This window comes from Mobula hypostoma, unplaced genomic scaffold (genome assembly GCF_963921235.1).
Source record: "Mobula hypostoma unplaced genomic scaffold, sMobHyp1.1 scaffold_36, whole genome shotgun sequence".
Lineage (NCBI taxonomy): Eukaryota > Metazoa > Chordata > Chondrichthyes > Myliobatiformes > Myliobatidae > Mobula > Mobula hypostoma.
The window spans coordinates 4,382,820-4,526,998 of NW_026948187.1; the positions used below are offsets into that span (position 1 = coordinate 4,382,820).

Consider the following 144,179-nt stretch of genomic DNA (forward strand, 5'->3'; position numbering starts at 1 on the left):
GTACTCAGCGGGTCTGTCAGCTTACAGTGTTACAGGTTGCCGGTGTACTCAGCGGGTCTGTCAGCTTACAGTGTTACAGGTTGCCGGTGTACTCAGCGGGTCTGTCAGCTTACAGTGTTACAGGTTGCCGGTGTACTCAGCGGGTCTGTCAGCTTACAGTGTTACAGGTTGCCGGTGTACTCAGCGGGTCTGTCAGCTTACAGTGTTACAGGTTGCCGGTGTACTCAGCGGGTCTGTCAGCTTACAGTGTTACAGGTTGCCGGTGTACTCAGCGGGTCTGTCAGCTTACAGTGTTACAGGTTGCCGGTGTACTCAGCGGGTCTGTCAGCTTACAGTGTTACAGGTTGCCGGTGTACTCAGCGGGTCTGTCAGCTTACAGTGTTACAGGTTGCCGGTGTACTCAGCGGGTCTGTCAGCTTACAGTGTTACAGGTTGCCGGTGTACTCAGCGGGTCTGTCAGCTTACAGTGTTACAGGTTGCCGGTGTACTCAGCGGGTCTGTCAGCTTACAGTGTTACAGGTTGCCGGTGTACTCAGCGGGTCTGTCAGCTTACAGTGTTACAGGTTGCCGGTGTACTCAGCGGGTCTGTCAGCTTACAGTGTTACAGGTTGCCGGTGTACTCAGCGGGTCTGTCAGCTTACAGTGTTACAGGTTGCCGGTGTACTCAGCGGGTCTGTCAGCTTACAGTGTTACAGGTTGCCGGTGTACTCAGCGGGTCTGTCAGCTTACAGTGTTACAGGTTGCCGGTGTACTCAGCGGGTCTGTCAGCTTACAGTGTCAGGTTGCCGGTGTACTCAGCGGGTCTGTCAGCTTACAGTGTACTCAGGTTGTCAGGTTGCCGGTGTACTCAGCGGGTCTGTCAGCTTACAGTGTTACAGGTTGCCGGTGTACTCAGCGGGTCTGTCAGCTTACAGTGTTACAGGTTGCCGGTGTACTCAGCGGGTCTGTCAGCTTACAGTGTTACAGGTTGCCGGTGTACTCAGCGGGTCTGTCAGCTTACAGTGTTACAGGTTGCCGGTGTACTCAGCGGGTCTGTCAGCTTACAGTGTTACAGGTTGCCGGTGTACTCAGCGGGTCTGTCAGCTTACAGTGTTACAGGTTGCCGGTGTACTCAGCGGGTCTGTCAGCTTACAGTGTTACAGGTTGCCGGTGTACTCAGCGGGTCTGTCAGCTTACAGTGTTACAGGTTGCCGGTGTACTCAGCGGGTCTGTCAGCTTACAGTGTTACAGGTTGCCGGTGTACTCAGCGGGTCTGTCAGCTTACAGTGTTACAGGTTGCCGGTGTACTCAGCGGGTCTGTCAGCTTACAGTGTTACAGGTTGCCGGTGTACTCAGCGGGTCTGTCAGCTTACAGTGTTACAGGTTGCCGGTGTACTCAGCGGGTCTGTCAGCTTACAGTGTTACAGGTTGCCGGTGTACTCAGCGGGTCTGTCAGCTTACAGTGTTACAGGTTGCCGGTGTACTCAGCGGGTCTGTCAGCTTACAGTGTTACAGGTTGCCGGTGTACTCAGCGGGGTCTGTCAGCTTACAGTGTCTACAGGTTGCGGTGTCACTGTCAGCTTACAGTGTTACAGGTTGCCGGTGTACTCAGCGGGTCTGTCAGCTTACAGTGTTACAGGTTGCCGGTGTACTCAGCGGGTCTGTCAGCTTACAGTGTTACAGGTTGCCGGTGTACTCAGCGGGTCTGTCAGCTTACAGTGTTACAGGTTGCCGGTGTACTCAGCGGGTCTGTCAGCTTACAGTGTTACAGGTTGCCGGTGTACTCAGCGGGTCTGTCAGCTTACAGTGTTACAGGTTGCCGGTGTACTCAGCGGGTCTGTCAGCTTACAGTGTTACAGGTTGCCGGTGTACTCAGCGGGTCTGTCAGCTTACAGTGTTACAGGTTGCCGGTGTACTCAGCGGGTCTGTCAGCTTACAGTGTTACAGGTTGCCGGTGTACTCAGCGGGTCTGTCAGCTTACAGTGTTACAGGTTGCCGGTGTACTCAGCGGGTCTGTCAGCTTACAGTGTTACAGGTTGCCGGTGTACTCAGCGGGTCTGTCAGCTTACAGTGTACAGGTTGCCGGTGTTCAGCGGGTCTGTCAGCTTACAGTGTTACAGGTTGCCGGTGTACTCAGCGGGTCTGTCAGCTTACAGTGTTACAGGTTGCCGGTGTACTCAGCGGGTCTGTCAGCTTACAGTGTTACAGGTTGCCGGTGTACTCAGCGGGTCTGTCAGCTTACAGTGTTACAGGTTGCCGGTGTACTCAGCGGGTCTGTCAGCTTACAGTGTTACAGGTTGCCGGTGTACTCAGCGGGTCTGTCAGCTTACAGTGTTACAGGTTGCCGGTGTACTCAGCGGGTCTGTCAGCTTACAGTGTTACAGGTTGCCGGTGTACTCAGCGGGTCTGTCAGCTTACAGTGTTACAGGTTGCCGGTGTACTCAGCGGGTCTGTCAGCTTACAGTGTTACAGGTTGCCGGTGTACTCAGCGGGTCTGTCAGCTTACAGTGTTACAGGTTGCCGGTGTACTCAGCGGGTCTGTCAGCTTACAGTGTTACAGGTTGCCGGTGTACTCAGCGGGTCTGTCAGCTTACAGTGTTACAGGTTGCCGGTGTACTCAGCGGGTCTGTCAGCTTACAGTGCTGCAGGTTGCCGGTGTACTCAGCGGGTCTGTCAGCTTACAGTGTTACAGGTTGCCGGTGTACTCAGCGGGTCTGTCAGCTTACAGTGTTACAGGTTGCCGGTGTACTCAGCGGGTCTGTCAGCTTACAGTGTTACAGGTTGCCGGTGTACTCAGCGGGTCTGTCAGCTTACAGTGTTACAGGTTGCCGGTGTACTCAGCGGGTCTGTCAGCTTACAGTGTTACAGGTTGCCGGTGTACTCAGCAGGTCTGTCAGCTTACAGTGTTACAGGTTGCCGGTGTACTCAGCGGGTCTGTCAGCTTACAGTGTTACAGGTTGCTGGTGTACTCAGCGGGTCTGTCAGCTTACAGTGTTACAGGTTGCTGGTGTACTCAGCGGGTCTGTCAGCTTACATTGTTACAGGTTGCTGGTGTACTCAGCGGGTCTGTCAGCTTACAGTGTTACAGGTTGCCGGTGTACTCAGCGGGTCTGTCAGCTTACAGTGCTGCAGGTTGCCGGTGTACTCAGCGGGTCTGTCAGCTTACAGTGTTACAGGTTGCCGGTGTACTCAGCGGGTCTGTCAGCTTACAGTGTTACAGGTTGCCGGTGTACTCAGCGGGTCTGTCAGCTTACAGTGTTACAGGTTGCGGGTGTACTCAGCGGGTCTGTCAGCTTACAGTGTTACAGGTTGCCGGTGTACTCAGCGGGTCTGTCAGCTTACAGTGTTACAGGTTGCCGGTGTACTCAGCGGGTCTGTCAGCTTACAGTGCTGCAGGTTGCCGGTGTACTCAGCGGGTCTGTCAGTCTGTCCGCGGAAATGGAACATGGCTCAGGAGGAGAAGATGAAACAGGTCTCGGTGCCCCCATTGCTACGAGAATGGCCCCGGTTGCAGTTGCGGAAACCAGAACCTAGACCAAATCACGTCACCTCCGAATCGACCTCGGCATTCCCAAATGGTTCTGCCAGAGAAGTAGCGGAGGACTGCGTTGAAGCCGCTTCTAAGGTTCAAAGGTTCAAAGGCCCAAAGGTACATTTAATGTCAGAGAAATGTATACAATATACATCGTTTTTCTTCTCAACCACCCACGAAAAGTACCCAAGGAATGAACGACGGTTAAATGTTAGAACCCCAAAGCTCTTCAACTCCACTCCCTCCCACGCGTAAGCGGCAGCAAGCAATAATGGCCCCTCCCCTACCAGGAAAAAACAATATCGGCGCCCACCACCCAGAAGCGTAAAGACAAAGACTTGCAGTACCCCAAAGTCTACATTGTTCACCCGGCATTCGGCAATCCACAGGGTCTCTCGCTCCCTAATAAGCCAGACAGATGTGTTACGTTTCACATTGAGAAGGCAGACATAACAGACAACTCGCTGACTTACGATGTTAAAATCTGTTGTGTCACTTGTTTCGAGATCTCTGCCCAAAGATATCCGGTCTCCAGCGCACCGCCGTAGATCTTCCGAATCCCCCGACACCCTCGGATCTCCTGAAGTGACACCGACCTTGCAAACCCTCGTCTCCAGAGCCCCGAGAACCTACGCCTTCAAAGGCGAGCCGATCTCTGAAGCGGAGGCCTTGGCGTGCGGAACAACGGCCCGCTGTGAAACCTCGAGAGCGGGTCCTATTCCCGCCAAAAAATAAGTAGTCAGCGTGTAATTCCAAGTCCGGGTGTTCAAAAGAACCCCGAAAGCGTTCATGATGATCCGTTTTACTGGCCACGAATGGTGTCGGAGGCTGAGAAATACTGCAAGTCTGGCATTCGATGCATAGGGCGGAAGGCGCTGCCTACGCGGACAGCTCCCTTGTCTCATTTGCGGAGTGTGGCACCCTTGGACCTGGAGTGTACGGACCTCCGGTCCATAGAACCCGATACCTGCAACACGGCGAATGTCTTAGTCATCACGGCCCACTACACTAGATATGCACAGGTTTTCCATACCGAGGACCAGAGTGCGTCCGAGGTAACCGAAGTGTTATGGGAGAAGTGGTTCATTTATCATGGCTTCCACAGGTAGATACATCGTGATCAGGGACGGGATTTCGAGAGCAAGCTCACCCAAGCGCTACTGGATACGTTTGCAGCCGAGATGTCGAGGACCACTCCCTATCATCCAGAGAATGGTTCCCAGCCAGGGAGGTTTAATCCAACCTTGCTGGACATGCTCGGGACTTACAGCGAAGAGTTATCGGAAGTACGTTCCTGATATAAGAAGTGGGCTTAGGAATGAGCTGCAGTCGCGACTGCCAGCAGAATCAAGGAAATGAGAGGAGTTATGATGAGAAAGTGAGGTCACGCGGTGGAGAGTCAGATGTCAAACGCATCAGTTTTCCGTGTGAAACTAAGGGATCGAAATGGGCCTGCTACTATTCTCCATCGGAAGCACCTTCTGTCTCTGGGCCAAGGGGTGCAAGTTGACCCAGAACCGGACCTGGAGCCTACACCCAGTAAGAGGACTCCGCGGAGACGCGAGGAACACTACAGGGCCAATAGCAAGAGAGGATAAGCTGGTCCACAGCCCTGAGAAGGATTATGATTCGGAGGATGTGGACCTGGACGTGTAATATATGCTGCTTTTTGCTAACTCCCCATTGATCGAGGAAGGGTCTAGTCGCCTCTCCCTTCTCTTGCTGAGTCAGATGGAATTGGGGGTGAGGGGGGGAGGTGCTATCTGTGGACAGCCTGGGTTGAAGCGGGGCTTAACTAATGGACATAGGGGTCCGAATTGCAGGTGGGCACGAATGATAGACCGGGGAAGCCTTGCCAGCTAGACCCGAGGCATCCCCGGTAGTGTTGGAACCTGAAGGGCTAGATGAGCGGGAACGGAGGGGTCACAGAATTAGGAGACCACCGGATAAGCGGGCCTATGTAGCACCGCAAGAACTGCGTAAGGCCCCTACCACTTTGGGCAGCTATGTCACCTGAGTTGGACTTTGTGTGTTGCAGGAAGGCTTGGCAAATTATCTGAAAGTCATGAGGACATAACTAAATTTAGTGGGATTGGGGGTTGGAGGTAAGGTGTAACGATCTGGGGGAGGTTTCCTGCTAATGTAATAGTTCCTCTGTAGCTCAGTGTTTGGGTTATGACTAGAGATAGCGGGGCTTTGGAATGTGCGCTGGCCAACTAGGGGAGATGTGCTTTTCTGTTTCTTTCTTGTGTGTCCGAGCGAAGGTTCCGGTTCTTTTATTCGGCGAGAAATGGAGAAATATGATGCCAGAACTGGGAAATCGAATGGTGCTTGTATACAACCGGACGGTTATATACTTTTTTTTTTTTTGGAGAAAACTAAGGAGGGAGGAGTTTGTGCCGGTCAAAAAGTGAATAAAGAGGAAAAAAGTGGAAATGTTGAAAGCATGTTACTTATCAAGGTTTGCAATGGTCAACATATTAGATATAGCAGAGTTAGGAAACCAGATACAGTACTCAGCGGAAAAAAAAAATACATCGGAATCAGATACAGACTAACACAATTGGTCGAAACTCATCTATGAATTCAGTTAAATTCGTGAAGCCCATTGAAGGTTCGACCAATTTGATTATTGACCGCATTGAATATATCTGAGGGAACGCATTAAACTGAGGTCTCTGCTACATATGCCATATATTTGCACGCCATGATTGGCACAATGTTATTGATACACAACAAGTACCAGAGTGGGCATCAGATTAAGAAACAAGGGTGGGGGTAAGTAGTCTTGTGTAATATTAGAGGTCTTACACTAGCATGTGATGATAGGAAAATAAAGTTTTATGTCGGTATGTTATTTAATTTTTCCCCGACATGGAAATAATTGAGCCTACAATTTGAGAAGAGTTTGCATTGCGGGCAAATATCATGAGTCATTGTCTATTCTGCCTCTAACTAATGAGTTTTTCTTACAATGTGCTTTGGGGGAACAGGCAGATTATAGCCACAAAGAAAAAAAAAACGAGTTATACCAAGGGGTGGAAAGAGTGTCCTTTCGAAAGTTACAACATTGTAATTGGGAGCATGACTTCAGTATTGGATATAGGAGGACAAATTAGCCTCATCCAGCAGGAAACAGAATAATGAAGGGGAACTTCAAGTTCCAACGCACTAATACACCAATACAGTCGGTATTTCTGGGACCAGCTTTTTCCTGAGCTGCCACCGATTACACTTTTTATTGCAGTCTGGACACGAGTTGTGGAGGAGGCAAAGCAGATAATCCATCAATGAACTAAGCACACTAAAATATTACTTCTAGTTAATTATAATTAAGTAAATATCAAGAACATAAGCTGTGGAGTCCTCTCATGTGAGCTCATTGTTGCGGTAAGTTAAGTTACCCCCTCTACTGCAGGAGCCTGATCATTTACGAGTAGAAGTATTGCTGAACCTGTTGCTATGGGACCTGACGCTCCTGTCACTCCTTCTGGACAGCAGCATTGAGAAGTGATCATCACCTGGGTGGTGGGCATCCATGATGGTGAATGCTGCTTTCCTGTAATTTCGTTCCTTGTCGATGTTTTCAGCGGCGGGGAGGGATGTTCATCTGATTGACTGGCTGCATCCACAACTTTTCATTGTTTTTTCTAATCAAGGAACCCGGTGTTTCCATACCAGACAATGATGCAACAAGTCAAGGTTACTCTCCACTGTACTATTCAAGAAGTTTGCCCAAGTTTCAGCTGACATGCTAAATCTGCACAAACTAACGTAGTATAGACGGTAAATATCGCTAAGTCTTTCCAGGATAACGGCGAACAATTTTTTCTCCTCTGAGCCTCTACACTAAGAATCTCAGTCAATATGGCGGATATTATACTCCAAGATCAGTTTTTTTTTTGGTCAGAACCGGGAAGCAGGGGTGACAGATTCACCACAAGCTTCAATTTAATCGCAGTGTGTTTACAGTGTTCACAATCTTGTTTACAGTATATACATAAAATGCCTTTGGATTCCCGTTAATCCTCCTCACTCTAGTAATATCCTGTCACTATTTACAATCAAACTTGTTGATAGGTTCCTTATGTGCCTCCGTCACCCAGTACAATTACAGCATCCCACATCCGGGCGTGAGGTAAGTTGCAAAGTGGATTTCTCTCGGTCGCTGATGCCAGTGATGCCGTCGGAAACAACTGTAAACAACTGGTTTATTACTCTGAGGTATCGCACATAAAATGTGATGGAACTCAGCACACCAGACAGCAAACATAGAAAAGAGTATATTCTGATAGTGTGTGTTGTTTTCTATTTAGAGCATCTGCAGATATTCTCTCGATTTAGTTCTATAACTCTGTTCATCACATAGTTTCCATTTATACACAAGTGGGTTTACAGAGTAGGGATCATGAAGGCAGCTTGATGGTAATAATTTACAGTAATCATTTCTAACTTTTAATAAGTTTCAAAATCCGATTCAATGGGTATTTCAATATATTCTTAATTTCTTCTCGGAATTTGCTCTGGGTCAGGGCGTAAATAAAAGTGTTGGTGCAGGAACCGAGAATCTGCAGCATTCCCGATATTTCTTCAGTGAGGTAGTGGGGATCTGTTACAGAATAATAAACAAAACTCATTGAAATCCGTTGATAGATATAAAATGCCTGCCGTGTTACCCAGCACAGTATGAAACTAGCGGTTATGCTGAAGAGCAAAACGATGGATTTGCGTCGGTTCTCCATCTCCCGGTCCTTGTCATTCTCTCCATTCCTTCGTCCCCGGAGCCCCCGGCGGGCTCGGCTGGCTGCGAGAATCTTCCTAACGGTTCGAATATTGAGCAGCAAAATGAGAAAGAATGGGACACAAGGGGTTAAAATGCGGTGAAACATTGCAAATGCCGCCCATGAGGGGGAACTTTTGTAGCTCGATGTATGAACACAATACCAGGGAACACCATCAATTACTACCAAAGGATCGTGTACAAAGCCCCAGGGGACACACTCCAAACAGGCCAACACACTCACTGTCCCGATAACAACAGCGGCCGTTCTCTCGGTGCAATATTTTGTTTTCAGCTTCTCACAGCAAATAGCCACAAATCGATCGACGGTGAAAGCAACAGTCAGCCAAACAGATGCCGCGGTGCTCGCAAATATTAACCATGCACCGAATCTGCACACAGGAGTGATGAACAGGAATGATCGGCGAAAATAAATCCAGGCAGTCCAGGTCAGCAGTGGATTTGAGATAACCATCAAGAGATCGGCGGCGGCCATTCCCACCAGGTAACGATTGACACATTTGGACAGACCGCACTTTCCCCGGGACACAATCACAATCGCCAGCAGGTTCGCTGAAAGAGAGACAGGGAACAGCAAGCTGAAATAATACTGACCGGGGCCAATGCAGCAGTGTGAGGGGATGCTCTAATAACTCAATGATATTGTTGCGCTTAGTCATGGAAGGGTCCAAAGAGGGCGCAGATCTGGACGAGAGACAGAAACATTTTACACTGTAAAATAAAATCAATATAATTTGTATACGGTTCATGACTGATGACCGAAATGTGAAGTGGCAGCGGAAAGTTAAAACTGGGTAATTACCTCCTCAGAGTCCATACTGGATGGAACATTTTCTAACGGCGCCTCCGCGGTTCGTGCGCATAAACTGAATAAATCCGCGCCCTGACTGCGGGATACTTCCGTGAGACAATCATCAACTTTCATGGCGTTCCCTGTCAGGACAACCGAAGGACGGTACAAAAAAAAAAGCGGGAAATGCGGAAACACGCAACCAGACAAAACAGAATATGTGGGATAAACTGTTAAATTGTATCTTCTCATAAACGTTCTCAGAGGGGCCCCTGAAAAACCTCTTAAAATTTCTCTTTCCATTCAAGCTGATTGGGGTTTAGTGTTTAAAGTATTTCCCAGTCTCTTTCTTAATCCAGCATTTGCCACCTCAGTGACTTTACAACAGCATATTGACTATTACCACAATTACAACGCAATCTGAGACAACGTGAGAGAGAGATAGGACACCTCCCATTGAAACCATCACAGGGAAGCAGGGGAGAGGAATTCATTGTCCAGTAGCCAACTCAGTGTCGCTTTTAGATAACTGTATCGGTGTCAGAAGTAGATCATATATAATACGTTTTGGAGTATTGATAACTATGAAGCCACACGTCTGTTGTGATAATTGTCTCAACAACGACTTCATTGTGTTGTCCATCAACTGCTTCACATTCAGTCACAGCGCACACATTGTTAAAAATCCACAAGTTTCAAGCTACAACGTGGAACTCCTCATATTTACGGAATTGTTACTACCAGTCGAAGCTTTGATTATTTCACTTCACACAACCGTTCACATACAAATGCAGACAATCAATCGGCATAAACACCGGATGCAGTGTAAACACAATATTTGCGATTTCAGTGCAGGCTCTACCGGACCAAAAGCACAGAAACCCGAAAATCACGCTGTTGAACCGAAGCAGCTGAGAGAACTCTTCATGATCCGTTGAATTCCAGCATCGGTTTGTTTTTAGATCCAGATCCCCAAATCCACATTCCCGCTGTTAATTGCATTCCTGAAATGTGGAAGACTGGGAAAAGACATGTAGCAGTGGAATCCAGCGACAGAAACAATCACAATATTGGAATTCAACTTTAGTTCCCACCTACAGAGGCTGAAACGGCGGCTTACCGGGAATTCCAACGGCTGAAATAAAAGGATAGTAAACTTCCCCTATTCTCAAGATGACTGGATAACCCATTTCAGTGAGAACCTGATCTGTCGCTCCTGAATTCACAGCTCCGGCAGAAACTCTGCGCTGATGCATTCAAGACGTCCCTGATTTATACAAAGGATCAGTCTCCAGAGATACCTCTGACTAACTTCATTCGTTAAAATTACTTGAACAAACACTTTAAATCAACACCATTGAGTCTGATGTAAATATTGGGCAGTTTGAAGAGAAATATATCAAAATTCTTGGGCGTTACGTCAGCTGTGACTCATTTGGTGGAAATAATGTCGATGTCTGAGTTTTCTCTCAGAGCAGCCAATTTACAGCATTCATGCTTTTGTTGGTTAATTGTTCATCAGCAAACAGATTTCACCGACACCGTGCTTCTGTCCCTTCGATTTCCCATTTTCAACCGTCCTATTGTGCTTCAATTCCCTCCTGCCCCTACCCCCCCCCCATACACACACAGACTCTTGAACTGAAACCCTTTATTAAAAAGGCAAACATGTCACACACCTGGGCAATGAAGGAGAATGATATATCGGTGTGATGCTGCAGAACTGGAAATGAGGAAAGAGAAAAAATAACGAGGGGCAGGGAGATGGCAGATGAACCCAGTGAATATTTTGCACAAGACTTCACTGTGGAAAGACGGATGTTAAAGGCTGTGAGGGGACAGACGTGAGTGCAGTGACTATAACAAGGAGAGTGCACACTAAAAGCTCAAAGACCTGAGGGTGCATAAGTCAGCCGGATCAGATACTTTATACTTTATACTTTATACTTTATTGTCGCCAAACTATTGATACCAGAACGTACAATAATCACAACGATATTTAATTCTGCACTTCCCGCTCCCTGGAGTACAAATCGATAGTAAATATTAAAAATGTAAATTTTAAACCATAAATAGAAAATAGAAAATGGAAAGCAAAGTAGTGCAAAAAAAAAAAAAAACGAGGCAGGTCCGGATATTTGGAGGGTACGGCCCAGATCCAGGTCAGGATCCGTTCAGCAGTCTGATCACAGTTGGAAAGAAGCTGTTCCCAAATCTGGCCGGACGAGTCTTCATGCTCCTGAGCCTTCTCCCGCAGGAAAAAGGGACGAAAAGTGTGTTGGCTGGGTGGATCGTGTCCTTGATTATCTTGGCAGCACTGCTCTGACAGCGTGCGGTGTAAAGTGAGTACAAGGATGGAAGATTGGTTTGTGTGATGTGCTGGGCTGTGTTCACGATCTTCTGCAGCTTCTTTCGGTCTTGGACAGGACAACTTCCATACCAGGTTGTGATACACCCTAGAAGAATACTTTCTACGGTCATCTATAAAAATTAGAGATAATTTTAGGGGAAAGGCCAAATTTCTTTAGCTTTTTCAGGAAGTAAAGGCGCTGGTAGGCCTTCTTGGCAGTGGACTCTGCTTGGTTGGACCAAGTCAGGTCATTTGTGATATTGACCCTGAGGAACTTAAAGCTTTTGATCTGTTCCACTTGCGCACCACAGATGTAAATTGGGTCGTGCGGTCTGCTACTCCTTCTGAAGTCAACAGACAATTCCTTCTTCTTGGTGACGTTGAGGGATAGTTTATTGTCTTTGCACCATGCCACCAGGTTCTTAAGTCCTCTCTGTACTCAAACTCATCATTACCCGAGATACGGCCTACAATTGTGGTGTCATCAGCAAACTGATATATTGAGTTCGATGGAAACCTGGCTACACAATCATGGGTGTACAGTGAGTACATCAGGGGGCTGAGTACATAGCTTTGTGGGGCACCAGTGCTCAGAGTGATTGTAGAGGAGAGCTTGTCCCCTATTTTTACAGCCTGGGTCCTGTCTGTGAGGAAGTTGGAGATCCAGCTGCAGATCGGAGTTATCAGGCCCTGGTTCCGGAGCTTAGGAATCAGTTTATTTGGAATGATTTATTAACGGCAGATCTGTAGTCAATGACAAGGTCCCTTACATATGCGTCTTTATTCTCCATATGTTCTAAGGAGGAATGTAGAGCCAGAGAGATGGCATCTGCCGTTGACCTGTTGCTACGGTAGGCGAATTGCAAAGCGTCGTGGTTGACTGGCAGGCTGTGGTTGATTTGTGCCAAAACCAATCGCTCGATGCACTTCATAGCAATTGATGTCAGAGCCACGCTAAGGTTCTGAAGCAAGTAGCGCTCAAGATTGTGTAGGCATTAGTAATGATCTTTCAAAAATTAAGTGTAATCAGGCAGAGGACTGAAAATTGCAAATGTCTCTCTACTCTATAAGAAAGCAGGAAGGCAGCAGAAAATAAATTATAGATCAATTAGCCTGACAGCAGTGATCGCCAAGGTTTTGGAGTCAATTGTCAACGGAGAGGTTGTGAAGCACTTGGACACACAGTTGAGTACAAGACAGGACAAAGTCGGCATGGTTTCCTAAAGGGAAAATCCTGTCTGACGAACCTGTTGGAACTTCTTGAGGAAATTAAAGATTCGATACTAAAGGGGACATGGACGTGTATAGTTAGACATTCAGAGGGCCTTTGGCAAGGTGCCACCATGAGCCTGCTTACCAAGTTAAGGCGCCATGGTATTATAGGAAAGTACGAGGTGGATGATCTTAAAGGGAGACTCACCTACTGCAGGGAGATACAGAACTGCTGTGTATTCTGTTTCACCGAGACCTGGCTCTCCCCTACCACCCCCGACTGTGCCATCCGACCGGAAGGATTTTCGATCCATCGGATGGACCGCACGGCGTCTTCAGGCAAGACGAGGGGAGGTGGTGTCTGCCTACTGATCAACACTGCGTGGTGCTCGGACACAGTGGCACTGACAAGCTCCTGCAGCCCGGACCTGGAACACCTGTTGGTGAAGTGTCGTCCCTACTATCTGCCACGGGAATTCACCTCGGTCATACTGACAGCGGTCTACGTTTCCCCCAGGCGGACATGGAGTGTGCTCTGAACATTCTGTATGCCAACATCAGTGAACTTGAGTCCAGGTATCCGGAGGCTTTGCTCATTACAGCCGGGGACTTTAACCAGGCCAACCTCAGAAAGGCGCTGCCAAAGTTATACCAACATGTCTGCTGCCCCACTAGAGGTCCGAATATACTTGACCACTGCGACACAGCTGTCAAGGATGCCTACCGTTCCGTCCCACGACCTCACTTCGGAAAATCGGACCATCAGGCCGTACTCCTCCTCCCGGCTTACAAACAGAAATTGAAGCGGGAGGTCACGGTGTCAAAAGTAGTGTCGCGTTGGACGGAGGAAATGGATGAGGTCCTTCGTGACTGCTTTGAATCGGTGGACTGGTTAGTATTCAAGGACTCGGCAGCTAACATCGATGAGTATGCCTCAGCTGTCACGGACTTTATTTGGAAATGCACGGAGGACTGTGTGTCTCGCAAGACGATCCGGGTATTCCCTAACCGGAAACTTTGAATGAATAATGAGGTCAAGTCCCTTTTAAAGGCTAGAGCTTCGGCTTTTAGGTCGGGGGAAACCAGTTGCTACACGGAATCCAGGCGTGATCTCCGGAAAGCCATTAAGGGCGCCAAGAGGCAATATCGAGCCAAGCTGGAAGCCCAGACTAACCAAAGGGATGCCAGTAGACTATAGCAGGGTCTAAATAAGATCACTGCGCGCAAAGAAAAGGCTGGGAATATCAATAACTGTGGCGCTTCTCTTCCTGACGAACTAAACGTATTCTACGCAAGATTCGAACAGAAGAGGAGCGTCCCGCTCCCTCCGGATAAAACGGACCTGGTGGCATCGAGATTCATCGTCACCGAGGAGGACGATAGAAGGGCCTTCATGAAGATAAATCCAAAGAAGGCGACGGGCCCAGATGGCGTCCCAGGACGGGTTCTCCAGGGCTGTGCAAGCGAGCTAGCTGGAATGTTTGCTGACATCTTCAACTGCTCCTTGCTTCAGTCTAAGATGCCCTCGTATTTTAAGAAGGCAACGATAATCCCAGTGCCGAAGAAGAGCAAGGTGGCATGAGAAGTGTTCCGTGAGATTGGTTATGGCACACATTAACCACAGCCTACCAGTCAACCTCGACGCTTTGCAATTCGCCTACCGGAGCAACAGGTCAACGGCAGATGCCATCTCTCTGACCCTACGTTCCTCCTTAGAACACCTGAAGAATAAAGACGCATCCGTAAGGCTCCTTTTCATTGACTACAGCTCTGCCTTTAATACCATCATTCCAAATAAACTGATTCCTAAGCTCCGGTACTCAGCCCCCTGCTGTACTCACTGTACACCAATGATTGTGTAGCCAAGTTTCCATCAAACTCAATATATAGGTTTGCTGATAACACAACAATCGTAGGCCGTACCTCGGGTAATGATGAGTTTGAGTACAGAGAGGAAATTAAGAACCTGGTGGCATGGTGCGAAGACAATAACCTATCCCTCAACGTCAGCAAGACGAAGGAATTGGATGTTGACTTCAGAAGGAGTAGCGGACCACACGACCCAATTTACATCGGTGGTGCGCAAGTGGAAAAGGTCAAAAGCTTTAATTTCCTCGGGTCAATATCACAAATGACCTGGCTTGGTCCAACCAAGCAGAGTCCACTGCCAAAAAGACCGACCAGCGCCTTTAATTCCTGAGAAAACTAAAGAAATTTGGCCTGTCCCCTAAAATCCTCACTAATTTTTATCGATTCACTGTCGAAAACATTCTTCTAGGGTGCATCACAACCCGGTATGGAAGTTGTCCTGTCCAAGACTAGAAGAAGCTGCAGAAGATCGTGAACACAGCTCAGCACATCACACAAACCAATCTTCCGTCTGTGGACTCACTTTACACCGCACGCTGTCGGAGCAGTGCTGCCAGGGTAATCAAGGACACGACCCACCCAGCTAACACACTTTTCGTCCCTCTTCCCTGCGGGAGAAGGCTCAGGAGAATGAAGACTCGTACGGCCAGATTTGGGAACAGCTTCTTTCCAACTGCTGTACGGATCCTGACCTGGATCTGGGCCGTACCCTCCAAATATCCGGACACGCCTCTCGGTTTTTTTCGCACTACCTTACTCTCCATTTTTCTATTTTCTATTTATGATTTATAATTTATTTTTTTAATATTTACTAATTTTACTATTTTAAATATTTTTAATATTTAATATTTGTAATCCAGGGAGTGGGAAGCGCAGAATCAGATATCGCTGTGATGATTATACATTCTGTTATCAATTGTTTGGTGACAATAAAGTATAAAGTATAAGTACTATTCATTCAGTATCTGTGTATTGCTGGAGGACCATCAGTGATTGTCGTTGGTCCCTTCTCCCACCTGGTTCCATCTGCTCATTTCTGCCTATCTTGTTCAACCTCTGTCCAGTCTCCTCACTCCACCTTCCCCCACCCCCCACCCCGCTTCAGTGATATACATCAACCATCTGGGTCAACCTCGGTCCACTCTGCATTCCACCTCCTCAGCAATCTTACTTCTAACCTTTGTCTTCATTGTGAACTGTTCGTTTGCACCTTTTGCCTCGCTGAGTTATTTCCAAAATCGTTTTTTGGAATGCCTGAGGGTCACCAGGTACCAGTTCTGTTGTACATTGGTGTGGAGGTGTTAGTTTTTGACTGTGACTGGCTGACACACTGCAGCATTTTACTGGCAGCAAAGAGTACTGGGAGAGTTGGTGCTTGGGCTATAATCCTGTGATCTACATTCCAGGCATATGGAACTGTTGGTGTTTTGGTTTTGACTTTGGTTAGTGCTTCTACAGATGGGGCTGGATGGTAGTCCTTTTACAATGAAGCAGAAATTTCGAGCTGCTGGACATTGGTTGTGGGAAAATCCCGGATTGCACTACCCAGTGTGAGATGCGGGGACAATGTGTGAGACTCTCAGGGTCGGTAAGTGGCAGATTCAGCTGTGTGACTCTGTGAGGTTGGGTCCTGGGATATCACAGTTTTTGATCCAGGTAAAATGGACCCGGGGATTGAGCTGCTTGGGCTTATGAGGTGTTGAGAGAGTATTCCTGGTCTGGGATCAGATGTTTGTTTCTGGAGTTCCTTTGGAAGCAATGACTGCTAATCTGAGGAGAGGATGAGCTCCCATTCCATCCTCACAGGGAGAGGCTATGAGGAAATGGGCTGTTCCGTGTTTACAACAGTAGAAATAGACCCGTGAGTTTGGTGTTCAAACTGTGTTTTTGGAAATCCTCCCCCTCACTGTCACTTGTCTGTCACTCCGTGGAAATCAAGCAGAAACTCAAGTTGCTGGAGATCTGCACTGAAAAGTGAAAATTTTTGAGGTCTGATATGTACTCCTAGGGGGTGGACTGTCACTTTAAGATGCCGAGAGAAATGAGTCTGACTTTTGGGACACTTTTGGATTTCTACTGTCTGCAGAATTGCTGGGTTGCTATGGTGAGTAGCTCGTGTTATGGTTTCTCTGCAGCGTGTTTACTTTTTTCAAGGGCATTTACAGACACAGAGAAACATCTGCTCAGAGTCAAGTTGGATTCGGTCAGTGAGGTCCTGGTTTAAACTTTCAGTAGCCCAAAGGGGTGAGATGAGATCAATCCGGAGTATTGATAATTGACTCTCACAAGTGCTGCAAATGGAAGTTTGCAGAATAGAGAGGAGAGGAAGGTTTGAAACAGAAGAAACCGAGTGACAAAGACGTCACTGTTTGGACTCTGTCTCCAAGTAGCTCATAAGGGGTGAGTTTGAGTTCCATTCGAGTACGAAGGTGTGACTGTCACGTATTTAATCCACCAGAGTGGGTTCTCTGGTGAGGGGAGTACCTTTGTGAATACCACGTGTGTGTTACCCTTGTCTGGGTGTGGTAGTTCACTGAATAAAGGCACTCCTGTGGTAAATCACTGTTGGAGTTGTTTCGTATGTCGTGGAAATGGATAAGTGGCTATCACGTTGTGTGTTTGGGGTAACCTTGTGAAATCTACCGGTGTGTCGACCCTTGCCTGGGTGGTGGTTCCCTTGAAATGGGTTCCCTTTGTGATAAGCTACTGTTGAAGATAATCCGTACGCGAATTTGGTTTGAGTATCCTGTGGCCACCACTTTGGGATGACCCATAGCTGAATTCGGGTGTGGAATCACCTGTGTTGAAAGGATATTCGTTGAAGATCACTGTCGGTGGTACTTCGTGCGTGGAGTGAAACAACTTCGGAGATAAAACCTACTCTGCTGTTGTTATCTTGTACTGTTATTGTGGAATCTGTGGAATGTCGATGTAATTGCCTTCTCACAATATTCGCCTTTTGGGTCGCAAATATCTCTCATTAATTAACCTGAGCATTGAACTGAACTGTCTTACCTTCCATCGTAAGACTGTACCTTTTACCACCTAAGTTTGAAGAAGTTTGGGTTTTATATTTACACACCTATACATATGCAGAAACTTTGCTAACCTGTTTGCTTTATCTCGTTTTTATATCACTGTATTGCGTCGTTACTAATAAAAAAAAATAGAGCTTATTCACAGCAGAACCAGACTCCAGGTGTGTTCCATTCCTGCTGGTTCCTTAAACCCGTTTCGGGATATGTAACAAGTCATTCAGACGAAACGTTATTAACCTGAGTTGTAAAGTTTGTTCTTTTCCCCACAGCTGTTCTTTACCTGCTGAGAGTTTTTGGTAATTCCAGTTTATTTTTATTACATTCACCCTGCAATGGTTTATATTTGCTGAAATGGACCTGATTTAACCTGGAAATGGAAATGGCTCGTCCTGTGATTGTAGAACAGTAACGAAAGCACAAAATTTCCCTGCAAATTATCGTGATACCAATTTGTTATTCCTGGAAATGTTGCTAACAAGGTTTACAAGGATAATCTCAGGAGTGATCAGATTTATGTATGAGGAGCATTTGATGTTTTCGGACCTATGCTCGATGGAGTTCAGAGGGACGGTGCGGTTGGTGGAGGGATGTATGGTTAAGTAAACCTACTGAATGCTGAAAAGCCTGGATACAGTGGACATGGAGAGGATGTTTCCATTAGACGGAGAGTCTATGATCTAACAGCATAGTCTCAGAATAAAGATGCTTCCCTTTAAAACTGAGATAAGAAAATTTTTTGGCTAAAAGATGTCTGATCTGTGGAATTTGTTGCCGCAGAGGTTGGCTGAGGCTGCCATTTGGGTATATTTGTGAAAGAGATTAATATATTCATGATTGCTAAGTAGCTTTAGGGTTACAGGAGGAAGGCAGAAATATATTTCAGTGAGTTTTGTTCTTAGCAACATTAAGCAGAAATGTTTGGTTCTCCTTTCTATTGTTAATGTGCTTAATTATCTTTCATGTTAAAGTTAGACCTGCGGTGAGAGATTTATTGGAAGAAAAACCCCAACTGGAAGCAAACCACGACTGAAGACGAGGGAACAGCAACAAGTGAACCAGCCCGAGGATTGAGAGCATCAACTGGAGAGAACCCATCTGACTCGGAGATTCCAGTGATTCAGTCAGGGGAAAGTTTGGTGAGTCTCATTTACTTAACACTGGTCCTTTAGATATTACATACCTGTACAAAGGAAGGTAGGAATGTCCCCGGAAGAACCAGCTATGCCTCTGGCAGATCTAGTTGCAATCACTCCAGGTCTGGTAATGTGCTTCCAGCAGCCCAGCCCTTTAAAACCACTCCCATTCTGTGGAAGTGGAATCTGGATAAAGTCACTCAGAGACCGTATAAGTAGAAACACTTTATTCCATGCACCCGGGACTTACTCAGTTAGTCATTCAAACAGGAACAGTCTATGACTGTTCTTGCTCAATCCACTAAATGACTAACAATTCCCCTGGCACCACACATATATCTGTCCAGATACCCCCCACACAAGATAGGCTGGAGTCAAAGTAATTTACTACATTACAGCCCCTAAAGACAAATTACAAAATAGTCATAATGGCTTTCACACATAGAACAGACTGAAGCTGTCCTATCTCTATGCATGAGTGCACAAGGAGATAAGCATCCTGAAACCCCAGCTAGTGACCCTCAAGAAGAAATATGGCTCAGCGTGGCTTAGCACATCTGTTGATCAACAGCAGTTGTTTTCTGAAAAAAACAGGCTGCTATTGTTTGACGAAATGTTAACCCACTACATGATCACTACATTTCACCGCTTTCCAAATGTGCTGTTATCACATCCTTGATAACTGACTCCAGCAGTTTCCCCACCACCGACGTTAGGCTAACCAGTCTATAATTCCCCGGTTTCTCTCTCCCTTCTTTTTTAAAAAGTGGGGTTACATTAGCCACCCTCCAATCCTCAGGAACTAGTCCAGAATCTAACGAGTTTTGAAAAATTATCACTAATGCATCCACTATTTCTTGGGCCACTTCCTTAAGCACTCTAGGATGCAGACCATCTGGCCCTAGTGATTTATCTACCTTCAATCCCTTCAATTTACCTAGCACCACTTCCCTACTAACATGTATTTCCCTCAGATCCTCCATCTCCCTAGACCCTCGGTCCCCGACTATTTCTGGAAGATTATTTATGTCCTCCTTAGTGAAGACAGAACCAAAATAGTTATTCAGTTGGTCTGCCATGTTCATCATCTGTTCATCATCAGCAGTTTCTTTCATGAAAACAAGCTGCTATCGTTTAATGAAGTGTTAACCCTTTTACATACTTTATCATTCCCTCCATTTGATCATTACATGATCAGAAAAGCAGTAAATTTTACAGAGAAAGCAACCGAGTATAGCATTGACTCATCAGTGGGTAAAAGCAGCGTACAACAGTAATTATTACAATGATATGTACAACTCTTGGGTCATAATGCAATATCATGTCCCACATATTAGCAAAAAGGCCTTTGAAGACCACCATTTCGATCCTTCGGTGAACCCGTGTAAATCCTGCCCTACTTTCTTGATGCTGTCAATCTCCTTGGCAGTGTGCTCGGAGAGGGATGTAATGTTAGTAGACTCATCAGGGATATAGGTGCAGCATTCTGTGTCAATAGCACAGGTTCCCCCTTTATTGGCCAGCATAAAATCTAAAGCCATACGATTGTGTATGACTGTTTGCCGGATTGCAATCATTTCAGTGGATATTTCTGTTACTTGGGCCTGTGTTTCTGTCAGGGCCCCTGCAGTATTGCGGCCAGCTCCTCAAGTGCTGTAGCCAAATTGATTATCTCTCGTGAATTCCTGGCTACTCCATAGGAGAGAAAAGTGATCATCCAAAATCGCTCAGTCTCAGTTATTCCTCTCCGCTGCTGGGCACCTGCAAGTATGGCCAGGATGCATGTTTCCCAGTATAGGAAGTTCTGTTTGGTGGGGGCCTGAGATACCATCCCTCAAAACACTGACAGCCACAGTCATCTCTGACTGAACCACAGTTCCTCACCTCACTTCCCCGGGTGTTATTTGAGAAAGCCCAGGCTGAGAGTTCCTCACTCTGGGTGTGCGGGAATAATGACATTGGAATCATAGTTTTACCATGCTGCAGAATTTCGGCACAAACCCAGCAGGCCCCTAGTTCTACCTGTTTGGCATAGGTGTGACAGAGAGACAGAAAGGTGTTAACACGGGGGCCCCCAGATTCTGGGGTGAGCCCTCTCAAAGACATAAACACGAACACCAATATGAACCAAAACATTCTCCTTTAGCCCGAGAGAGTCCTTCTACTCAGTTCCTTCAGTAATACGTTTGTTGTCTGTTCGATGTATCCACCGAGATTCCCCCTTCAGTTTCACAGGTGGGAGTGGTCAGTAACACCTGATGTGGTCCTCTCCACTGAGGTCCGAGTTTTCCTCAATCCCAGTTCTTTATCAGGACAAAATTCCCAGGTTCTATAGTGGGATAGTTCTGGTGAGGCCACACTTGGAGTACTGTTTCCATTTCTGGTCGCTTCACTATAGGAAGGATGTGGAAGCATTGGAAAGGGTACAGAGCAGATTTACCAGGATGCTGACTGGTTTAGAAAGTATACATTATGATCAGAGATTAAGGGAGCTAGGGCTTTACTCTTTGGAGAGTAGGAGGATGAGAGAAGACATGATAGAGGTATACAAGATATTAAGAGGAACAGATAGAGTGGACAGCCAGCGCCTCTTCCCCAGGGCACCAGTGTGCAGTACAAGAGGACATGGCTTTAAGGTAAGGGGTGGTAAGTTTAAGGGGAATATTAGAGGAAAGTTTTTCACTCAGAGAGTGGTTGGTGTATGGAATGCACTGCCTGTGTCAGTGGTGGAGGCAGATACACTAGTGAAATTGAAGAGACTACTAGACAGGTATATGGAGGAATTTAAGGTGGGCGTTATATGAGAGGCAGGGTTTAAGGGTCGGCACAACATTGTGGGTCGAAGGGCCTGTACTGTGCTGTACTATTCTATGTTCTATGTTCTATAGTCACTCCTCTCTGCCGGGTACTTCTCTTCCTTGTAAGTCTGTCATACCTGTGAATGTAATACTTCGAAAATTTTGGTTAGTTGACATATATATTTCCCCACCTCTGCATATCCAATTCTGCTGGTAGACTTTCTGGGAGCAATGGTACACAAGGTCTTGGTCCCCAGGGTGTCCTCATGGGCCGTCCATAAATCATTTCAGCTGGTGTCAACCCTGTTTTCCCCTGTGGGGTAACTCTCATGTGGAATAGGGCTAACGGTAGGACCTTCAACCAAGTGAGCCCAGTCTCTGCTGTTAGTTTGGCCAGTTTACTCTTCAGAGTGCCATTGGTATTGGCATTGCTATTGCCATTGATTTGGTTTTTCAATTCTGCCTTCCATTTCCGCCCATCATCAGTTGACAGAATCATGCAGCAGAGACCGAATAAATCCTGCGGGGTCGCATTAAACATTTGTATAGTACTGCGGACATACAGAGCAAACTGTGCTGGTTTTTCTGTTCTATCTGGGGTCTGATTCAAGATCATTATCATTGCTTGCAGCCTCCAGGGTGCATACACAGGAATCACTGAGGGCTGTCCCTCCTCCTTCTCATGGATTGGACAGCGTTCGGGTGGGCATTTGTCTTTGTGGAGCCATTACCTCTGGAGTTTTATTGGATTCTTCCCTCCCTGTCTTGGAATAATCCTCACTATTTCCTTTCTGGATTTCAGGGCATAGAGAGCCTCCCCTTCCCTGTCGCCGCTGTTTTACCCGGCCCACTCCTGAACATGGTCACTGTCCTCAAACAGGGTCGGTTTGCAGACATGGGTTCGTGATCACTTGTTTCCCTATCAGTTCCAACTTTAGACTGACGTTCCTGCCCTTCTCTCCTATCTAGGCCGGCCTTGGTTTGCTTGCGTTGTTTTTCCTGCTCTCGTTTACGGTGCCCATCCACCCATTCACACTCCACTTTCAGCATCTCCCAACCTTTGGCGTTCCTTCTACAGTACATACCTCTATCCCAATCTCACACGCATTATTCCTCCAACTTGCTAATAATATACTGGTCCACTTTACATCTGACTTTTCCTTCCATACCCTTTTCAACAATTTCCTCTTCTTTCTACAATTCTTTTTCCATATCAAATTTACCGCTTGTTCCCATGAGGTAATATCCCACCACAGTCTGCTTAGCACTCCCTACATTGGGATCCTGTTCGTGACTCCAAATTTGGCGAGTCGGGTGAAGGAAAACCCAAGGCATTCTTCAATTATGTGAAGAAATAAAGGGTGACAGGAGTGAAGGTAGGACCGATTGGAGATAAAGGTGGGAAGATGTGCCTGAAGGCTGTGGAAGTGAGCGAGGTCCTCAATGAATACTTCTCTTCGGTATTCACCAATGAGAGGGAACTTGATGATGGTGAGGACAATATGAGTGAGGTTGATGTTCTGGAGCATGTTGATATTAAGGGAGAGAAGGTGTTGGAGTTGTTAAAATACATTAGGACGTATAAGTCCCCGGGGCCTGACGGAATATTCCCCAGGCTGCTCCATGAGGCGAGGGAAAAGATCGCTGAGCCTCTGGCTAGGATCTTTATGTCCTCGTTGTCCACGGGAATGGTCCAGGAGGATTGGAAGGAGGCGAATGTTGTCCCCTTGTTCAAAAAAGGTAGCAGGGATAGTCCGGGTAATGATAGACTAGTGAGCCTTACGTCTGTGGTGGGAAAGCTGTTGGAAAAGATCCTTAGAGATAGGATTTCTGGGCATTTAGAGAATCATGGTCTGATCAGGGACAGTCAGCATGGCTTTGTGGAGGGCAGATCGTGTCTAACAAGCCTGATAGAGTTCTTTGAGGAGGTGACCAGGCATATAGATGAGGGTACTGCAGTGGATGTGATCTATATGGATTTTAGTAAGGCATTTGACAAGGTTCCACATGGGAGGCTTATTCAGAAAGTTAGAAGGCATAGGATCCAGGGAAGTTTGGCCAGGTGGATTCAGAATTGGCTTGCCTGCAGAAGGCAGAGGGTCGTGGTGGAGGGAGTACATTCAGATTGGAGGATTGCGACTAGTGGTGTCCCACAAGGATCTGTTCTGGGACCTCTACTTTTCGTGATTTTTATTAACGACCTGGATGTAGGGGTAGATGGGTGGGTTGGCAAGTTTGCAGACGACACAAAGGTTGGTGGTGTTGTAGATAGTGCAGAGGATTGTCAAAAATTGCAGACAAACATTGATAGGATGCATAAGTGAGCTGAAAAGTGGCAAATGGAGTTCAACCCGGAGAAGTGTGAGGTGGTACACTTTGGAAGGAAAAACTCCAAGGCAGAGTACAAAGTAAATGACAGGATAGTAAGTGGAGGAGCAGAGGGATCTGGGGGTACATGTCCACAGATCCCTGAAATTTGTCTCACAGTGGATAGGGTAGTTAAGAAAACTTATGGGATTTTAGCTTTCATAAGTCGAGGGATAGAGTGTAAGAGTCGCAATGTAATGATGCAGCTCTATAAAACTCTGGTTAGGCCACACTTGGAGTGCTATGTCCAGTTCTGGTCACCTCACTACAGGAAGGATGTGGAAGTATTGGAAAGGGTACGGAGGAGATTTACCAGGATGCTGCCTGGTTTAGAGAGTATGCATTATGATCAGAAATTATGTGAGCTAGGGCTTTACTCTTTGGAGAGAAGGAGGATGAGAGGAGAGATGATGGAGGTGTACAAGATAATAAGAGGAATAGGTAGAGTGTATAGCCAGCGCCTCTTCCCCAGGGCACCACTGCTCAATACAAGAGGCCATGGCTTTAAGGTAAGGGGTGGGAAGTTCAGCGGGGATATTAGAGGAAGGTTTTTTTACTCAGAGAGTGGTTAATGCGTGGAATGCACTGCCTGAGTCAGTGGTGGAGGCAGATACACTAGTGAAGATTAAGAGACTACTAGACAGGTATACGGAGGAACTTACGGTGGGGACTTATATGGGAGGCAGGGTTTGAGGGTCAGCACAACATTGTGGGCTGATGGGCCTGTACTGTGCTGACTATTCTATATTCTATGTTAAATTCAGCGCTGATGATAGCTCCCTGTTATATTTTGACTCCTCATAATAAAACAGACTATTCTATGTTCTATGTTCTATGTTAAAGTTGAATCTGATTAAAACTCGGGAGACCACCTGGTTATCGTCATCACAGTTTATTGCACATTCTCCTGCAGGAGTTGGAGACCCAGTTGTCAAAGGGAAGGCATGTAAGCACTGCCACCATCTGACAAGTGGACTGACTTAGTCAGGTTACAGCCGTATATATGTATATAGTATGCCCCATACATGACTATTGGATGATGTTATTAAAACTGTTACGCCCACCAAGTCTGTTGGTGCAAAACTTAATTAATTAGATAAGAGAGTTGGCTAAGTCAAGGTTTTAATTACAGATGGATGTACTTTATCAGTCATTCCCTTTGCAAGGCCCTGATTTACTTACAGACAGATGTTCATTCCTGTTCTTAACTGTGAGTCCTCCTCCCTTTACTGAAACGACGGTACAATGTATAATGTTATCAACTAATGAGGGTACAATGTATAATGTTATCGGCTCTCACTGTCTCTCTCTGCAAGCCGCAGAGAACTGGTAATGAGCCTGTCTAAGCTAACCGCTGAAGACAGAGTTTACTTCAGTTCAAAAATTCCTATTCAGTCCCAATTATTCTTTTAGCCAGGTTACATAGGTTGAAAATGATTTTATAAAATATGTTCTCAATTCCTCAGGAGGGTTCAGGTGAAATATTTATCTACAAAACAGAAACTGGTGTTATCTGTGTGTACTGTGGCGATGCAAAAGTTGCTGTAGAATTTACAAGTGGGAAGAAGTGGAGTGATACTTGGAAATTTGACGTTTTGCAGCGTAATTTAGCAAGCAAACCACACATGGACAATGTGCAAAAGCTCTGTTGAGAAAATCCTTCATTACTCATTACAGGCCTGCAACATAGGTTGTGTGAGAGTGTAGATGAACTCGATCGAACCCAGAGGAGATCAAAGTTCTTATCGACAGTAATTTGCTAGCTGTTAAAATGAATACCTCTCTATATAAAATTCACTGTGCCCATTTTGTCACTGGGTTAAAAATATGTACAGTACAAGGTTTATATGTACACTGGATATTACTAATAAGAGGGGACAAAACCCCAAGGGAGGGAGGAGAAGATGGCGGTGAGACGCAGCGCGCGTGGCCTCTCCGGTGAATGGTATCGGTGTTAGTTATTAGGATGCCATGCGCAATTCTGATTTGATGGAGACAGACGTGAGAAGCACAGAGGAACATCTGGAGAAACTTCTGAAATGCCCGGTTCATTGCCGCTGCTACTGTGCGATCGAGAATCTCCAGAGGGGAAGGCCCCAAATCCTCGGATTTGCCTGTTTCTGGCGGCCGGGGCTGGGGTCGAAGCGTTCGGCAGAGATGTCGCTCGGTGCTCAGTGTCGGAGGGTTGGTCGGAGGCTCGAAGTTTTCGAATGGACTCAGAGTCGGACTGTGGTCGGATGCTTCCAGGATGCTGCATCACTGGAAGCTCATGGCAGGGAAAGTTTTCTTCCTTCTACCATCTGCGTGAGATGATGGGACTTTCGAGAGACTTTGAGACTTTTTTTTTTTACCGTGCCCATGGTCTGTTCTTTATCAAGTTACGGTATTGCTTTGCACTGTTGTAACTATATGTTTTTAATTATGTGGTTTTTTTGTCAGTTTTTCAGTCTTGGTCTGTCCTGTGTTTCTGTGATAACACACTGGAGGAACATTTTATCATTTCTTAATGCATGCATTACTAAATGACAATAAAAGAGGACTGCGTGTTCTCATAATCTAATCTAATCTAACATTGGTGGGACGGTGGGGAGACCTCCAGTGTCCCTGATGCCCTCACCTACAAGATGTACATCCAGCTGCAGCTTGTAACCCTGCACTTTAAGGAGTTGGAACTTGAAATCGACGAATTCCGGATCATCCAGGGGATGGAGGGGGTGATAGATATGACATGAAGAGAGGTGAGTTACACCCAAGGTGCAGGACACAGGAAACTGGGTGAGAGTCAGCAAGGGAAATGAGATTAAATATTGATCGCAGAGTACTCTTGTGGCAATCCCACACTACAACAGCTGGACCACTTTAGAAAATGTTGGCGGGGGGGGCGGGGGGGGAATTACCTGGCAGAGGAAAGTCAAAGGGGTGAAAGGGGATTCATTCGTGACGGGAACAGAACAAAAGAGGACTAATATCCTAGTGGTAAGGCTTGCTAGTGCTAGTGTGGCGGGAGAGGGTGATGTGGTTAAAATAATTTGTAGAGGGAATGGGAGCCAGAGTGACAGAACAGATAGTGCAGAGGGTGATATGAATTGAATTGACTTTATTACATACATCCTTCATATACATGAGAAGTAGAAATATTTAAGCAACGTCTCTGTCTAAATGTACAATGTGTAATTTATTATAAATAGTTTGTACATAGAACAGTCAATATAACACAGAAATGCAGTTCTATCAGCATGAATTAATCAGTCTGATGGCCTGGTAGAAGATGATGTCCTAGAGCCTGTTGGTCCTTTTGCTGTGGTGCGGTTTCCTGGATGGTAGCAGCAGGATCACTTTGTGGTTGTGGTGAATTGGGTCCCCAATATCCTTTAGGCCCTTTTTACACACATGTCTCTGTAAATGTTCTGAATAGTGGGAAGTTCACATTTACAGATATGCTGGACTGTCCGCACCACTCTCTGCAGGTTCCTGCGATTATGGGATGTACAGTTCCCATACCAGGCACTAATGCAGCCAGTCAGGACGCTCTCAATTGTGTCCTTCTCGAAAGTTCTTTGGATTTGGGGCCCCATCCCAAACATCTTCAGACACCTGAGGTGAAAAAAGAGCTGTTGTGCTTTTTTACAACACAGCTGGTATGCACCGACCACGTGAGGTCCACGGTGATGTTTATGCCGAGGAACTTAAATCTGTTCACCCTCTCAACCCCAGATCCATTGATGTCAATAGGGGTTAGCCTGTCTCCATTCCTCTTGTCGTCCACAATTAGCTCCTTTGTTTTTGTGACAATGAGGGAAAGGTTGTTTTCTTGACACCAGTCAGATGTTGTTCAGACCTCAGATAGAGTCAGCAGTCAAATGATTGAGCATGGTGCGATGAATGTGCTGAGCTGAGTATATCACAATGCAAGAAGCATCGTAGGAAAGCCAGATGAGCTCAGGACAGGGAATTATGATATTATAGCCATTATTGGGACTTGGTTGTACCCAACGGTCTGAGGGATTTAGAGAAATAAATTTGTAGAAAGATCACGGACCGTGCCAAGAAATAAAGGTTGATTCAGTAAGTGAGTTAACTTTCCATATGTTGACTGGGACTCCCGTACCGTAAAAGGACTAGATTGGGTAGAGTTTGTCAAATGTGTCCTTAATCAGTACGTAGAATTCCCGACGTTGAAGTGTGCAATAAACTGTTGGGATCTGGTGACAGAAATTACACAGATACCTGAAGGTTGCCTCACAGGTGGAGAGGGTAGTTAAGAAAGCTTATGGGGTGTTAGCTTTCATAAGTCGAGGGATAGAGTTTAAGAGTCGCGATGTAATGAGGTAGCTCTATAAAACTCTGGTTAGGCCACACTTGGAGTATTGTGTCCAGTTCTGGTCGCCTCACTATAGGGAGGATGTGAAAGCATTGGAAAGGGTACAGAGGAGATTTACCAGGATGCTGCCTCGTTTAGAGAGTATGCATTATGATCAGTGATTAAGGGAGCTAGGGCATTACACTCTGGAGAGAAGGAGAATGAAAGGAGACATGATAGAGGTATACAAGATTTTAAGAGGAACAGATAGAGTGGATAGCCAGCTCCTCTTCCCCAGGGCACCACTGCTCAATGCAAGAGGACATGGCTTTAAAGTAAGGGGTGGGAAGTTCAAGGGGGATATTAGAGGAAGGTTTTTTACTCAGACAGTGGTTGGTGCGTGGAATGTACTGCCTGGGTCATTGGTGGAGGCAGATACACTAGTGAAATTTAAGAGACTAGTAGACAGGTATATGGAGGAATTTAAGGTGGGGGTGGGGTTATATGGGAGGCAGGTTTAAGGGTCAGCATAACATTGTGGGCCGAAGAGCCTGTACTGTGCTATACTGTTCTATTTTCTATGTTCTATAATGGCATGAGATTCAAAGTAAATATGGGAAAAGGGGGGTCTGGACCATTGGTTGTGATTCTAAATTGGAGAAAGGTTAAATTTGATGGTATCAGAAAGGATCTGACACTTGTGGTTTGGGACAGGTTGTTTTCTGACAAAGGAGAACTTGGTCAGTGGGAGGCCTTCAGAAGTGAAATGTTGAGGGTGTCTAGTTTGTATGTGCCTGCCAAAATAAAAGTTGAAAGTTAACTGGTGCAGGGTATATTGGTTTTCAAGAGATATTGAGACTCCGGATATTTTGCTCCTCTAAATGCCTCAGACTGTTGAATGCGACCAAGACTCATTAATGCTACAATATCATGATTCCACGCTCTGAGATCATCTGACTTTTTTTTTCAGTCATCTTCTGTTGGTTTCTAAAAGCTTCCCAATAGTTTTTGCTCATTATTTGCCCTCTCTTTGGCTTTTATGTTGGCTTTGGCTTCTTATTTCAGCCACGGTTGTGTCCTCCTGCCTTTCCAATGCTTCCACTTCTTTGGGATGTATCAATCACTCAGCTCTTGAATTGCTCCCAGATACTCCAGCCATTGCTGCTCCGTTGTTACTCCGACCGTTTCCCTTCCAAACAAGTCTGGCCAGCTTCTCAGTCATAGAAACATGGAGAAGTTCAGTAAGGAAACAGGCTATTTGGCCCATCTAGTCAATGCGAAAAAAAAACATTTAAGCTGTCTAATGCACCAATCTGCATCGTGACCATCACCCTCCATACCCCAACCATCCAGACCTCTATCTGAACTTCTTTGAAACGGTGAAGCTGATCTCATATTCACCACTTGTGCTGGCATCTCATTCCACACTCTCATGACCATTGCAGTGAAGAGCTTTTCCACATGTTCCCGTTAAATTTGCACCTTCCCCACTTACCCATGACCTCTGGTTGTCATCTCACCCAACCTCAGTGGAAAAAGCTGCTTGCATTTACCCTATCTATACCCTCATAATTGTGTATACTTCTAACAAATCCTCAAAGCAATTACCTTGTATATGTTTAGAGTTTTGTTTTTACGTGTATAAGATGATGAGGGGCATTGATCGTGTGGATAGCCAGAGGTTTTCTCCCAGGGCTGAAATGGCTAACACGAGGTGGCATAGTTTTAAGGTGCTTGGAAAGAGATATCGAGGGGATGGCAGGGGTAAGTTTTTTTACACCGAGAGTGGTAGGTGCGTCGAATGCACTGTCAGCTATTTGTGTGAGAGTGTTTCAGTAACTGTGGGGCCAGGAACTCATGCAGCTCAGTGGGCACAGAGAATAATACCAATGGAGAGAGTCAGACTGCGCCAGGTCACAGATTGGAGATGGCAGAAATGCCCCATTCTTATAGAGACAGGAAGAGCATCAGAGAGCTTGATGGTCATTCCAGATACCAGCACTGTGTCCAGTTCGGAGGCTTCTCTCTCCAACTTGCGTTGAACTTCATGTAACAGTGTGATGTCAGATCACACCTTGACAACTCAAGTGATATCAGCTGAAATGTTGTCCGACACCCACTGATGGATTTTGTAAATGTTTTTACAGGTTAAAAATGACAAGAAATTTATCTACGGGAATCTCGAACACAACATGGATAATGAAATAGGCTTTCAAAGCTTGAAGAGAGATTTAGGCCAGTTAGAAGAGTGGGCTGAAAGATGGCAGATGGAGTTTAATGCTGAAAAATGTGAGGTGCTACATTTTGGTAGGACTAATCAAAATAGAAACATAGAAACATAGAAAATAGGTGCAGGAGTAGGCCATTCGGCCCTTCGAGCCTGCACTGCCATTCAGTACGATCATGGCTGATCATCCAACTCAGAACCCTGTACCAGCCTTCCCTCCATACCCCCGATCCCTTTAGCCACAAGGGCCATATCTAACTCCCTCTTAAATATAACCAATGAACTGGCCTCAACTGTTTCCTGTGGCAGAGAATTCCACAGATTTACCACTCTCTGTGTGAAGAAGTTTTTCCTCATCTCCGTCCTAAAAGGCTTCCTCAAATTGTGACCCCTCATTCTGGACTTCGCCAACATCGGGAACAATCGTCCTGCATCTAGCCTGTCCAATCCTTTTAGGATTTTATACGTTTCAATAAGATCCCCCCTCAATCTTCTAAATTCCAACGAGTACAAGCCTTGTCAATCCAGTCTTTCATCATATGAAAGACCTGCCATCCCAGGAATCAATCTGATGAACCTTCTTTGTACTCCCTCTATGGCAAGAATGTCTTTCCTCAGATTAGGGGACCAAAACTGCACACAATACTCCAGGTGTGGTCTCACCAAGGCCTTGTACAACTGCAGTAGTACATCCCTGCTCCTGTACTCGAATCCTCTCGCTATAAATGCCAGCATACCATTCGCCTTTTTCACCGCCTGCTGTACCTACATGCCCACTTTCAATGACTGGTGTATAATGACACCCAGGTCTCGTTGCACCTCCCCTTTTCCTAATTTTTAAAATGGGACATAAGTGCTAAATGGTAGGGCATTGAAGAATGCAGTAGAACAGAGGGATCCAGGAAAAATGCTGCATAGTTCCCAGAAGGTGGAATCTCATGTGGATAGGGTGGTGAAGAAAGCTTTTGGTATTCTGACCTTTATTAATCAGAGCATTGAGTATAGGAGCTGGGATGTAATGTTGAAATTGTATAAGGCCAAATTTGGAGTATTGTGTACAGTTCTGTTCACCGAATTATAGGAAAGATGTCAATAAAATTGAGAGAGTACAGAGGAGGTTTACTAAAATGTTGCCTGGGTTTCATCTCCTAAGTTACAGAGAAAGGTTGAACAAGTTAGGTCTTTATTCTTTGGAGCGTAGAAGATTGAGCGGGGGCTTGATAGAGGTATTTAAAATTATGAAGGAGATAGATAGAGTTGACGTGGATAGGCTTTTTTCCATTGAGAATGGGGGAGATTCAAGCAAGAGGACATGAGTTGAGAGTTAAAGGGCAAAAGTTTAGGGGTAACATGAGAGGGAGCTTCTTTTCGCAGAGTGGTAGCTGTGTGGAACGAGGTTCCAGCAGAAGTGGTTGAGGCAGGATCGATGTTGTCGTTTAAAGTTAAATTGGATATATATATGCACAGGAAAGGAATGGAGGGTTATAGATTAGATGCAGGTCGGTGGGACTAGGTGAGAGTAAGAGTTCGGCACGGACTAGAAGGGTCGATATGGCCTGTTTCCGTGCTGTAATTATTATATGGTTACATGGTTAACATGTCAGTTTTGCTGTCCCTGTCCAGATATTTAAGAAGTGGAACATGGGATTCACTCAATCATCCTTCCTGCTCAGACTGTGGGGAGGCATTCACTCGATCATCTGACTGACTGGCAAATCTGTCATTTTACACAGGGGAGAGGCCGTTCATCTGCTCAGACAGAAGGGGTAGATTCACTCGGTCATCTCAACTGAAGGTACATCAGCAAATTCACACTGGGACAAGGCCATTCACCTGTTCTGTGTGTGAGAAGGGATTCAGTCGGTCTTCCCACCTGTGGACACACCAGTCAGTTCACACTGGGCAGAGGCTGGTCATTTGCTGAATTTGTGGGGAAGGATTCATTCAGTCATCTGACCTAATGGCTCACCAGCGTGTTCACACTGGAGACCGGCTGTTCAGCTGCTTGGACTGTGGGAAGGGATTCATTAAATCATATCAACTGAAGATACATCAGCGAGTTCACACCGGAGAGAGACCATTCACCTGCCCAGACTGTGGGAAAGGATTCACTTTACTATCTCAACTGCAAACACACCAGTCAGTTCACACCGGGGAGAGACCGTTCACCTGCTCAATCTGTGGGAAGACATTCACCCAGTCATCCCACCTACAGAGACACCGGCCAATTCACACAGGGGAGAGGCCGTTCACCTGCTCAGTCTGTGGGAAGACATTCACTCAGTCATCCCGCCTACAGAGACACCGGTCAATTCACACAGGGGAGAAGCTGTTCACCTGATCAGACTGTGGGAAGACCTTCACTCAATCATCCAGCCTACTGAAACACCAGCGAGTTCACACTGGGGAGAGGCGGTTCACCTTCTGTGAATGTGGGAAGTGATTCACTCAGTAATCTAACCTTGTGACATAGTACTGGGTTCACACTGGGCAGAAAGTTTCAATAAGCTCCATGCTGAATATTTCTCCATCACCGTTGCTGAATGCTATTTCGAGAGTGACTGTCGGTGCTGAACTCTGCAATTATTGCTGCTGCTCACCACACACAGTTCTGCACCCTGGTCACTGGGCATGAGAGGAGTTTCTTCTACTGCACATTCACCTTTAATGGGACTGGAGTTTAATATTCTGGATCTGAGACAAATAAAACAGTTCATTTTAAACTCTGTCTCTGGTACTGAGTGAATTGATGTAAGGGAGTTTCGTCTCTTATGTTACTGCGGAGGCTCATTAAAATGGCTTCTTTGTTATGTTATAATCGGAAATGCTTCTATGTTATGTTATGTTAAATGCTGAGAAAGTCTCTATCTAGACATTTGCTTGGGTTAATACAGAAAGCAGGGTGCAAGTCTCCTTTGTCCACGCCACCGACGTTGTCCAAGGGAAGGGCATTAGGACACATACAGCTTGGCACCGGTGTCGTCGCAGAGCAATGTCTGGTTCAGTGCCTTGCTCATGGACACACACACGCTGCCTCAGACAAGGCTCGAACCAGCGACCTTCAGATCACGAGACGAACGCCTTAACCACTTGGCCACGCGCCAGCAGACTTACCCTATACGACCCACAAAATATTGAACACCTTGATCAAATCTCCTGTCATTCTCCTACGATCCAGGGAATGAAGTGATAACCTATTCAAGCTATCATAACTCTGTCCTTACGTACCGTTTTTTTAATGTTAAATTTAAAATGGCTTCTTTGTTATGTTACACTGGAAATGCTTCTTTGTTATGTTAAACGCTGAGAAAGTCCTTCCCGCTAGTAGTTTGTTTTGTATTATTTATTGGTATGAGGACGAATGAACCAATTGGGATAGTTGTTATCATTTGGGTGTATCTGGAAGATTTGTATGCGCGGGGTTTTGGGACAGAAGTCAAGAGAGAGAGAGACAGAGAATGGACCAGGTGCTGTGAGTCCGCTAACGGGGTCAGACCCCGAGCGGGGCTTTCGGCGAGGAGGGGAGACGGAGACGGACTCATGTGGAGCGTCTGGTCGACCACCGGTGTTGGTCCCAGGCGGCCAGTCGAGGCGGTCCGAGGTGTCACTGGGTGAAGAAGAAGGGTCCAGAGGTCCGACTGTTTGTGCACGAAGAGATTGAACTTTGATAAGTGTGGCGCCTTTTATTTTCCTTTTATATTTTATTCTCTATTAATTATATAGTTCCAGTAATATCTATAAACTGTAAATCATTTAATCGTATCTGGTGTATTGTCTGTTATTTGGGCGGGGTGGGGTACATCACACTGCATCCACACAAACTAATTACACAGTTTGCTGGGGCCGAGGGCTGTTTCCCTAGATGACAGCGAGCCGAGCGACCCTGAGGCTGGCCAGGGTGGCTACCTTTATAACACACCTAGTGTACAGTAGAGAGTCAACTCAGGACGGCTGGACCCTGCCAGTGATAATGTTCCTTGACAGTTTGTTTAAATCCTTCCCTGTTGTTCATCTCTCGCTGTCCCTGTGGTGATAGATTCCAATCAGTCACCACTCTGTGGGTGAAGAGGTTTCCCTTGAATTTTCTGCAGACTGAAGAAGTCGAGCTGACTGCAGTTCTGTCTGAGATATTCTTTAATCTCTGGGCTGAGGAAGAATGAAGTTGGTCGTTAACTTCCTTATTGACGGCTCATTTCCACATTGTGGGTCATTTTCCCTGCTTCTAAAGGCTTGTTAGAAAACACCACTGTCCTTTAAAGACTGAAAGCAGATTGCGAAGCCATCAGTTGGATATTCAATGGAGCAGGGTCAGAAACCAAAGGCGGGTCTGAACAGGGCAGAGTTTGGGGCTCTGGGCGATGGTCGGGGTAAGAACGTATGATGAGGAGAAGGGAATCAGCAGCGGGTCGTGGCAACGAATGACAGAGTAGCAACATTTGGAAGCTGATTGACAGATAAAATAATTTGTTTGTCTGACTGATGACGCAAATAATACCTGTTGTGAGGTGCTTCATGTTTCGAGGAATCAGGTGTGTTGGGATGGTTATATCTATTGAGGGAGTAGTTCCTTCTTGTTTATCCTGTAATATTATATCCGAATGGTTATTATGGTTTGTCCTATCTGAAATAATGTATTGATTATCATACTAGATTGAATACAGTGTAGGGAACTGTATAGTCAGGCACTTTGGGAAAAGAAATAAAAGTGGCAGATATAATACAGTGTAGGGACTGTGGGTCTGCAGTTAGGTACTCGGGTTCCCTCGGCATAATGTTGCACAAACATTATTCGCAAAACACTCCGATACAATATGGGTTTCATTTTGTTGCAGGCAAATATGCCATGTTGGAACTACAAGTAAAGTAAATCCCCTCAGTGGTAGAGAAACGCTCAAACACCCCTCGCCATCTGTGAAAACTCTTCCGAGCCCTAAAGCACTACTTATTTCTATAAACCCTTCCGACCCCTACAGCACTCGCCATCTCTGCAGATCCCTCCACCATCCACCCGGGTGCGTTCAGTGACAGCTGACCCGAGAAAGACACTGCCCGTGGCGGATGGCAGGGATCATAAAACACCCTCACGCTTTTTGTTTATAAACCTACCGATTTGCACGGATATCTTGACTAAACCTCCTTCCACCTTGCCTCCTGTGAAAAAAGCTATTTCTTTTCCTCAGTTCCTTCATCTCCACCACATTTGTTGCCAGGATGAGGTTTTCCTTTCCAGATCGTCAGAGTTGTCCTGCTTCTTCAAAGAATACAGTTTCCCTTTCACCACCATTGATGCCAATCTCACACCTAATTGCTCCATTTCCCGAAAATTCACCTTCACTCCATATCCCAGTCACCTCCACAACTTCTCTTGTCTGCAACAATCAAGCTCATCTTTTACTGAACCCCACCCCAACTCCCTGCTTTCCATAGGGATTTCCTTGTCCACTCGTCTCCCCCCACTGATCTATTTCCTGGAACGTAACCTTGCAAAGCGAGGGAAGTTCTACACCTTCCTACTTACCTCCCCCGTCGGCTCGATTCAGCCTTCCAGGTCAGGCAGCACATCACCTGCGGGTCTGTCGGGTTCATCTACCGTATCCGGCACTTCCAGTGCGACCTTCTGAACCTCAGTGAGACCCGATGTAGATTGGAAAACCTCCTTGTCAAGGACATTCGTTCCGTCCGCAATGAAACGTATTTCCCAGTGGCCAGTCCACTCTCGCTTCCCATTCCAACATGCCGGATCATTGTTGGACTGACGCGATGACAGCACTCCCAGGTTGGAGGAGCAGCACCTCGTAATACATCTGTGTAGCTTCCAACCTGACAGCATGAACATCGATATCCTTAACTTCTACTCCACATTTTTTTCCACCCACACCCCACCCTCTCTGTTCTGTCTCCCTCTTACCTCCTCTCTTGCCCATTGCCGATCATCTCCCTCTGATGCCTCCTTTCCATCCTTTTCTCCCATGGTCCGCTCTCGCCTCCTCTCAGATTCTTTATTTTCAGCCCTTTGTATTTTCCGCCTACCACCTCACTCCTTCTCACTTCATCTCCCCCCTCCCCACCCACTCACCTTCACTCTTATCTGGCTTCACCTATCACCTGCCTGCTTGTAATCCTTCTCCTCCGCCCAACATCTTACTCCGCATACCCCACCCCTTCCATTTCCGAGGAAGAGTCTTAGCAAGAAAGTTCTGCTATGCTTCCCCCCGCCCCCCACTCTCTAGAAGCTATCTGACCTCCTGAGTTCCTCCAACATTTTGTGTATGTTACTCTGCATCTCCAGCATCTCATTGGGTCAGAGTGCAGAGACTACATCGGGTCTCACTAATGTGGAGGAGGCCATACCGGGAGAACAGAAAATAGCAGATGACCCCGACTGACACGAAGCTGAAGAGTTGCCTCACACAGAAGGACTGTCTGGGACCCTGACTAGTGGTGAGGAGAGTAGTTTGGGGCAGGTTTAGTATTTCAGCCACTTGCGGGGTTGGCTTCCAGCTCCCTCCACCCCTCCGTATCTCTGCAAACATCTCCCTATTATGGACAACACTGCCACTTGGTGGCGATTTGCCACAATAATAGGCCCTCGTGATTTCTTCATTCTTCTGCAAACGGATGCATTTTTTGCCGATTTGGTCTTGAATGTCCCCAGAATCTGTTCCGTTTTCTCAGACCGAAAAGGGTCTGGCGGTGACGAGCGCGGGAATATGGTGGAAACTGAAAATAAATGGTAGGATGAGCTGAAGGATCGGTAGGAGTGCAGTCGCGAGGTATGGTTTTCCTGGGCTGTGATTTTCTCGGGCTCGAAACCAGATTTACTCTCCCCGCTGCCACGTTCTACAATAATCATTGGTTCTGTAGAGTCAAGATCGAAAACATTGCGACGGCCTCCGAGAAGAGCTTAGATATGTTGTTTGTTAATTCGTTGAATAATTGACGTGAGTGGATATTTCGCTACGCTGATGAACTGCTCTCTGAACTTGAACTGAGTTACCCCATAAATAAACGTGTTTCTGCAACAGCTTAATATCACCAGTCTGTCTCCGGTGTGTTGAAAACTGTATTCAGAATCGTTGTAATTATTTTGATCCAGTCCGGCGATGGTGTTATAAAGGAATTCGGCAACATTCACCGGCCACAGGATGACGAACCTCCCGGAGATGGTGAGAAGTCAGATCACAGACCTCCTCCTGCTCTCCATCTCCGGGTCACTGCGGTTATCCGTCTTGCTCTGACCCCTCAGCCCCTTACGGACGCGTCCAGTCACGAAAATGTGTCTGACTGTCAGAGCGTTGAACAGCAGCATTAAAACGAACGGGAGTAATGGCGTCAGGACGGGAGAAAGCCGGTCATATCCCACCCACCCGGGATCCGTATAGTAGTCCGGTATTTCAATACAGTCCCGGGGTATATTGTCAATCACTTTCACAGGACGATATATAAAGAATTCGGGCATATTACTAAAAGAGAGCAGAACGCCGGTTGTTGTCAGAACCACAGCCGCAGTTTTCCCGGCGCAATATTTTATTTTCCACTCCTGGCAACAAATGGAGAAAAACTGATCAAATGTAAAAGTGCCGGTGAACCAGACAGAACTTTCTGTGACTGCCTCTCCCAGGACAGAGATCACACTGCACACGGGGGTGATGTCCAGGAAACTCCCGGGGAAGTAATAATAACCGACCCGCCACAATATCACCGCAAACACGATGGTCAGTCGATCCGCCGCTGCCGTGGCCACCAGGTAGCGAGTGGTGAGGGTGGAGAGGCCGCACTTTCCCCGGGACAGGATCACCATTGCCACTAAATTCACTGGAAACAACAGAGAGAGCGAGTGAGTTACTGTCTGTCCGCTCCGTGGGTCCCGGGGCAGGGAGATGCTGGAAATGGAGAGCAGCTCATTCCCGGAGGTTTAAAACGCGGAAGGCGGGGATCGCCGGCGCCTCAAAGGTGCCGATGCCGGGAGAAACGTTACGGTCCGGGGCGCTGCACGGAGAGCAGGGTTCGGGAAGGATGCCGGGAACGCTTTGGAAAATCAGTGTAAATCTCTGTCCATCAGGTTTCTGAATGATATGCAAAGCAGAGAAAGCCTCAGCAACTTTCTCAGCGACAGTGATTCCCGCGATCCGGTCACATCTGTTCACACCGTCCGGTACCGCTCAGCCCCGCTGTCTCCGACTTTGTCCACGGACAGTTTCCAAAGCCCGTTGCAGATTTACTTCCCCCGTTCGCAGGCATCGATCTCCCCCTCGGCTTCCGCCCTCTCGGGCCCGGCTCGGCTGGCTTATTTTAAATTCTGCACCTACTCTTCGCCGCGGTTCCTTCACACTCTGTCAGGGGATCGGATCAGAAACTTCCCGTGTTGGTTTTATTTAATATTCTCCCTGACCCGCTCCGAATTACTGCGGCGTTACTCTAAATGCTCCGGTGTTGATTGTCACGGAGAGGAGTGTCGCCTGTAACTTACCCCGTCTGACCTGTATCGGACCCCGCTGTGTCGGCTCTGAACTCTGGCTTCACTCCATCGATATCAGGGCGTGGAAACAAACCCTGGGAAACAAAAACCCACAGACACCCCTATTTAATTTTTCCAAACTCCCGAAACCTTCGGGATCTAATACACGGTCGGTGTCATTTTCAGGATATAAATTTACATTTTTTGTCAGTAACAGATTGGGGAATGTTGATTTGGTCCCTCAGCCAAACTGTTGACACAGTTTGGGAACAACTGGGCTCCAGGCACCGGTCCCTACAACACCGACTGGGACATCTTGCAGGCCTATGAAGGGTCTTATACTTCCAGTGGCCACACATTTTAATTCCACGTCCCATTCCCATTCTGATATGTCTATCCACGGCCTCCTCTTCTGTCAAGATGAAGCCACACTCAGGTTGGAGGAACAACACCTTATATTCCATCTGGGTAGCCTGCAACCTGATGGCATGATTATTGACTTCCGTTAATGCCCCACCTCCGCTTCGCACCCCATCCCTTATTTATTTGTTTAAATATATTTGTTATTTCCCCCATTGTTCTCTCTCTCTTTTTTCTCCCTCTGACCCTCTCACTATAACTCCTTGACTGCTTTCCACCCTCCGGGCTCCCCTCCCTCTTTCTCTGTCCCCAGGCTTCCCGTCCCCTGATCCTCTCCCTTCTCCAGCCTCGTATCCCTTTTGCCAATCAACTTTCCAGCTCTTAGCTGCATCCCTCCCCCTCCTGTCTTCTCCCATCATTTTGGATCTTCCCTCTCTCCCTCCTACTTTCAAATCTCTTACTATCTCTTCTTTCAGTTAGTCCTGACGAAGGGTCTCGGCCCGAAACGTCGACTGTACCTCTTCCTATAGATGCTGCCTGGCCTGCTGCGTTCCACCAGCGTTTTTTTTGTGTGTGTTTCTTGTTCCTCCAACTTGTTCTGAGCTGTGCCAGTGTTTTTTTTAATCAGAAATACCCATGGAGACTAAATTTATCTGAGTTGAAATGTTGTCCTTCACTCACTGACGTGTTTTGTAAACTTTTAACAGTGTAGAAAAGTCAAAGGATCTGTGTATGGGGATCACAAGTACAACAGCACGTTCGTTCCGCTGTATCTGCCAGTTCACCAGCGCTTGAATGCCGCCGATCCTTGAATGTGGAGGTGGAGATGCTGGAGAAGACAGCGCCCCACTCGCTACAAGGAGAGCCCGATCACGTGTCCATGTCCGTGATCTGATTGGATACATCGCCATGACGTTGATAGCAGTGTGATGTCATTCACTGGCTCTCATTTTGGAAGGGATTCAGTCGGCCATCGCAGATACACCAACAGCTTCGCACTGGGAAGCGGCCGTTCACCTGCTCCGTGTGTGTGAAGAGACTCATTCAGTTAACCCACCTTGTGATGCTCCGGTGAGTTCACTATAAATAGAGGCCACATTTCTGTCCGGAGTGAGCAAAGAGTTTTACTCAATCATCCCAGCTGCTGCAGCATCAGCAACTTCACATCAGGGAGGAAGTTCAAATCAGCTCTGTGTTAAATGTTTAACCATCACGGTGACTGACGGCAGCTGCAGGTTCATGAGGGACTGTTACTGTCAGATTCTGCAGTTCTTGCGGCTGCTTATCGCACCCAGGACTGAACCCTGGTCACTGAGCATTGGAGGAGTCCGTTCTGCTGATGTTAGCCTTAAACTAGACTGGTGTTTAATATTGAGGGTCTGTGAAAGATAAATCAGTTCTGTATCAAATTCCGTGTTTCAGGTAATTGCTGTCTCTACCACACTCACAATGTACACCAGAAAGGCCACTCGGCCCATCTGTTCCCTGCCCATGTTTCTGTTCCATCAGTATATCAAAATCTATCCCTGCCGTTCCCCTCTCACTCTCCCTGTGACGACAGGTTGCAACTGGTCACCACTCCGTGGGATAGGAAATTTCCCTTGAATTTCATGGAATCATGGAAATTTACAGCACATTACAGACCCTTCGGCCCACAATGTTGTGCCGACCATGTAACTTACTCTAGAAACTGCCTGGAATTACCCTACCGCATTGCCCTCTATTTTCCTAAGCTCCAAGTACCTATCAAAGAGTCTCTTAAAAGACCCTATTGTATCCGCCTCTACCACCGTTGCTGGCAGTGCATTCCACACACACACTACTCTTTGTTTACAAAATGTAGCTCTCACATCTCATCTGTACCTACTTCCAAGCAGCTTAAAACCATGTCCCTCGTGTTAGCTGTTTCAGCCCTGGGAAAAGCCTCTGGCTATCCAAGCGACCAATGCTTCGCATCATCTTATACACCTGCATGAATTTCCTGCATGATTTTCACCAGGCTGAATGAGACAATGAGTTCACTGTGGTTTTGACATTCTTCAGGGCTCCGGACTAAGGTGGTTAAATTCCTTCCCTGCTCTTTTTAACTTTTTGGGCCATTTTCACTAATTTCAAACGACTGTGCCATAGACAGCTGGGTTGTTGCAATGCACTGCTGAAGATCGACAGCAGACTAGCGAGTGAATCTTCGATGGAGCAGAGTCAGAAACCAATGAGTTGCCAGTCTGAGTCAGGGCTTTGTGGCTCTGGAAAGAGATGCGGCCTAGAGTTTACAAGGAGGAGGAAGAATGGTAATCAGATCAGCTGGATGTGGCTACAAGTGAAAGATCAAAAACATTTGGAAACTGGTTGATCAAAAAAAAGTAGTTAATTTCTGCAAAATACTGGTGGAAATCAACAGATCAGGCAGTCAATGTGGAGAGGAACAAATAACCAACTTTTAGGCCGAGGCCCATCAGCAGCCATTGGCTGTGTACTCCTCTGATTATTTGCTGCCTGAACTGCAGAGTTCCTCCAGCATTTTATGTGAATGTGTCTACATTTCCAGCAACAGCAGAATCTCTTGTGTTTTATATCTGCATTTGTAAGAACGTTCTACTTTGGCATTAAACACGCGGGACGTTTGCTGATATTAAGTGTATTGTTTTATTAGAGCTGCTTTCTGCGTTAAAAGAGGTGATGAGTTTTCTACACAAAAAAAAACTGAGGTATTTACTTGAACCGGTGCTTGCAGAAACTTTCAATGGCACCGTGATTAACTTGAAAGCTCTTTAACAAATCTCAAACAACAGGAATTCTGCAGATGCTGGAAATTCAAGCAACACACATCAAAGTTGCTGGTGAACGCAGCAGGCCAAGCAGCATCTCCAGGAAGAGGCGCAGTCGACGTTTCAGGCCGAGACCCTTCGTCAGGACTAACTGAAGGAAGAGTGAGTAAGGGATTTGAAAGCTGGAGGGGGAGGGGGAGATGCAAAATGATAGGAGAAGACAGGAAGGGGAGGGATGGAGCCGAGAGCTGGACAGGTGATAGGCAAAAGGGGATACGAGAGGATCATGGGACAGGAGGTCCGGGAAGAAAGACGGGGGGGGGGGTGACCCAGAGGATGGGCAAGAGGTATATTCAGAGGGACAGAGGGAGAAAAAGGAGAGTCAGAGAAAGAATGTGTGCATAAAAAAGAGTAACAGATGGGGTACGAGGGGGAGGTGGGGCCTAGCGGAAGTTAGAGAAGTCAATGTTCATGCCATCAGGTTGGAAGCTACCCATACGGAATATAAGGTGTTGTTCCTCCAACCTGAGTGTGGCTTCATCTTTACAGTAGAGGAGGCCGTGGATAGACATGTCAGAATGGGAATGGGATGTGGAATTAAAATGTGTGGCCACTGGGAGATCCTGCTTTCTCTGGCGGAAAGAGCGTAGATGTTCAGCAAAGCGGTCTCCCAGTCTGCGTCGGGTCTCACCAATATATAAAAGGCCACATCGGGAGCACCGGACGCAGTATATCACCCCAGTCGACTCACAGGTGAAGTGATGCCTCACCTGGAAGGACTGTTTGGGGCCCTGAATGGTGGTAAGGGAGGAAGTGTAAGGGCATGTGTAGCACTTGTTCCGCTTACACGGATAAGTGCCAGGAGGGAGATCAGTGGGGAGGGATGGGGGGGGGATGAATGGACAAGGGAGTTGTGTAGGGAGCGATCCCTGCGGAATGCAGAGAGGTGGGGGAGGGAAAGATATGCTTAGTGGTGGGATCCCGTTGGAGGTGGCGGAAGTTACGGAGAATAATATGTTGGACCCGGAGGCTGGTGGGGTAGTAGGTGAGGACCAGGGGAACCCTATTCCTAGTGGGGTGGTGGGAGGATGGAGTGAGAGCAGATGTACGTGAAATGGGGGAGATGCGTTTAAGAGCAGAGTTGATAGTGGAGGAAGGGAAGCCGCTTTCTTTAAAAAATGAAGACATCTCCCTCGTCCTAGAATGAAAAGCCTCATCCTGAGAGCAGATGCGGCGGAGACGGAGGAATTGCAAGAAGGGGATGGCGTTTTTGCAAGAGACAGGGTGAGAAGAGGAATAGTCCAGATAGCTGTGAGAGTCAGTAGGCTTATAGTAGACATCAGTGGATAAGCTGTCTCCAGAGACAGAGACAGAAAGATCTAGAAAGGGGAAGGAGGTGTTGGAAATGGACCAGGTAAACTTGAGGGCAGGGTGAGAAGTTGGAGGCAAAGTTAATAAAGTCAACGAGTTCTGCATGCGTGCAGGAAGCAGCGCCAATTCAGTCGTGGATGTAGCGAAGGAAAAGTGGGGGACAGATACCAGTATAGGCACGGAACATAGATTGTTCCACAAACCCAACAAAAAGGCAGGCATAGCTAGGACCCATACGGTTGCCCATAGCTACACCTTTAGTTTGGAGGAAATGGGAGGAGCAAAAGGAGAAATTATTAAGAGTAAGGACTAATTCTGCTAGACGGAGCAGAGTGGTGGTAGAGGGGAACTGATTAGGTCTGGAATCCAAAAAGAAGCGTAGAGCTTTGAGACCTTCCTGATGGGGGATGGAAGTATATAGGGACTGGACATCCATGGTGAAAATAAAGCGGTGGGGGCCAGGGAACTTAAAATCATCGAAAAGTTTAAGAGCGTGAGAAGTGTCACGAACATAGGTCGGAAGGGATTGAACAAGGGGTGATAAAACAGTGTCGAGGTATGCAGAAACGAGTTCGGTGGGGCAGGAGCAAGCTGAGACAATAGGTCGGCCAGGACAGGCAGGTTTGTGGATCTTGGGTAGGAGGTAGAAACGGGAAGTGCGGGGTGTGGGAACTATAAGGTTGGTAGCAGTGGATGGGAGATCCACTGTCTAAATACAAGGATTGGGAACTCGGAGAAAGGGAACAAAATCTTTTACATCACCAGTTGAGAAAATCACCTTTGATCTACCTCCAATCACTAACAAGAAAAAATCTGCAGATGCTGGAAATGCAAGCAACACACACAAAATGCCAGAATTCAGCATTAGTACACTTTTCCATAGATGCTGCCTGGCCTGCTGAGTTCCTCCAGCATTTTGTGTGTGTTGCTTGTTTTACCTCCTCTTGTTCTGCACCTTTCTACCCGTGAGGACATGTTTTGACCCATTCTCTCTGGGTACATAATGATATCAAACACCTTTTCCCTGGGCAAGAAATAGCTTTCACATCACAAATGTGCCAGACTCCAATGAGACAGACGACTGCGCTTCTCTTTATATTCATTGGCATTACCATCAATGAGTTCTCCACCGTCAGTCGTTTGGCGGACGGTTCAGGGGAAATATTTATGTACAATACAGAAACTGCTGTTACCTGTGTGTATTGCGGTGATGCAAAAGTTGCTGGAGAATTTGCAAGTGGGAAGAACTGGAGTGATATTTTGAAATCTGACTTTTAAAGCATAATTTAAGCAAGCAAACCACATATGGACAATGTGCAAAAGCTCTGGTGAGAAAATCCTTCATTACCCATTACAGGCCTGTTACATAGGTTGTGTGAGAGTGCAGATGAACTGGATCATATCCAGAGGAGATCAAAGTTCTTATCGACAGTGATTTGCTAGCTGTTAAAATGAATACTTCTCAAAATAAAGTTTACTGTGCATATGTTTTCACTGGGTGAAAAATGCACAGTGCAAGATTTATGTGCACACTGGTCATTATAAATTAGAGGGGACATTGGTGGGAAGGTGGGGAGACCTCCATTGTCCCTGATTCCCTCACCTGCAAGATGTGCATCCAGAAGTGGCTTGTAACCCTGCACTCAAGGAGTTAAACTTGAAATGGATGAATTCCTGATCATCCAGGATTTGGAGGGGGTGATAGATATGACACGAAGAGAAGTGAGTTGCACCCAAGGTTCAGGACACAGGAAACTGGGTGAGAGTCAGGAAGGGGAATGAGGTTAAATAGCCATCGCAGAGTACTCTTGTGGTCATCTTCCACAACAACAGGTGGACCACTTTAGAAACTGCTGGGGGGATTACTGACAGAGGAAAGTCAAAGGTGTGATAGGGGATTCATTAGTTAGGGGAACAGAACAAGACGGGACTAATATCCCAGTGGTAAGGCTTGCTGGAGCTAGTGTGGGGGGAGGGGTTGATGTGGTTAAAATAAGTTGTAGGAGGAATGGGAGCCAGAATGATAGAACAGATACTGGACAGGGTGAATTGGATTGAATTGTCTTTATTACACACATCGTTCATATACATGACGAGTGGAAATCTTTACGTTATGTCTCTGTCTAAATGTGCAATGTGTAATTTATTATAAATAGTTTGTATATAGAACAGTCAATATAACATAGAAATGCAATTGTATCAGCATGAATTAATCAGTCTGATGGCCTGGTAGAAGATGATGTTCCGGAGCCTGTTGGTCCTTTTGCTGTGGTACCGTTTCCTGGATTGTAGCAGCAGGAACAGTTTGTGGTTGTGGTGATTCGGGTCCCCAATATCCTTTGGGCCCTTTTTACACCCCTGTCTCTGTAAATGTCCTGCATAGTGGGAAGTTCACATCTACAGATGTGCTGGGCTATCCGCACCACTCTCTGCAGGGCCCTGCGATTGGGGAAGTACAGTTCCCATACCAGGCAGTGATGCAGCCGGTCAGGATGCTCTCAATTGTGTCCCTGTCGAAAGTTCTTAGGATTTGGGACACCATCCCAAACTTCTTCAACCATCTGAGGTGAAAGAGCTGCTGCTGTGCTCTTTTCACAACACAGCCAGTAGTTACAGACGATGTGAAATCCTCGGTGATGTTTACGCTGAGTAACTTAAAGCTGTTCACCCTCTCAACCCCAGATCCATTGATGTCAATAGGGGTCAGCCTGTCTCCATTCCTCCTGTCATCCACAATCAGCTCCTTTGTTCTTGTGACAATGAGGGAGAGTTTATTTTCTTGACACCAGTCAAATGTTGTTCAGACCTCAGGTAGAGTCAGCAATCAAATGTTTAAGCATGGTGCGATGAACGTGCTGAGCTGTGTATATCACAATGCAAGAAGCATCGTAGGAAAGCCAGATGAGCTCAGGACAGGGAATTATTGGTACTTGCTTGCACCCAACAGCCTGAGGGATTTAGAAGAACAAATTTGTAGAGAGATTGCAGACAATGCCAAGAAACAAAGGTTGATTCAGTAAGTGATTTTAACCTTCCATATATTGACTGGGACTCGCATACTTTAAAAGGACTAGATGGGGTAGAGTTTGTCAAATGTGCCCTTAATCAGTACATAGAATTCCTGATGTAGAAGTGTGCAATAAGCTGTTGGGAAATGATCCAGGACTGGTGACAGAAATTACACAGATCCCTGAAAGTCGCTTCACAGGTAGATGGGGTAGTTAAGAAAGCTTATGGAGTATTAGCTTTCATACGTCGAGGGATAGAGTTTAAGAGTCGCGATGTAATGATGCAGCTCTATAAAACTCTAGTTAGGCCACACTTGGAGTACTGTGTCCAGTTATGGTCACCTCACTATAGGAAGGCTGTGGAAGCATTGGAAAGGGTACAGAGGAGATTTACCAGGATGCTGCCTGGTTTAGAAAGTATGCATTATGATCAGAGATTAAGGGAGCTAGGGTTTTACTCTTTGGAGAGAAGGAGGATGAGAGGAGACATGATAGAGGTGTACAAGATAATAAGAGGAATAGATAGAGTGGATAGACAGTGCCTCTTCCCCAGGGCACCACTGCTCAATATAAGAGTACATGGCTTTAAGGAAAGGGGTGGGAGGTTCAAAGGGGATATTAGAGGAAGGTTTTTAATTCAGAGAGTGGCTGGTGAGTGGAATGCACTGCCTGAGTCAGTGGTGGATGCAGATACACTAGTGAAATTTAAGAGACTACTAGACTGGTATATGGAGGGATTTAAGGTTGGGGGGTTAATCGGAGGCAGGGTTTAAGGGTCGGCACAACATTGTGGGCCGAAGGACCTGTACTGTGCTGTACTATTCTATGTTCTATAATGCCATGGGATTCAAAGTAAATATGGAAAAAGAGAGGTCTGGACCATGGGTTGAGATTCTAAATTGGAGAAAGGTTAATTTTGATAGTATCAGAAAGGATCTGACACGTCTTTATCTACCTGCCAAAATAAAAGTTGGAAGGTAAGTGGTGCAGGGAACCTGGGTTTTCAAGAGACATTGAGGCCCGGGATATTTTGTTCCTCTAAATGCCTCAGTCTGTTGGGTACGACTAAGATTCATTAATGACTATAATATCATGATTCCATGCTCTGAGATCAACTGACTTTTCTTTTCGTCGTCTTCTGTTAGTTTCTAAAAGCTTTCCAGTAGTTTTTGCTCTATTATTTGCCCTCTGTTTGGCTTTTATGTTGGCTTTGGCTTCTCATTTCAGACACAGTCATGTCCTCCTACCTTTCCAATGCTTCCACTTCTTTGGGATGTATCGATCACTCAGCTTCCGAATTGCTTCCAGAAACTCCAGCCATTGCTGCTCCGTTGTCACTCCTACTTTTTCCTTACAAGCAAAATGTGACCAGCTTCTCTGTCATAGAAACATGGAGAAGTTCAGTATGGAAACAGGCTATTTGGCCCATCTAGTGAATGCCGAGAAAACATTTAGGCTGTCTAATGTAACTACCTGCACCAGGACCATCTCCCTTCATACGCCTACCATCCAGGCTCCCATCCAAACTTTTTTAAATTGTGAAACCGAGCTCATGTTCACCAGTTGTGCTGTCATCCACACTCTCATGCCAATTTCAGTTATGAACTTTTCCAAATATTCCCGTTAAATTTTCACCTTCCCCATTTACCCATGACCTCTTGTTGTCATCCCACCCAACCTCTGTGGAAAAAGTTGCTTGCATTTACCCTATCTATACCCTGATAATTTTGTATACAGGACATCTAATAAATCCTCAAAGCAATGTATAATTTCATTGTATATGTTTAGAGCCTTTTTCAGATGTATAAGATGATGAGGGGCATTGCTCGTGTGGATAGCCAGAGGATTTTTTCCCAGGGCTGTAATGGCTAAGACAAGGTGGAGTAGTTTTAAGGTGCTTGGAAATAGATAACTGAGGGGATGTCAGGGGTAAGTTTTTTTACCCAGAGAGTAGTGGGTGTGTGGAATGCACTGCTGGCTATTTGTGTGAGAGTGTTTCAGGTACTGTGGGGCCAGGAACCCATGCAGCTCAGTGGGAACAGGGACTAATACCAATGGAGCGAGTCAAACTTAGCCAGGTCACATACTGGAGATGGCAGAAATGTCCCATTCTCATAGAGACATAAAGGGCATCAGAAAATTTGATGTCATTCCAGATACCAGCACTGTGCCCATTTAGAAGATGATTTCTCTCTCCAACTTGTGTTGAACCTCACTGTGACAGTGTGATGTCAAATCACAGCTTGACAACTCAAGTGATCTCATCTGAAATGTTGTCCTTCACCCATTGATGGATTTTGTAAATGTTTTTACAGGTTAAAAATGACAAGGAATTTGTCTGCGGGAATCTCGAGAACAACACGCCAGTTTTGCAGTCCCTGTCCAGATATTTAAGAATTGGAACAAGGGATTCACTCGATCATCCTTCCTGCTCAGACTGTGGGAGGGATTCACTTGATCATCTGACCGACTTGCAAGTCCGTCATTTTACACAGAGGAGAGGCCATTCTGCTGCTCAGACTGTAGGGGTGGATTCACTCTGTCATTTCAACTGAAGGTACATCAGGTAGTTCACATTGGACAAGGCCATTCACCTGTTCTGTGTGTGAGAAGGGATTCAGTCGATTATCCCAGCTGTGGTCACACCAGACAGTTCACACTGGGCAGAGGCTGGTCATCTGCTGAATTTGTGGGGAAGGATTCACTCGGTCATTTGACCTAATGTCTCCCCAGCGAGTTCACACCAGGGAGCAGCAGTTCACGTGCTCGGACTGTGGGAAGGGATTCATTAAATCATATCAACTGAAGGTACATCAGCGAGTTCACACTGGAGAGAGGCCGTTCACCTGCTCAGACTGTGGGAAGGGATTCACTCTATCATCCAGCCTACTAATACACCAGCGATTTCACACTGGGGACAGGGCGTTCACCTGCTCTGTCTGTGGGAAGGGATTCCATCGACCAGCTGACCTTCATAGACACCACCAATTTCACACAGGGGAGAAGCCGTTCACCTGCCCAGATTGTGGGAAAGGATTCACTTTACTATCTCACCTGCAGAGACACCAGTCAGTTCACACCAGGGAGAGGCCGTTCACCTGCTCAGTCTGTGGAAAGACATTCACCCAGTCATTCCACCTACAGAGACACCGGTCAGTTCACACAGGGGAGAGGCCGTTCACCTGCTCTGACTGTGGGAAGGGATTCACTCAGACAGCTAGCCTACTGAGACACCAGCGAGTTCACACAGGGGAGAAGCTGTTCACCCACTCAGAACGTGGGAAGGGATTCACTCGGTCATCTGATCCGCTGGCACACCAGCGAGTTCACACTGGAGAGAGGCCATTCACCTGCTCAGACTGTGGGAAGGGATTCACTTGCTCATCTCAACTGAAGGTACATCAGCGAGTTCACACTGGAGAGAGGCCATTCACTTGCTCAGACTGTGGGAAGACCTTCACTCAATCATCCAACCTACAGATGCACCAGCGAATTCACACAGGGGAGAGGCCGTTCACCTGCTCTGACTGTGGGAAGGGATTCATTCAGGCAGCTAGCCTACTGAAACACCAGCGAGTTCACACTGGGGAGAAGCCATTCACCTGCTCAGAATGTGGGAAAGGATTCACTCGGTCATCTGATCTGCTGGCACACCAGCGAGTTCACACTGGGGAGAGGCTGTTCACCCGCTCAGAACGTGGGAAGGGATTCTCTCAGTCATCTGATCCGCTGGCACACCAGCGGGTTCACACTGGAGAGAGGCCATTCACCTGCTCAGACTGTGGGAAGGGATTCACTTGCTCATCTCAACTGAAGGTACATCAGCGAGTTCACACTGGAGAGAGGCCATTCACTTGCTCAGACTGTGGGAAGGGATTCACTCAATCATCCAACCTTCAGATGCACCAGCGAATTCACACTGGGGAGAAGCCATTCACCTGCCCAGACTGTGGGAAGGGATTCACTCAGGCAGCTAGTCTACTAAAACACCAGCAAATTCATACTGGGTAGTGGTGGTTCACGTGCTCAGACATTAGGAAGAGGTTCTCTCAGCCAAATCAACCGAATGTGCATCATTGAGTTCACACTGAGGAGAGGCCATTCACCTGCTGTGAATGTGGGAAGGGATTCACTCAGTAATCTAACCTTGTGACACACTACCGTGTTCACACTGGGCAGAAAGTTTCAATAAGCTGCATGTCGGATATTTGTCCATTACCGTTGCTGAATGCAATTTTGAGAGTGTCTGTCGGTGCTGAACTCTGCAATTATTGCTGCTGCTCATCACACCCAGTTCTGCACCCTGGTCACTGGGCATGGGAGGAGTTTCTTCTGCTGCACATTCACATTTAATGGGACTGGAGTTTAATATTCTGGATCTGAGACAAATAAAACAGTTCTATTTTAAACTCTGTCTCCGGTACTTGATGAATTTATAACACACCTAGTGTACAGTAGAGAGTCAACTCAGGCCGGCTGGACCCTGCCAGTGATTCTGTTCCACGACAGTCCTTTAAATCCTCTCACTCCCCAGCTCTTGCCCCATCCCCACCCCTCACCTCTTTTCTCGGACTATTTCCCGTCCACTCTCAGTCCAGAGGGAGGGTCTCGGCCCGAAATGTTGACGGTCCATTTCCCTCCACAGATGCTGCCCGACCCACTGAGTTCCTCCGCAGTTTGTTCTTTGGTCTGTATAACCCGTGTTAGTGTGGGGAGCGGGATTTTACACCATATTCCCGGTACAATCTCAACAAAACACAAATAATTGTCACTTTGCCCGGACCAGTGGCCCCGCTTGCAGGGCAACAGTCTGCCGGTGTTTGCCCCCCAATATGGTGAATCGCCACCACCGTGGGCTCAGACATTTCCACAGATGAGCCCCTCCTGTCCCCACCGGGACAAACATCCTGTCCGCCCCCTCTCTCACCGTCTTCATCCTTTCAATAAAATCCCCCTCTCCCTCCCCGGGGAACCGGCATCAAACCGACGGGCCGAGCGGTCTCCTCCTACCTCTCAGCGATACATCAGACTCCGGCCGCAGGAGACGCTTCACAAACGCCCCAACTTCCCTCGGAGGGAAATGGAAATAAATCAGAAAGCGGACATTTACTTTGGGATTTGTTCCGCTTTAACGGGGTAACGTCCTCTCGGCTGGTCCGCCTCCACTATTGGTTGTAACCAGTGATTGACATCGCTTCGGACCAATGGGAATAGCGCAGCACTGCAATCAGTTCAATTCCTCTGTTGACTGTTCGGGGGGGGGGGGGGTGGGACGTGGCTTGTGCTCAGTAGCTCAGCCGTTAAACCGAAAAAGCTCGAGCACAGCAGCGCGTGTGTGACGTAAGGCACCGTGCTCGTGACAGCAGATGCAGATACGGGGAGACCATGGGTGACGTCAGGCGTGTGGGGAGGGGGCTGCTGTGTGACGTCACGTGGGGGGGGCGCTTCAGTTTTAAAACACCTTTTGTTGGGTCCGATCTGGAACAACAACATTAAATTCGGGTTTCATCGGGACCGGATCCGGTGTTGTGAGATGTGTCCGGCTGTGCCGTGTTGTTGGTGGAGTGGGCAGCGGGGTGTTTGTCTCCGGGCTCTCCTCAGCCCCGGTTTTCACTTTGCGACCGAGCCCGGGCCGTGGATCAATTCCTTGTGGTTGTGCAGGGGGTTTGGGGCGAAGGGACAGTCTGTCTGTCTGTGTGGGTCGGGGTTATGAGTGGGTGTGGGTGTGGGTCCCGGGACAAATTAACTTGTAAACACCGGACCATCTGGTGAATTGGATCAGACAGCTTCGCTCGCCTGTCCTTTCAGGAAACAACAATTCTCTCTTCATATTAATGACTGTCTAAACTTGCTGTGAACAAGATTCTGTGTTACAAGATTGTGAGTTACAGAGTCTAGGACAGCTGTCACCGTCATGGGCTGCGAGTGCAGACAGGGATTGGGGTCACTGAGCTGTGCATCAGAGAAGGACACGGGTTTGTACAGCCTCCTGTGGGGTAGAAATGTCCACACGGTGAATTCGGATCTGCTGGCACATCGGGAGTCTGAAAGGGAAAGGGAATAGGGAAGGGGCTGAGCAGAGAGTTTTAACAGGGGAACCTGTTCGGGGGTGGAGGGGTACAGGAGCTGTCTGATAGATCGTTTTAATTGTTTTTTATAATCTGACAGATGGTGACTGAGGAAGAAGCTTGTTGACGGAGGATACCCGGAGGCGAGCAGCTCAGACACGGAATCAGGAATTGAATTGACTTTATTTCTTACATCGATCAGGTGTAAAAATCTTTACCTTACGTCTCCATCTAAATGTGCAGCGTGCAATCATAGTAATTTATACTAGTTTATAATAAATAAAACAGACAATGTAATATAGAGCACACTCAAATCAGCGTGAGTTCATCAGTCTGACGGCCTGGTGGAAGAAGCTGTCCCAGAGCCTGTTGGTCCTGGCTTTTATGTTGCGGTACCGCTTCCCGGATGGTATCAGGAGAGTGACAGTGATGTGATTTCCTGTGTCACGGGTACAGACAGTCGTCTCAAGTGAGGAGTTTGTGTGGAGATGCAGCTTCCCTGGAGGTGGAGGAAAGAGAACACACCAACAGGTGGAACCAGCTGTGGGAAGACATGGTTTGTCAGGTCTAAAGATGAGCTGAATGTACCATAACCTTCAGACTGAATCAGAAAACCATTCTGAGGGTATTTGAAATGGCAGAAGCAGGGGAGATGTGATCACATGTGCAGAGGGCAGGGGTTGTGTCTCCATCAGACCCTCAGTGCGATGGTTCAAGTTACAATGTGCAGGGATGAAAGCACAGTGTTTGGGGCCAGATTTAATCACTGATTCTGACACAGTGAGAGGGTTAGTTTTGCCATAAGGAGGCAACATTAATGGAAGAAGAGACAGGAACTTCATCAATTCTGCACTGGTCCCATTTATCAGCACTTGGCTCATACCTGACTGTATCTCGGCAGTTTCTTTCTTTCTTTTCAAATCTTTTTATTATTATTATATTATTCAAAAATAACACGGGTACATCAAAGTAAGCAAAAGCAACCAATTTGTATGTTACCTCGACAGAAACAGATTTTCACAGTGGTGACAAAGGTGATCAGTCTGGGTTATTTCAGGTTGGAGAGGGGTGTGGAGTTTTGAAATCAATGCCGTGCGGTGTCACTATCGTTAATTTGTCATGTCCGGAGTGCTGGATCACACAGCACGGAAACGGGCCTTTGGCCGGCCATACCTGTTCTGACCATCCACTCACTGTCTACACTGGTCCCATTTATCAGCACTCGGTTCATAGCCGACTGTATCTCGGCAGTTTCAATGCTCACGTACTTCGTAAATGTTGTGAAGGGACCTACCTCCACCACCACCTGGGGCAGTGTGTTCCAGATTTCAGCTACCCTCTGGGTGAAAAATCTCTCCCTCAGATCCCTCTAAACATCTTCGTCCTCTTTAAATCTGTGCCCTCTGATCAGTGACACCTCTGTCCCAGGATCGTGGCCGACATGGGCATCAGTGAGGCCTTTGACAAGGTTCAGCATTGTAAGTTGCTGTGGAAAGTTAGATCACATGGGATCCAGGGAGAGCTGGCTAACTGGATGCACGGTTGTCTTGATGGTAGGAAACAGAGAGTGATGGTGGGAGGCTGTTTATTGGACTCAAGGCCCGGCCCAGTGGGGTTCCCCAGGGTTAAACCCCATTACTATCATTATTCATTGATATCTACTTATATTTGCATTTACACAGTTTGTTGAATTCTATGCTCTACTTGATCTTTCATTGATCCTGTTACTATTCTACAGATTTGCTAAGTGTTCCTGTAGGAAAAAGTATCTCAGGGTTGTATGCGGTGACATATGTACTCTGATAATAAAATTTACTTTGAACTTTGAACATTGCTACTTATCATCTCGATCAATAATTTGGTTGCGAATTTACAGGGTATGGATGGTAGGTTTGCAGCAAGTAAGTTTAAACAAGTACTTTTTCTGAAAGATATTAAGTATAAACTCTCCGCTCTGTTTCCCTCTCCGCACTCGACCACCCCCTCCCCTTACAGTCTTCCCTCTCACCCCCACATTGGACATAAGTTCAGGGTGAAAGTGAATTCTTTTAGGGGAGTCTGAAGGGGAATTCTTCACTCAGAGGTTGGTGGAAGCGTGGAATGAGCTGCCTGTGGAATGAGCTGCCAGCGGAAGAGGTGGACGTGGGTTTGATTTAGACACTAAAGAGACATTTGGGTGATGACATCGATGGGAGGTGTATGGAGGCTATGGTGCAGGTAGATGGAAATAGGCAGTAAAAACATAAACAGGTCAGCATTGACTAGAAGGGCCGAAGGGCCTGTTTCAGTGCTGCTGGGTTCTGTGACTCGAATAATATTCTGATCTGTAATTTCCACAGTCAGTGCTTTGCTGCTAACGACTGAACTCAGAAATTTACCCAAGCAAGAATTGAAAGACTCTTAGCTGGTGACAAAAAGTGTTTACAAGCTGTGATACTTGCCAAAGGGGCTGTTCCTAAGTACTGACCATGCAGGTGGCCCAAACTTTTGCTTCGGGCCCTTTTCCTTTTTCATTATTTTGAAACTGTAAAAGGTGTGGCTGTGTGACGTCACATGTGGGAGAGCGTTCGTATTTAAAAACACCTGAATGGACGTTTCTTATGATTTCAGTGGGACAACAACATTAATCCCGGGTTTCATCACTGAATCCAGTGTTGTGAGATGTAAAGTCCCCTGTTATGTGTCCGGCTGTGCCGTGTTGTTGGTGGAGTGGGCAGCGTGGTGTTTGTCTCGATTCGGGTCACAACACCAGAATTGCCAGCGGGGTCCACAGTGTATTAGTGAACAGAAAACCTCTCGTCCCTGCAGTCTCTGTCTCCTGGTAAACTCAACACCCTGACAATGTGGACCATAGATACCCCTTCCTCTCAGAGTCAGGGAATCACACAGACAGCTGATCAAAGAGAGGGATTATATTTGCAATTCACAATCTTCCTCTGACCTTTTATTCCTCTCACCTGCTTTTCACTTCTCCCTGGGTCTACTCCTCCATCCCTTTCTCCTATTGTCTAATCTCCTCTCCTACTAGATTTCCCCGCACCCCCGCTCTTGAGATTTCCCACCTACCTGGCTTCAGCTATCATCTTCGAGCAAGCCTTTTCCTCACCGGCCTGTTTTTACTCAGGTAATTCCTCACTTCCTTCTCAGTCCTGGAGAAAGATCTCAACGGCAAACGTCGACTGTTTTCTCGGTTCTTGATCCTCCAAAATATTCCGCATGAAATTTAAACTGGAGGTGGTGGAGGGTGGGTTTAAGACGGAGATTTTTGAAGAAGAAAAGCTGCCTTAAATTTAATTGGGTTTGGTTTTGTGACTGTGTTAGGATGAAGATTATTCCATGCTTTAATTCTGCGGGGCGGGGGGGGGAATGAATTGCTGTACACATCTGACTTGGTAGCTAGTATTTCAAATTGAGTTGAGTGCGCTAGTCTGTTCCTAATAGGTTTGGGTTTGATGTGGGATTGGTAGTCTATGTCGAGTTGACCATTTAACATTTTGTAAAGACAGGTCAGGTGGTGTGCTTCACGTCTATCTTGGAGAGGGCTCCACTTCAATGAATTTAAAAGTTGAGTAACACTAGCTTCTCTCTCATCGGTATTTGTGACAAATCGGGCTGCCTGTCTTTGGACTCGGTCGATGGAAGTAGTGTTTTTGTTTGTGTATGGGTCCCATGCACCAACTGCAGATTCCAAATGTGGCCTAACAATGGTGAGGTACAAATTCCCCTTAACTGAAGCTGAAATTTAGGACTCCTGTTGCATGATGCGTCTGAAGACGAGGATCACACACGCGCTGCTGTACTCGAGCTTTTTCGGTTTAACGGCTGAGCAACTGAGCACGAGCTACGACCCCCCTCCCGAACAGTCAACGGAGGAATTGAATTGATTGCAGAGCTGCGCTATTCCCATTGGTGCAAAGCGATGTCAATCACTGGTTACACCCAATAGTGGAGGCGGATCAACCGAGAGGGCTTTACCCCGTCTGCTGCTGCAAACCGAAAAGCGGAACAAATCACAAAGTAAATGTCCCGCTTTTTGATTTATTTCCATTTCCCTCCGAGGGAAGTTGGGGCGTTTGTGAAGCGTCTCCTGCGGCCGGAGTCTGATGTATCGCTGAGAGGTAGGAAGAGACCGCTCGGCCCGTCGTTTTGATGCCGGTTCCCCGGGGAGGGAGAGGGGGATTTTATTGAAAGGATGAAGACGGTGAGAGAGGGGGCGGACAGGATGTTTGTCCCGGTGGGGACAGGAGGGGCTCATCTGTGGAAATGTCTGAGCCCACGGTGGTGGCGAACAGAGGGATTCACCACATTGGGGGGCAAACACCGGCAGACTGTTGAGCTGCAAGTGGGGCCCATGGTCTGGGCAAAGAGCGGGCCAAGAATGGACCAGTCCGAGGTCTTATTGAATGACAGGACGATGGCCTTCTCCTGTTCCTGTAGTCGGTGTGTTTAAAGATCCTGCCTGGGCCTGCAGGATGTTCCAGTGGGTGTTGTACGGACCAATGCTTGGAGCCCAGTTGTTCCCAATCTGTGTCAACTTTTTGGCTAAGAGACAAAGTCCAACATTTCCAAGTCTGTTATAGAGACAAAATGTATGTTCAAAGAAACATAGAAAAGGTAGAGCACACTCCAGGCACTTCAGCCCAGTTTAGGGTTACACATATCCTTCTATTTTTCTAAGCCCCAAATACCTGTCCAGCAGTCTTTTAAAAGACCCTCTCGTATCCGCCTCCACCACCGCTGCTGGCAGCCCATTCCACGCACTCACCATTCCCTGGGTTAAAAAAAACTTGCCCTCTCATGTTAGCCACTTCAGCCCTGGGGAAAAGCCTCTGACTATCCACACCATCAATGCCTCTCATCATCTTATATACCTCTATCAGGTCACCTCTCATCCTCCGTCGCTCCAAGGAGAAAAGGCCGAGTTCACTCATCCTATTCTCATAAGGCTGTCATGGTCCGGTCCGTGAAGTCCGCATTCCTGTTCATGGTCCGGTCGGTGGACTCAGGACTCCGGGTCTTCCAGCTGTCCCTTTTTTGAGTTATATCATAGGCACCCGATTCCCATCTTTGGGCTTGCAATATAAGTAGCCTTGGGATTGAGTGTGGGCTGCTGGTTTGTTTTGTCAAGATCCCCTGGGAGCAGCCGCCGGCGCAAGGCTAGAGCAGCCAATTGCCATCTTTGGGCTGTGTTGGGGAACCATCCCCTCATGGAGCCTTGCTGTCAGTAGTCGGCGCTGTCTTTGCGGTATGGATTCGGCTGTTTCCTGGGCCAGATGAGTGGCTGTCAGCCACTCCGAGCTAAGTAGGGATCTGGTTGTTTCCGTAGCCAGCTCAGGTTGCTGGCCGAATTGAGACTCGGAGCTTTCCTGGAGCGGAGATGGAACTGTCTGTCGTTCTTTGGTGTTTGTCTCTTCTTGTCCTCGCCTCCGTGGGGGTAAGTCAGGCCGTTTTGCCGTTGCCCTGCGGGGGGATCTGTCTTGTCCTGTCCTCACCTCTGTTGCTGTCCGGCCGTTTTGCCATTACCTGATGGAAGGACCTGTTCCACCTTGGTGTGGAGATGAAGTTGAGTCCCGGCTTGACTTAGGATAAGTCCTGGCTCTTTGTTGATGTTCGGTTCCCAGTCTGTCTCTGAGATCCAAGAACCCAGCCTGAAGCCATGTCATTTTCTTGCCTGGTTCTGGGATCCAAGCCCGAGACAAGACCCAGGTTATGGGTCCTTGTCGAGTCTCGGGCTCGGAGTCGTAGCCTTGCCTCCTCGTCCATGGTTTCTAGTCCTGGTCCCACTTTCCCTAGCACAAGTCTACGTTCTTGTCCCTGCTCCTGGTCTGAATCCTGTCACGTCCCGACTCTGGTCAAGTCCTCTTCCTTGTCCTTCAGTGTCTGTGTCTCGCATTTGGGTCCGTTCCCAGCACTCCATTGTGACAAAGGTTTGCTCCCCAATCCAGAAAAAATCTTTGTAAATCTCCTCTGCACCCTTTCTATCGTTTTCACGTCCTTCCTGTAGTGAGGCGACCAGAACTGAGCACAGTACTCCAAGCAGGGTCTGACCAGGACCCTATATAGCTGCAACATTACCTCTCGGCTCTTAAACTCAATCCCACGGTTGATGAAGGCCAATGCATCGTAGCCGCCTTAACCACAGAGTCAACCTGCGTAGCGGCTTTGAGTGTCCTAGGACTCGGACCCCAAGATCCCTCTGATCCTCCACACTGCCAAGAGTCTTACCATTAATACTATATTCTGCCATCATATTTGACCTACCAAAATGAATCACCTCACACTTATCCAGGTTGAACTCCATTTGCCACTTCTCAGCCCAGTTTTGCATCCTATCAATGTCCTGCTGTAACCTCTGACAGCCCTCCACACTACCAACAACACCCCGAACCTTTGTATCATCAGTAAATTTACTAACCCATCCCTTCCACTTCCTCATCCGGGTCATTTATAGAAGTGACGAAGAGTAGGGGTCCCAGAACAGATCCCTGAGGCACACCACTGGTCACCGACCTCCATGAAGAATATGAACCATCTACAACCACTCGTTGCCTTCTGTGGGCAAGCCAGTTCTGGATTCACAAAGCAATGCCCTCTCTGATCCCATGCCTCCTTACTTTCTCAATAAGCCCTGCATGGGGTACCTTGTTAAAGATCATCTGAAAATCCGAGCAAACAACATCCACTGCCTCAGTCTTGCCTGTTATTTCCTCAAAGCATTCCAAGAGATTTCTCAGACATGCTTTCCTCTAAAGGAATTCTGCTGACTTTGGCCTACTTCATCATGCTTCCCCGATTACAGTACCACAAAACTCACCCTTAATACACTCGAACATATTCCTGACCACTGAGGTCAGACTAAATATCCTATAATTTCACTGGACAACAATCTTTTTCAGAAGTGTTGCTTCCTCAGAATTTGATTTTGTTTATGATAGACTTCTTGAAGATGAACACAAATATAATTTCAGTCCACTTGTACCATGTCAGAATTTGGAGAAACGACAAATTTACTTTCATGGAATATAATGTGTTTAATTGCATAATGCTGCTGATGCTTTGCAATAGTTCAACTAAGTTAAACTATATTTTGTTAATGATTTTCATTTGTCCTCAGTGTCTGATGCTCCTCGCTTAAGTGTCCAACAATAATTCGCCGGCATTGATGGATTCCAGTTACCCTGGTATCTTTTCTCCAAGACTGCAATGTCCTGGTGAAACCTTTCACCATGCTTGTCACTAACAGCACCAAGATTTGCGAGGAAGAAGTCTAAATGGGAATGCAAAATATGAATCTTTAGTGACATGTTGCATTTCATGGTTTTATATGCTTGAAGCATGCTTTCAAACAGCTGCATGTAGTTTGGTGCTCTCCAGATGCCGAGAAAAAATTCAACAACTTCCTTGAATGCCTTCCATGTGATTTTCTCCGGTCCCACTACAAATTCTTCAAATTGCCTGTCATTGATGACCTGTTTGATTTGTGGACCAACAAAAATGCTTTCCTTAATCTTGGTATCAGTTATTCTGGAAAGCATCTGTCTCAAATATCAAAATCCTTCATAGATCTTTTTTGTGCCTGGTGATAGCAAATTCCATCCTCACAGTCCTGAACCCAATAATTATTACTGAAACCTGTCCTGTCATGCAGCAGCCGCGCCGCCTAAGTATGCCCAAGCATGCCTAGACAAGATAGGAAACTTTCCAGCTTACATTGTAGCAACATTTTAATTGACCTGAATTATGAATTGAAATAATAAACATAAGTTTATTAAAAATGGTGCGTGATAGGGAAATTTCATGGTGATTTTCATGATCAGTAACCCAAAATTCATAAAATACACCTAAACGGATTCAGGAAGCAAGATCTTTGTTGTCCAATGTTTTCTTTCTTATGCCACCCACTCTTCTTAAAGAGTGGAGTGACATTTGTAATTTTCTAGTCCGCCAGAACCGTTCCAAAATCCAGTGATTCGTGATAGGTCATTACTCATTACTTTCAGAGAAAACTAAGGGGGGTCTTCTTCACTCACAGGCAGGGAGAGTGTGCAACGAGCTGCCAGAGCAAGTGGCAGGGACGATTTCAATCTTTAAGTGGAGTTTGCTTAGGTCCATGGATGAGAAGGATATGGAGGGCTATGGTCCAGGTGGAAGTTGTTGGAACTCGGCAGATTAATGCTTTGGCATGGACTAGACTGGCCGAATGGCATTTTCCTGCGCTGTACTGTTCTATGACTCTAATGCCTTCACAATCTCTTCAGCTACCTCTTTCTGAATCGTGGGGTGTTCACCTTCTGGTCCAGGAGTCTTATCTACCTTCAAAATTTTCAACTTCCAAAACATCTTCCCTCCTTGGTAAAAGCATGTAACCTCACTTCTGACCTAGATACTCCTGAGTGTTTGGCATTTATGTAATAAATTCAATGACACAATTGTAGTGGGTGACTTCAATCTGCAGGAGAATTGGGAAAGTCAGCTTTTTGTGAGATTGCAAGAGAGGGAATGTATTGAATGCATACGAAATGGCTTCTTAGAGTAGCTGATGGTTGAGGCTGCCCAGGGAACTGCTATCTTAGATTTGGTGTTCTGTAATGACCCAGGTCTTATTAGGGAAGGTAACGTAAAAAAAAACAATGGAAGGCAGTGATCATAATATGATTGAATTCCTACTGCAATTTGTGAGGGGGAAGCACAGGTCACATGCACAGTATTGCAATGGAAATGGAATAAAGGGAATTACAGAGGCAGGAGACAGGTGGTTCCCCAGGTGGCTGACGTTTCTGAGAATAGTTCATAATGTACAGGATAGATATGTCCCGCAGAAGTAGTTCCCAAACAGCGGTGCTACGCTACCGTGGCTGCCAAAGGAAGTTAAGGACTGTATAAAAGTCAAGGAAAGTGCTTATAAGGTAGCAAAAGTAAGCAGGAAATTAGATAATTGGGCAGCTTTTAAAATCGAACAACAGGCAACTAAAAAAAAACTATATGAAGGGGAAAAGTGAAATATGAGAGCCAACTAGACAACAATATAAACAATCATAAAAATGTGAAAGGGAGGCGAGAGTTGATATTGGACCACTGGAAAATGATGCTCATGGGGTAGAAATGGGGAAGAGATGGTAGATGAACTTGATAGGTACTTTGCATCTGTCTTCTCTGTGGAAGACACTAGCAGTGTGCCAGAGATCCGTGAGTGTCAGGGAGTAGGAGTGAGTGCCATTGCTATTACAAAGGAAAATGAGCTGGGCAAACTCAGTTTTTTAAAGCAGATAAGTCACCTGGACCAGATGGACTACATCCCAGAGTCCTGAGAGAGGTTGCTGAAGAGATAATAGATGCATTGGTCGTGCCCGTTCAGAATCACTTGATTCTGGCATGGTCCTGTAGGACAGGAAGATTGCGAATGTCACTCCACTGTTTGAGAAGGGAGGAAGGCAAAAAAAAAGCAAATTATAGTCCAGTTAGCCTAACCTCAGTGGCTGGGAAAGCGTTTGAGTCTAATATAACAGATGAGGTTTTGGGGTACTAGGAGACGAAAGATAAAATAAGTCAAAGCTTCTCTACAGGGAAATCTTGCCTGACAAATCTGTTAGAGTTCTTCGAGGAAGTCATAAGCAGGATGGACTAACGAGAGGCAGTGGATATCATTTAATTGGACTTTCAGAAGGTGTCACACATAAGACTGCTTGACAGGATAAAAATCAGAAGAAATACTGGCATGGATAGAGGAATGGCTGACAGCCAAGAGGCAGCGAGTAGGAATAAAAGGAACCTTTTCTGGTTGGCTGGCAGTGACTAGTGGTCTTCAGGGGTCAGTATTCAGTCCGCTACTTTTCACATTGTTTGTCAATGATTTAGATAATGGAATTGATGGCGTTTTGGCAAGGTTTGCAGATGATACAGAGATAGGTGGAGACATTGGTAGTACTGAGGAAGCAATGCGATTGCAGCAGAACACAGACAATTTTGAAGAATGGGCAAAAAAGTGGCAGATGAAATACAATATTTTGAAATGTACGATAATGCATTTGGGCAAAAGTAACAACAGTGAACTATTATCTGATTAGGGAGAAGTCTCAAACAACAGAAGTATAGCAGGAAATATGGGTCCTTGGGCAAGACTCGCAGTAGGTTAGTTTACAGGTTGAGCCTGTGGTAAAGAAGACAAATGCAATGCTGGCATTTATTAAAAGTGAAGTGGAATTGATAAGCAAGGAGATAATGCTGATACTTTATAAAACACTACTTAGGCCACAGTTAGAGTATTTGGGACCCATATCTCGGAAAAGGTGTGTTGTCGTTGGAGAGAGTCCAGAGCATGTTCAAGAAGATGATACCGGGAATGAAGGGGTTAAGATACGAGGAGCATTTGCCAGCCTTGGGCCTGTATTCCTTCACTGACATGTTTAATAAATGCAGATGATGGGTGGTAAATCTCACTGAAACCCACCGAATGTGGGAAGGTCGAGATAGTGTGGAGGAGGAGAGAACTTTTCGTATGGTGGGGGTAGCCACGACAGAGGGCATGGCCTCAAAACTGAGGAGCGACCTTTTAGAGTAGTTAAGGAGGATTTTATTTAGTCAGAGAGCAGTGAATCTGTGGAATTCTCTGACACAGATGGCAGTGGGGGCCAAGTCTGTGGGTACATTTAAAGCAGAAGCTAGCAGTTTGCTGATCAATCAGGGCATTACAGGATATGCCGAGGAGGCAGGTGCATGGGGTTGAGTGAGAACTGGGATCAGCCTTGATAGAATGGTGGAGCAGACTCGGTGGGGCTAAATGGCCTAATTCTGCTCCTATGTCTTATAGTCTTATACTGCTAGTGTCTTACAGAGTGAAGATTGACACAAAATATTTATTACATTTGGCCGCTATTTCCTTACTAACTCACCAGCATCATCTTCCAGCGGTACAATATCAACTCTTGCCTCTCTTTTACTCTTTGTATATCTGAACAACTTTTGATAGTTGATATTATTGGCTCACTTACTTTAATTTTTCATCTTGTCTCTCCTGTGTGTTTTTTTCTTTAGTTGTCTCCTGTTGGTTATGTAAAGCTTTCCAATCCTCGAACATCCCACTATTTTCTTGCTATATTATATGACCCCACTTTTGTTTTCATCAAAAACAGGATAAAATCTGTGGATGCTGGAAATCCAAGCAACACATACACAAAATGCTGGAGGAACCTAGGAAGCCATTAATGATATTACAGGATAAACAAGCAGGAACAACTCCCTCAATAGATAAAACCAACCCAACACACACACGTTCCTCGACCAGTGGAGCACCTCACAACAGGTATCATTTGTGTCATCAGTCAGACAACCGAAAGATTTTTTCTGTCAATCAGCTTCCAGATGTTGCTACTCTGTCATTCGTTGCCATGCCCCGCTGCTGATTCCCTTCTCCTCATCATACGTTCTTACCCCGACCATCGTCCAGAGCCCCAAACTCTGCCCTGTTCAGACCTGCCTCTGGTTTCTGACCCTGCTTCACTGAACATCCAACTGATGGTTTCCCATTCTGCTTTCAGTCTTTACAGGACAGTGGTGTTTTCTAACAACCCTTTAGAAGCAGGGAAAATGACCCATAATGTGGAAATGAATCATGATTAAGGAGGTTAACTACCAATGTCATTCTTCCTCAGCCCAGAGATTGGAGGGGCAAAGAACATGTCAGTCAGAACTGCAGTCAGCTCAACTTCTTCAGTCTGCGGAAAATTCAAGGGAAACCTCTTCACCCACAGAGATGTGACTGTTTGGAACCCATCACCACAGGGAGACCGAGAGGGGAACAACAGGGGAGGATGTAAAAGGACTGTCGTGCAACTGAATCACTGGCTGGGTCCAGCCAGCCTGATTTGACTCTTGACTGCACACTAGGTGTGTTATAAATTCACTAAATACTGGAGACAGAGTGTAAAACAGAACTGATTTATTTGTCACAGATCCAGAATATTAAACTCCAGTCCCATTAAAGGTGAATATGCAGCAGAAGAAATTCCTCCCATGCCCAGTGACCAGGGTGCAGAACTGGGTGTGGTGAGCAGCAGCAATAATTGCAGAGTTCAGCACCGACAGTCACTCTCGGAATTGGATTCAGCAACAGTGATGGACAAATATCCAGCATGCAGCTTATTGAAATTTCTCCCCAGTGTGAACCTGGTAGTGTGTCACAAGGTTAGAATACTGAGTAGATTAGATTAGATAGATTAGATTCAACTTTATTGTCATTGTGTCGAATACAGATACAAAGCCAATGAAATGCAGTTAGCATCTGTCCAGAAATGCAAAGAACAGTGTTGTTTATAAAATAACTGCAAATAAAAAGTAAGTGCTACAGCACACAAATATAAAAGTACTGAGACAGCACAATATGGGTGCAATACTGCTTAGCGCTGTGATGTGAGGTTCAGCCGGTTCACAGCCTCAGGGAAGAAGCTCTTCTTGTGCCTGCTGGTGCGGGAGCGGAGGCTCCTGTAGTGCCTACTGGATGGGAGGAGAGTAAAAAGTCCATGGTTAGGGTGAGATGCATCCTTGATAATGCTTTTCGCTCTGCCCAGTTAGCCTTTATGGTAGATGTTCCCAATGGTGGGCAATCAGGTGCCAATAATCCGCTGGGTAGTTTTCACAACACGCTGGAGTGCTTTGCGATCCGACACAGGACAATTGCCATACCACACTGAGATGCAGTTGGTGAGTATGCTCTCAATGGTATAGCAGGAAGATATGAACCTTTTTGATGCTCCACAGGAAATAAAAGCGCTCTTGTGCCTTTTTGATCCGGATGGAGGAGTTCAGCGACCAGGTGGGATCCTCAGAAATGTGGACACGAAGGAATTTGAAGCTTGATACACGCTCCACCACAGCTCCGTTGATGCAGATAGGGATGTGAGTGTGGCTCATAGCATGCCAGAAGTCCACAATAATCTCCTTGGTCTTCTGGGTGTTAAGGGCCAGATTGTGCTGGTCATTATCACTGTCGGCTTCCCACATTCAAAACAGGTGAACGACCTCTCCCCAGTGTGAACTCAATGAAGCACATTTGGTGCAGATGGCTGAGAGAATCTCTTCCAAATGTCTGAGCAGGTGATCAGCCTCTACCCAGTGTGAACTCGCTGGTGTTTCAGTAGATGAGATGATCGAGTAAATCCCTTCCCACAGTCTGAGCAGGTGAACGGCTTCTCCCCAGTGTGAACTCGCTGGTGTCTCTGTAGGTTGGATGACTGAGTGAATCCCTTCCCACAGTTTGAGCAGGTGAACGGCTTCTCCCCAGTGTGAACTCGCTGGTGTCTCTGTAGGTTGGATGACTGAGTGAATCCCTTCCCACAGTCTGAGCAGGTGAACGGCCTCTCCCCAGTGTGAACTGACTGGTGTAGCATAAGGGAGGATGACAGAGTGAATCCTTTTCCACAGTCTGAGCAGGAGAACATCCTCGCCCCAGTGTGAACTGATTTGTGTGCCAATAGGGAGGACGACAGAGTGAATCCCTTCCCACAGTCTGAGCAGGTGAATGGCCTCTCCCCAGTGTGAACTTGCTGGTGTCTCAGTAGATCAGATGACCGAGTGAATCCCTTCCCACAGTCTGAGCAGGTGAATGGCCTCTCCTCAGTGTGAACCTGCTGGTGTGTCTGTAGATGAGATGACTGAGCGAAGCCCTTCCCACAGTCTGAGCATTTAAATGGCCTCTCCCCAGTGTGAACTCGCTGGTGTATCTGTAGATGAGATGACTGGGTGAATCCCTTCCCACATTCACAGGTGAACGGCCTCTCCCCACTGTGAACTGACTGGTGTGCCAATAGGGTGGATGATCGAGTGAATTCCTTTCCACATTCTGAGCAGGTGAACAGCTTCTCCCCAGTGTGAATTCGCTGGTGTCTCTGTAGGGTGGAAGAGTGAGGGAATTTCTTCCCACAATCTGAGCTGGTGAAATCCCTCTCTGTAGTGTGAACAGACTGGTGTTTTAGTAGCTGAGATGCCTGAGTGAATCCCTTCCCACAATCTGAGCAGGTGAACGGCTGCCCCCCGGTGTGAACTCGCTGGTGAGCCATTTGGTCAGATGACCGAGTGAATCCTTCCCCACAAATTCAGCAGATGACCAGCCTCTGCCCAGTGTGAACTGACTGGTGTGTCCACAGGTGGGAAGACAGACTGAATCTCTTCTCACACACAGAACAGAAGAATCGCCTTGCTCAGTGTGAACTTGCTGATGTACCTTCTGTTGAGATGACTGAGTGAATCCATTCCCACTGCCTGAGCAAGTGACTGGCCTCTCCCCTGTGTAAAATGACGGGTGTGCCAGTCGGTCAGATGATCGAGTGAATCCCTCCCCACAGTCTGTGCAGGAAGGATGGTTGATTGAATCCCTTGCTCCACTTCTTAAGTATCTAGACAGAGACAGCAAAACTGGTGTGTTGTGGTCAAGATTCCCGTAGACAAATTCCTTGTCATTTTTAACCTGTAAAAAGATTTACAAAATCCATCAACTGGGGAAGGACAACATTTCAGATGAGATCACTTTAGTTGCCACGGTGTGATCTGACATCACACTGCTACAGTGAAGTTCAACCCAAGTTGGAGAGAGAGATCATCTTCTAACTGGGCACAGTGCTGGTATCTGGAATGACCATCAAACTCTCTGATGCTCTTCCTGTCTCTATGAGAATGGGGCATTTCTGCCATCTCCAATCTGTGACCTGGCTCAGTTTGACTCTCTCCATTAGTATTATTCCCTGCTCCCACTGAGCTGCAGAAACACTGTCACGCAAATAGCCTTTGTTAACATGCAACTTGGATTTTCTTTTATATACTGTTAATTTAAAGTGCCACAGTTTTAACGCCATGTAAATATCTCCAACTCAGATGTCTGGTTGGTCTGCACAGCTGTTAAAAGGAATTTGAGTGAATATTAGTATTATTTAAGGGTCTTGTCACAGTCATAGAAAAGTACAACACAGAAACAGACCCTTCGGCCCATCTAGTTGGTGCTGAGCTAATTAAACTTTCTACTCCCATACTCCTATATTCCAGGTACCTATACAAACCTCTAACATGTTGAAATTCAGCTCGCATTCATCACTTGTGCTGGCTGCTCATTCCACACCCAGATGACCGTCTGTGTGAAGAAGTTTCCCTTCATGTTCCCTTAACGTCTCACCTTTCACCCTTTACCACCCCATCTCAGTGGTAAATGTCAGCTTGCATTTACCCTGTCTGTACCCCTCATAATTGTGTTTTACCTCCATCAAATCTCCCCTCAATCTTCTACGTTCCAAGGAATAAAGCCCTGACCTGTTCAATTTCTGCTTATAACCCAAGGCCTACAGACGTGGCAACATCCTTGCAAATTTTCTCTGAACTCTTTCAACCTCTTTCACATCTTCCCTGTAGGTTGGTGACCAAAACTGCACGCAATACTCCAAATTAGGCCTCAACATTGTCTTGCACAATGTCAACATAACATCCATCTCCTGTACTCAATACTTTGGTTCATGAAGGCCAATATGCCAAAATCTTTCTTTCTGTCCCCATCTAACTGTGATACCACTTTCAGCAAAATATAGACTTGTATTCCCCGATCCCTTTCTTCAAAGGCACTCCTCCGTGCCCTACCAGTCACTGTGTAAGACCAAAATTCAACACCTTTCACTTGTCTACATTAAATTCCATTTTCCAGTTCTCAAACTATTTTTCCAGCTGGTCCAGTTCGCACTGCAAGCCATGACAGTCTTCTCGCAGTCTTGGTTTCATCCACAAATTTGCTGATTCAGCCAACCACATTATCATCCAGATTACTGTGTGACAAAAGACCAAGTTATCAGAAGATTGATGCTGATAAGAGAGACAAAGAGAGAAACATTCCAAATGTTAATAAGAGAGAGGAGAGAGATTAACGAAAAGAGACACAGTTCCGAGTATTGTCAGACTGGTTGCTTTGAACCTGAACTGTTTGAAGTTTGATGGACAGGCGATACCCCAGCAGGGGGATAAAAGGAACAGGTTCGCTAAGGCACGACACACACCACGAAACCACGTGATAACGAGACCCTGGAAGTGCGTTGTGCCACCCCCCAACAAGTGGGGGGAGGTTTTGGAGGTCTGGTTGCGGGACCGACCATAGACGCACAGGGTGGAAAGGTACGATCGGCGGGAACCTGGTGTGTGTCTCCGCCCTTGCCTGGGTGCCGGGTTCACCGCAGAAGAACGATCGTATCTGGAATGGAGGGGTCACAGTCGGTGACTTCAGAAGACATTACAAAGGGCTTGCCCGAAAGCTAACTGCGAGGAATATCAAAGGTCTGTTTGAAACCGATTTGAATATCATCATTCGCGCTCTCTCTCCCCAATGGCACAACAGCGATTACTGCCAACTGAACTAAACTGAACTGAACTCTGCGTCACTTGAGACTGATCATTTTACCCCTAGACTGCGATAGAGCTTGATTGATCCTATTATCCTAGTTCTGTGTACATGTGTGTTTTATCATTTCTAACCTGTTGCAATTATATCCTTATTATTAGAGTACTATGTTACTTATTTCTTTAATAAAACTTTCTTAGTTCCAATAATCCAGACTCCAACTAAGTGGTCCACTTCTGCTGGTTTGGCAACCCAGTTACATGAAACATAGAAACATAGAAAATAGTTGCAGGAGTAGGCCATTCGGCCCTTCGAGCCTGCACCGCCATTTATTATGATCATGGCTGATCATCCAACTCAGAACCCCGCCCCAGCCTTCCCTCCGTACCCCCTGACCCCTGTGGCCACAAGGGCCATATCTAACTCCCTCTTAAATATAGCCAAAGAACTGGCCTCAACAGTTTCCCGTGGCAGAGAATTCCACAGATTCATCACTCTCTGTGTGAAGAAGTTTTTCCTAATCTCGGTCCTAAAAGGCTTCCCCTCTACCCTCAAACTGTGGCCCCTCGTTCTGCACATCCCCAACATCGGGAACAATCTTCCTGCATCTAGCCTGTCCAATCCCTTTAGGATCTTATACGTTTCAATCAGATCCCCCCTCAATCTTCTAAACTCCAACGAGTACAAGCCCAGTTCATCCAGTCTTTCTTCATATGAAAGTCCTGCCATCCCAGGAATCAATCTGGTGAACCTTCTTTGTACTCTCTCTATGGCAAAGATGTCTTTCCTCAGATTAGGGGACCAAAACTGCACACAATACTCCAGGTGTGGTCTCACCAAGGCCTTGTACAACTGCAGTAGTACCTCGCTGCTCCTGTACTCAAATCCTCTTGCTATAAATGCCAGCATACCATTCGCCTTTTTCACCGCCTGCTGTACCTACATGCCCACTTTCAATGACTGGTGTATAATGACACCCAGGTCTCGTTGCACCTCCCCTTTTCCTAATCGGCCACCATTCAGATAATAATCTGTTTTCCTATTTTTGCCACCAAAGTGGATAACTTCACATTTATCCACATTAAATTGCATCTGCCATGAATTTGCCCACTCACCCAACCTATCCAAGTCACCCTGCATCCTCTTAGCATCCTCCTCACTGCTAACACTGCCACCCAGCTTCGTGTCATCCGCAAACTTGGAGATGCTGCATTTAATTCCCTCATCCAAGTCATTAATATATATTGTAAACAACTGGGGTCCCAGCACTGAGCCTTGCGGTACCCCACTAGTCACCGCCTGCCATTCTGAAAGGGCCCGTTTATTCCCACACTTTGCTTCCTGTCTGCTAACCAATTCTCCACCCACACCAATACCTTACCCCCAATACCGTGTGCTTTAAGTTTGCACACTAATCTCCTGTGTGGGACCTTGTCAAAAGTCTTTTGAAAATCCAAATATACCACATTCACTGGTTCTCCCCTATCCACTCTACTAGTTACATCCTCAAAAAATTCTATGAGATTCGTCAGACATGATTTTCCTTTCACAAATCCATGCTGACTTTGTCCGATCATTTCACCACTTTCCAAATGTGCTGTTATCACATCCTTGATAACTGACTCCAGCAGTTTCCCCACCACCGATGTTAGGCTAACCGGTCTATAATTCCCCGGTTTCTCTCTCCCTCCTTTTTTAAAAAGTGGGGTTACATTAGCCACCCTTCAATCCTCAGGAACTAGTCCAGAATCTAACGAGTTTTGAAAAATTATCACTAATGCATCCACTATTTCTTGGGCTACTTCCTTAAGCACTCTAGGATGCAGACCATCTGGCCCTGGGGATTTATCTGCCTTCAATCCTTTCAATTTACCTAACACCACTTCCCTACTAACATGTATTTCGCTCAGTTCCTCCATCTCACTGGACCCTCTGTCCCTTACTATTTCTGGAAGATTATTTATGTCCTCCTTAGTGAAGACAGAACCAAAGTAATTATTCAATTGTTCTGCCATGTCCTTGCTCCCCCTAATCAATTCACCTGTTTCTGTCTGCAGGGGACCTACATTTGTCTTTACCAGTCTTTTCCTTTTTACATATCTATAAAAGCTTTTACAGTCCATTTTTATGTTCCCTGCCAGTTTTCTCTCATAATCTTTTTTCTCCTTCCTAATTAAGCCCTTTGTCCTCCTCTGCTGAACTCTGAATTTCTCCCAGTCCTCAGGTGAGCCAATTTCTCTGGCTAATTTGTATGCTTCTTCTTTGGAATTGATACTATCCCTAATTTCTCTTGTCAGCCACGGGTGCACTATCTTCCTTGATTTATTCTTTTGCCAAACTGGGATGAACAATTGTTGTAGTTCATCCATGCAACCTTTAAATGCTTGCCATTGCATATCCACCGTCAATCCTTTAAGTGTCATTTGCCAGTCTATCTTAGCTAATTCACGTCTCATACCTTCAAAGTTACCCCTCTTTAAGTTCAGAACCTTTGTTTCTGAATTAACTATGTCACTCTCCATCTTAATGAAGAAGTCCACCATATTATGGTCACTCTTACCCAAGGGGCCTCTCACGACAAGATCGCTAATTAACCCTTCCTCATTGCTCAAAACCCAGTCCAGAATAGCCTGCTCTCTAGTTGGTTCCTCGACATGTTGGTTCAAAAAACCATCCCGCATACATTCCAAGAAATCCTCTTCCTCAGCACCTTTACCAATTTGGTTCACCCAGTCTATATGTAGATTGAAGTCCCCCGTTATAACTGCTGTTCCTTTATTGCACACATTTCTAATTTCCTGTTTAATACCATCTCTGACCTCACTACTGCTGTTAGGTGGCCTGCACACAACTCCCACCAGCGTCTTCTGCCCCTTAGTGTTACGCAGCTCTACCCATATCGATTCCACATCTTCCCGGCTTATGTGCTTCCTTTCTATTGCGTTAATCTCTTCTTTAACCAGCAATGCCACCCCACCTCCCCTTCCTTCATGTCTATCCCTCCTGAATATTGAATATCCCTGAACGTTGAGCTCCCATCCCTGGTCACCCTGGAGCCATGTCTCTGTGATCCCAACTATATCATAATCATTAATAACAATCTGCACTTTCAATTCATCCACCTTATTACGAATGCTCCTTGCATTGACACATAAAGCCTTCAGGCGCTCTTTTACAACTCTCTTAGCCCTTATACAATTATGCTGAAACGTGGCCCTTTTTAATGCTTGCCCTGGATTTGTCAGCCTGCCACTTTTACTTTTCTCCTTTGTACTTTTTGCTTCTACCCTCACTTTACACCCCTCTGTCTCTCTGCACTGGTTCCCATCCCTCTGTTCTGAACTAACCTCCTCACACCTGGCCTCTTTAATTTGATTCCCACCCCCCAACCATTCTAGTTTAAAGTCACCTCAGTAGCCCCCGCTAATCTCCCTGCCAGGATTTTGGTCCCCCTAGGATTCAAGTGTAACCCGTCCTTTTTGTACAGGTCACACCTGCGCCAAAAGAGGTCCCAATGATGCAAAAACTTGAATCCCTGCCCCCTGCTCCAATCCCTCAGCCACGCATTTATCCTCCAATACGGGGTACATAACATAAGTGGGATTCTCGTCCGGGATTTTGAACGCTAAATTTGGGACGGGGTAAATTGATTGGGTTAAAATTCCCGAAAGAAAGAAAAGGCAACAGCAGAAATGGAGATTGAGGAATTTCTAAAGGCGCCGACCTTTGGAGGCATTAGAGGATGCCAGGAAAGCGGAATTGGCAGCTGTGGCCAAACGGTTGAATCTTGTTAAGGGGAAGTCGACAATGAGGAGAGAGGGGATACACAGAGCTATCGTAGAGCACTATGCATCTAAAGGTGCATTTCCCCAAGGGGAGCTGGAGATGATATCTATTGGAAAACCTGGTGGAGATGCAGGACAGGTGCAGATTGAAAAATTGAGACTCAAGCACGAGTTCCAGGTAAGGCAGCTGGAACACGAAGAGAAACAGTTAGAACGGCAAGAGAGAGAGAAACAGTTAGAATGGCAAGAGAGAGAGAGGCAGTTGGAGTGAGAAGAGAGAGAGAGGCAGTTGGAGCGAGAAGAGAGGCAGTTGGAGAAACAGAGGGAAAGGGAATTTGAGCTGGAGAGGTTAAAGATGACGGCAGCACAGGGGCCCATGCCGAACCAAGGTGGAGGGTTCAAGGCGACCCAGGAGGTTAGGTTGGTTCCCCCATTTGATGAGACCGATGTTGATCGGTATTTTCTCCATTTTGAAAAAGTTGCTACAAGTCAGGACTGGCCAAGGGATAAGTGGGCTGTTTTGCTTCAGAGCGTACTTAAAGGAAAAGCCCAACAAGCTTACTCGGCTTTGTCCGCAGAAGATGCCCAGAGGTATGAGGTGGTGAAAGAGACCATACTCAGGATTTATGAGTTGGTCCCGGAGGCATACCGGCAGAGGTTCCGGAATGCAAGGAAGCAGTGGGGCTGCACGTATTTAGAGTTTGCCCGTGAGATGCAGACATATTGTGAGTGTTGGTGCGCCTCGAAAGGGGTAGATGGGGATTATGACAGACTGCTACAGCTAATCCTGATTGAGCAGTTTAAAGGTTGTGTCCCTGAAGGTGTGAGACCCTACCTAGATGAGAAAGAGGCAGACACTTTAGCTGCAACTGCTAAGTTAGCGGATGAGTATGCGTTGAAACATAAAATGAAGTTTGCCCCGAATAAAGGCTACCAGACGGGTAGTCAGGGCGGCGGGGAGAGTCCGCCAGAGAAGTCAGAAAGTAAGCCAGGGACTAGTGAGAAGGATAAGGTAGACCGGGAGCAGTCTGGTAGGAAGTCTCCAGGGGTCGTATGCTATAATTGTGGGAAAGTCGGACACTTTGCGTCCAGGTGCTTTGCCCCAAAGAAGGAGACGGGAAAAGGGAAAACGACGGTTCCGACTGGCTGTATTGAGCTGGTAAGCAAACCGCTAGGAGAGAAGAGGTCTGATAAAGTTCAGGAAGGGCGCGAGAGGTTTATCTCGGCCGGATTGGTGTCACTGAAGGAGGGGTTAAACCCAGTTCCAGTACGGATCCAGAGAGACACTGGAGCTTGTCAGTCATTGATATTAAAGAGTGTGTTAGACTTTAGTTCAGAGACCCAGACTGGGGAGGTCAGGGTCATAAAAGGCATTGGGAAAGGGACTGAAGCAGTACCTTTGCACCAGATACACCTAAAAAGCGACTTGGTCTCTGGACCAGTCACAATCGGGGTGAGGACACAACTACCGATGAAAGACGTGGAGGTCTTACTCGGTAATGACCTCGCCGGCGGAGAGGTGTACCCACCAGTAAGAGTGACAAGCCAGCCTGCCAGCATTGAGGCCCCACCCATGGACTCACAGGTTTATCCCGTTTGCGCAGTGACTCGGGGCATGTCTAGAAAGACTGCCAAAGTAAATATAGAATTGGCTGAGACATTTTTACCAGCCTTGTATCAGAAGGGGTTAGAAAGTGAGGAGCAGTGTAGTGAAATGGAAATTAAGGTAGATTTATCATTAGCAAGGAAGGAATTTGTACAGGCACAGGAGCGAAACGAGAAGCTGATGGTTTTTGGCGGAGACAGCTCTCTCCAAAGCAGAATTAAAAAGGGAGCCAGTGGGCTATTGTATTGGAGGAGGAAGTACGAAGGAAGAAATGGAGACCAAGTACCGTGCCGGCAGATGAAGAATGGGGGGTGGTGTCAAAAATTTATGGGGATGAGATTCTTAACCTGGCCCACCAGATACCCCTCGGTGGACATTTTGGGGGGAGGAAAACAGTCGGCGGAATCATGAAATAGTTCTACTGGCCACACAGGAGGAAGGATGTTATTGACTATTGTAGACATGAGTTAACACAGTTACAGGCTTTTGATATGCTAACAGCTTGCCACGATAGGCGAACAAACCTAGTCAGTGTTATCATGAAAATTAATGAAGCTAGTGTGCCACCTGATAAGGGGAAAACCCATCTTGAAAAGATAAGTATGGTGCCGACCAGATGGGAGAAGTCTATTGTTTTGGCCAGCTATGCTGATAAGGTCTCTCCATTAATTCCCGAACAAAGCGACCCGCTAGGAGAGCTAATTAAATGGCACGCACACCTATGTCCAGATGTCCCGAGGCGATGCAAAGAGCCGGGACATGGTGTTGTCGTCATATCAGGTCAGCGTAGTGAGCATCACCCCTATAGGATGATTAATTCAGTGACAAAAGGGCTAAAGAACACAGAAGTGTATATTGGCGATGTAGTGGTCTGGAGTGACACATGGGAGGAGCACAGTGTGGCACTGTTTAAACGGCTGTTTGAAGCCAGCCTGACAGTGAACCTCGCAAAAAGTGAATTCGGCCACGCGAAGGTCACTTATATGGGATTTGTAGTAGGACAGGGGCAGCTGGCTCCGATGCAAGCTAAGGTACGGGCTATCTCTGAAGTCCCCACCCCAACAGACAAGAGAGCCCTGAGAGGTTCTTGGAGATGGTGGGGTACTATCGGAAGTTTTGCAAATTAAAGTTTGTGGATATTACCCACCCTCTTACTAAGCCCTTGCCAAAGAATGCTTAGTTGGTGTGGGACGACCCTTGTTATCTGTGTTCGGGACGAAAACCACTGAGAAGTTACACTGATCACAACTCATTAGTGTTTTTGGCCACTATGAAATTTGCTAAGTTGGAGCCTGGTCTTAGAGGATTATTAAAATAACACATATAAGAGGAACGGAAAATGTGATTGCTGACTGTCTGTCAAGGGTTGACAACTTAAAGTTCTCTGTATTAGCCAAATAGCTGATGAACATGTATATTTGTGTGTATCTAATAGTGTATTCGTGCCTATAATTTTTACCCCAGTAAAAATCCTTTGAAGGGTAGGGGTGTGACACCTGAACTGTTTGAAGTTTGATGGACAGGTGATACCCCAGCAGGGGGATAAAAGGAACAGGTTCGCTCAGGCACGACACACACCATGACACCACGAGATAACGAGACCCTGGAAGTGCGTTGTGCCCCCCCACATAAGTTAGTGGAAGTTTTGGAGGTCTGGTTGCGGGACCGATCATAGACGCACAGGGTGGAAAGGTATGATTGGCGGGAACCTGGTGTGTGTGTCCGCCCTTGCCTGGGTGCCGGGTTCACCGCAGAAGAACGATCGTATCCAGAATGGAGGGGTCACAGTCGGTGACCTCAGAAGACATTACAAAGAGCTCGCCCGAAAGCTAACTGCGAGGAAGATCAAAGGTTTGTTTGAATCCCATTTGAATATCATCATTCGCTCTCTCTCTCTCTCCCCAATGGCACAACAGCGATTACTGCCAACTGAACTAAACTGAACTCTGCATCACTTGAGACTGATCATTTTACCCCTAGACTGCGATAGAACTTGATTGATTCTATTATCCTAGTTCTGTGTACATGTGTGTTTTATCATTGCTAACCTGTTGCTTTTATATCCTTACTATTAGAGTACTGTGTTACTTATTTCTTTAATAAAACTTTCTTAGTTCCAGTAATCCAGACTCCAACTAAGTGGTCCATTTCTGCTGGTTTGGCAACCCAGTTACGGGGTACGTAACACTGATATAGATGACAAACAACAACAGATTCAGCACTGATCCCTGTGGCATACCACTAGTCACAGGCCTCCGGTCAGAGAGGCAACCATCTGCTACCACAGTCTGGCTACTCATCAAATTTACTATCTCATCTTGAATGCTGAGTGACTAAACCTTCTTGACCAACCTCCCATATGTGCCTTGTTCAAGTCTGTGTAGACAACATCCACTGCATTGCCTTCATCCACTTTCCTGGTAACATCAACAAAAAACTCTTTAAGATTGGTTAGACATGACCTAACATGCACAAACCCATGCTGCCTATCCTTAATCAGTCCACATCTATCCAAATACTTATATATCTGGCTCCTGCACATACATTCCAATAACTTTCCCACGACTGATGTCAAGCTCACCAGTGTATAATTTCTTAGCTTATTTTTAAAGCCTATCTTGAACAGCGTAACAACATTGGCTGTCCTCCAATCCTCCAGACCCTCACCTGTCACTAAGGATGATTTAAATATCCATGCTCGGGCCCCGACAATTTCTGTACTTGTCTTCCGCAGAGTCCTAGGGAGAAACTTGTCAGGCCCTGGGGATTAATCCATGGTAATTTGCCTTAAGACAGCAAACATCTCCACCTCTGTAATCTGTACAGGGTCCATTAACTTGATGCTGCTTTGCTTCACTTCTATAGACTCTGTGTCCATCTCCTGTGTGAATACAGATACAAACATACTACTTAAAACCTCCCCCGTCTACTTTGTCTCCTCATATAGATTACCATTCTGATAGTCCAGAGTGAGCATGTTTCTGTACTGACCTTCTCCATGTTTCTGTGACAGAGAAGTTGGCCAAACTTGATTAGAATCAGAAACTGGCAGGAATGACGACAGAGCAGTAATGGCTGGAGTTTCTGGGAGCAATTCCGGAGGTGCATGGTAGATACATCCCAAAGAACTGGAAGCATTGTAAAGGCAGGACACAGCCATGGCTGAAATGAGAAGCCAAAGCCAACATAAAAGCCAAAGAGAGGGCAAACAAAGGAGCAAAAACTATTGGGAAGCTTTTAGAAATGAAGAGAAGACAACTGAAAAAAATTGTTGGATGAGCTAAGGGCATGAAATGATGATATTGTAGTCATTAATGAGTCTTTGTAGCACCCAACAGTCTGTGGCATTTAGAGGAACAAAATATCCGGGGCCTCGATAGCTCTTGAAAACCAAGGTTCCCTGCCCCAGTTACCTTTCAACTTTTATTTTGGTGGGCACATTCAAAATCTACATCCTCAAAATTTCACTTTTGAAGAACTCCCACTCACCAAGTACTCATTTGCCAGAAAACAGCTTGTCCCAATCCACACTTGTCAGATCCTTTCTGATGGCATCAAAATTGACCTATCTCCAATTTAGAATCTCAACCTGTGGTCCAGACCTCTCTTTCTCTGTGTTTACTTGGAATGTCATAGCATTATGATCACTAATTTCTGTCACCAGCCCTGGATCATTTCCTCACAGCTTATTGTACACTTCTATGTCCTGATTAAGGGCACATTTGACAAACTCTACCCCATCTAGTCCTTTTACAGTATGGTAGTTGGGTCAATATATGGAAAATTAAAATCATTTAATATATCAACCTTTGTTTCTTGGCATCATCTGCAATCACTAGAGAAAAATTTGTTCCTCTAAATGCTTCAGACTGTTGGGTGCAACAGTCCCAGTCATGGCTATAATATCATAATTCCTCTCCCTGAGGTCTGAACAACATCTGTGTTGTGTCTAGATAACAATTTCTCCCTCATTGTCACAAAAAACAAAGGATCTGATTGTGGACGACAGGAGGAATGGAGACAGGCTAACCCCTATGGACAGCAATGGATCTGGGGTTAACAGCGTGAACAGCTTTAAGTTTGCGGCATACACATGACCGAAGATCTCACGTGGTCCATATATACTGGCTGTGTGGTCAAAAAACCACAACAGTGCCTCTTTCACCTCAGACCATTGAAAAGTTTGAAGTGGGGACCTAAATCCAAAGAACTTTCTGCAGGGTCACAATTGAGAGTATCCTGACTGGCTGTGTCACAGCCTGGTATGGGAACTGTACTTCCTTCAATCGCAGGACTCTGCTGAGAGTGGTGCAGACAGCCCAGCACATCTGTACACGTGAACTTCCCACTATTCAGGGCTGTAAAGAGGTCCTGAAGGATCACTGGGGATCCCAGTCAACCAAACCACCAACTGTTCCAGCTGCTACTATCTGGGAAATGGTACCACAGCATAAACGCCAGGACCAGCAGGCTCTGGGACAGCTTCTTCCACCAGGCCGTCAAACTGATTAATTCATGCTGATACAATTGTATTTCTATGTTATGTTGACTGAGTGTTGCACATACTGTTTATTATAAATTACTATAAATTGCACATTGCACATTTAGAGACGTAATATAAATATTTCTACTCTTCATGTATATGAAGTCAATTCAATTCAATTCACCTTCTCCTTTATCTGTTCTGTCATTCTGGCTCCCACCCTCCCTGCAACTTCAGTATAACTCCCCCACTAGCACTAGCAAGCCTTACCACTAGGATATTAGTCCCCTTCTAGTTTTGTTCCCCTAACTATCGAATCCCGTATCACCCCTTTGACTTTCCTCTGCCAAGTAATCCCCCCAACAGTTTCTAAAGTGGTCTACCTGTTATTGTGTGGGATGGGCACAAGAGTACTCTGCGATGGCTATTGAACCTCATTACCTTTCCTGACTCTCACCCAGTTTCCTGCGTCCTGCACCTCGGTGTAACACACCTCTCTTTATGTCATATCTATCACCCCCTCCAACTGCTGAATGATCCGGAATTCATCCATTTGAAGTTCCAACTCCGTAATGTGCAGGGTTACAAGCTGCAGCTGGATGCCCATTTTGTATGTGAGGCTGTCGGACACTGGAGGTCTCCCTGCCTTCCCACCAATGTCCCCTGTAATTTGTAATGACCAGTGTGCACAAAAATCTTGTGCTCTGCAATTTTTTGCCCAGTGACAACAACATGTGCACACTGAATTTTATGTGGAGAGGTATTCATTTCAACAGCCAGCAAGTGACTGTCAATAAGAACTTTGATCTCCTCTGGGTTTGATCAAGTTCATCTGCACTCTCACACAACCTATGTAACAGGCCTGTAGCGGTACTGAAGGATTTTCTCGCCAGTGCTTTTGCACACTGTATATACATTGGCAGGCAAAAGTTTGGGCAGCCCGGTCAAAATTTCTGTTACTCTGAATAGTTAAGCAAGTGGAAGATGAACTGATCTCCAAAAGTCATAAAGTTAAAGATGAAACATTCTTTTCAACATTTTAAGCAAGATTAGTGTAGTATTTTTGTTTTGTACAATTTCAAAGTGAAAAAAAGGAAAGGAGCACCATGCAAAAGTTTGGGCACCCCAAGAGTTTTGAGCTCTCAGATAATTTTTACCAACATCTCAGACCTTGATCAGTTAGTTAGGGCTATGGCTTGTTCACAATCTTCGCTAGGAAAGGCCAGCTGTTACAAATTTCAAAGCTTTATAAATACCCTGACTCCTCAAACCTAGTCCCAACAATCAGCAGCCATGGACTGCTGCCTCTAAGCCCCTGCCTAGCACGCTGAAAATTAAAATACATGATGCCCACAAAGCAGGTGAAGGCTATAAGAAGACAGCAAAGCGTTTTCAGGTAGCTGTTTCCTCAGTTTGTAAAGTAACTAAGAAATGGCAGTTAACAGGAATGGTTGAGGTCAAGTTGAGGTCCAGAAGACCAAGAAATCTTTCAGAGAGAACTGCTCATAGGATTGCTAGAAAGGCAAATCAAAATCCCCGTTTGACTGCAAAAGACCTTCAGGAAGATTTAGCAGACTCTGGAGTGGTGGTGCACTGTTCTACTGTGCAGTGGGGCCTGCGCAAATATGACCTTCATGGAAGAGTCATCAGAAGAAAACTTTTCCTGCATCCTCACCACCAAATACAGCATCAGAAGTTTACAAAGGAACATCTATACAAGCTTCATGCATTTTGGAATCAAGTCCTGTGACTGATGAAGTTAAAATAGAACTTTTTGGCCGCAATGAGCAAAGGTAGGTTTGGAGAAAAAAAGGGAACAGAATTTCATGAAAAGAACACCTCTCCAACTGTTAAGCATGGGGGTGGATCGATCATGCTTTGGGCTTGTGTTGCAGCCAGTGGCACAGGGAACAGTTCACTGGTAGAGGGAGGAAAAAATTCAATTAAATACCAGCAAATTCTGGAAGGAAACATCACACCGTCTGCAAAAAAAGCTGAAGATGAAAACACAATGGCTTCTACAACAGGATAATGATCCTAAACACACCTCAAAATCCACAATGGACTACCTCAGGAATCGCAAGCTGAAGGTTTTGCCATGGCCCTCACAGACCCCCGACCTAAACATCATTGAAAATCTGTGCCTAGACCTCAAAACAGCAGTGCATCAAGACGGCCCAAGAATCTCACAGAACTAGAAGCCCTTTGCATGGAAGAATGGGCAAGAATCCCCAAACAAGAATTTAAAGTCTCTTAGCTGGCTACAGAAAGTGTTTACAAGCTGTGATACTTGCCAAATGGGTTGTTACTAAGTACTGACCATGCAGGGTGCCCAAACTTTTGCATGTCATTGTATGTGATTTTCTTGCTAAATGACGCTTTAAAAAGTCGGATTTCCAAATATCACTCCCCTTCTTCCCACTTGCAAATTCTCCATCAACTTTTGCATCACCACAATACACACAGATGACACCAGTTTTTGTATTTTACATAAATTCTTCCCATGAACCCTCCCCCAGGTGACTGACGGTAGGATGAACTCAGTGATGGCAATGCCAATGAATATGAAGGGAAGGGCAGTAGTCTGTCTCATTGGAGTCTGGCACATTTGTGATGAGAAAACTACTTGTTGCCCAGGGCAGAGGTGTTTGATATCATTATGTACCCAGAGAGAATGGGTCAAAACATGTTCTCACCGGTAGAAAACTCCAGAACAAGAGCAGGCAGAACAAGCAACACACACAAAATGCTAGAGGAACTCAGCAGGCCAGGCAGCATCTATAGAAAAGAGTACTAATTCTGAGTTCCTCCAGCATTTCGTGTGTGTTGCTTGGATCTCCAGCATCTGCAGAATTTCTCTTGCTGCGGTTAGAGGTACAACAAAGGTGATTTTCTCAACAGCTGATAGAAAGATTTTGTTCTCTTTCTCCGAGTTCCTAATCCTTGCATTTAGATAGCTGGAGCTCAGCTCTGTCTGTGAGATCTGTCTGCTCCCATTCCCTGATGTGCAGGAAGCTCCTCGGGGCCCGTGTACGAATCGTGAGACTGAGAGAGAGGAAGAAGACCTGCCCTGTCCCGAGTTTGTGGGCCACGGTGTCCGGAGCTCACAGCAATTGCACTCAATTAGAGTCGAAACGGCCCTTACCTGTTCCGATTGTCCTGAGGCCGAATTAGTACTGCGCGCATGCGCAATTATCGGAGACTGCGGCAACCATGACGCCTGCGCATTTGATCGGTGCTGCAAGCGACAGTGAAATTTTAAGCGCAGGGCTTTATGGGTAATTAAGCTGCCATTAAAGGTTTCTGCAAACCTAGTACCATGTCCATACCTCAGTTTTTTTTTGTGTAGAAAACTCAGCAGCTGTTTTAACGCAGAAAGCGCCTCCCATAAACAATACACTCAATATCAACAGGAATTTCGTGTATCTAGTGCCGAAGTACAATCCTCTTACAAATGCAGATATGAAACACAAGAGATTCTGCTGTTGCTGGAAACACAGTGACGCACACACACAATGCTGAACGAGCTCTGCAGTTCAGGCAGCAACTAAGCAGAGGAGTACACGGTCTAGGCATGCTGAAGGGGGTCGGTTTAAATGCTGTCTACTTATTCCTCTCCACATTTGATGTCTGATCTGCTGATTACCTGCAATATTTTGTAGAAATTAACCATTTTGTTTTTCAATTAACCAGGTTCCTAATGATTCTCATTTTTCATTCATGGCCACATCCTGCTGGTCTGGCTCCTCTTCCTCCTCCTGCTCGTAACCTCCAGACCCCATCTCTTTCTGGAGCCCCAAAGCCCTGATTCATGCTGGCAACTCGTTGGTTTCTGACTCTGCTCCATCGAATATTCACTCGCCAGTCTGCTGTCAGACGTTAGAGGTGCATTGCACCAAACCAGCTGTCTGAGGCACAGTCATTTAAATGAGTGAAAATGACCCAAAACGTTGAAAAGAGCAGGGACGAAGGAGCTGAACCAACTTAGTCCAGCTCTGGGGAAGCTCAAGTACTCAGTGAGCTCATCGTCTTCTTCCGTCTGGAGAAAATCATGCAGGAAATTCATGCAGGTGTATAAGATGATGAGAGGTATTGATCGTGTGAATAGTCAGAGGTTTTTTCCCAGGACTGAGATGGCTAACACGAAGGGGCAGAGTTTAAGGTGCTTGGAAGTAGTTCAAGGCAGATGTCAGAGGTATTTTTTTACATAGACAGTGGTGGGTGTGTGGAATGCACTGCCAGCAACGGTGGTAGAGGCAGATACAATAGGGCCTTTTTAAGAGAATCTTAGATAGGCACATGGAGCTTAGAAAATTAGAGGGTTCTGAGGTAGGGTAATTATAGGTCGTTTCTAGAGTAGGATAAATGGGCGGCACAACATTGTGGGGCGAAGGAAGGGCCTGTAATTTGCTGTAGATTTCTATGATTCTGTGAAATTGAAGGGAAATCTCTTCTCCCACGAAGTGATGATTAGTTGCAACCTGTTATCACAGGGAGAGAGAAAGAGGTGAACGGCAGCGATAGATCGTAAAATACTGATATGGAACACAACCATGGGCAGGGACCAGATGGGCCGAGTGGCCTCTCTAGTTTACATTATGAGTGTGGTAGAGACAGGAAGTACCTGAGACACGGGATTTTATACAGAACTGATTTACCTTTCACAGATCCACAATATTAAACACCAGTCTAGTTTAAGGCTAACATCAGCAGAACAGACTCCTCCGATGCTCAGTGACCAGGGTTCAGTCCTGGGTGCGATGAGCAGCCGCAAGAACTGCAGAATCTGACAGTAACAGTCCCTCATGAACCTGCAGCTGCCTTCAGTCACCGTGATGTTTAAGCATTAAACATGAAGCTTATTTGAACTTCCTCCCTGATGTGAAGTTGCTGGTGTTGCAGCAGCTCGGATGATTCAGTAAAACTCTTTGCTCACTCCGGACAGAAATGTGGCCTCTATTTATTGTGAACTCACCGGAGCATCACAAGGTGGGTTAACTGAATGAGTCGCTTCGCACACACGGAGCAGGTGAACGGCCGCTTCCCAGTGCGAAGCTGTTGGTGTATCTGCGATGGCGACTGAATCCCTTCCAAAATGAGAGCCACTGAATGACATCACACTGCTATCAACGTCATGGCGATGTATCCAATCAGATCACGGACATGGACACGTGATCGGGCTCTCCTTGTAGCGAGTGGGACGCTGTCTTCTCCAGCATCTCCGTCTCCACATTCAAGGATCGGCGGCATTCAAGCGCCGGTGAACTGACAGATACAGCGGAACTAACGTGATGTTGTGTTTGTGATTCCCATGCACAAATCCTTGCCCTTTTCTGTTAAAATTTGCAAAACACGTCAGTGCCTGATGGACAGCTTTTCAAATTAGTTAATTTTAGTCTTCATGGTGACGTCGGGATTGTTACAGCGAGACTCAATTTAGTTTAAAGGAACAAAACCTCATTTTCTAACTGGCCACAGTTCAGGCATTCAGGCACAATATCAAACTCTCTACTTTGCTTTCTGTATCAGAATGGATCATTTCTGGCCTTTGTCAGTCTGTGACTTGGCTCAGTCTCTCTCTCTCCTTCACGTTCTGAGCATGCGCCACACACCCACTAAGATCACATTTTATTTACCCGGCTGCTTCTGGAGACTTTCCGATTATTAAGTCCATCCTGGCATTGAATTCAGGGTCAGCAATGTTATTGAATCTCAGGAGTAGGTGATTAGGCTTTCTCGTTGGAGATTGATAAACCGGCGGTAGTGTGTGTCTGGACCTGACCACAGTTGTTCACTGTTTAATGGCCTGACGGAAGCAGCGAGACGTGAGATGTCCCAGTCTATTGATGACGCAGAGAGAGTGGAGCTGGGGGAGGGGAGGCTATTCACATGCAATTTCGTAGCTTTGCAATCAGTTCATAGTGCACTGTGGTGCTGCACTGGCGGGGTCCCATTACTGGGATCAGGGCAAAGTCACTGTGGCTATCAGGATTTTGTGAATAAAGCGCCACTCTCCAACTTAGCAACTCGGGCCCGCGAGCAGGCCTATCGTTTGTATAATTACAATGCAATTCGTGGCATCGTGATAATTAAACACTGTAGCCCACCACGGCTACTCTATCCAGGCCTTTCAATATTCGATATCACTGGTAAATTTGGCCACACGGCCATCAATGCTGTCATCCGATGCATTCACATAGAACGCGAATAGAAACGTTACCAACACAGACTCCTGTGGAGCAACACGGATCACCGACAGCCAATCAGACAAGGCTCCCTTTATCCCCACCCTTTCTGACAGGTAACAGGTGACAGATGTGTGACAGTCTGGGCCCGAAACGTCGACGCTGTACTCCTCCTCGGAGAGGGTGACTGTCCTGATGAGTTTACCCAGCATTTTGATTGTTACGGTGGATTTCCAGCATCTCCAGGATCTCTGTATTTGGACTTGAATGTGCACATGAAACAAATGCATATTCACATCGCTTGTACTTTATTGAGCGGGACTAGCAAAAAAAAAGATCGACAAAACAATTGCAGATAAATTAAAATAAATTAAATAGCGGGAAGTTTGCTCTGAGATATAATCGAGTTTAAGCGGGAGTGAGCGTGATGGGGGGCGGGGGATGATGTCCGCTGGTGGAACGCCCTCTTGAACAGTTCCGTATCCCTATTGGTTGGTGCTCTAGATTGACTTTATCTGCTACCAATGGAAACAAAATATCGCGCGTCGTATTACGACAGGTTCTCGTTGTCTGGGAGATGACAGGAGCACGGGTTGCCAGCTCGATCCCCGGACCGTGGTGCTGACGAAGCTCCGTGAGAGGGCACGTTTGGTGCAGTGGCCGGGACCGTGTAAAGGCGCAAGCGGGCGATGGGGAGTCTGCAGGATGAGTGAAAGGGAACGGGAAGCTCGTCTTCTCTTCCAGACCGTTCTGCCTTGCAACCATTTGATTCCGCAACCCTTGCTGGGGTCAGGAATTCTCACTGAAAATGGAATATAAATACATAATTAGTGCAATATTAATGTTACGTACGGCAAACTAAAAGTTCACACGTGCCTTCGCAAGCACTCATTCGATTGGTTTACTCCAAATCAGTTGCAAACTATTCTCTTGTGAACAGAGCAATATGCATACATAGGCCACCCAGCCCCTGAAAACGGCTACTTCACGCAGTAATAAGGTCCAATAAGAATAATTCAAGTACAAGCGGAACGGCCATTCTTTTTGCATGTTTAGACTGGCTTTGGCTCATCGGGCTTAGGGAAGATCAGGTTTGGGTGAGGTACATTGTCTTGTAAGTTACTCTCTCTCTGTCCTCCCTTGTTCATTCCTCATTTGTTATGGCAGAGCAGATGAGTGCGAATGGCTCCTGGGCAGGGTTCTGTACGATGTGTGGGATGTGGGAAGTCTGGGAGACCTCCAGATAAACACATCTGCGCCAGGTACACCGAATAGCGCCTCCCGAGAGAAGGTGTTAAGGAACTGGAGCTGCAGCTCGATGACCTTCGACTCACACGGGATAATGAGGAGGTGACAGACAGGAGCTAAAGTGGGGTAGGACTCTTAGGTTGCAGGAGACAGGTAACTGGGTGGCTGTCATGAGAAGGCGGGGAAATGCGCAGCCACTGTGACCGTCCCCTCATTAATAGGACACAAGTTCAGATGCTATTGAGGGCGACGACGTACCCGGGAGGAGCCACAGTGACCGGCTCTCCGGCACAGTCGGGTGCTGTGGCTTAGGATAACCGAAAGATGAAGACAATTGCAGTGTTGATAGGAGATTCCTTAGTCAGAGGGAAAGCGACGATGTTCTGTGGGGGCGATAGAGAGATTCACATGGTATGTTGCCTCCCTGGGGCCAGGATCAGGGGTGTCTTGGATCGGGTCCGTGGTATTCTCAAGGGCGAGGGTGAGCAGCCCGAAGTCTGGTGAACATTGGCACCAATGACATCGGTAGACAAGGTGATAAGATCCTGAAAAGAGGGTTCAGGGACATAGTTATAGAGCTGAGAAACAAAACTTCCAGGGTAGTAATCTCTGGATTGCTGCCTATGCCACGTGATGGAATGATTTAACAGGTGATGGCGAGACCTCACTTGGGGCATTGGGAGCAGATTCGTCTCCCTTGTCGTAGAAAGGATGCGCTGAAACTGGAGAGGGTTCAAAGGAGGTTCACAAAAATTATTCTTGGTTTGAAAGGCTTGTCTTAAGAGGAGCGTTTCGTGGCTCTGGGCCAGTATTCACTGGAATTCAGAACAATAAGGGGTGAAATTCTTGATAGAGTGGATGTGACGAGGATATTTCCTATGGTGGGAGAGACTAAGACCAGATGACACAGCCTCACACATTGACTGGGTCTCCCATACTCAAAAGGCCTAGATTGGATAGTGTTTGTTAAATGTGTTCAGAAAAGTTTCCTTCATCGGTACATGGAGCTCCCAACGAGAGAGAGCACGATACTTGATTCCCTGTTAGATACTGAGACACGGCTGGTGACAGATGATTGTGTCTGCGAATTCTTCACATCCAGCGATGACAATGACATTAGTTTAAAAGTAAATATAGACCAGGAACGGTCTGCCCCGCGGACTGAAATTCTAAGTTGGAGAAAGGCCAATTTCGATGGTATCTGAAAGGATATGAGAATTGTTCATTGGGACACGCTATTGTCAGGCAAGGGTGTAATTTTGAGAGTAGCAAGCTTGTATGTGCCTGTCAGAATGAAAGGTAAATATAACAGGTTTAGAGAATTTTGGATTCCAAGAGATATTAAGGCATTAATTAAGAAAAAAATGGAGTTGGTTAGCAGGTGTCGGCAGGTTGGGAGAACTGAGGTACTTCTGTGATACGGGAGATGCAAGAGAATGCTTAAGACAAGATCAGGAACGTTAAAGAAGACATGAGGTTTCCCAAGGAGACAATGTGATCTGGGATCCCAAGGGGATTCTACAGAAATGCAAAGAGAAAAAGAATTGCAAGGGACAAAATTGGTCCTCTGGAAGACGAGAATGTTAATCAATGCGTGAAGCCAATTGAGGTGGGGAAATTTTTACAGGTTTTGTTCTGCATCTGTATATATTAGGTAGACGGCTGCAGAATCTGCACAGAATATATAGAAGTGGGGCAAAGCAGATCATGGACCACATACGTATTACAGAGGCGGACATGTTGCTGCATTGAGGTAAACTCGGTGGAGAGACTCCTGGGGCCTGCCAAGGTGCTCCTTCCGAACTTGTAGGTGGCAAGTGCAGACATTGCTCGGATTCCAGCAGAGATACTTAAATCATCCTTAGTAACTGGCGAGGCACCGTTGAATTGGGGGATGGCGAATGAGACCATAAGATATAGGAGCAGAATTGGGGAAATTGGACCAGCGAGTCGGCTCCGCCATTTCATCATGGCTCATCTAATTTCCCTGTCTGAGCGAGTTCACACAACCATAAAATAAAGGATCAGAATTAGGTCACTTGCCCCATTAAATCCATGGGTATGTGTAATGTTGTTCCGCTGTTTAGGAAAGTCTCTCTGCTGACGTAGGTCGTGGGAAGAATATTGGACAGTAAGGGACTGGGTCTCTGAGTATTTGAACGGACAGGGACTGATTGGGGATGGTCTCTGCAGGTCGTGCCAACGAATATGATAGGGTTTTAAGGGGAATTTGATTGGAACGCTGATGAAGGTATGGAAATGGATGTTGTGTGTACAGACATTAGCAAGATATTTGACAAGGTCCCGCATGGGATGCTGGTCAAGAAAGTTCAGACACTTGGCATTCAATGAGAGGTAGTAAATTGTATTAAGTATTGGCTTTGCGGGAGAAGCGAGACAGCAATTGCCTGTCTGACTGGAGACCTGTGACTGGTGGAGTGCCAAATGGATCCTCCGTTGCTTGCCATCTCCACCATTGATCTAAGTGATAATGTGGTTCACTCGATCTGCACATTTGCGGATGACACCATGATTGGGAGTACAGTGGAAATCGAGGAAGTCTATTGGATTCCTGCAGGATCTGAACCAGCTGTAAAAATGCTTGATGGATTTTAATACAGACAAGTGCGAGGTGCTGCACTTCAGAAGGACCAATCAGGGTAAGATTTACACAGTGAATGGTACACTGGGGTGTGCTGTAGAACAAACGGATCTGTGAATACAGACGCATAATTCATTTAAAGTGGCGCACAGGTATATAGGGGTTGAAATGAAAGCGTTTGACAGGCTGGTTTTCACAAATCAAAGTAGTGATCACAGGAGGTAGAATGTAGTGTTGAAGTCTCTCTCTCTCTCTCTCTCTCTCTCTCTCTCTCTCTCTCTCTCTCCGGTAGACTGTAGTCAGTCAGTTTGTGAATGTGATCTGCATGCTGGTCTGCACTCCTGTGAACATTTTAAAATTGGGAATCATTCCCTTCCTGGCTCCCATTTTCACTACCACACAACTCCCTGGCTGGTTATAATTTTCAATCAATACTTCATTCCCTCCCTGTCAGCCAAGTTAACCGCGGTGAAATATATAAGTTTCTGCGTCTGACCCTCCCCGATGGCCATTCCAACAACAGTGCATCTCAAGTTCGCGTGTCACTCCTTCGATAGCGCCCATTTCCAAACAACCTATCATTCCCCACATGGGTACAATTTCTCGCCTTTTGGAATGGGCGTCTTTTCAGAAAGATGCATTTCACAAATATTTCAGGCGCCGTGTTAATCAACAACCCGCTGATTAACCAAGGGCGAAGGGGTTTCTTGTCGCAAGAATTGCCCAGATGGAAATACAATAATCAGTTGATGCTAATGTCAATAAATGAATAGTTATAAACCTCTCTGAATCGTACATGGGCGAACGGGTTTGGTTTGTTTTCAGGATCAAATTACGTGTCTCAGAACAGAGAGTCATATAAAACTACAGCAAAAAAAGGCCCTTCGGCCCGTCTAGTCAAACCCGAAACCAGTTAAACTGCCTACTCTCACCGACCAGCACCGTAACCATAATCCTCCATATCCCTGCTATCCATGTACCTACCTAAACTTCGATTGAATGTTGAAATTGAGCTTGCATGCACCACTTGCTGTCACGACCCTCTGAGTGAAAAAGTACCCCCACCCCCGGTTCCCTGTAAACTTCTCCTTTTTCAGCTTCAACCCATGCCTTCTGATTGTAGTCTATCCAACCTCAATAGAAAGAGCCTGCTTGCATTTACCCGCAGCTATACCCCTCATAATTTTGTATACCACTATTAATCCTCTCTCAATCTTCCACGTTCTAAAGAATACAGTTTTACCCTGCTCAATCTTTCCGTATAACTCGGGTCCCCCAGACCCGACAACATTCTTGTTTTTTTTCTGTTCTCTTTCAGCCCTGTTTACAGCTTTCCTGTGGGTAGGTGACCAAAACTACACACAATTCTCCAAATTTTACTTCACCATTGTGTTAGTCAACTTCAACATAATATCCCATCTCCTGGACTCAGTACGTCGATTTATTAAATACCAACGTACCAAAAGCTTTCTTTACGATCCTCTCTGCCTGTGGCACAACTTTCAATAGATCATGGACCTGACCTCCCAGATCCCTTTGTTCCATGACAGTCCTCAGTGCCCTACCGTTCACTAAGAGCTTTCCTGATTGGTTGGACAGAAGTGCAAATCATTGCACTTGTCTGCATTAAATTCGATCGGTCATTTTTTCAGCCCATCTTTACAGCTGATGCAGATTCTTCTACAAGCCACGATAGCCGGCCACGCTGTCCACTACACCCTCAAATTTGGGGCTATCCGCAAATCTGCCGATCAGTTAAGCACATCATTCCAACTCATTGATATAGATGACAAACAACAAATGCCAAGCACTGATTACTGAGGCACACCACTAGTCACAGGCCTCCGGGCAGAGAGTCAACCCTCCACAAGCACTCTTCCAAAGCGGAATCCTGAATACCGAGCGACTGAACGTCCTTGACCAGCCGCCCATGCTGGACTTTGTCAAAGTCTTGTCGGCAACATTGCTTTCATTCACTTTCCTGGTAGCTTCCTGGAAAAACTCTGTAAGATTGGTTAGACATGACCCACCACGCACGAAGCCATCCTTATGAAGATACAATCAGCAGATATTGGAAATCCAAACAACACATACAAAATGCTGGAGAAACTCAAAATATCGGATAGCATCTGTGCAAAAGAGGACAATCGGCGTTTCGTGCCGAGACACTTCATCAGGACTGGACAGTGCAAGTTTATCCAAATAGATATATATCCAGTCCCGTAGAATAGCTTCCAATAATTTTCACACACTGATGTCAGACTCACTGACCAGTAATTTTCTGGTTTGTGTTTACAGCACTTTGTAAAGAGTAGAACAATATCCTCCAATCTCCTGGGACCTCACCTGTCCTTAAGGGTGTTTTGAATATCTCCGCAAGGGCCCCATCAATTTCTGCACTTGCCTTCCGCAGGGTCCGAGGAAACATCTTGTTTGAGCCTGGAGATTTATCCTTTCTGATTTGTCTCAAGGTGGCAAATGCTTCCTCCTCTGTAATCTGTTCATGGTTCATGAAATTGATACCGCTTTGCCTCGCTTCCATAGACTCTGCTTCCGTGTCCCGATGAAATGCAGATGCAAATAATTCATTTCAGGTGTTCGACATCTCCTTTGGCTCCACAGATGGATTATCACTCTGGTCTTCCAGGGGTCCAATTTTATCCCTTGCGATCCTTTTGCTCTGAACATGCCTGTGGATTCCTCAGTGATTCTCCTTCATCTTATCTACTAGAGGAACTTCTGCCTTCTTGCAGCCTCCCGGATTTCTTTCTCGAGCTTTCTCTTGCACTACATAAGGACCGCATGTGATCCTACTTGCCACTATCTGCTTTCTTCTTTTAACCTGCGCCTCAATATCTCTTGAAAATCAGGGTTCCTGCACATGTTATCCTTACCTTTTATTCTGATCTGCACTTGCATGTTTGTAGTGTAAACATGTCGTTTTTGAAGGACTCACAGCTTCCAATTATATTTTTGCCAGAAAGCCGCCTGTCGCAATCCATACCTGCCAGATCCTTTCCGATACCATCAAAAATTTTTTTTTTTTCAATTTAGAATCTCAAGCCACGGGTCGGATCTAACGTTTTACATACTTACTTTGAAATTATGGGCATCATTGTCACTGGCTGCAGAGTGTTCCTATACACAATCTTCTGTCCCCTGCGCTGCCTTATTCCTTAATAGCAGATTCAATATCGCACGCTCGCTTATTGGAACCTCTGTGTACTGATGAAGGAAACGTTCTCCGACGCGTTTGACAAACTCTACCCCACCTAGTCCATTTACAGTATGGGATTCCCGGTAATTATTTGGAAGTTAAAATCACCTACTATAACAAATTTAAGTTTCTTGCAAAAGTCTGCAATCTTATAAATGTGTTCCTCTAAATCCCTAAGACTGTTGGGACGTTTGTATTAGAGCCCTGTTAACATGACCACCTTTCTTATTACAGAGTTCCACACATAACCTCCAGGTTGAGTCAGTAGTGAAGAAGGCGAATGCAATGTTGGCATTCATTTCTAGAGGAATAGAGTATAGGAGCAGGGATGTGATTTGAGGCTCTATAAGGCGCTGGTGAGACCTCACTTGGAGTACTGTGGGCAATTTTGGTCTCCTTATTTAAGAAAGGATGTGCTGACGTTGGAGAGGGTACAGAGAAGATTGACTAGAATGATTCCGGGAATGAGAGGGTTAACATATGAGGAACGTTTGTCCGCTCTTGGACTGTATTCCTTGGAGTTTAGAAGAATGAGGGGAGGCCTCATCGAAACATTTCGAATGTTAAAAGGCATGGACAGAGTGGATGTGGCAAAGTTGTTTCCCATGATGGGGGAGTCTAGTACGAGAGGGCATGACTTAAGGATTGAAGGGCGCCCATTCAGAACAGAAATGCGAAGAAATTCTTTTAGGCAGAGGGTGGTGAATTTATGGAATTTGTTGCCACAGGCGGCAGTGGAGGCCAAGTCATTGGATGTATTTAAGGCAGAGATTGATAGGTATCTGAGTAGCCAGGGCATCAAAGGTTATGGTGAGAAGGCGGAAAAGTGGGACCAAATGGGAGAATGGATCAGCTCATGACAAAATGGCGGAGCAGACTCGATGGGCCGAATGGCCGGCTTCTGCTCCTTTGTCTTATGGTCTTAAGGTCTTATAACGCTTCACTAGTGAAGTTCTACAGTCTGTCCTGACGGAGCACCGCTGTGACATTTTCTCGTACTGGTAACGCTACCCCTCCTATATTAATCCCTCCCGATCTGTTACGTCTTAAATAATTTGATCCCGAAGTAGGTGTAGCTTACTTGATCAAAGTGTTTGAGCTGAAACTCGCCCTGAGCCGGACAGCCCCGTTCATTCACAGGGTGGAGCCCTCAACCCGGCTGGATCAAATTCACAGCCTGGGACTGGCTGAATAAAACGGAGAAGCTTCGCCCCGCTGGTTGCGTCAGAAGAATAAGGAGGAAAAGTGACATTAACACGGAAGTCCAGACAGAAACTACTTGGGAACGCGAGGGAACATTCATACAGCCTCTGTAATTCCGTCTGTGTTTGCTGCATTTGTCTTAGTCCCCTCTCCTCCCGCTGACCGACCTGTACCAGGCTGGTGAGGAGGTGTGGGACCAGAACTGCGGACTGCCTCATTAACCCCGGCTCATCCGGACCTGTCTGTCTGTAATGAGCGATGGACGCTCGATAACCGAATAGGGTCGGGAGCAGCAGCGCAGACTGAATTCCGGCGCAGGGTCGGCGCATTTCTCATCCGGGACCGCACCGAACTCCCTCCGGTTTCAGCAACAGAGGTAAATGTTGTCTCCGATTCTGCAAATCAGTGAGCGTTTACAGCGGGGTTCGGCTTTTGTCGGGAGCGGGAGGGAATACAAGGGGAGAAGGGAGCTCTGACACCTTCAGCCAATTAATTGTTGACCAAATGCGTTAAAAGAAACTCGCGCACGGATAGTGATATCTAAAATGTCCCACGGGCCAGGGCAGGATCCCTTCTCCTATTTCTCTCTCTCTCTCTCTCTCTCTCTCTCTCTCTCTCTCTCTCTCTCTCTCTCACACACACACACACTCACACACTCACACACTCACACACACACAGTAGGACCCGATGACAACTACAACAGAAGAGCTGAAGGGGACTCAGAATACCAGAGGGACCGTGACATTTTACTGTTTTACTGATCGGGACGTCGCAGTGGAGAATGCCGCTGATCGATTTATTTAATTAAATCCCAAAAATGATATTTAAACTGCAAATATGGGAGTTTGAAGTAAAATTAAGTACTGGAATCTCACAAAGTCTGCTAGCAGTTGTAGCAAGTAGTCATTTAGATTGTAGACATTGGGGAACTTTCTTTTCTATATCATGGGGAGTTTATTTTTTTCTGTAACAGAAATACTCAAACAGTTGAAGTGGAATGTAGAACTGGTTTGTTTGGTTTCAGCAGAGAAGCCGCTCCCTGCTCCGAGGAATGTCTGCGTGACGGAATCCGCCCTGTGGATAGGGAGCAGTTTGCAAACAGAAAAATCGCGCTGTCAGTCTCACAGAACAGCAACACCGGCCCCTCCCCCATAGCTACTAAATATCCCTCGCTTGGTTTTCTGGTAAGAAATTGGAAGAAAAATATATCCAGACCGAGACAGAACATTGTTGGTGAATTGAGGTGAGACTAATTCAGCTTCTGATCTTTATTTCCAATCAGCACGTTATCTGTGTTTCGGATCAGTGAATAAAAAGTCATGAGATCCATTGTAACGCTCCTCTGGCGGTTGTGGTGTTAGTGATCCTGCAGTTTTCCGTCTGTACGTGTGAGATTTTCTATAGTTTATGTCAAGATTAAAAACTCTTCTGGAACCAGCGGTTACAATTTCAAAGCAAGCGCGTGAAAAGCTGTTTAGCCAACACGAATTCCGTTTCCAAAACTTGTCATTTCAAATGAATTTATAGAAACACAGAAACATAGAAAATAGGTGCAGGAGTAGGCCATTCGGCCCTTCGAGCCTGCACCGCCATTTATTATGATCATGGCTGATCATCCAACTCAGAACCCTGCCCCAGCCTTCCCTCCATACCCCCTGACCCCCGTAGCCACAAGGGCCATATCTAACTCCCTCTTAAATATAGCCAATGAACTGGCCTCAACAGTTTCCTGTGGCAGAGAATTCCACAGATTCACCACTCTCTGTGTGAAGAAGTTTTTCCTAATCTCGGTCCTAAAAGGCTTCCCCTCTATCCTCAAACTGTGACCCCTCGTTCTGGACTTCCCCAACATCGGGAACAATCTTCCTGCATCTAGCCTGTCCAATCCCTTTAGGATCTTATACATTTCAATCAGATCCCCCCTCAATCTTCTAAATTCCAACAAGTATCGGCCTAGGTGATCCAGTCTTTCTTCATATGAAAGTCCTGCCATCCCAGGAATCAATCTGGTGAACCTTCTTTGTACTCCCTCTATGGCAAAGATGTCTTTCCTCAGATTAGGGGACCAAAACTGCACACAATACTCCAGGTGTGGTCTCACCAAGGCCTTGTACAACTGCAGTAGTACCTCCCTGCTCCTGTACTCGAATCCTCTCGCTATAAATGCCAGCATACCATTCGCCTTTTTCACTGCCTGCTGTACCTGCATGCACACTTTCAATGACTGGTGTATAATGACACCCAGGTCTCGTTGCACCTCCCCTTTTCCTAATCGGCCACCACTCAGATAATAATCTGTTTTCCTATTTTTGCCACCAAAGTGGATAACTTCACATTTATCCACATTAAATTGCATCTACCATGAATTTGCCCACTCACCCAACCTATCCAAGTCACCCTGCATCCTCTTAGCATTCTCCTCACAGCTAACACTGCCACCCAGCTTCGTGTCATTGGCAAACTTGGAGATGCTGCATTTAATTCCCTCATCCAAGTCATTAATATATATTGTAAACAACTGGGGTCCCAGCACTGAGCCTTGCGGTACCCCACTAGTCACCGCCTGCCATTCTGAAAAGGTCCCGTTTATTCCCACTCTTTGCTTCCTGTCTGCTAACCAATTCTCTACCCACACCAATACCTTACCCCCAATACCGTGTGCTTTAAGTTTGCACACTAATCTCCTGTGTGGGACCTTGTCAAAAGCCTTTTGAAAATCCAAATATACCACATCCACTGGTTCTCCCCTATCCACTCTACTAGTTACATCCTCAAAATTCTATGACATTCGTCAGACATGATTTTCCTTTCACAAACCCATGCTGACTTTGTCCGATCATTTCACCGCTTTCCAAATGTGCTGTTATCACATCCCTGATAACTGACTCCAGCAGTTTCCCCACCACCGACGTTAGGCTAACCGGTCTATAATTCCCCGGTTTCTCTCTCCCTCCTTTTTTAAAAAGTGGGGTTACATTAGCCACCCTCCAATCCTCAGGAACTAGTCCAGAATCTAACGAGTTTTGAAAACTTATCACTAATGCATCCACTATTTCTTGGGCTACTTCTTTAAGCACTCTAGGATGCAGACCATCTGGTCCTGGGGATTTATCTGCCTTCAATCCCTTCAATTTACCTAACACCACTTCCCTACTAACATGTATTTCGCTCAGTTCCTCCATCTCACTGGACCCTCTGTCCCTTACTATTTCTGGAAGATTATTTATGTCCTCCTTAGTGAAGACAGAACCAAAGTAATTATTCAATTGGTCTGCCATGTCCTTGCTCCCCATAATCAATTCACCTGTTTCTGTCTGCAGGGGACCTACATTTGTCTTTACCAGTCTTTTCCTTTTTACATATCTATAAAAGCTTTTACAGTCCATTTTTATGTCCCCTGCCAGTTTTCTCTCATAATCTTTTTTCCCCTTCCTAATTAAGCCCTTTGTCCTCCTCTGCTGAACTCTGAATTTCTCCCAGTCCTCAGGTGAGCCACTTTCTCTGGCTAATTTGTATGCTTCTTCTTTGGAATTGATACTATCCCTAATTTCTCTTGTCAGCCACGGGTTCACTACCTTCCTTGATTTATTCTTTTGCCAAACTGGGATGAACAATTGTTGTAGTTCATCCATGCAACCTTTAAATGCTTCCCATTGCATATCCACCGTCAATCCTTTAAGTATCATTTGCCAGTCTATCTTAGCTAATTCACGTCTCATACCTTCAAAGTTACCCCTCTTTAAGTTCAGAACCTTATGTTGTATTCTCTTTGAAACTGTTTATTGTAGGTGTATCGAGCTGATCTAATCAATGCCATGTAGAAGCAAAGACTTTGATTCTGTTCAAGGCTTCGATACATGGAGGAATATGTTCAAACAGTAGAGTAGCAGACGGACTCGTGCAGGACTCCCAAAACATTAATTTCCAGGTCGAGTAAAGAAGGAAAATGCAATGTTGGCATTTATTTCAAGGGAAATAGAATATAAAAGCAAGGAGTTAAAACTGAGCCTTTATAACACACTAGTCAGGCCGCACTTGGAGTAATGTCAACAGTTTTGGGCCGAATATATTAGAAAGGATGTGTTGTCATTGGAGAGGGTCCAGAAGAGGTTGACGAGGATGATTCCTGCAATGACGGTGTTAAAATTTAAGCAGCGTTTGGCAGCTATGCACTTGTAGTCACTGGAATTTATAGGAACGCGTCGAGAATCTTATTGAAACCCACCAGATGTTGAAAGGACTAGACAGGGTGGATCTCTCTTATGGTGGGGTATCCAGAACTAGCGGGCACACTGGCAAAATTGAGGAGTGACTTTTTAGAGCAGAGGTAAGGAGGATTTTTATTGAGCCAGAGAGTAGCGAATCTACTGCGGTGGAGGCCAAGTACGTGGGTATATTCTGTACCGGTCCCACCTTTCCTGCAAGAGAGCCCAATGATCGAATCATCTTATGCCCTCCCTCCTACACGAACTCCTTTGCCATGTATTAAACTGTATAATCTTCCTACTCCTGGCCTCGCTGTCACGTGGCACGGGTAGAAATCCCGAGGTCACAACCCTGGAGCTCCTGACCTTTAAATTAAGCAACAAACTCCTCGCTTGAGAAAAAGGCTTATCACCATTGCATAGGAAACCACAACACAGACGCTCTCCCTGTCTGACTTACTCACATCCGGGTATCCTCCGGGCTCATGCTCTTCCTGAACAACACTCTTTCTTCAGTCAGTATTTGCAAGATCATAGAAGAAACAACTAAAATGATCTGCTAAAGAGCTCCTGCACTACTGACCATGTTTTCCCAGTTAAAACACTCTCTTCTTATTCCCTACCTGTTATGGGGGCGGGGGGGGGGGGGGTGGCGTTGATTGCAGAAGCGGAACCAAATGCAAGACACAAACAATGAAATATTAGGAACAGGACGAGGTTGATCGATATAGCAAGGTGAGCCAGGAAGAAACGACACTGGGCATTGACACAGGCCCTGGACGAGACTAGGATTCGGGGCCTGGGCTGGGACTTGGACTCAAAACACGGGACCTGGACGGGGAACTAGGAACGAGGAGCTTGGACTAGGAAAACGGAACTCCGGAACCAGAACATAGACAAGGACATTGAACCTGGGTCTTGGTTGGGACTCGGAACCTGGTTCTTGACTCGGAACCGGAACCCGGGTCTAGGCTGGGACTCGGGACTAGGATCTTGGCAAGGACAGGACGTGGCTACAGGACAGGACGAGGTTCTCCAGCACAGGACGTGGTACCACAGCACCAGGCTGGGCGAGGAACTCCTGGGCTGGGTGAGGAACCGGAACTAGATGAGGACACGAAGTTCAGATTTGCACGGGGCTGGAACATGGTGCCTGGATTTGGTCCTGGAACACAGGAACACAGAGCCTTGAACTTAAGCTGGACGCTCAGAGCCTTGGACGTGGACTGGACGAGGTACTTTTGGGGAGGACGAGGTACTCCAGGGAAGGACATGGCTCTTGGACTAGGTTTGGCTCGGTTCTTGGACTCGGCTTGTTGGGTGCAGAGTCGGGACTACTCCTTGGAACTCAGGGCTGGGACCCTTTCTAGGACGCAAGGCCAGGATGACAGCCAGGACACTTGCCCAGGGAACTTTCGAGGTACTGCTGGATGGGACGAGGGACTCCTGGACTGGACGAGAACACAAAGCTTTGACTTGGACAGGACTGGAACATGGCGCCTGGAACGTGGAACACAGGAACACAGAACACAGAGCTGGGACCCTTCCATGGGAACAGGACTTAGGAACAGGGCTTTACAAACAGTCAGGGTCTCTCCTTGGGAACAGGACCTAGAGCTGGGACTCTTCTTTGACACTGAACACGGGGACACAAAGCAATAGTTCCAAACTCAACGGTAGATAATTCCTTATCTTGGCGTGGCAAGGCTCCTGTCTCACTCCGGCGGTTGAACTTGACAGGCATGCAGGCGAGGCTTCAGAAGGAAGGGGAAGGGAACAGTCCAGCAGGGAATCCTTGGTTTGAGAGGTATTTATGTGCCAGCCCAAAATGAGAATCAGGTGTCTCAATTAAGGCACCCAAAGGAACAAGGGAAAACAGGAAAACCCGGAATAAGGAATCAACGGACCGGACCATGAATCGGAATGCGGACTTCACAGACTAGACCATGACACTACCCTGCTCAATTTCACTTTGCCAATTCCAGATATGCCACCAGATCCAAACCCACTGTGGGTGCATTTATATCTCACAGGACGCTGTACAACCTCCTGTCCCTCTCTAATGCAGAGGTCACTGACACCCCACCCCGTTTCCCAGTCTGCACTTGCAGCCCATGACAGTGACAGCTGTTTCGAAACCTGAGATTATGGGGCTCTGTAACAAACACAATGTTAATAACAGGATGTGACAGTAATTAAGATGAAAAGATAATTGTTGGTTCCTGAAAGGACACATATCCTGTCTGATCCAATGGACCAGATCCTCCCTAGTTTACAACTTAATTTTGCCCAGGTGATGGAACTACCAACGATCCCATATTATCCCAATAACCACCCCCCACCAACGTCTACAGTCCCACACTCTTCCCCCCACTTACCTAACACCCACACGTCCACCCATAATCTCTACCCATACACAGACAGATCCCCATTCACCGCAAACCACCACCCAGCTCTGGGAACCGCAAGTAACAGATCCCACAGCTCAGGCTCTGTCGCAAAGCTAAAACTGGGCTCCGGGACAGGACAGCTCGGAGCCTAGAGCCTAGAGCCAGTAAATTTGTTGATGACACAAAGGTTGGGAATATCACGGATAGTGTGGAGGGCCATCAGAGGTTTCAGCGGGACATCGACTGGTTGCAAAACTGGGCTGAGAAGTTGCAGATGGAGTTCAACCCAAATAAGTTTGAAATCCTTCATTTTGGTAGGTGAAATATGATGGCAGAATATAGTATTAATGGCAAGACTTTTGGCAGTGTGGAGGTTCAGAGGGATCTTGGGGTCGGAGTCCATAGGACACTCAAATCTGCTACGCAGGTTGACTTTGGTTAAGAAGGCATACAATGAATTAGTCTTCATAACTGTGAGATTGAGTTTAGGAGCCGAAAGGTAATGTTGCAACTATATAGGACCCTGGTCAGACCTCACTTGGAGTACTGTGCTCAGTTCTGGTCACCTCACTGCAGGAAGGACGTGGAAACCATAGAAAGGGTGCAGAGGAGATTTACAAGGTTGTTTTCTGGATTGTGGAGAATAGGTTGAGTGAACTCGGCCTTTTCTCCTTGGAGCGACGGAGGATGAGAGGTGACCTGATAGAGGTGTGTAAGATGCTGAGAGACGTTGATCGTGTGGATAGTCAGAGACTTTTTCCCAGGGATGAAATGAGTAACACGAGAGGTGTTTGGAAGTAGTTTCAGGGAGATGTCAGGGTAAGTTTTTTTATGTAGAGACTGGTGAGGGCGTGGAATGGGCTTCCGGCGACGGTGGTGGAGGTGGATACAATAGGGTCTTTTAAGAGAATACTGGACAGGTACATGGAGCTTAGAAAAATAGAGGGCTATGGGCAACCTTCTGTAATATCTAAGGTAGGGACATGTTCGGCAAAATGTTGTGGGCCGAAGGGCCTGTATTGTGCTATAGGCTTTCTATGTTTCTATGTATCTAATAAGACCCCGGACTGGTCCATCCTTGCCCCCGCAAAACCACTCCTATCCCCACTTTGTCCGGACCATTGATCCCATTTCCAGCTCATAAGTCTGCCGGTGTTTGCCCCCCATGTGGTGAATCTCTCTGCTCGCCACCACCGTGAGCTCAGACATTTCCACAGATGAGCCCCTCTGGTCCCCAACGGGAGAAACATCCAGCCATCCCGGAAATTAACCTCGTGAACCTACGCTGCACTTCCTCAGTAACAAGAATGTCCTTTCTCAAATTTTGAGACCAAAACTGTACACAGTACTCCAGGTGTGGTCTCAGCAGGGCCCTGTACAACTGCAGAAGGACCTCTTTGCTCCTATACTAAATTCTCCTTGTTATGAAGGCCAACATGCCATTGGCTTTCTTCACCGCCTGTTGTACCTGCATGCTTACTTTCAGTGACTGATGAACTAGGACACATAGATCTGGTCGTAATTCCCCTTTTCCTAACTTGACTCTATTCAGGTAGTAATCTGCTTTCCTGTTCTTTCCACCAAAATAGATAATCTGATATTTATCCACATTAAACTGCATCTGCCTGCATTATCATAACATCCTCCGCACATTCCACACTGTCACCCAGTTTTGTGTAATCTGCAAATTTGCTAATGTTACTTTTAATCCCTTCATCTAAGTCATTGATATATATTGTAAATAGCTGCGGTCGCAGCACCGGGCCTTGCGGTACCCCACTAGACACCACCTGCCATTCTGAAAAGAACCCGTTAATCCCTATTCTTTGTTTTCTGTCAGCCAACCAATTTTCTTTCCATGTCAGTACCCTACCCTCAATACCATGTGCTCTAATTTTGTCCACTAATCTCGTATGTGGAACCTTTTCAAAGGCTTTCTGAAAGTCCAGGTACACTACATCCACTGCCTCTCCCTTGTCCATTATCATAGTTACATTCTCAAAAATTCCAGAAGATTAGTTAAGCATGATTTCCCCTTCGTAAATCGATGCTGACTTGGATCCATCCTGTTATTGCTATCCAAATGTGCATAGTTCTATGAGATTAAAAGTAAATATGGAAAAAGTGAGGTCTGGACCATGGGGTGAGATTCTAAATTGGAGACAGGTTAGTTTTGATGGTATCAGAAAGGATCTGACAAGTATGGTTTGGGACAGGCTGTTTTCGGGCAAAGGAGTACTTGGTAAGTGGGAGGCATTCAGAAGTGAAATTTTGAGGCTGTCTAGCTTGTATGTGCCTGCCAAGACAAAAGTTGAAAAGTAACTGGTGCAGGGAACCTTGGTTTTCAAGAGATATTGAGGCCCCGGATATTTTGTTCCTCTACATGTGTCACAGTTGGGAACTTGGAGACAGGCTTGGGGTCTTGAGGCTTGAGGCTGGGGGCTTGTTCTTGAGGCTAGGGTACTTCGACGCTTGGGTGTGGACTCAGAGCCAGAGACTGGGCAAGGACCCAGATCTTGGGATTTGACTCGGGCTCGGACTCAAGAACTAGGCGAGGACAAGACGAGGCTACAGGACTAGACATGGTTTGTGTGAGGAACTCCTGGGTCGGGCGAGACACAAGAACAGGTAAAGGCACATGGACAGGACTCGGATAGGACTGAGGTAGGCACGGACTGGACGAGGGCCTTCAGCAGCACGGAGCCTTGGACTAGAAGAGATGGGAAAACAGAGCCTTAGACTAGGGGAGACGGGAGCACGGAATACAGAGCCGGGACCCCTCCTTGGGAACAGGACGTAGGGCCGGGACTCATACACAGATCGCTGAACATGAAAAGACGGATCCCAACACAACGTGGCGGCAAACGGCCGGACCAACGTAGTGAAGGCCAGGACACAGAGACAGTTGCTAAGACTAGGTAGTGGCAAATGGCCGGACCTACCTAGCGAAGGCGTGGACACAGAGAGACAATTCCACACAACGAAAGACAGTTCCTCATCACGACATAACAAGGCTCCGGTCTTGCTCCGGCGGTAAAACTTCAGCGATACAGGCGAGGGTTCCGGGCTAGGTGAGCAGACAGAGAGTCTGGCGAGGTATCCAGGCAGAGAGGCGAGGTATCCAGGCAGAGAGTCAGGCGAGGTATCCAGGCAGAGAGTCAGGCAAGGTATCCAGGTAGAGAGTCAGGCGAGGAGGGAGAGACAAGGAAGGGAACAGAGCAGTCCAGCAAGTAATCCCTGGTTTGCAGAGGTATTTATGTCTCAGCCCCAAAATGAGAATCATGTGCCCACAACAGAAACTGGGGAAAACCAGAAACCCCGGAACAAGGAACCATAGACCAAACCGTGAACCGGAACACGGACTTCACGGACCGGGCCATGACAAACTGCCTCAGGCTGTTGGGTGCAACCAACACAGATTAATAACTGCAATATCATAATTGCACGCTCTGAGCTCATCCAACACTTTTTAGTCGTCTTCCATTGGTTCCGAAATGCTTCCAAATGGATTTTGCTCTTTTATTTGCCCTCTCTTTGGCTTTTATGTTGGCTTTGGCTTCTCATTTCAGCCAGGGCTGTGTCCTTCTGCCTTTCTAAATCTTCCACCTCTTTTGGATGTATCTATCACTCACTTCCCGAATTGTTCCGAGAAACTCCAGCCATTACTGCTCCATTGTCAGTCCTACCAGTTTCCCCTTCCAATCTCATAGAAACATGGAGAAGGTCATTACAGAAACATGCCTACTCTGGAAGATCAAATTGGTAATCTATACGAGGAGACAAAGTAGATGGGGGAGATTTTAAATATTACTTTTGCATCTGTATTTATTCAGGAGATGGTCACAGGGTCTATAGAAGTGAGGCAAAGCAGCATCAACTTCATGGACCCTGTACAGATTACAGAGGTGGAGGTGTTTGCTGTCTTTGGGCAAATTAGCGTGGATAAATCACCACGGCCTGACAAGTTGTTCCCTGGGACACTGCGGAAGACAAGTGCAGAAATTTACGGGGACCAAGCACAAATATTTAAATCAAACTTAGTGACAGGTCGGGGACGGATTGGAGGACAGCCAATGTTGTTCCGTTGTTCAAGAAACGTTCTAAAAATAAACTACGAAATAGTACATCGCTGAGCTTGACATCAGTAGTTGGAAAGTTATTGGAACATATGAGCAGGAACCGAATATATAAGTATTTCGATATATGTGGACTGATTAAGGATAGGCAACATGTCTTTGTGCATGGTAGGTCATGTCTAACCAATTTTCTAGAGCTTCTAGAGGAAGTTATCAGGAAAGTGGATGGAGGCAAGGCAGTGGATGTTGTCTACATGGACTTTAGCAAGGTACTTGACGAAGTCTCATATGGGAGATGGGTCAAGAAGGTTCAGTCATTCAGCATTCAAGATGAGATAGTAAATTAGGTGAGACACTGTCTTTGGGAGAAGCTAGAGTGTGGTAGCAGATGGTTACCTCTCTGACTGGAGGTCTGTGACTAGTGATGTGACATTAGGATCAGTGCTGGATCTGTTGTTGTTTGTCATCTATGTCAGTAATCTAGTTAATAACATGGTTAACTGGATCAGCAAATTTGTGGATGAAACCAAGAATGGGGTTTTAGCGGACTGCGAGAAGACTATCTTAACTTGCAGTGCGAAATGGACCAGCTGGAAAAATGGCTTGAGAAATGGACAATGGAATTTAATGCACACTAGTACCAGGTGTTGAACTTGGTTAGGACCTACCAGTGTAGGTGTTACACAGTGATTGGTAGGGCACTGAGGAGTGTTGTTGAAGAAAGGGATCTGGGAATACAGGTCTATAATTCACTGAAAGTTAAATCACAGGTAGATAGAAACGTAAAGGAATGACCATCCGAACCATCTGCCCACACGTCCGTCCTCTTTGCGCGCCTCCGGAAAAGACCATGAACTAGCTCATTTCACACATACAAGATAACATAACAAACACTCCATTGGTTAGTATCCACCTTATCTGCAGTTATAACCCAAACATTTCAGTTGCAGTGACCAATAACATCATTAGGTAACATTACAAAGAAGCTATTTCATTATAACGCTACAGAAACGCCATTTTGTTAGCCTTAACCGTTAACATTACAGTTAATAACCCTACATAAGTATTTAGATAGATGTGGACTGCTTAACTTGGCAGCATGGGTTTGTGCGTAGTAGGTCAAGTCTAACCAAACTTATCGAGTCTCACGAGGATGTTATCAGGAAAGTGGATGAAGGCAAGACGGTGGATGTTGTCTACATGGACTTTGGCAAGGCACTTGACAGAGTCTCATATGGGAGACCAAGAAGGTTCAGTCACTCAGCATTCAGGATGAGATAGTAAATTGGATGAGTCACAGGCTTTGGGAGAAGTCGACGGTTGCCTCTCTGACTGGAGACCTGTGAATAGTGGTGCGCCACAGGGATCGGTCCTGGATCTGTTGCTGTTTGTCATCTATGTCAGGTATCTAGATGATAACATGGTTAACTGGATAAGCACGCTTGTGGATGACACCATGATTGGGGGTGTAGTGGACAGTGAGGACGACTATCATGGCTTGCAGTGCAAACTGGACCAGCCAGAAAAATGGCCTGGGAAATGGAAGGTGGAATTTAATGCAGACATGTTTGAGGTGTTGCACATTGCTAGGACCTACCCGTGTAAGTCTAACACAGTGACTGATAAGGCACTGAGGAGTGTTGTTGAAGAAAGGGATCTGGTAATACAGGTCTATAATTCACTCAAGGTGGCATCATAGTTCGATAGGGACGGAGAGAAAGATTTTGGCACATTGGCCTTCATCAACCAAACTACTGAATGCAGGAGATGGATGTTATGTTGACGTTGTACAAGACGTTGTTGAGGCCTAATTTGGAGTATCGTGTGCAGTTTTGGTCACGAGCCTACAGGAACGATGCAAAAGAGGTTGAAAGAGTTCAGAAAAACTTTGCAATGATTTTGTCACGCCTGGAGGACTTGAGTCATAAGGAGAAATTGAACTAGGCTTTATTCCTTGGATGTGAAAGATTGAGGGGAGATTTGATGGAGGTATACCAAAATTATGAGGGTCATAGATGAGGTAAATGCAAGTTGGCTTTTACCACTGAGATTAAGAATGAAAGATGAAACGTTGAAGGGAACGTGAGGGGAAACCTCATCACACAGACGGTCGTGCGGGTGTGGAATGAGCAGCCAGATCAAGTAGTGCATACGAGCTCGATTTCGAATATGTTAAAGGCATGTATAGGTACCTGGATGGTAGGGGTATGGGAGTGGGCAGTTTAAATAGTTCAGCACAAACTAGACGGGTCCAATGCTGTGACAAGAACCTGAAATAATAGAAATATTCATTCTATTTCCTTTTAACAGCTGTGAAAAACAACCATTCATCTCAGCAGGAAATATTTACATGACTTTAATATGTGGCGTTTTAAATGAACAGTATATAAAAGAAAATCCCAGCTGCGGATCAACAAAGGCTATTTGTGTGAGAGTGTTTCAGTTACTGTGGGGCCAGGAACCCATGCAGCTCAGTGGGAACAGGGAATAATACCAATGGAGAGAGTCAAACTGAGCCAGGTCACAGATTGGAGACGGCAGAAACATAGAAAATTATCCTACAGCACAAACAGGCCCCTCGGCCCATAATGCTGTGCCAAACATGTTCTTACCTGAGAAATTACCTGGGGTTACCCATAGCCGTCTAATTTTCTGAGCTCCATATACCTGCCCAGGAGTCTGTTAAAATATCCGATCGTATACACCTCCACCAATATCACCGGTAGCCCATTCCACGCACTCACCACTCTGCGTTAAAAAAAAAACCCTGATACTTCCTCTGCACCCATTCTTATAGAGACAGGAAAAGCATCAGAGAATTTGATGTGCATTTCAGATACCAGCACTGTGTCCAGTTAGAAGATAATTTTTCTCTCCAACTTGGGTTGACCGTCACTGTAACAGTGTAATGTCAGATCACACTTTGGCGATTAAAGTGATCGCATCTGAAATGTTGTCCTTCACCCATTGACGGACTTTGTAATTTTTTTTCAGGTTAAAAATGACAAGGAATTTGTCTACGGGAATCTCGAACACAACACGCCAGTTTTGCTGTGTCTGCCCAGATATTTAAAAAGTGGAACGTTGTATTCATGCATTTGTCCTTCCTGCTCAGACTGTGAGGAGGGATTTATTTGCCGATCCTTCTTGTTTAGACTGGGAAGGGACACGCTCGGTCATCTGACCTACTGGCATACTCGTCATTTTACACAGGGTTCATCTGCTCCGACTGTGGGAAAGTATTCACTTGGTCATCTCAACTAAAGGTACATGAGCGAGTTCACACTGGGACAAGGCCATTCACCGGTTCTGTGTGTGGGAAGGGATTCACACGGTCATCCCACTTATGGACACACCAGTAAGGAGAGTCCGGTCACCCTGCTTAATTTGTGGGGCAGCTCATCTGACCTAATGGCACATCAGCGAGTTCACACTGGGGAGAGGCCACTCACCTGTTCCGATTGTGGGAAGAGATTCACTTACTCTTCCAGCCTACAGAGACACCATTCACTTCACAATGGAATGTGGTTGTCCACCTGCTCAGACTGTGGGAAGAGATTCACTTCGTTCTTTCAGCTGAAAGCACATCAGAGACTTCACACTGGGGAGAGGGTATTCATCTGTTTGTTGTGTGGGAAGGGATTCACTCGGTTATCTAACCTAAAAGCACACAAGTCAGTTCACACTGGGGAGAGGCCTTTCACCTGTTCAGACTGTGGGAAGAGATTCACTCGATCATCTCAACTGAAGGTACATCAGAGAGTTCACACCAAGGAGAAGTTATTCACCTGCTCAGACTGTGGGAAGAGATTCACTCGATCATCTCAACTGAAGGTACATCAGAGAGTTCACACCAAGGAGAAGTTATTCACCTGCTCAGACTGTGGGAAGAGATTCACTCGACCATCTCAACTGAAGGTACATCAGAGAGTTCACATCAAGGAGAAGTTATTCACCTGCTCAGACTGTGGGAAGAGATTCACTCGATCATCTCAACTGACGGTACATCAGAGAGTTCACACCAAGAAGTCGTTCACCTTCTCAGACTGTGGGAAGGAATTCACTCAGTCATCCCACCTACTGAAACACCAGTCAGCTCACACTGGGGAGAAGCTGTTCACCTGTTCAGACTGTGGGAAGGGATTCACTCACTCTTCCAGCCTACAGAGACACCAGTCAGTTCACACTGGAAAGAGGCCATTCACCTGCTCAGACTGTGGGAAGGGATTCACTGGGTCCTTTCAGCTGAAGGCACATCAGAGAATTCACACCGGGGAGAGACCATTCACCTGTTTGTTGTGTGGGAAGGGATTCAGTCGGTTATCTAACTTAAAAGCACACAGGTCAGTTCACACAGGGGAGAGGCCGTTTACCTGCTCAGACTGTGGGAAGGGATTCACTCGATCATCTCATCTGAAGGAACATCAGAGAATTCACACTGGGGAGAAGCCGTTCACCTGCTCAGAATGTGGGAAGGGATTTACTCAATCATCATACCTGCAGAGACACAAGCTAATTCACAGTGGGGAGAGGCTGTTCACCTGTTCCGACTGTGGCAAAGGATTCAATCGATTATACCACTTACAGATGCACCAGCGAATTCACACAGGGGAGAGGCCGTTCAGCTGCTCAGTCTGTGGGAAGGAATTCCATCGATCATCTGACCTTCGGAGACACCAGCGAATTCACACTGGGGAGAAGCCATTCACCTGCTCAGTCTGTGGGAAAGGATTCACTTTGTCATCTCACCTACTGACACACCAGTCAGTTCACACTGGTGAGAGGCCGTTCACCTGCTCAGTCTGTGGGAAGAGATTCACTCAGTCATCCAACCTACTAAGACACGAGCGAGTTCACACTGGGGAGAAGTCGTTCACTTGCTCAGACTGTGGAAAAGGTTTCATTCGGTCATCTGAACTGCTGGCACACCAGCGAGTTCACACTGGGAAGAAGCCGTTCACCTGCTCAGCCTGTGGGAAGGGATTCACTCGGTCAGCCACCCTACTGGCACACCAGTCAGTTCATACTGGGGGAGGCCGATCATCTGCTCAAACAGTGGGAAGAGATTCTCAGCCAAATAAACTGAATGAGCATCAGTGAGTTGACAATGTGGAGAGGCCGTTCACCTGCTGAGAATGTGGGAAGGGATTCACTCAGACAACTAACCTTATGACACTATCGGGTTCACACTGGGGAGAAATTTTAAATAAGCTGCATGCTGGATATTTGTCCATCACCATTGCTGAATGCAATGTCGAGAGTGACTGTCGGTGCTGAACTCTGCAATTATTGCTGCTGCTCACCATACCCAGTTCTGCGCCCTGGTCACTGGGCATGGGAGGAGTTTCTTCTGCTGCATATTCACCTTTAATGGGACTGGAGTTTAATATTATGGATCTGAAACAAATAAATCAGTTCTATTTTAAACTCTGTCTCCAGTACTTAGTGAATTTATAACACACTTAGTGTATAGTCGAGAGTCAACTCGGGCCGGCTGGACCCTGCCAGTGATTCTGTTCTACGACAGTCCTTTTCAATCCTCCCCTGTTGTTCATCTCTCGCTCTCCCTGTGCTTATGGGTTCCAAACAGTCACCACTCTGTGGGTGAAGAGGTTTCCCTTGAATTTACTGCAGACAGAAGAAGTCGAGCTGACTGCAGTTCTGTCTGACATGTTCTTCGCTCCTCAAATCTCTGGGCTGAGGAAGAATGACATTAGTAGTTAACCTCCTTATTCAGGGTTCATTTCCACGTTATGGGTCATTTTCCCTGCTTCTAAATGGTTGTAAGAAAACATCACTATCCTCTAAAGACTGAAAGCAGAATGGGAAACCATTAGTTGGATGTTCAACGGAGCTGGGTCAGAAACCACAGCCGGGTCCTCACAGGGCAGAGTTTGGGGCTCTGGACGGTGGTCAGGGAAAGAACGTATGATGAGGAGAAGGGAATCAGCAGCGGGGCATGACAACGGATGATAGAGTAGCGACATTCGGTTGCTGATTGACAGAGAAAAGAATTCGGTTGTCTGACAGATGACAAACAATCAATGCCTGTTGTGTTGGGAATAGGTATATATGTTGAGGGAGATGTTCCTGCTTGTTTATCCTGTAATATTATATCCGGATGGTCATTATGGATTGTCCTATTAGTAGTAATGTATTTTTATATAGGCATCCGTTAGTCTCATGTGACTATGGATGTGCGCCTTAAAAAGTTTCCAGGACGCAGACATGGGCAAGGTTGTATGGTAGACCAGCGGTTGCCCATGGTGCAAGTCTCCTGTCTCCACGCCACCGATGTTGTTCAAAGGAGGGGCATTAGGACCCATACAGCTTGGCACCGGTGTTGTCGCAGAGCAATATGTGTTTAAGTGCCTTGCTCAAGGACACATACGCTGCCTCAGCCAAGGATCGAACTAGCGACCTTCAAATCACTAGACGAAAGCCTTAACCATTTGGTGACACGCCAACATATTTTTTCTAATTTTTCTAATGTATTGATTATCACATAATTTGTAAGATCTTGACTGTAAGCTGGATCAGGCTTAATGGTGCCTTTAAGAAGTTACGGTGGTCATTCATGAGTTTGTATTTTAAAGCAAGAATTTGGTGTATGATATTTGCCACTTGAGTAATCCTCTTTCAAGTATCACTCGATTTGTGAATGTTTATGGAGGACTGGAAAGTTGCAAATGCCACTCCATTCTTTAAGAGAGGAGAGCAGCATAAGAAAGGAAATTATAGGACCGTTAGTCTGACCTCAGTAGGTGGGAAGATGTTGGAGTTCATTAACGATGAAGTTTCAGGGTACTTGGAGGTGCATGATATAGTATGGCCAAAGTCAGCATGGTTTCCCTCGGGAGAAATCTTGCCTGACAAATCTGTTGGAATTCTTTGATGAAATAACAGGCAGAATAGACAAAGGAGAGGCAGTGGATGTTGTTCGTTTGGATTTTCAGATGGTCTTGAACAAGGCGCTCAAGAGCACAGCTCATGGTATTTTATGTCTCTGTGCCTGTTCCCGCTGGAGAGTAGAATAATGTGGAGGGGAGGGATGTGGTGGGGAGGGGAATTTCCGAAAACTGAAAACCCGAGACAGAGAGGATGTGGAGAGGATGTTTCCCACAGTGCAGAGCCCAGGACCGGAGGCACACCATCAGACTACAGGGAAATCAATTTAGAAGAGAGATGAGGAGGAAATCTTATGATATAATGTTTATTCAACAGGTCCGTGTCTGATCTATGCTTTAGTGCTCATCCCCCTCTATCTCCACGTCAAATGTATCCATCCATCCGCCTTCACGCCCTCGGGGCAGCGAATCTAAAAAGAAATGTACACTCAGTTAGACAGACAGATTAACACTTCACTGATCCTAAATTAATTTACATGGAAGATTTAGAATTCCAGAAATTTCCATACGACTCTACAGTATTTAAAATAAGTTGCCTTTTTCGATCCGTGTCCGTTTCTCTCTCACTGATCGACAGAGACATCAAAGAGCCCGTCCCTTACCCTCGTTTATCTTCCCGCCGAAATCCCTGGTTTCTATGCCAGTTTAACTCCCCATATATTGTCCCTCCCCTATTCCCTCCAATCTCTCTCCTCGGTCATTCTCTCCCACTCCTCTTTCTTCCCCCTCACTCGCTCCCGTTTATTTCTCACTCAAGTCCATCTCATTTCCCGCCATTTTCTCCTCTCAAGCAACACACATCAAATTTGCTGGTGAACGCAGCAGGTCAGGCAGCATCCACAGGAAGAGGCACAGTCGACGCTTCGGGCCGAGACCCTTCGTCAGGGCCCTTTTCTCCTCTCTCTGGTTGTCGCCTCCGTCTCTCTCCCCTCTGTTTCACACCTCCGCCGCTTCACTCCCATCTCTCCTCAGTCTGTCTCGCTAACACTCCAACAGCCTCTTCTTGCTTTCTCTAACTCAGTTTCTCTCTCCCTCTCTTTCACTACCACCACTCAGCCTGTTCTCTCTGTCTCTCTCTCCCTCCCCGCACTCTCTCTCTCCCTCCCCTCTCCTACTTCCCCTTCTCTCCTTGTCCATCTTCCTCTACCTCTGTCTCTTTCTGTCCCTCCTCTGCTTTATCCGACTCCAAATGCCAGTAAGATCAGATGTCCAAACAAAACACCAAGGCTACTTATCTTGCGGATGTCACCATCGCACATCAAAAGGGATGGGGTGCTATCCTGGAATGAACACGGGCCGAGATTCAGTGTCGGCGTGGGGGGCGGGGTGGTTTCTAGACAGAAATAGGAGAAGAGAAGTGAGAGTGAGAGAAAGTTGGAGTGAGTTGATTAACAGAGTGAGGTGAGGATAAGAGTGGAGAGGAGAAGAGGAGGAAAGGGAGAGAAAGAGAAGATGGAGGAATAAATAGAGAGGAAATTGATGTCATGGTCCGGTCCACGAAGTCCGCATTCCGGTTCACAGTCCGGTCCGTCGATTCCGTATTCCAGGTTTTCCTGTTTTCCCTTGTTCCATTGAGTGCCTTAATTGAGGCACCTGGTTCTAGTTTTGGGCTGGCACATAAATAACTCTGAAACCAAGGATTCCCTACTGGACTCTTCCCTTCCCCTTCCGCATGAAGCCTCGCCTGATCCCCGTCAAGTTCAACCACCGGAGAGAAACAGGAGCCTCGCCACGCCAAGGTAAGGAACTATCTACTATTGAGTTTGGAACTACCTCTTTGTGTCCCCGTGTTTAGAGTCCGTGTCAAAGATTAGTCCGGGTCCTAGGTCCTGTTCCCAAGGAAGGGTCCTGACTCTATGTCATGTCCCAGACCTAAGTCCTTTTCCCAAGGAGGGGTCCGGCTCTGTATTCAGTGTTCTTGCGTTCCAAGTTCCAGGCGCCGTCTTCCAGTCCTGTCCAAGTCAAGGCTTCGTGTTCTAGTCCTGTCCATGTGCCTCGCCCAGCCCAGGAGTTCCTCGCCCAGCCCAGGAGCCCCTCGTCCAACCCTGTGCTGGAGATTCCTCGTCCTGCGCTGGATCGTCCCTATCCGAATCCTCGGCAGTTTACCTCAGCAGTCTTCCCAGCCCTGCGTCCCAGAAAGCGTCCCGGCCCTGCGCTCCAAGGAGGAGTCCCGGCTTCGTACCCAAGATCCTAACCAAGCCGAGTCCAAGAGCCGAGCCAAGCCTAGTCCAAGAACCTAGTCCTGTCAAAATCAAGGCTTTTTGTTCTTGTCCTGTGCAGCTGTTCCACGTCCAGTCCTGTAGCCTAGCCACGTCCAGTCCTGTAGCCACGTCTGGTCCTCGCCTAGATCCGGGTTCTGAGCCCGAGTCAAAATCCGAGTTCCGTTTCCCTGTCCAGTCTCTGGCTCGGAGTCCTAGCCCAGGCTCTTAGTTCCAAGTTCATTGTCCAGTTCCCGCTTTCCTAGTCTTAGTCCTAGCCCAGGCTCGGTGTCCTTGCCTCATCTAGGGCCTGTGTCCATGTCCAGCGTCGTATCTTCCTGATTCCCCTTGCTTTATTGATGAACCTTGTCCTGTTCTTAGTACTTCAGTGTCTGTTTCTTGCATTTGGGTCCGTTCCCAATGCCTCCATTATGAGAGTTGAGGAGTGAGGAGGGTGAAGAGTGGGGAGAAATGGAGTGACAGATAAAGTGAGTGCACTATGGAGAGAGGAGGGAGAAACATGTTGAGGACACTCAGTGTTGAGGGAGGTCCATTCCCTTTGTCCCACTCACAGTAACTCTTCTAAGGATGTAATTGCATCAACGAAAACAGGATTCAACACGTTGTGAGCAAATGCTATTCTGAACTTAAATGAAAGTTCAACCCAGAAAGATAAAGAAATTATCACAATAGAACAGTTATTCTCTCTGGGGGCGGTTACTTAGTCTTAGGTTCTCAGTCATACTTTATTAATCCCGGGGGAAATTGGTTTTCGTTATAATTGCTTCATAAATAATAAATAGTAATAGAACCATAAATAGTTAAATAGTAATATGTAAATTATGCCAGTAAATTATGAAATAAATCCAGGACCAGCCTATTGGCTCAGGATGTCTGACCATCCAAGGGAGGAGTTGTAAAGTTTGATGGCCACAGGGAGGAATGACTTCCTATGACGCTCAGTGCTGCATCTCGGTGGAATGAGTCTCTGGCTGAATGTACCCTTGTGCCCACCCAGTACATTATGTATTGGATGGGAGACATTGTCCAAGATGGCATGCAACTTAGACAGCATTCCCTTTTGAGACACTACCGTGAGAGAGTCTAGTTCCATCCCCACAACATCACTGGCCTTACGAGTCCTAAGATGGTTTTAGGAGCAAATGACACTCACCAGGGGGCTGTCAAGAATCTCGGTGGGGCGGTAACTTGAGGCACCAGACCTGACATTGTACAGTCCCTGTGAAACATTCACTCCTTTTCCATCGGACTGACCTCTCCCTCCCCGTCACCTTGAATCCACACCTTCCAACACGTATCGTGATCTCCCTCCCCAATCATACTTCGCCGACTTCACCCTCCCTTCCTCTCTCCACAATCTCCACCTCCGTGACGCCCTAACTCTCCGACGTCACCCTCACTCCCTCTCTCTCTCCGACACTCCGCAGAAATCGCCTCACCTGCCCTGTGCGGCGCCCCCTGCAGTTCTCGGACGGGACGGCCCCAGAGTGTCCCATGCTGTACTTCGTGTACTGTCGGATTCAGAACATTACCACTGTCCCATCTAAAGACAACACCTCGCATGAACGCACCATGAATTTCCGTTTTGTGCGAGGCTGCATTGTGCACGTCCTGCTGAGCTAAATGTGAACCACGTCTCTGGGTTCACCTCGCTGCACACTACTGAGGCTTCTTCACATTCTGGCGCCTAAAACCAATTAGCGGCCAAAGGCTCGGTATTGGTGAGTACCTGCATGTGGAACATTGTCTTTGTGAGTGAGGCGATGTATCGTTAGTGTCATCAGGCTGACAGAGGGGTACAAACTCTCCCCTGGTGAAGCCCCTCTCCTCACGCTGCTCTTTCAAAGGGAAGGGACTGTTTGAACGGTTGTCCTCGGCTTTAAAAGTGAATGGGCGAATGCTGTGCGATCACAGAACCCTGCAATAAATTCTTAATCGTTTTAAATTTTCCTGACAGATTTCTCAGTCAAGATCTCCCCTGTACAAAACACGGCTGGCTTGCGACTCTTTTATCACTTAGTCGAAGATACTCCAAAGTTTCACCCTCAATAATGACTCATAAATCTCATCAACAGACAGCGGTACACGGACGATTTATAATTAGTTTTGGATAATGCCATGAGATGTAGGAGAATTATTGAACCATTCGGCCCATCGAGACTCTCCACCATGTAATCTTGCCTCATTTGTTATCTTGCTTACCGCATTTCTCCTGCTTTATCCGTGTACTTTGTCTCCTTTACGAATCAGAAGCCTATCAAACTCATCTTAAATAAATTCGCATCCACATCCATGGGAATAAATTCCTCAGATTCACCATCCTCTAGCGAAAGGAATACTCCATCATCTGTTAGAGTATGCACTCTGCTCCAATCCCTCAATCCCCCATAGGAAACGTCCTCTCTCCGTCTACTCTATCCAGGCCCTTCAATGGTCCATGGTTTTCCAGCTCATTCTTCAAAACTACCTGTATTGTTGAGCTGAGGGTCTCTCGCTAATTTTAGACCTTCTCATCCTTGAAACAGGTCTGTAGTTTCTGACATAAGAATGTCCTGTAGCATGCTACTGGGTGTGGGATGTTTTATGTGCGAGCGGGGCGGGAAATGAACCAGAGCCGCTCCGGTATCGGTTGCGTGTACGTGCCTACAGAATGGTGGGAGCGCTCTGGCGGTGTCAGATGGAAGGCTGGCTTATCACACTGCTCCTCGGAGTGGTGAGACGGTGTGAAAGTCTGCAATGTGTGTCATGAGGGAGAAGCTTGGTCAGAGTTCCAGAGAACTCTCCGGTTCTGGCACAAATAGAGGGGAGGCATTTGGTGGAATTGTTGAACTGGATGTTGACTTCTAAAAGGTCAATGTGCCCAGAGGGAAGGTGGGCTGGTATCGAAGCGCTGCCGCTGAGCATCTTTGGAAGGGATCAGGCGTTGGGTGGCTGTGATAAGGGAAGAGATGGTCACAGGTAACTGGATGATGTGGGGTCACTAATTATTATTTTTTTCCACAACCTCGATTAGGCAATCCGGGACATTACGTCGTCTGGCGCAAAGGTAAGTGTCAGGGGAATGTTGTGACTGTGATCGGATCAGTTAATGAATCAGAGACGCTGCAATATCAGGTGGGTGCTCATGCTGAGGGTCCGCCAGGAACAGAAAATATAGAACACTAGACCGCTGTGTTCGCTCTTTAGTCCTTGATTGTTGCCGACTCAAAACCTTCATTCCTACAGAGCCGTCTTCTTTTTCTATTATCCATGCGACTAAGGGTCTGTTAAATGTACCTGATAGATATATCTCTAACAAGACTCTTGACACCGCGTTCCACACACCCACCATATGTGTAAATACATACGCTTGGCAGCCCCTATACAAGCCTCCAGTCACTTTAAAATTATATCCCGTAATTAACTATTTCCACACTGGGACAAAGTATTTGACTATCCGCTTGATCTATGCCGTTTGACGTGTACAACCCCGTGCAGTCGCCTTTCACCCACTTCGCTAAAAGGAAAAGCCATGGCTCGCTAAACCTATCCTCATATGAATATCCCTCCAGTCTAGACAGCATACTGGTAAATCTCCGTTGTTCTGTTTCGAAAGCTGTCACATACTTTCTGTAATGAGGCGACCAGAACTGAGCACAATATCCCAAGTTTAACTGTGTGTCATCATTACCTCGCGGCTTTGAAATCAATCCCTCGACAACTGACGACAACACCTCATACAGTTCCTTAACAACCTGTTCAACTTGCGCCGCAACTTTGAGGAATCTATGGACGTGAAACTAAAGGTGACTCTGTTCTTCCACACTGATAACGAGCCTGTCATGAACCCTGCATTTTGCATTCAAATTCCACTTTTCAAAGGATATCACTTCACACGTTTGCACCTTGAGCTCAGTTTTGCCAATTCGCCGCCCAACTTTGCATGGCTCATTGCCCTGTTGTAACCTACAACACAAACCACACTATCCGGAAATATCATCTGGTAATGGACCAGCCCAATCAGCCGCTTCCCGAACTGATCTCTGTGGAACACCACTGGTCACCGCACTCTAAGCGAAACACCCTCCACCTGCTACCACACTCTGTTTTCTGTGGGTAAGCTAGTTCTCTCTACAACAGCCATGTTTCTCTTCCGCCCATAACTGTGAACGTTGTTGCTAAAATCTTCATCAGTGTACTTTGTCTGATAATTAAGAATTGGATTCCATTCCTGAGACAGGTCCTGCCCCTCTCACGGCCATGCTGACGATCCCTGATCTGACTATCGTTCTCTAACTGTCCGGAAATACTGTCGAAATATATCCTCCGACAGTTTGACCGCATGAACCTTGGGCCTAGTGGTCTGTAATTCCCAGCGTTTTCCCTATTTCTTTCCTTGATCAAACGAATAACAGTTGGCAACGTCCAATCCTCTGATAGTACTGCAGTAGCCAGAGGACACAGAAAGGTCATCACCGAAGACACAGCAGTATCTTCCGTCCCTTCCAGTAGAAAAGTGAGGTACACCCCCTCCGGCACCAGGAACTGATGTCTCGTAACGTTCTCGAAAATTTCAGCTCATCCTCTTTCTTAACGTCTACATGTTCAAGTATATCGGCCTGCTCTACATCATGCTCACATTTCAATAATTCCCTCTCAATTGTGAACAATGAATGAAAATATCCATCAAGGACCTTGCCTATCTGGACGACCTCAGGTGCATATTTCCTGTGTTATTCTTGATCGGTCCTACGCAGTCATCCGTCTGTTCTTCACATAGGTGTAGAAGGCCTTTGGGTTTATAAGCTCCTGCCTGGCGACCTTGTAGTTCATTAGAAACCTGTCTGATCCCTGCTACCTAAGTCTTAAGTCTGCTTCTTTCTCCCTCTTGACTATCTCTTGTCAACCATGACTCGTTCACTCCACCATTGCCGACCCTGTCTCAATGGGACGTACCGATCTCGAAGAACATGTTAGTGCTTCCTATAAAAAGTTCGACATTTCAGTTGTGCATTAGCCTGCGTATATCTCTTCCCAATTTACGTTTCCAGCTTCCTGACTGATAGCATCGTAATTCGCTCTCCCATCAATCAACTATTATATAATACTGTCTCTTCCTATCGCCATTCAGTGCCAGGGTAAAAAAAAAATAGGATTTATGGTCACTGTCTGGGATAGGAGTTCTGGCAGTATCGCATCGGGATATATGGCAGGTGACCTGGTTCATTGGTCTAATATGGCGTTTCCTTCAGTTGTACTGTCCACTGATGTGTCAGAATTCATCTAGCAGATTCTGCCAGTCTAAACCATTTTCTCTAAGGAGGTTCCAGTCAATATAATGGAAGTTGATTTCACCCATAATAAATGTCTTTATGCTTACATCTTTCTAAAATCTGTCCCCTGAAATGGTCCTCTGTCTCTATTTGGCTATTTGAGTGGTCAGTCTACATCATACTTCCAATAGCATGGCTACTCTTCCTGTTTCTGACTCCCATCCACATTGACTCACTGAACGATCCGACCACGACTCCTCCATTTGTGCTGCTGTTAGATTATCCAATGATTGCACGTTTCCTGCAGTCCCGTATGAAACATAGAAACACTGGAGCATCCAGAAGCGAGTCCGGCCCTTGTGACAACAACGTCTCTCTAATGGCCGTAACTCCGTAGTTCCACGGACTGAACTTTTATCTAAATACACCTCCCTTGTTCCCAATAATTCTCGCATTAAAATAGGCTCAGTACAATCCGACCTATTATCTGTAGGTTCACTGCTTCTCATTTCCTCACAACGTCCCTTTGTTCTACTGCTCTTTCCTCTGACGTATCCCTTTGGTTCTCATTCCTCTCTTAAACTAAGTTTCCGGCCCCCACCGCCTCTATCAAACCATAGAGCCATAGAACACTACAGCACAGTGCAGGCCCTTCGGCCGTCGATGTTGTGCCGACCAATGTAATCCTTAAAAAATAGTACTAGACTCACACTACCCTGTAACCTTCTATTTTTCTTTCATCCTTGTGCCTCTCCAAGAGGCTCTTAAATGCCCCTAATGTTTTAGCCTCCACCACCATCCATGGCAAGTCATTCCAGGCGCCCACAACCCTCTGTGTAAAATACTTACCCCTAATTACTTCCCTAGACTTCCCTCCCTCAACTTTGTACGTATGCCCTCTGGTGTTTGCTCTTCGTGTCCTGGGAAACAGGTACTGGCTATCAATCCTCTCATAATCTTGTGGACCTCTATCAAGTCCCCTCTCATTCTTCTGCGCTTAAACAGAAAAGTCCCAGCTCTGCTAACCTTGCCTCATAAGACTTGTTTTCCAATCCAGGCAACATCTGGACTTGAACACAATGCTCTAAGTGTGGTCTCCCCAGAGTTTTGTATGTTTTGCAAACCTGTCTGAAAGTTTTCCCTCCAGTTCAGGAGGCGAAGTAATTACCGAAGTTGGTTTTGAGATACAGGATGCACATTTATTTGGAAAGGTTGGAGTGATTAGGCACAGCCAGGGTGTCTTTGTAGAAGGAAAATCACGTTCCGTAAATTTGATCAGATGTTTTCATGAGGCAAACAAGAGGTCTGACGGCGGTCACAAATTGTAAGATAGCTTAAAGGTGAGATCACGTGGATCCCTGGTGAGCTGGACAATTGCATACATAAGAACATAAGAAACAGGAGCAGGAGTAGGCCATACGGCCCATCTAGACTGCCTCGCCTTTCAAATAAGATCATGGCTGATCTGTCCACAAACTCAGCTCCATCTACCTGTCTTTTCCCCATAACCCTTAATTCCCTTACTATGTAAAAACCTATCTAACTGTATCTTAATTATATCTAGTCAAGAAGCCTCAACTGCTTCCCGGGGCAGAGAATTCCACAGATTCACCACTCTCTTGGAAATGCATTTTCTCCTCATCTCCGTCTAAATCCTCTCCCCTGAAACTTGAGGCAATGACCCCTGGTTCTAGTCTCAACTACCAATGGAAACAACTTTCCTACTTCTATCTTACCAATCCATATCGATTTTTTCTATGTTCCTACAAGAATCTCTTTCATTGTTTTGAATTCCAGAGAGTATAATCCAAGGCGACTCAAATTAATGTCATAGGTTAACCCCTTCATCCCTGGAATCAACCTGGTGAACCTTCTCCGCACTGCCTTCAAAGCCAGTATATCCTTCCCAAGTATGGAGACCAGAAATGCACACAGTACTCCAGGTGTGGCCTCACAAATATCCTGCAGAGTTGCAGCATAACCTCCCTGCTCTTAATTCAATCCCTCCAGCAATGATGGTCAACATTCCATTTCCTGCCTTAATAACCTGCTGTACCTGCAAGCCAATATTTTTGCGATTCATGAACAAGCACTCCCAAGTCCCTCTGCACAGCAGCATGCTGCAATATTTTACCACTTAAACAGTAATCTGCTCTTCTATTATTCATTCCACAGTGGATGATCTAGAATTTACCAACGTTGTATTCCATCTGCCAGAAATTGGCCCACTCACTTAACCTATCTATATCCCTTTGCAGACTCTCCATATCCTCCATACAATTTGAACTTCCACTCAGTTTAATGTCATCAGCAAATTTTGCTACGCCGAACCCTGTGGCATCCCACTCACCACTGACTGCCAACCGGAGAAAAACCCATTTATACCAACTCTCTGCCTTCTATTGGTTAACCAATCCCACTATTCATGCCAATGCTCTTCCTCCGACTCCATGCATCCGTATCTTACTTATAGGTCTGTTGTGCGGTATCTTATCGATCGCCTTCTGGAAATCCAAGTGTACGACATCCACCTTTTACCCATTATCCACTGCAGTCATAATGTCCTCAAAGAACTCCAGTAAGCTTGTCAAACAGAACCTGAACTTTTTGAATTCATGCTGTGTTTGTCTAATGGAACCACTCCTCTCTGAAAAGGGACGCTGACAAGAGTCAGAAGGAGATGGTACGGTGATGTCAGACAGGAGACCTGTAGGTAGAATGATCCGTAAGATTGCAGTTGACACCGAAATTGCCTCTATGGCCGATACTGGAGAAGATTGTCTGAGATTACATCGGGAAATTAGTCAACTGGGGAAGTGGGTCACAGAATAACTTAGGCAAGTAGAGTGTGGTGCACTTGGGGAGTTAAACCGAGAGACAACTTACACATATAATGGATAGCTTTGGATAAAGGTAGATAGATCGGTGGGAAGGGAGACACAGACAGAGAGATAGTGAAAAAGATGGCTGGTCGGCTGTCCTGTAGCAGTAAGATCATTGGCACCCAGAGTTGGGAGGTCACCTTACAACTGTTCATCATGTTGGTTAGACTTCATCTGCAAGATTGTGTAGACTTTTGATTATTACAACATTGAAGGGATCTGATTTTTGCTTGTGGGGGCGGAGAAAATAATCCCATGGGCATAGGAAGTCATACTACGGACAGGGGAGTTTCTAGCGTTGAATTCTCGAGAGATATGTCACATTTCGCATTTGTGACGCCGAATCTCCACACTCGCCCGTTTAAACTCCGCCGACTGTTTTTTTCGTTGGAAGGGGACCGGTTTACTGATGATGAGAACAATCCCTTCAGTAAAGGGACTGCTCTTCCACTCTCAGGAGCATTTTCCTCATCCTCTGTTTTATCTTTCAGACCGGAGATATGGTTCGTTGTCACTGGTGGATTCGACTGCCCGGCCCCGTGAGGCCAACGAGGACGCTTTGGATCCTCCGCTTGCTTCTTGTTAAACATCGCTTTCTACATTCTCTCCGCTGTTAATTCACTCCCAACACCGGCACACGGCAATCACAGCACTGGCCTGTACACCCGGCATGACATCGAATATCCGTGACCAACCCGTGTGGGATCATCGCCCACTCTCACAGGGGCCGCAGAGTGGCTGGATTTAGAGGCCAGTTCTGGGATTTTCAACCGTGGTCCTTCAGCTATCACAGAACTATCGGACCTTTGTAAAGTGATGTGCCCCAGAAATGACATTAGCTTGTCGGCCTGGGACACCTTGTCACGATTACCAGACAGATGTGACGTTTCCTAGGATCTCTTTCATTCCCGGTGTAACAGTACGATAGGGAACACGTCAAAATCAGCGAGGACATCCAGACTGATGTTTGGGGTTCGAGGAGATGTCTGTGTCTTCTCTGCGAGAGCACGGCTGAATGCCAAGAGACGCGGGCCACTTCTTTCACCGGGCCGCACGGTCTTTCGGCGCCAGAGCGGCGTACATACTGGGCTGAACAGCCGGCGGATGTTTGATATGATCCACCTCCTGTGCCGATGTCACTGTAATAACTATCCTGTACTCTGATAATAGCAAGGGTTCTATTATTTCGTTGTTCACGGCATGTGGCGGCTCCTTCTCGGAGCTCACTACTGACCACATTGCCGTTCTGACATCTGTCCCCCGGTGGTATATCCATTTCCCATATTAACTGCATCAATCAATAAAACCGACGCTGTTTGCATTAACTTGGTCTGTATCTCTTGACAAAAGCTCGCTGCTGTCAATTCCGACTGGTCATTGGGAGGGTACGTTCAGCCCCATCAGGAGTAGCCAATCCCAGGGCAGAGGAAACAGCGTGCTGACGTACCCCACACTAACAGCTCACCCTTTTCCCCTCCCAACGCTTAGTGGGAAACTGCCAGCTGCCAGTGACGCCGCCTGTTGTGCGGGAGGGGCGTGTGGAACCGGAGCGGTACACCGTCAGGGAGATTGCAAGCAGAGACATTACTAACATGGACCTACAACCCAAATGGTCTCTTCCACCCTATTGGTATCACATGCCGTGAGGGTAGACATGTCTGAATTAATGGCTTTGATAGTCAGAGCGCAGGAGGATGAACTGTCCGTGAGGTAATGCCAGACTTACCAGCTATCACCGGACAGACGCCATACCTACATCATTCCCCCTCTTAACCACCTCCATCATTCCGCAGGGCTGTCAGGCTACTCGGGGCGAGGCACCGAACCCATAACCGAATCACACAGAGAGACAGTGACATCTGGAATGGAAGGTGCGAGAATCATGGACTAGGGACATTAAGAAACAGCGAGTGGAGAGCGGACGTACGATGAGGGACCAGGGAGGGGCGTGGCGTGGGTGCCGGTGGGGGTGATGGTGGGGTCTGTGGGGTTATAATTGAGTGTTTAGGGAGAGAAAGGATCGGGGTGAAGAGAGGGTGAAGGGCTCGAAGATCAGTAACGGATCTGAAAAGGGGCTGTGGCTGGGCGTGACTGTGGAAGTGACTGAGGAGGGGGGCGGGTTGGAGTGAGTGAGTTCGGAGAGTCTGATTACCGAGAGTCCCGGGAGGGCGCGTCGTGTGTTTGACGGTGGGGATGTCAGAATCAGGTTTAATATCACTGGCACATATCAGGACATCTGTTGTCTTATAGCACTAATACAGTAAAATACAAAGTTATATAAATATAAACTACATTAAGAAATATATATTAATGTAGTCCCCCGGCAAACCTCTGGATCGCTCAACTCGCTGTCGTCTAGGGAAACAGCCCTCGGCCCCGCCAAACTGGGTAATTAAGTTTGTGTGGATGGTGTGTGATGTACCCCACCCCGCCCAATAACAGATAATACACCGTATACGAATAAAGGGGTTACAGTTTATAGATATTACTGGAACTATATAAACAATAGAGATAAAATATAAAAGGGAAATAAAAGGCGCCACACTTATCAAAGTTCAATCTCTTCGTGCACAACAGTTGGAGCTCTAGTAACGATCCGCTGTTCCCCATTCGATCCCCTCTGACCACCTCGACCTGCCGTCTGGGACTACCCAAGGTCGTCGACCAGATGGTCCACACGAGTCTGTCTCCTCGCTGAAGACCCTGGACCTCGGACTCCTGCTCGGGCTCCGAACCCGTTAACCGGTTCACAGCACCTTGTCCGTTCTCTCGGTCTGCATCGCGCCTTCTGCCCAAAAACCCGCGCATCACAATAACTTACAGACACACGAGAAAGAATAACATCTATCCCAATTGGTTCGTTAACTCACTTATCAACAACATAATCCAAACAAGCTGCTAGCGGGAGAACTTTATCAGGAGTTAATATAACAAAGAGCGCCATTTTAATTATAACATAACAAATAAGCCATTTTAATTAGCCTACGCAGTAACGAAAAGAAGGGTCCCCTTACACTCACGCCCCACCAAGTAAAGTCATGTCCTCATGACTTCTAAATAACTCGCCAACTGGTCCTGCAGACACAAAAACCAAATCCGGGTACACACAGTGGCATTGCTCCCAAAACAGTGGACCTTACCCCCAGTCCCACGGGCGCTACATAGGCCAAACTATCTGGGAGTTTTCTAATCCTCTGAGACCTCCGTACCCCCGCACCTAAACCCTAAAGGCTCGGACACTATTGGGGATACCTCGGGTCTGTTTACCAACTCCTCTCTCAATCTCTCACTCATGCTTCCACTGCAACTCGGAGCCCCCGTCCCGTGCCCGGGGACCCACTTCTTTTCCTTCCTGCTCCTGCTAAAATCCAGGATGCCCACAGTTATCCTCCGACACTACACCTGACACAGTGAGAGAAGGGCCAAAGGTCTCTTCCTCAATCAAGCGGCAGTTAGCGGAAGACATCATGTACCACATGTCCAGAACATCATCCTTCGAATCCGTATTCTTCATCATTTCGTCGATCGACAGCTGTTGTTTGATTTTCTCCTACTCTCGCCGCAGTCTCAGCAGTTCTGACTCACGTTTCTAGGCCATCTCAATCTGGGACGCAGTTACCCCACTAACGTCTTCCACCCTGACCTGAAAAGCAGCAGTTAAACGATGTTCAGCTTCCAGATTTTTTTCCTTCCTGATGAATCTCAAGGGTGACGTTCTCAGGATTGCAGTCAGTGCTACGTGACAGTGATGGTAAGAAATGGAGGAGATGGCAGTTGAATGCGTGGCTGAGGTGTTGGTGCAGGGCGGAGGGCAGAGTTTTAGATTTTTGGACCATTGGGATCTCTTCTGGGGAAGCTGGGACCTGTACAGATTGGATGGGTTGCACCTGAACTCGAGGGGGAGCAATATCCTTGCAGGCAGGTTCGCTAGCATGGCTCGGGAGGGTTTAAACTAATTTGCAGGGGAGATGGGACCCAGAGCGATAGAGCAGTGAAAGAAGTGCATGGAGTAAAGCCAGATCTAACATACACAGAGGCTTTGAGGAAAGAGAAGCAGAATAAACGGTGTAAAGACAGTAAGGTAGAAGGGCAGAAATGTGTGTACCTCAATGCAAGAAGCATCAGGAACAAAGGTGATGAACTGAGAGCTTGGATGCATACATGGAATTATGATGTAGTGGCCATTACAGAGTCTTGGCTGGCACAAGGGCAGGAATTGACAGAGTGGGCGGAAAGGTGGGAGGAGGGGTAGCGTTACTGGTCAGGGATACTATTACAGCTACAGAAAAGGTGGGTAATGTAGCAGGATCCCCTTTTGAGTCAGAATGGGTGGAAGTCAGGAACAGGAAGGGAGCAGTTACTCTTCTGGGGGTATTCTATAGGCCCCCTGATAGCAGCTGAGATACAGAGGAGCAGACTGGGCGGCAGATTTTGGAAAGTTGCAAAAATAACAGCGTTGTTTTTACCGGTGACGTTAACTTCCCTAATATTGATTGGCACCTGATTAGTCCCAAGGGTTTAGATGGGGCAGGGTTTGTTAAGTGTGTCCAGGACGGATTCCTGTCACAGTATGTGGACAGGCCGACTATGGGGAATGCCATACAAGATCTAGTACTTGCTAATGAACCGGGTCAGGTCACAGATATCTCAGTGGGTGAGCATCTGGGGGACAGTGACCTCTGCTCCCTGGCCTTTAGCATTATCACAGAAAAGGATAGAATCAGAGAGGACAGGATTTTTTTTTTTTTAAATTCGGGAAGGGCGAAATATGAGGCTATAAGGCTAGAACTTGCGGGTGTGCATTGGAATGATGTTTTTGCAGGGAAATGTACTATGGACATGTGGTCGATGTTTAGAGATCTCTTGCAGGATGTTAGAGATAAATTTGTCCGTGTGAGGAAGATAAAGAATGGTAGGCGGAAGGAACGATGGGTGACAGGTGAGGTGGAAAATCTAGTCAGGAGGAAGGAGGCAGCATACATGAGCTTTTGGAAGCAAGGATCAGATGGGACTATTCAGGAACGTAGGGAAGCAAGAAACGAGCTTAAGCAGGGGCTGAGAAGAGCAAGAAGGGGGCATGAGAGGGTAAAGGAAAACCCCAAGGCATTCTTCAATTATGTGAAGAGAAAAAGGATGACAGGAGTGAAGGTAGGACCGATTAGTGATAAAGGTGGGAAGATGTGCCTGGAGGTTGTGGAAGTGAGCGAGGTCCTCAATGAATACTTCTCTTCGGTATTCACCAAAGAGAGGGAACTTGATGATGGTGAGGACAATATGAGTGAGGTTGATGTTCTGGAGCATGTTGATATGAAGGAAGAGGAGGTGCTGGAGTTGTTAAAATACATTAGGACAGATAAGTCCCCGGGGCCTGACGGAATATTCTCCAGGCTGCTCGACGAGGCGAGGGAAGCGATTGCTGAGCCTCTGGCTAGGGTCTTTATATCCTCGTTGTCCACGGGAATGGTACCGGAGGATTGGAGGGAGGCGAATGTATTCCCCTTGTTCAAAAAAGGTATTAGGGATAGTCCGGGTAATTATAGACCAGTGAGCCTTACGTCTGTGGTGGGAAAGCTGTTGGAAAAATTTCTTAGATATAGGATCTCTGGGCATTTAGAGAATCATGGTCGGATCAGAGACAGTCAGCATGGCTTTCTCAAGGGAAGATCGTGTCTAACAAGCCTGATAATGTTCTTTGAGGAGGTGATCAGGCATATAGATGAGGGTAGTGCTGTGGATGTGATAAATATGGATTTTAGAAAGACATTTGACAAGGTTCTTCACGGTAGGTTTATTCAGAAAGTCAGAAGGCATGGGATCCAGGGAAGTTTGGCCAGGTGGATTCAGAATTGGCTTGCCTGCAGAAGGCAGAGTGTGGTGGTGGAAGGAGTACATTCAGATTGGAGCATTGTGACTAGTGGTGTCCCACAAGGATCTGTTCTGGGACCTCTACTTTTCGTGATTTTTATGAACGACCTGGGTGTTGGGGTAGAAGGGTGTGTTGGCAAGTTTGCGGACGACACAAAAGTTGGTTGTGTTGTAGATAGTGTCGAGGATTGTCAAAGATTGCAGAGAGACAATGATAGGATGCAAAAGTGGGCTGAGAAGTGGCAGGTGGAGTTCAACCCGGAGAAATTTGAGGTTGTATATTTTGGAAGGAGAAACTCCAAGGCAGAGTGCAAAGTAAATGTCAGGATACTTGGTAGTGTGGAAGAGCAGAAGGATCTAGGGGTACATGTCCACGGATCCTTGAAATTTGCCTCACAGGTAGATAGGGTAGTTAAGAAAGCTTATGGGGTGTTAGCTTTCATAAGTCGAGGGATAGTGTTTAAGAGTCGCGATGTAATGATGCAGCTCTATAAAACTCTGGTTAGGCTACACTTGGAGTACTGTGTCCAGCTCTGGTCGCCTCACTATCGGAAGGATGTGGAAGCATTGGAAAGGGTACAGAGGAGATTTACCAGAGTGCTGCCTGGTTTAGAGAGTATGCATTATGATCAGAGATTAAGGGAGCTAGGGCTTTACTCTTTCGAGAGAAGGAGGATGAGAGGGGACATGATAGAGGTGTATAAGATAATAAGAGGAATAGATAGAGTGTATAGCCAGCGCCACTTCCCCAGGGCACCACTGCTCAATACAAGAGGACATGGCTTTAAGTTAAGGGGTGGGAAGTTTAAGGGGGATATTGGAGGAAGTTTTTTTACTCAGAGTGCTTGGTGCGTGGAATGCACTGCCTGATTCAGTGATGGAGGCAGATATACTCGTGAAGTTTGAGAGACTACTAGACAGGTATACGGAGGAAGTTAAGGTGGCAGCTTATATGGGAGGCAAGGTTTGAGGGTCGGCACAACATCGTGGGCCGAAGGGCCTGTATTGCGCTGTACTGTTCTATGTTCTATGTTCTGTGTTCTATGACTTCTTCCAAGATAACTTTCAGTTTTTTCACTTCATTTAAACTGTCGATAGTCATCTTCAGATTCCTTTCAAACGTCCGCTTCCCTTTTCCGAGATCTGTCCACTATTGCTTCAGCTCCACGGCAGTGTAGTCAAACTCCCCTCTCTGGGCTCTCGGTTTGCTGTTGGCCTTAGTCAGACAGCTTCCTTGGTCTTCCCCAACTTGTAAGTCTTCCAAACCTTTCTGGATTGTTGTCCTGAGTTTCTGCTGATCCTTTCGAAGGTGGGTCATTGCTTCGTCGCTCTGCATTAATTCCTCAGTACATGACCGCAGTGTCGGCTCGTAATTCCGTTTCTCCGTCTCCACTTTGACGAGCGTGACCTGAAGTCTGCAATGGTCGTCCCACATGTGCGGCACTCCGTTTTCGGCTGGCATTTCTGAGCACTCAGTTCAGCGGTGCAAATCTCCTCTCTCCCCTGTCTCACTCAGAATGATGACCTGGGTTTCCATCCCTAGGTCCACTACCGTCTGTTCCAACACCAAAAATTCAATTAGTGTGTCAGGTCATTTTTCTCCTTTTGCACCAAACTCCGCCGGCCAAAAGCTACTCCACATTTTACACTTCGGTTCGGTCGCTTTTCCCCGAACTGCCTCTTTCTCCAGACCTGACACTCGTCCAAAGAAAGTTTTAATTCTTTAACATTTTGTCGCCCGGGCTTAGCCACTCGCCTCCCCTCATAGTCCCCCCAGGCGAATCCAAGCTCCAGGCGGTCATCCACATACGCCAAAACTCCACACACCTTCACTTCCCCCATGGTCTTCCTCATGCCCCGCGGGAAGGTTGCAGCGGCTCTGGATATGCCCTTTGGCATCTTTTCGGATCTTAAGAATCCTAGGGAACCAATAACGGTCGTCTTCTCCTCATCGGCCTCACTCATCGGGATCTGGCAACATCCACTCCCCATATCTAGCACATTAAACCACGTCGCACCATACAAACAGACCACAGCGTCTTTGGCCATCAGGACCGTATTCTGGTCAATGATAGTGCGCCTGTTCAGAGTTCTATAATCCACGCACACGCTGCCTACGTCTTCCCCGGCTCCAGGGTCCAGTCACCGCGACCTCTCTCTCACTGAGGTGTCTTCAGCGGTCAACTCCCCTCCCTCGTGGCATTTCGGAGCGTCTACTAAGAGGGTCTCACCCTTGGATACTTCCCCCAGACCGTACCACAATGGGCCCTCGTTTAAATTCGGTACCGGCCCAAGGCTGTTACACACGTCCTCACAAGCAGTTCGAAGCACTGGGTGCACAAACAATGCCCCCGTGAACTCTATTTTCGTTGAATAATAATAGTCTTCTGGATAGTCACTGGCACTGGTACCCCAAATCTCCAGTGCCCTTAATGTTGTCAAGGATAAATGCTTCAGAAACCGGTTGTAAAACGAACTGTACAACAACTTGACCTGCGCCCCGGTGTCGAGAATGGCTTTAGCATAGCTTACATCTAGACGTAACGACACCCGAGGGTGTGGTCCCTCTAAGCCTTCAGGAATAGGGTCTGTTCCTTTCGGGAGTCCTTGACACATTGCTGGGAACGTGTCCCCCAGCGATCCCAAGCCGTTCTACCACTGGGCCTTGGCTAATTTTCCCGACACCTATCCGATCAGCTGGACATCTGAGGGAGGAGCTGATTCCCTTAAATGATCCCCCTGGTATTGCAAACAATTTAGCTGCCCCCTAGCCGGAGAAGATACACTGAAAGCTTTTCCCCAACTTTCAGATAACTGGCAGCTGTCACTAAGGCGTAATTGACCCTGACAGTTCTAACACCGTCACCAGCCCACCTACTCAAACTTCCAACCAATCCCTGTCGCTCTCCCTCAACCGAGCACTGCCACTCAGCCAACAACTGAGAGATCCGCTCCGTCCATGGCTTGTACACCCCGCCCTTTAGGGGTGGACATTATCCCAAAAACCAGGCGGCGCCTGGCATAACTGGGACATATATTCGCAGACACTACCTCTGAATCAGACCTCCCTTTCCTCTCTCTCCTAACAGTATGGACAGCCGATGGCCCCGTCTCACTCTGGGCACCAATAGAGACTGGCAGTCCCACCACCAACTCGTCAGCCCTAGTCTGAACTCGAACAGAGACGTCCGGGGCACCAACAGCCACCCCACCCAACACGACTGCAGAAAAAGCCAGCAATCCGACAGAGGCAGACCAACCTTCCGCCCCGCAGCATGCATAATTTGAAGAGGGCGATCACACTGCTTCCTACAAAAATCCGTATCCCGGGCGAATAACACACAATGTAGCCCCCTGATAATCCTCAGGCTCGCTCAGCTCGCTTTCGTCTCGGGTGAGCAGCCTTCGGCCCCGCCAGACCGGGTAATCGGTTTGTGTGGATGCTGTGTGATGTACCGCCGCACGCCAAACAACAGACAGTACACCATTTGCGATTAAATGATTACAGATTATAGATCTTCCTGGAACAATGTAGATAGAGATATTAAATATGTTAATAGAGATACAACATAAAAGGAAAAAGTAAAAGGCGCCAAACTTAATCAGAGTTCAACCACTTCGTGCACAACCGTTGGAGCTCAGTTAACGGGGACTTCTTTCCACCATGCGATCTCCTCCGACCCCTCCGACGCGCCGCTCGGGACCAATCACGGTGGTCGACCAGTTCGCGTCCAGCACGTCCATCTTCGGTTCTCCGCCCGAAAAGCCCTGGGCCTCGGACTCCCGCTCGGGGTCCGTCCCGTCGCCCAGCTTACCGCATCGCGCCTTCTCTGCCTATACCCATTCGCCTCTGTTCCGAAGCCCGCGAAAACAATAGCTTACAGACACAGAAGAAAAAATAACGTGTATCCCAATTGGTTAGCAAATGAATACAATTCTTATCAGTAATTATAACCCAAATAAGCTGCGACAGAGAAGCACTTTCTCAGCAGTTAACATAACAAAAAAGCCATTTTTATTATCAATGTAACAAAGAAGCCATTTTATTAACCTTAGCAGTAACATAAAAGAAGAATCCCCTTAAATAAGGGAAGGAACACACTAAAGGAATATCCCTTCACTCTATCATTAAGGCGGTAGAGACCATAGTTTCGAATTCGGTGGGGGATGGTGGAGGGGGGCGTGCAGCAAAGCCGCCAGTACAGGGTACAAATCTGTTACTTTACCAGTTATTAAACCTGATAATATACAACAAATCTGTTCCTTTAACGGTTATAAAACCTGATAATATACAACAAATCGTTCATTTAATCTCAACCCAATCTTTGGTCACTGATTGGAAGTGAGAAAACACTTCAGTCGTTGGAGATATTGTGACGTCGTGACGTCATCTTTTAGAAATGTTGAAAGATAATTTGCATAACTTTCAGCGTCCCTTTGCTTTAGACTCGAAAGGATTTCTGAAGTGTTGTATGATTCTAATTATAGATTATTTGTTGACTGTTCAACACTTAAAATTTCTGCGATAGTTTAAAGTGTGTATCCATTGAGGTGTAAAATATTGCACGAGGACTGGACATTAGAGTTTAGTTGAAAGAGAAACAGTGATAATGCGTGCGAGAATGAAGGGAAGGCGACGTGTGATTGTTAGCATGGTGTTGAAAGGATGTTTGAATTAATCTTTTCATTCACAAGAGGATCTCACTGTCTGCAAATGTCTGCTTCATTGGTTGAAATAAATTTTCTGGAACGTGCGAATATGAGAGACTGCTTCTTTTACCGAAATTGTATAAAGTCTTAGTGTAAGGGAGCCGCAATCACCCACATCTGGTTTCCTTGTTCTTTGGAATATTTGATAAGGATTTTCACTCTGGAATTTAACTGTTTATTCTATATACGCCAGGTACTAGCGACAGTTTTAAAGGACGAAACGTTGGAGCTTAGATTTTTGGTCGGCCTTCCTACGTATTTCGATTGCGTTCTTGTGTTTGTTTGCTTTGGCACTGATTTCAGAGGGAGACACGGATTCCACACTGGCCATGTGAAATCAAGGTGAAAGTGTTTGAGATATGAGTGTGTCTATTCCGGGTACGATAAACCCGCGGTTCAAAGGTAAATTGACATGAGACAAATCCCTGCGTCTGAATTGGGAATTTGAAATTCACGTCTGGGAGGCTGGTTCATTTGGAAAGGAACAAAGAATGCAGCTGAATATTTTGAAATGCTGATCTTCAATTGCAGGATTACACTGGGGGGAAAAGAAAATGTTTAGATGTAATCGTAGCATCTGCCCTGCAATAGGTGAACGTGATTTCAGTTTAGATATCGGGCAGTTTCAGTCCGAATTCAGTACTTTGCTTTCAAAATCACCCCGAAATCAGTACATTTTCCAAGTCCTGCAGGATGGTTAAACTAAAGCCTCTCTCTCAGGACACTATAACAGCAGAGTCTAGATATAGTTGTAAAGTGTACTAAAAATTATACCTTCCTAGCGGAAAATCACTAGCCACCGTTCTCCAGGTAGAAAACACTCGATCCACTACCTCATCGGCCTTCCCTTGTTTAGCCGGTTCTGAATCTATGCAGCTAAGTCTCACTAGATCCCAGGCCACCTGACTTTCTGAAAGTGTGCACCATAGGGAACCCAGCCTAATACCTTAAACAATTAATATACCCCACATCGACTCTTCTGCTTCATCTCCCTATTTTTCACTTTTTCATGGAATGTATTCTGGCGCATAAGGCACGCAAACCATACTGACTATCCCCAAACAGAATACGTTTCTTCGTAAATTCCGGCTTTAAGAAGTCTCTCCAATATCTTGCCCACGAATGACCGAGGACTCACTGGCCTGTAATTCTCAAGACTATCCATATTACATTTCTTGAACAAAAAAAAAAATAACATTTACCATTCTCCAATCCTCCCTTACTACTTCTGTGGCCAGTGATGACGCAAATGTCATGTCCAAATGAGCGGCAATATCTTCGCTCACTTTCTCTAACTACCCGGATTGCATCCCTTCTAGCACCGCGGAATGGTTGATTTTCATGTTTTCCCACTTTCCAGCTCGTAATTCTAAGCTTCTGCATGTCTCAGCACGCCGGCCTTTTTCTTCGCTGTATCCACATTCATCAAGGTCTCAGTCACTGGGAAATACAGAAGCAATGTATCATAAAGGGCTTTCACTGCCTGATTGCATTCCAGACACGTATTTCCTCTTTTATCTCTTATCTCTCCCACTCTCTCTCTCGACATCATCCTGTTTTTCACCTACTTTAATGCAGCTCTCCCATGCTTTCTCATGTCCCCTTTTAATTTTTCTAAGTCCATTCTTCTTGATGAGGTGTTCCACATATCTTTACAAACAGGGTTACTTTACGAGGCCATCCGATCCCCGCCTCAATGAAACAAGCCAATGCTGAACCCCAATCAAGTGCTCCATTAACAATCTCCATATCTCTCTTGTGCATTTGAAGGAACAAATCGCTTCCCTAATTCGGCTCCAACGTTCCTACCCAATAGTATCAATTGAGTACAACTGAGAAATTCTGTCACATCTAAACCTTTTAAACAGAGGAATTTCCGATGAATATCAGTGAAGTTTCAGTTGCCTGTGACAACAGCGGTGTTATTATAAGCACCTGTGCAAAATCGATCTCCCGATCTGTCACTGTTGTGTTTGTTTTGGTGATGGGAGTTCTGTACAGAATACTCTCAAACGAGTGCTTGTTCCCTTCCTACTTCTGAGCCATATTCACAGTCTATTAACATACAATCCCACCACAGTGTCCTCCCTTTCCGCAGCTGTGATACCATCACACTCTCCCTGTGTTTAAAAGGCTCTCCCTTTACTCTCTTTCAACAGACTATGAGCATTTTGAAACATCTGAAACCCGAAAAGTCCAGATGTCATTCCTCCCCTTGTGATTGAATGGACTTTGTTTCTTACATCCTTCACATACATGAGGAATAAAAATCTTTAGGTTACTTCTCCGTCTAAATGTGAAATGTGCAATCATAGTACTTTATAATAATTTATAATAAACAGAACAGTCAACGTAACATAGAAAAACACTCAAATCAACGTGAGTTAAGCAGTTTGATGGTCTGGTGGATGAAGCTGGCCGGGAGGCTGCTGGTCCTGCCTTTTATGCTGCGGTAACGTTTCCCAGAGGATTGTCAAGTCTCTGCGATAGTGTGGAATTTCAGGATGACCGGGCACATGATTGTCTGAGTTTATCACATATTTGTCAAACCTAATGATTTATTCGAACTATTTTATTCTAAAACTCCGCTGAATTGCTATTGGAGTTGACGCTGTCTACACAGACGGCCACTTAACGTAAACACATACTTCATTCCATCCTTCAGCTCTTGTCTGAATTTCGTCTGTGTCAGTGTATAGATACAAGTATTGGTGCACACGCTGAGAGTTTGCAACATGAACCCAAATTGCTGCAGTATATACACCGGGGAACTCAAATATCTGTCCTGATAAAAGTAATTTTCCGCTGCCATTTCAGGGAATGAGCTACATAGGGAATCCAAAGTAATATGAAATCAGCGGAAATTGCAAACAGTAATATCATCGACTTTCTGCGGTTTTCTACCTCGGTATCTTTCAGATTATCACTGCTCTTCCGAAGCCCTCTGCGGACTCTATTTGCCGCAATTGTATGTCTTACTGTTAACCCATTGAAGAGAAGAATTATGCAGATTGGTAGCAACGGTGTTAAAATGCTATCCAGCAATTCGTATCCTTTCCACACGGGTAAAGTAGCGTATTCATGTGTGAGGACGTAACGCCACGGCACGTTGTCAATGATGACGTAAGGTTCAACAACAAAGTAAAACGGGACACTTTTCCCGCAACTCACTAAAACCACGGTCACCATAACTACCGTTGCTGTTCTCTCAGTGCAGTATCGTTCCCCGAGCTTTCGACAGCATATTGCGATGAAACGATCGAAGGTAAAGCTGACCATAAACCAAACAGAACAGTCCCTCGTTACAACAAATACTACAAGTGTCAGAGCGCATACAGGAGTGATGAGCAGGGATCTGGAATAAATGTAGATATTGTTAGTCTGTTCCACTAACGCATGAACGATAACCACCATCAGATCCGCTGTTGCCATTCCAACCAGGTCACGGGTGATGCATTTGGAGAGACCACATTTCCCCCGAGATAGGATCACAATCGCCGTTAAATTAACTACAAGAAATTTGGAGAGAGAGTAAAAAACAACACAGAATTATCGTTAGCTGCAAATGTCTGAATGCCCACCACTTTTTCAATGGTATGTTTTTTTTTGAGTGAAAGACAGAAATTCAATTTGTGCGGGCTCTGTCCATGCACACCGGCTAGACAGTAATGGAGAGAATTAGCAGTGGGTTGCCGACTTTCCGACAGATTAGAGCCGGGTATCTGATTTCCACGTCTTGTACCGGTGATGGTCGATAGCTCCATAAACAACAACATTTGCATTGTTTGAGGTGAAATAGCTGAAGGGTTTAATTGAAGTGAAATCATGAGATTTAATGCATAAGTTAATTTTAGCGTTTTATGGAAGAACAGACCTCAGTGTCGAAATTCGACTGGCTGGTCAGTTGAAAAAGCTTCTGATCTGGACATGCGACCACTGTCGGATCAGAAAGCCGAGCAAGATGAAACTATGGAATTATGGAAATATCGGCACCAGGTAATTGACAAACGAAATCAAATGCATCACATAGAATCAATATGGCAGCTAAAAAACAAAACTATCAGATGCTTGTTTCCTCAATTCCAGAAACATATTTCAGACGAAGGCAGCATCTGTGCTCAGTAAAAGTCCAAACAGTGCAGCGGAACAAAATCAAGATGACGACGGCACTGTACACAGAGTGACCAGCTCCAGTACCTTACCAGGGATACCAATCGCTACAATTGCAGGATAGAAAATGCCCGCGATGTAGTAAATCTCTGGATATCCCATATTCCGGCAGAGGCAGCGTTCAGTTGTACGGAACGTTCGATCCGCTTATATGGACCGGTGGAAGGTGTTACAGAGTTATATGCTATTCAGAGTAATTCTACTGAGGCAGTTAGCGTGGTTATGCCATCAGTCGCATGAGGGACAATTAGCTATACAGTTACAATAAAATGTTTTTCTCACTCTGTAACCGTGCCATGAATTCGTATCCTCAAGTACGTTACAACTTGTTAACTTTTAAACAAAAGATAGTACGAACGTTCCTAATGTACTTTCCCAGACATCTGACGTCAGCTGCTGAAACGGGACATTTTCTGAACAGTGTTGTTTCTAAGATAGACAAACATCCTGAACGATCAACATGGACAATCAACTTCAAACAGATTTATTTTGTCACATTCAGCAGAGCACATTCGCTTCTGACATTGAGGGCGGGACATTATCTCGGCAGGTGAAATAGGGCACAATTTATTGAGGGGGAAGATAGGTTAATTTTTTTCCGTCGCTTCTTTTAGTCATTTCAAGTCATTTGAATGACGAAAGTCACAGTAACAGCTGATGACATGTATCACAATAAAACACGTTGTACGTATGTTCTCCTGAGTATATAAAAGAGATAGAGAGAAATATTCCAGAGACCTTTGATAATAAAATGTTATGCGCCCACACAAATTTAGCTGCGGCTTGTGGACGGATTGATGAAGGTTCTTTTCTCGATTAACAGAGAGTGGATGGTTGATCCTTTGACTCTGACAAGTGTAGTGCAGGTGTTAGGCCCGCTGTTCTTTTTTTTTTGATCATGAATGTTAATGACTCAGATGTTGATGTAGAAAACCGAATGAGAAGAATTGCGGATGACTCCTAGGTTGGAGGCGTTGTTCCGGCCAGGAACTCTACCAGGCCTGTAGCTTGATGTTGACTGGCCAGGACATGGGCTGAAAAATGGCAGATGGCATTTAATACAGACAAGAGCGAGATGGTCTGCGTTGTGAGGAAAGATAGAACAGTTTCCGACGCACATATTGAATATGTGGACTTTAGTGTACAGTATTTAAAAAGAGACCTGGCGATACAGATCGAAAATTCCAGGAAATCGGCGTCACGGGCAGATCGGCTCGTATTGAGCTCTGATCACATTGGCCTTTACAATCAAATCACGGAGTACACGACTTGGGGCGTTATGTTGAAGCTATACAACATGTTGGTGAGGCCGTAGATAGAATATCGTGGGCTGTTATGGTCACATACTTACAGTTTTAAAATATCAAGAAGCTTCAGAATGTCTAGTGATAATTTGAAAGGAAGAGTTCGGGAAATGAACAGGGTGAATGCATGCAGATTTTCCCCATCCAGGGTCTAGACTATAGACATATAGAGAGGGTGCGTAGATACTAGAGAGGGAGTGCAGAGCAAATTTACAAGGGTGTTGCCTGGAATGGATGTCGTACGTTAGGAGAACAGGGCCTTTTCTCGTTGCAGTGACGGAGGATGAGAGGTGGCCTGACATAGGTGTATAAGGTGAAGGGAGTCATTGATCGCTTGTATTAACAGAGGTTTCTTCCCCGAGGGCCAAAATGGCTAACACAAGAGGGCATAGTTTTAAAGCGCTTGGAAACTGGGACAGAGGGGATACCGGGGTAGTTTTTTTTCACACAGAGAGTGGTTGTGTCGGCGGCTGCTGTGGAAGCGGATACAACAGGGTCTTTTAAGAGTCTTTTAGACAGGTACATGGAGCTTAGAAAAATAAAGCGTTATGCGCTCGGGGAAGTCCAGGGAGTTTGTAGAGTTGGTTACATATTTGGCAAAACATTGTGGACCGAAGAGCCAGGAATATACTGTAGATTTCTATCTTCTATGTTCTATCTTCTGAAAGTATCTACAACTGGTGTTCATAGGCTTGGGGAGAAAGTTGAAATATGCGATCAGTGTATATAGTAGAAGTTATTCACTCAGAAGTTCATGCGATTGTGGAAGGAATTGCAACGTAACTGGTAGATGCGGACTCAATTGTATAATTTCTGTGAAGGTTGTGTAGGTATGTGGATGAGAGTGGGACAGAGGGTGCGGATATATGGGGCGGATGATCACAGAGCGATGACCTAGATGAACGGAAGAGCCTATTTCTCTTTAGTAATAATCTGTGACTTCACGACTATCCGTGTCCCATATCCCCATTCAGTGTCTTCTCATTTTCGTCACCGATCTAAGTATGTCAAGAACAGAGGTGTGTTCAAGATCACCTTTCAAGCACAGTTCCTTCTGCTTTTGTAGTGCAAACTACTCTGTGCCGATTGTAGAATTCGTACCGATGAGTGGCGCTCGGTTTACTGGGGAAAAAAAAACGAAGTCTTACCATTCTCCATCCAGTGGAGAGCTTGTACCAATATGCAGCCCTCAGTTGACCAGAGAGAGTCTCATGTCTGTATCTATCTTGGAACTGGTATTGATGTGCGAATCAGGTATCACTGGAGGGCGACTCGCCTCTCTGTATCCATCGCGGAGCTGGCATCAATTTGAGATATGCGGGACTAGTATCAATTGCTTCTCCGATGGCAATGATTAACTTCTCTTTTATAGGACTGCAGCCTTTCAAGTGACGAATGGGAAGAGGTAAAGAATAACTGTGATGGACGGCGATATATTTCTCGGCAAAGCAGGTTTCTGACTCACACGGGGACTCTGAGATGGCGAGTTCCTCTGCAGCTGTGGTCATTGGTCCAGACGCTGGAGGTGCTGCTTGGACGAGCACTGAACACGGTGCACACCGCAGAATGAAATGTGATGAAGCGGGGTCCTTTGCTGGGTGCAACTTGCTGAAGATTTAAGTGTGGAATGTTCCGTGTCATCTGTGGACAAGAACATACTCCTGTTCCGTGTCATCTGTGGACTAAAGGTAGGATATTTTAAAAGGCGAGTTACAGAGAAAGTCTCCAACGTGATTCTATGCATCCTGTTGCAAGACAGTTTGAAACTCATTTTGCCAGTTCTTAAAGACCGGCCGTATATCCATCTAGATAGGAACACCGGGGAATGTTTACACGTTCATTCGCTAACGCAAAAAGCATGAACTTTAGTGGGTGAATGCGAAGCGATAGTGTTCCACAATGCGGTACCGGAATCTGTATTGGGTCTCACCAATGTGGAATGAGGGATGACGTGTAGATGCAGGTAGGGCACTTGTAACGATTGCAGTGAAAAGTGCCAGGAAGGAGATTAGTAAGCAGGGATATTGGACAAAAGAGTTAGTGATACCTGCAGAATCCGCAAAGGTGTTCGGAAATTTTATCTTCGTAAGATCCCGTTGAAGACGGAGGACGTTACGAGGAGGAATGCTGGAGGTGTGTTAGGTAGCAACATGAAGATCTGTTCCCACGCACCCCCCGCCACGCCCTCACTTATGACGCTGGAGGAAGGTGTAAGTGTAAATTCTGCAGAAGTTGAGATTCAATATCGAGAAATACTCACCCGTTTCAGGGTGTAATATCGTTCAATCAATCGAAGGCCAGGTGAATGTTGTTAAAATCAAACGATGAACCCCGCAAATAATGATGATTACTATCTGAAGTAAATAAGAATGTAGGAAGCTGCACCAAATTTCAAGCGTGTGAGGTTGGTTGTTCAGCATTTTCAATGAGAGGTTTCTAAGTACACGGCCCGACGACATATTTCCGTGCCAGAAAGTGTTCTGACAAATCTGCTGCAAAATTTCTATCCGGTGAATACAAATACTGTCATTGTCATCCTGACAATGCCGATTTTGTACTGGTCAAATAAATATCGTAAACATTTTTTATGCTAAACATCATCAACTACAACCAGCATTGAATATCTAACGGCTCAGTGAAACGTGGGTCTTCCACCTTCAAGATCAGATATACAATTACTTCATTTTACCCACTTAGAACCTCCCTGTCGTTAACAGAGAGCCATTGTGCTCTGCCAAAGATAAGAGTTGATGCTTGTTTAGCGCACATTGTATATGATGTGATAGTTACTAATAATTAATATTTCTCAAGTTAACAGCTCAAGTATCGTGCAAAAATAAAATCTCCCAGACCCTTCATTTTAAAATGTTATAAACAGTAAACTATTTGCACCTCTGGCTGCGGGCTTGTCGTACTCTACCCACTTTTAGTCCCGTCCTGACAGCCAGCTCTTACCGGTGTCTCCGAGTAGCTGTTTACATCCGACAGTGGCAAACCCTGGTCCGGCGCTTCAACTTGAGGGTTAAACCAGATGAGTGTAATAGATGAGGGTAGTCGGGAAACTTGAAACCTCGTGAGTTAGGGATTTGGCTACCCCAGCATGTGAAGCCAGTTCCCGGACTCGGCGGATGAGATCAACGACGAGATCCAACACCAAAGAAGCCGGAGCAATAACGCTTCATGGAGAGCGAAGGTCAAAACAAGACTCAGACGTCGTCACGGTTATCCGCTAAAGCAGAGGAAGTCGCTGTTCTTCACGTTCCTTCCTGCCATTGGACCAAGACTTTTGAATTGATTTGAATTGAATGACCTTCGTTGTCATCATACATAGGTACAATGAAACTCTGCTTGGCTGCCTCTCAAGCGGTAGATAAAAACAAAACAGTAATAGAAAAACAGTATTAAATAGATAAGTAACAGCAGCACCAGAATATCACAGTAATGTTGAGAGAGTGGAGTTGCCCCAGTACAACGTCTTTTTCACTACGAAATTATTCCTTCAAAAGTTACGCCATCGTTGAAAACGACGGATAATTAACAACGATAAACAATAATTAAAAAGGAATTAGAAATAAAACAACAAACTAAATCAGCTCGGGCAGAACACCTTGATATTTTTCCAGGAATTTGCCTTGCACGATTTGCACAATCATTTCAAGTATAACATCCGTATTTCAGTTGTAATTCTTCATATTCCATAGAAACTGTCACCACAGCTATTTCATAGAAAAACATTTTCAGTTTATTGCCAATGGGCGCATATAAATACATAGACAGGTGCATAAATATTTAGGTAGATAGATTGGGAAGAATTACATTTATGAGACAGATAATTTGACTCCCTTTCTGGGTTGTGAGGAGAAACTGGGATTATTTCCCTCCTTCCAAGTGATCCATTATTGCAGAGAATTGCACTGTCAGAGGTCGAGAGCAACATCACTGACAATATGGGTGTTATCAGTGATTGTTCTAACATGTCACCAAGCACATGGATAATGTCACTGCTTGTCTAGATCCTTCAGTTCTGCAATGTTATTATCACATCTCATTCAGTCCCACGATCTCTCTCACAGAGAATATCACCGCTTATTCAAAACCACCTCTCAGCATACTGGTAATTTCCTTACTTGCAGTCTCATGATGGACACAGCGAAAACAAGATTTATGACCATAAGGCCTGAAAAACATCATAACATTGTTCTTTATTAAAAAGCTCCTTAGCAGAAGCATACTGTTCGTGATGATACCCAGTCATCACCAACCACACTCTGGCTGGACAGTAGAATATATTGGTTATGTCTTTAATTGTCAATGCCCGCTTCCATGCAACACAGATAATGTTCATAAAGCCGCAAATTACAAACTGGAGTATCAATACCTCAACTATGGAATCAATAATGTGATTTATAGCACCCTGCACAGCATGAGGCGGCTGTGTGATGTGGACAGAACTTTCATGCAACTTATCGCTATGGACTTTCTTCTGCCGGCTGTACACTTCAAAGGAGAGGGATGTTCTGTCAATGTACTGTAAGGATTTCTTCTTTCATGTTACTTGCTCAGACTAATAAAATGGCTTCTCTGTAGTGTTATAATAAAATGGCTTATCTGCTGAGATACTGGGTGCTCTGTGGCAGCATGTGCGGGTTATCATTAGTGATAACGGGACTTGTATTCATTTGCTAACCAACTGATATAGATGTCATTCTTTTTGTTGTATCTGAAAGCTGTTGTTTGCGCAGGATCTGAGGCAGAACGTGCCATGGGGATAAAGAGAGATAACGCACAAGGAGAGATGCCGTGAGCTGGCTAGCGGAGCGGACCCCGAGCAGGGGCTCGGGACCCGGCGGAGTTCGGGGAAGATCGAATGTTGGAAAGGGGATATTGCTTGAGCTCCAATGAATTATTTGTGCACAGACTGAATAAAGATGCAGTGGCGACATTTTTTTTTATTTTGGTTTTCTATTAACCCCATAGTTCAAGTAAGAGTTATAAAATCTTAATTATTTAACAGCATCCAGTGTACGGCTTGTCATTACCGGGTACTGATTTTTGAAACAGGGGACACTACCCGCAGCATCCACCCAAGCAAGAGTGTTAAAATTTTGCTGGGTAGAGGGGTCGTCACCCCCAAGATCATGCCACTAGACAGAACGAGTGTTACATTTGGGGGCTTCGTCTGTGGATTTGATTCAGTGGGGTGCTGTCTGATCGCACTGTTTAAATCAGTGCTGATTTGTCTCTGTGTGATTGCGGTTAGTAATGTGTACCTCTGTGAGAATGCGTGCTAGTTAACTCGGGTGGGTATTCGTACCTTGGACGAATTGTTATTTTATGAGTATGGTTAAAGCTGATGGCGAAGTTGAATTTGTAATGCAAAAGTTTTATAAACTGGCGGGTTCAGACCTTGCTTTAGCGCGGGCTAGCTTTGACGTCACGGCGGTGGGATTGCCAGTGTCTGTTGGTGCCCCAGGTGAGGTGGGACCATTGGATGTCCATACTGTCAGGAGGGAAGGGGTAGACTGGGCGGAACGGATCTCTCGGTTGTTAGATAAGTGGCAGTGCCCGGTTGAAGGAAAGCGACAGGGATTGGTTGAAAGTTGAGTAGGCGGTCTGCTGATGCTGTTAGCACTGTAAGGTTCAATTACCCTGTAGTGACAGCTGCCAGTTATCTTATGCGTTTGGCTCGACTGGAAGTAACATACAGCACCTGGGGAGCTTTCCATACCTGTGTCAGGAGATTTGGGGGAAAGCTTTCGGTGTATATTCTCTGGCTAAGGGGGCAATTAAATTGCTTGCGGTGCCGGGGGATCAGTGAAGTGGATCAGTTCCTCCTCAGTTGTTCAGCTGATCAGAGAGGAGTCGGGAAACTAGGTGGAGGCCCAGTGGCGGAACGGCTTGGGCTCTCTTGGGGAACACGTTCCCAGCAATGTACCAAGGAATGCCAGGAAGGAAAAGACTCCTTTCCTGAAGGCTTAGTGGGACCACACTCCAGTGTGTAGTTACAGATAGATGAAAGCTATGCCAAGGCCATCCTCGTCACCGGGGCGCAGGTCAAGTTGCTGAGTCGTTCGTGCTGATGTGTCCGGACACTGTTCAGACGGGCCTGCCAGAAGAAGGCAGGTGAAAGCTGTTTGGGGTCATTGTCTGTGCACCCAGTGTTTCGAGCTGCTTGTGAGGACGTGTGTGGCAGCGCTGGGCCGGTACAGAATTTCAATGAGAGCCAATGGTGGTAAGGCCCGGGGGAAGTATCGAGAGTGATGAGGATTTTAACATTTTCTGGAGTACCTGAGGATGAAGCCCTCTTAGTGGACGCTCCGAAATACCACAAAGGGGCGGTGGGGGGGGGGGGGGCGGAAGTTGACCGCTGAAGAAGCGTCGGTGAGAGAGCAGACGCGGCGACTGTCCCCTGCAGACGTGGAAGACGTATGCAGCGTGTATCCGGATTCTGGAACTCCGAACAGGTGCACCGTCCCTAACCAGTATGCCATCCCGAGGGTCGACGACGCGCTGGTCTGTCTGGGTAGTGCGAAGTGGTTTAATGTGCTGGATCTGAGGAGTGGATATTTTCCGATCATGATGAGTGAGGCCAACAAGGAAAAGACGGCCGTTATAGGCCCCTGGGATTCTTTCAATCCTAAAAGTTGCCCAGGGCATATCAGGAGCTCTTACAACCTTCCAGCGGGCCTTCGAGAAAACAGTGGGGGGAGAGGGGAAGTGGAATTATTTGAAGTTTTTGGTGTATTTGGCTGATCACCTACTATTTGGATCTGCCTTGGAAGAATATGAAGCGAGGCTGTTGCAGATGCGGCTGGGAACTAAAGAGTTAAAGCTTTCCCTGGACAAGTGCCATGTCGGCCAAGGATCCCAGCCTGTGAGTGTTCGGTGCCAGTTTCTGGAGAAATTGATCCAGAACAGATTGGAAGACTTGCAAGTTGAAGAAAACAAAGAACGCTGTCTGTCTAAGGCCAAAGGCAAACTGAGAGCACAAAGAGGGGAGTCTGAATACAATTCAGAGGAGGTGAAGCAATTGCGGACAGATCTCGAAAGGGGGAAGCGGAAGCTTGAAGGAGACCTGAA

General features: G+C 46.3%; 3 protein-coding genes across 8 annotated transcripts; 2 read left to right on the forward strand and 1 right to left on the reverse strand.

The window, feature by feature from the left end:
* Positions 1-16,750: 16,750 nt before the first annotated feature.
* On the forward strand, positions 16,751-109,318 carry LOC134341653 (oocyte zinc finger protein XlCOF6-like). Of its 3 annotated transcripts, none has more exons than XM_063039559.1 (3): positions 16,751-16,777; positions 18,540-18,707; positions 106,784-109,318. In XM_063039559.1, the coding sequence occupies exon 3, from the start codon at positions 107,060-107,062 to the stop codon at positions 108,887-108,889; it is 1,830 nt and encodes a 609-aa protein (XP_062895629.1). In that variant the 5' UTR covers positions 16,751-16,777; positions 18,540-18,707; positions 106,784-107,059; the 3' UTR covers positions 108,890-109,318. The 3 variants fall into 3 exon arrangements, with proteins under 3 accessions (XP_062895629.1, XP_062895627.1, XP_062895628.1); XM_063039557.1 differs by lacking the exons at positions 16,751-16,777; positions 18,540-18,707 and adding exons at positions 93,161-93,494; positions 94,143-94,361; XM_063039558.1 differs by lacking the exons at positions 16,751-16,777; positions 18,540-18,707 and adding exons at positions 93,161-93,494; positions 94,146-94,361.
* LOC134341656 (zinc finger protein 229-like) lies at positions 40,191-50,739 on the forward strand. 2 transcript variants are annotated; one of them, XM_063039566.1, is made up of 2 exons: positions 40,191-40,285; positions 48,677-50,739. In XM_063039566.1, the coding sequence occupies exon 2, from the start codon at positions 49,083-49,085 to the stop codon at positions 50,370-50,372; it is 1,290 nt and encodes a 429-aa protein (XP_062895636.1). In that variant the 5' UTR covers positions 40,191-40,285; positions 48,677-49,082; the 3' UTR covers positions 50,373-50,739. The 2 variants fall into 2 exon arrangements, with proteins under 2 accessions (XP_062895636.1, XP_062895637.1); XM_063039567.1 differs by lacking the exon at positions 40,191-40,285 and adding an exon at positions 44,073-44,681.
* On the reverse strand, positions 59,451-81,834 carry LOC134341666 (zinc finger protein 229-like). 3 transcript variants are annotated; one of them, XM_063039589.1, is made up of 3 exons: positions 81,809-81,834; positions 76,848-77,061; positions 64,356-66,887 (listed from the first exon to the last, which is right to left on the reverse strand). In XM_063039589.1, exon 3 carries the CDS (start codon positions 66,478-66,480, stop codon positions 65,530-65,532), a length of 951 nt encoding a protein of 316 aa, XP_062895659.1. In that variant the 5' UTR covers positions 66,481-66,887; positions 76,848-77,061; positions 81,809-81,834; the 3' UTR covers positions 64,356-65,529. The 3 variants fall into 3 exon arrangements, 2 of the variants coding, with proteins under 2 accessions (XP_062895659.1, XP_062895658.1); XR_010016833.1 differs by lacking the exons at positions 64,356-66,887; positions 81,809-81,834 and adding an exon at positions 59,451-59,696 and having other exon boundaries at positions 76,848-77,059; XM_063039588.1 differs by lacking the exon at positions 76,848-77,061 and having other exon boundaries at positions 81,809-81,833.
* Positions 109,319-144,179: the final 34,861 nt, after the last annotated feature.

Bases quoted from the DNA above. Each gene is read 5' to 3' on its own strand.
- LOC134341656 (XM_063039566.1), top strand. From the start codon at position 49,083: ATGTCTCCCCAGCGAGTTCACACCAGGGAGCAGCAGTTCACGTGCTCG.
- LOC134341653 (XM_063039559.1), top strand. From the start codon at position 107,060: ATGAGCGAGTTCACACTGGGACAAGGCCATTCACCGGTTCTGTGTGTG.
- LOC134341666 (XM_063039589.1), bottom strand. From the start codon at position 66,480: ATGGCTCACCAGCGAGTTCACACCGGGGGGCAGCCGTTCACCTGCTCA.